This window comes from Megalops cyprinoides, chromosome 3 (assembly GCF_013368585.1).
Source record: "Megalops cyprinoides isolate fMegCyp1 chromosome 3, fMegCyp1.pri, whole genome shotgun sequence".
In the NCBI taxonomy this organism is placed as follows: Eukaryota; Metazoa; Chordata; class Actinopteri; order Elopiformes; family Megalopidae; genus Megalops; species Megalops cyprinoides.
In genome coordinates this window covers 21,977,269-22,119,280 of record NC_050585.1, presented here as the reverse complement: position 1 = coordinate 22,119,280, position 142,012 = coordinate 21,977,269, and the positions used below count along the sequence as shown (strand labels likewise).

General features: G+C 45.3%; 9 protein-coding genes and 2 non-coding genes across 11 annotated transcripts in view; 5 read left to right on the top strand and 6 right to left on the bottom strand.

Annotated features, from left to right (window-relative positions):
* LOC118774412 (kinesin-like protein KIF12) overlaps positions 1 to 3,594 on the top strand; it is a 10,936-nt gene extending 7,342 nt beyond the window's left edge. Inside the window, exons 8-16 of the mRNA XM_036523758.1 lie at positions 308 to 449; positions 655 to 773; positions 872 to 976; positions 1,232 to 1,308; positions 1,949 to 2,056; positions 2,339 to 2,474; positions 2,702 to 2,773; positions 3,047 to 3,151; positions 3,460 to 3,594. Of these exons, the coding sequence (XP_036379651.1) occupies positions 308 to 449; positions 655 to 773; positions 872 to 976; positions 1,232 to 1,308; positions 1,949 to 2,056; positions 2,339 to 2,474; positions 2,702 to 2,773; positions 3,047 to 3,151; positions 3,460 to 3,594 (999 nt within the window). The remainder of the gene's footprint in view (positions 1 to 307; positions 450 to 654; positions 774 to 871; positions 977 to 1,231; positions 1,309 to 1,948; positions 2,057 to 2,338; positions 2,475 to 2,701; positions 2,774 to 3,046; positions 3,152 to 3,459) is intronic.
* Positions 3,595 to 4,790: 1,196 nt separating this feature from the next.
* On the bottom strand, positions 4,791 to 11,352 carry vtnb (vitronectin b). Its single transcript, XM_036522939.1, has 8 exons — positions 11,080 to 11,352; positions 9,386 to 9,505; positions 8,641 to 8,862; positions 8,112 to 8,251; positions 6,762 to 6,918; positions 6,246 to 6,395; positions 5,506 to 5,859; positions 4,791 to 5,070 (listed from the first exon to the last, which is right to left on the bottom strand). Exons 1-8 carry the CDS (start codon positions 11,135 to 11,137, stop codon positions 4,949 to 4,951), a joined length of 1,323 nt encoding a protein of 440 aa, XP_036378832.1. The 5' UTR covers positions 11,138 to 11,352; the 3' UTR covers positions 4,791 to 4,948.
* Positions 7,388 to 7,459, top strand: trnaw-cca. The gene has a single exon. It is a non-coding gene; the product is annotated as a tRNA-Trp (tRNA).
* Positions 10,001 to 10,074, bottom strand: trnan-guu. The gene has a single exon. It is a non-coding gene; the product is annotated as a tRNA-Asn (tRNA).
* A 2,118-nt stretch (positions 11,353 to 13,470) lies between the features above and the next one.
* On the bottom strand, positions 13,471 to 20,004 carry slc46a1 (solute carrier family 46 member 1). The gene is made up of 6 exons (XM_036524710.1): positions 19,468 to 20,004; positions 17,856 to 18,247; positions 17,206 to 17,666; positions 16,202 to 16,285; positions 14,772 to 14,928; positions 13,471 to 14,373 (listed from the first exon to the last, which is right to left on the bottom strand). Exons 1-6 carry the CDS (start codon positions 19,795 to 19,797, stop codon positions 14,328 to 14,330), a joined length of 1,470 nt encoding a protein of 489 aa, XP_036380603.1. The 5' UTR covers positions 19,798 to 20,004; the 3' UTR covers positions 13,471 to 14,327.
* A 202-nt stretch (positions 20,005 to 20,206) lies between these two features.
* Positions 20,207 to 34,237, top strand: LOC118774869 (solute carrier family 13 member 2-like). The gene is made up of 14 exons (XM_036524426.1): positions 20,207 to 20,275; positions 20,415 to 20,499; positions 25,475 to 25,581; positions 28,130 to 28,258; positions 28,623 to 28,759; positions 29,106 to 29,329; positions 29,883 to 30,066; positions 30,516 to 30,638; positions 31,217 to 31,426; positions 31,950 to 32,050; positions 32,419 to 32,534; positions 32,788 to 32,949; positions 33,340 to 33,477; positions 33,913 to 34,237. The coding sequence occupies exons 3-14, from the start codon at positions 25,480 to 25,482 to the stop codon at positions 34,042 to 34,044; spliced, it is 1,758 nt and encodes a 585-aa protein (XP_036380319.1). The 5' UTR covers positions 20,207 to 20,275; positions 20,415 to 20,499; positions 25,475 to 25,479; the 3' UTR covers positions 34,045 to 34,237.
* Positions 34,238 to 52,487: 18,250 nt separating this feature from the next.
* unc119b (unc-119 homolog b (C. elegans)) lies at positions 52,488 to 82,192 on the bottom strand. Its single transcript, XM_036524859.1, has 5 exons — positions 81,524 to 82,192; positions 62,645 to 62,758; positions 60,822 to 60,921; positions 57,525 to 57,697; positions 52,488 to 56,031 (listed from the first exon to the last, which is right to left on the bottom strand). The coding sequence occupies exons 1-5, from the start codon at positions 81,822 to 81,824 to the stop codon at positions 55,919 to 55,921; spliced, it is 801 nt and encodes a 266-aa protein (XP_036380752.1). The 5' UTR covers positions 81,825 to 82,192; the 3' UTR covers positions 52,488 to 55,918.
* A 2,083-nt stretch (positions 82,193 to 84,275) lies between these two features.
* Positions 84,276 to 87,371, bottom strand: LOC118775308 (beta-crystallin B1-like). The gene is made up of 5 exons (XM_036525168.1): positions 87,303 to 87,371; positions 86,541 to 86,659; positions 85,553 to 85,685; positions 85,087 to 85,229; positions 84,276 to 84,450 (listed from the first exon to the last, which is right to left on the bottom strand). The coding sequence occupies exons 1-5, from the start codon at positions 87,369 to 87,371 to the stop codon at positions 84,276 to 84,278; spliced, it is 639 nt and encodes a 212-aa protein (XP_036381061.1).
* Positions 87,372 to 93,746: 6,375 nt separating this feature from the next.
* LOC118775002 (beta-crystallin A1-like) lies at positions 93,747 to 96,481 on the top strand. Its single transcript, XM_036524670.1, has 5 exons — positions 93,747 to 93,785; positions 94,190 to 94,308; positions 94,911 to 95,052; positions 95,786 to 95,928; positions 96,278 to 96,481. Exons 1-5 carry the CDS (start codon positions 93,747 to 93,749, stop codon positions 96,423 to 96,425), a joined length of 591 nt encoding a protein of 196 aa, XP_036380563.1. The 3' UTR covers positions 96,426 to 96,481.
* A 4,884-nt stretch (positions 96,482 to 101,365) lies between these two features.
* On the top strand, positions 101,366 to 118,409 carry LOC118775011 (Golgi SNAP receptor complex member 1). The gene is made up of 9 exons (XM_036524685.1): positions 101,366 to 101,434; positions 102,399 to 102,510; positions 103,260 to 103,347; positions 104,216 to 104,323; positions 104,876 to 104,967; positions 108,500 to 108,574; positions 114,900 to 114,929; positions 117,563 to 117,645; positions 117,893 to 118,409. The coding sequence occupies exons 1-9, from the start codon at positions 101,404 to 101,406 to the stop codon at positions 118,015 to 118,017; spliced, it is 744 nt and encodes a 247-aa protein (XP_036380578.1). The 5' UTR covers positions 101,366 to 101,403; the 3' UTR covers positions 118,018 to 118,409.
* Positions 118,410 to 123,663: 5,254 nt separating this feature from the next.
* Positions 123,664 to 131,617, bottom strand: LOC118775706 (trafficking regulator of GLUT4 1-like). The gene is made up of 3 exons (XM_036525748.1): positions 131,156 to 131,617; positions 124,583 to 124,709; positions 123,664 to 124,357 (listed from the first exon to the last, which is right to left on the bottom strand). The coding sequence occupies exons 1-3, from the start codon at positions 131,561 to 131,563 to the stop codon at positions 124,347 to 124,349; spliced, it is 546 nt and encodes a 181-aa protein (XP_036381641.1). The 5' UTR covers positions 131,564 to 131,617; the 3' UTR covers positions 123,664 to 124,346.
* Between the last annotated feature and the right edge of the window lie 10,395 nt (positions 131,618 to 142,012).

Here is a 142,012-nt window from a genome sequence, read left to right as displayed (position 1 = left end):
ATGGCTGAGGAGCAGTAGATAGTGTAGATGGTAATGCAACGCATCTAATCATGTACGGTAAAGGTGGAGCTGTCAGTGTGGGCCATGTGTGGTCTGCTAATGCCAAGTAATAAAACAACTCTGCACCAACTGGGTACCAGCTCTGCTTCTATTTACCTTTAGACTTGTAAATTTTGTTTGACGACACCTTTCGTAAAGCTGGACCCAGTTTACTACGGCACCCTGTGTTCAGATGACCTGTTGTAGAGGATGTTTTTGATGCCGCTGTGCTGCTCTCACTTGCCTGATGTGGGTGTGTCTCCCCCAGGCTGGAACAGAAAGGGGCGGGGTTACTCATGGGAAGCTGAGCTTGGTGGACCTGGCAGGGAGTGAGCGCGTTAGGGACACTGGCTCGAAGGAGGAGCTTCTGGAGGAGGCTGGCAACATCAACCGCAGCCTGCTTGCACTGGGTAGGTCACACGATGACCAAACAATTCAAGGGGTTTTGGGATGGAGAGCAATGATTGGTTCGTATGACTTACTGATTGATTGCACATGGGGGCTCCAGCCATCATGAAGCCTCACTCTACTGCCACAAGGGGGAAATGGCTACAGCTTCAGATCCAGCTCTCCTGTGTTCACCACTGTTCATGTTCTCTGTCCCCCCGCACACAGGAAAGTGCATTGCTGCCCTGGTGGACACAAAGGCGAGGGACAGGCACATCCCCTACCGCGACAGCAAACTCACAAAGCTGCTCTCTGATTCGCTGGGAGGAGCTGGTGTCACTCTCATGGTGGGAAAGTTATTTTTCACTGAAGACAATATGCCTAATGTGTACAACACCATAAATAAAAACCATAAGGTGTGTGTGTGTGTGTGTTTTTGTCACAGATTGCTTGTGTGTCTCCTACTGCTGCCAACCTCCAGGAGACTCTGAACACCCTGCATTACTCCAGCAGGGCGAGGAAAATCAGAAACTGGCCTATAGCCAAACAGGTGAAAGATATTCCCCACTACGCCCTGGCATGAAATCGGAAAATATTTGACTAATCATTACAATACTGCTCCAATATCAGATTTAGTTTTCAGTTTCAATTGGAATAAAATCAATTTCAGTTCAAATTTCACAATTTCAGTACAGTTCAGTGTTTAATTTTAATTATGCCTATATCTGCCTTTATAAATGTAACAATGTGTGTTTAAGGCCTGATGATGACTGACCCTGAGGCTGGGGCTCCTCCTTTGTTTCAGGACCACAGAGAAAAGCAGGTGGGGAGCCTACAGCGTGAGGTTCACCTGCTCCGCAGGGAGAACCTGCTGCTACGGCAGCAAGTCTCCTCATTCAAAGCGGTCGAGACACCAGCTCCGAGCACAAAGCCTTCTGGGAGTATGAGTTTTCTTTCCTTGATGTCTTGTGCCCACACGTCTCTCTGACAGTGTTTCACGCACGTGACTGATGCTAATAAAAGCAGTCAAGGCAATGACCATGTTTCCTTTAGGTTTCCAAGCCGGCTCTTCAGAGTCACTATGGAAACACAGCGAAACTAGCTCAGTGGAAGATATTGGTGTTTGGATTTAACTCATCTTTGACTTGCTAAATTCACTCGCTGAGAGTGTCTGGAGACATGACATGCTGTATGCACACTGATTAGCATGCATTCATGAACAGTTAGTGCAAGCAGAAGCAAACATATTGCATTGGTGTCATCCAGCTGTTTCTCCCCATCTCACCTGTAGGAGGCAGCACTGAGCCGGTTACAGTAAACATGACAAGGACAGGCTCCTCGTGTTCTGAAGTCTGTCTGGGGAGCTTACTACAGGGGCTCATTTTGGAGAATGGCAAATTGCAGTAAGTAGAGGATGTAAACTGTCAAATGCAAATTAAAGAGTCACCTACATATAACTATGATTATTGTTAATAATGAGCGATGACACATAGTTTAGTGGGTGCTCTGTGTGTCTGTACAGGCAGGACAAGAAGACGCTGATTGACAGTCAGGAGTCCTCCAACCAACAGAGGGAGCTCCTGTCACAGGAAAACACTCGGCTGATGTACAAACTGGAGGAACTGAGGAGGTAGCAGAACTTAGGTGTTGATCTGTGGTGTCCACTTAAGGCCCACAGGTTTCTGGTCTGTGTTCCAATCCTAACCTTAATGACTTTAAACATACACTACCACCTTATGATTGGAGCCACTGGTTTCCAACATTTCAGCAATAATTGTGTAACATTATGAGAATTTTTGGAGTTGGTTGATTGAGGGTTTGTATAACATTACTGGGGTTCTCAGAGTTAATTTAGTTGATCCAGAGTGAGTGCTTTTGGGTCTGATGCCCCGTTCCTTTGTGTGCCCCACAGGCTTATCTCCAGTTCCCCAAACACTGACTGCTGCCACTCCAATGTTTCACTCCAGGGTTGGGGCAATGGCACTAGCCTCCACTATGCCCATCACCCCCCTACCTTCCTGCCTCCTCTCAGCCACCCCTCTCTGCCCGTGAGTGACCTCTTCCCCCCACCCCTGTCTACCTCATAAGGATCATTTTCCTCAAAACAGGAGGGGATTCAGATGTTTCTTTCAAGGCTTCTAATGTTCTAGGTCATTTTTAATACACTACTATTAATGACAACCACCACCACTCCACACTGCTGCCCTCAGATCCAGAGCTCTCACCACACTGTTCTGACGATTCAGAGGTCCTGTCTCCCTGCACTCTTTTCCAGGTGCAACGCTGCCTCTGTTCCTGGAACCCTGTTCTCCACTCCTGTTATTCTTCCTCTGACAGCACCTTACAGGTGAGCTTCAACCACCCAAACAGCACCTTACAGGTGAGCTTCAACCACCCAAACAGCACCTTACAGGTGAGTTTCAATCATCCACATAGCTCCCTACTTTTGAGCTTCAACCCGGAATACCCAACCTTGGTCATACAGAGAGGGGAGGGTATAGAGGGGAAAAAAGGAACTCAAAGAGGGAGAGGGAAAGAGAGGGAGGGAAAGAATTGTTGGGACATGCTCTCACTGAGTAAGATAAGAACCACGCTGTCGTGTTTTTGGGGGTGACTGCAGAATTGCACCCACCAGCTAACGGGATGCTGTGGATTGGAGGACAGTGGGCCCTATGGGGCCCTGCCTCATCGAGAGCTGGCCTGTGCAGCTAGGAAGTGCAGAAAGGTGAGAATCCTAGGGGGTCATTTATCCATGGAAGGTATGTTCACAAATTAAATGGACTAATCTTGAAACATATGATCAAATGCTGATATAAAAATATAGCAGCATGAAGCAACATTAGCCTGAGAAACGTGCTGTATAGCTACTGTCAGACTTGCACTGCAGCCTCATTGTCTCAGCCTCAGTCCCCGCTGATGTGGGATCAGCAGACAAGTGGCTGAACTCTCAGCACAATATGCTGGGGACATATCAGAGAGATGCTGTTCCTTACCTCTTCACACTGACAGGCCGTTATCTCTCTCTGCCTGCAGGGGGCAGTTCCTCTCCTTCCAACCCTAACCTCCAGCCTTAACACCAAGCTCCCTGTGGAGGGCACCATGGTCTGGCCAGGTCACCATAGCCATGAGCCAGATCCTGAATCAGTTACAGTACGCAATTTGAAGTGAGTCTACTTCCAGTATTGAGTCATAGCTTTCACTGAATCACTTCTGCACCACAGATTGAAGTACCAATGTGTATATATGAATGTTTGTGTGTGTGTGTTTTGCATGGATGTTTGTTTGCACACATGTGTGTGTATGTGTGTGTATGAGTGTGTGTGTGTGTGTGTGTGTATGCATATGCATGTTTGTGAGTATGTCTTTGTGTATGTGTGTTTGCACATTCATGTGTTCGCGTATGTGTGTGAGTGTTTCCACATATATGTTTGTTTGCAAGTGCATGTGTTTGTGCATACATGTGTGTTTACGTGTGTTTGTGTGTATGTGTGTGTGTTTACCTTTGTGTGTTTGCACATGTGTGTTTGATTGTATGCATACTAGGAGCCAACTGGAGTGTATTGGGTATGAAGAGCAGTTCCAGGAGACGAGGGATTCCAGCTCCCAGCCACTCCAGGTCAGGGGGACCCATCCTCCAAGGTCCCAGGGCAGAGTGGCCCCCAGTGCCCCACCTCTCCATGCTCCACTGAGGTCCTTCAGGTCACGGTCTGAGGTGGGGAGGAGAGGTAAGCAGTGTGTGTGTGTGTGTGTGTGTGTGTGTGCGTGTGGTTTTGTGTGTATGTGTGTAAAAAGGGGGGGGGGGGGTCACAATGCAGTGAATACAGACTCCTCACCAAACTCAAACTTAACTTAATCTCCATCTAAGATCATACGACTTAAATCAGATCTGTTTACATGTAATATTTATGCTGATATAATCTCAGCTATTGCTCTTGTATAGACTGCTAAGTTTAATAGATAAAAGAGTATTTAGCAACACAGATGTGCAAAGAACCTGACAGGTGATTCTTATTTGATTCGTTACAGTGGAAAAGACGCAGGGGATCTGAACATTGCATATGCTAAGGACTTGTCACATGACCAGGGAGAAAGGCTGCAACAGCAACATCCAATAAGAGGAGAGCTGACCTTTTGGATGGCTATTGACCCAAGATACAAATAAACACGATTTATCTGCCGTTTGTGTAACTAACATTTGGATTAATGTTTGCCAGTGTCTCAGTCAGAACAGGGATGGGAGGGGCATCTGTGTGTGTGTCGGGGGTTAGGCAGGAGAAAAGTGAAAAAAAAATTGGATTTAATGAAAATGCAGTACAGACTGTCATTGAATAGTTTTATATTAAGAAAAAATGTGTTCTCACAAGCCAGGAATCTGTTCTGTTTTATTTGCTTCACTGACTTAAAAAGGACCATTAACACAGGGTCTCGCAGTTCACATTTCACATTGAAAAATAGACCATAATTCACTTCCATTAGTGTTCTGTCATGCATAGTTGCAGGATCATCTTAAGCACATAATCTTTCATTTCTTTTCTGCCCCAGTTTCAGCCTTGCAGCCCAGCCAGTATTTGGCAATGGATCTTGGGTAAGGAGGGTTTGCATAGTCCACCCTTTTGGTCTGTAAATCCACCCTGTAATATTTATCTGGGACAAAACAGAGATACACAAAGCCTTATCAGTTACACTGAAAATCAAAGTCAACACACTGCTTCTACTGAGCCTTGCATATCAAATGTGACTGCTGATGTTTCCCTGGTGGTGGCATTCTTTCACATTATTTACTTCTTTTATATTGTGTGGTGGAAGAGCTAAGACCCTGGACTAAGAACCAAAAGGCAGCATGTTCAAATCTCCAGTGTTACAGTACCCTTGGCCATAAAAACATAAGAAACTTAATGATGAGACCTGGCCATTCAGTCTATCACTGGGTCAGGCTTGGTCTTGAACAACCTCAGGGTGTCTATCACCGCTATCAATCCTGGTAAGCTGTTCTATGTATTTAGATGAACATTTCTTAAAGTGAATAAATGGGGTGAGGGTAGGGGAGAGAGGCACATTTTGGGAGGGGGCTGTGTGTACCTTTCTTGAAGAAGTAGACGTTCTGCACTGGCTGGCTCTTCTCTTCCACCACCTCCACCTCTGTGAAGTCCATGGGGTCGTACATGTAATCGTAGTCAAACAGGTACTCCAATGTATCCCAGAGGGATCGCGCCTGCCTGCGCCTCTGGCCGCGCTGGCCACGCCCACGGTTGCGTCGACCCTTGCGCCGCCTGGCGGAGCGGCTGCGGGAGCGGACGAGGGCGGGGGCGGGGGTGGGGGCGGGCGTGGCCCTAGGGGCTATGTAGAGACGCCCTGCCATCGCGGCATCCACAGGAGACTTGATGCCCACCCAGTCCTTGCTGATGAAGCGGGGGCCGTGATGGTGTCCTTGCACTGAGGAGACAGACACACCCCGTGTTATCCTTTAACACATACCCTACGCTCCCTCTGACTGACCTATGTCAATAATTGAGAAGAAAAAAGCAGGACACGGTCCATGGAGATGAGGCTGGAATAGGTAGAGTTTTGTTGCGGTTTCAGCAAATCACTGATGTCAATCACTTATTGTTTTTGTAACTGGGACAAAATTCATTTGATTGAGACTGACTGTTATCAACAGTGTGTGAGTAAATCACATTCTGTTAAAACCTCTTTAATTGGTCTGTCTATGCCCACCTCATGTTAATCTCTCCATCTCCCTCTCCTTGTCTGTCTTACACACACACACACACACAAACACACACACATACATACATACACACAGTGTGCATAGCCCTTGCCTTCAAAGAGCAGACTGAAGAGGTCTGTCCACTTGTCACAGTATACGTCGGTGTATTGGGTGAAAAGGAGAGACGGGGAGGTCTTGGAGATTTGTGCACACTCCTCATGGGTCGGCTGGTGCTTGAACTCATACAGGTAGTACCGGTCTCCTGTTGGGGGGAAGTAATGCACACATTAGGGCAAAATCTCTTCATTGTGACTGCTGGCTCCTTCTCTTCTGTCAAACATCATGATTTTAAATGAAGCACCTGGACCTGATGACTGTTCATTGGCCCTGCAGTTCTTCATTTCTTTTGTAGGTACAAGACTCTGTTTCTTAAACAAAAGTCACCCTTCAGGGGCTGTGACTACTGAGGCAGAATTATTAGTGACTTTTTGCTATCTAGTGGTAACATGAAAGTAAAAACCTTACTTTGCTCAATCAACCAGTAATTGAGTGATGAGTGAGTGAGTGGGTACATCTGAGTTCACATGTCTCACACACACATGCTTGTAGGGGCAGTAAAACCGTGCACCTTTAAAAAAGTAGACTTTCTCTTTTCCATGATGGCTAGTAGCAGGGAGAGCAAACGCAGCATCGACGTCATCCGGAATCTTCTCAAAGCCCACGGAAATGTCGCGAGGATAATCGTCATCCAGGACATCACCATCAAAGCGCCAGTATTTATTTCCCTGCACCAGCAGAACAGGGTGAGAAAACGCATCACCGCTGCAGGGCAGAGAGTCACACAAGCAGCTTTGTGTCCCTGGCCACACACTAGACATTAGGGGTGATTAGGCTCTGTGAGGACTCCAGGGTGTTTTATATAAACACATTCATTTACTGAGATCTCTTCACAGACTAACATACATCTGCCCACATCAACACACCACTGTCGTTCTACATGGCGTCTCCCGTAAACAGGGTCTCTCAGTCATACTCACAGGGGCACTGTGTTTGAGTTTCTGCATTTTAAAAAGGGATAAATAAAGTATTGGCTATTGACTACAGAAACAATTGTAAGATTAGTTCTATCACCAGTGGGACAATTAGTTACAGGCAAATTTAATGTTATGTTAATTTCTGACAGGAAATTGTGTTGTACTCTGCCTCACTTGTAAGTTGCTTTGGATAAAAGCATCTACTAAAAGAAAACCCAAAGACCTCGTGGCGCAACGGTAGCGCGTCTGACTCCAGATCAGAAGGTTGCGTGTTCAAATCACGTCGGGGTCAAATTGTTTACTACTCTTTAAAATAGAGATGCACTTATTTGGAAGTCGCTCTGGGTAAGAGCATCTGCTAAATGACGTAATGTAAATGAAACAAGGAAGTATTTTTTTCTTGCAGAGTTATAAATGCATGGAATAGCAGGACAGAATTTGTAGTGGAAGCAGAGACACTTAGAACATTCAAGACCAGGCTTGACAATCTCCTAGATACACTCCAGACTGAAAACAAAACGAGTAGCCTATTTGGGATGAATGGCTGTTGACGACACTAAACCTCTTAAGTTCTTATCTAATAATATTCTTATACATCACACCTTGTCATCAAGGACACTGATCGTTGCAAATCCTGTCCAACACAACAAGGCTTAAATGTGGTTGTTTTTAGCCTAGCACACAATTACAAGCAGGTTTCAGGCTGCAAAGCCTGTTGTTAGTATATTAGCATGATGCTGCTAATGAGTATTATCTTGTATGTAGGCAGCTGGAGGCGCAGCACTTCCATTATTCCCTTCCATTAGTCCATGGTTTCATGTTTAGCCTCACATTGTAACATCTCTCCGTGCTCTGATTGGCCAGAGATCTTTGGGAAGGAGCTGTGTGCCAGTAACAGTGGGAAATATCCCCCTTTTGCGCTCTCTCTCGGTGGACGAGCAGACCTTGAAGATGTAGGTCTTCCCCTGGCAGTTGATGCGGGTGAAGGCGGCATCAATAGGCCCGGAAATGCCCCACACGTCCTTGATGAGCTTGGGGTAGCCTGGTAACACCGACCTCTCATCCAGCTCAAAGAAGTACTCACCTGGGGGGGCACAAGCGACACAAAACGCCCGTCATTCAAAAAGAGCACACACAGCAGGGGGCACTGACCTACACTACACTGACCCTGTAGACACAAATTCCAACCCCTGTCATGGTAACTACAGGACAACAAATCTCACAAGCAGAAACATGTGACTGGTCTTATGGAAAGAACACACTGATATGGTTTCCCCTTGCTCTCTTTCTTTGGGTCCTAGCATGCACCCTGGTGATTATCCTCATTCTGCTAACACTGTGGTGCATGACTATCAAACTATAGCTTGTGCCACAGGGAAGTGGACTGCAATGATTCTTTGCCTTCAAATGTTGGGTGGCTATCAGGGGCTGGAGATGTTACCCCCTTTCACTGACGACACACTCCCCCCTCACCTCGGAAGGCGTAGATGGAGCCGTTCTTCAGCTGCATGAAGGAGTCGAAGGTTCGGCCACTGCAGGGGTCTGCTTCAGGCTCCAGGGGCTTGGTGGGCACGGCAGGGGTTGGTGTCGGGGTGGGGGTAGGGGTGGAGGTGTCATGGACTGTGGTCGTGGCGAGAGTGGTGTTAGGGGCCTCTATTTCATCATCTGGATCATGAAACGTATCGCCTCGCGCAACTGCAAAAGGACACACCAACAGACCCACCCAACACACACACACACACACACACACACACAGTCAGGAAGATCTTTCCTTATGTTGGATTCTTCTTCTGTGACCTAACCCCAGGATGATCCTGCCTCTGTGATCATTCTGGGGTCATTCTGCTTTAATGGGGATTAGTGGGTAGTTTTCAGGTTTCATATTCATCTGTAAAAGACAGGACTCATCTAGGCAATGCATACATGGGAGGTCTCTGTAGAAATGTGACCCAGGGAAACTTGACTGAAGGAACTTTTGAGAAATTTTGTGGTTCCAGTGAGCTGAAGATCAATCCTAAGATCGAATGTAATATGGCTAAAGAGGCAAACTATTGATTGTTTGTTCCGGACTGATACAAGGGGACCTTCAACTGAGGTGAAATCCCATCTCAGGAATGTGGTCTCAGATGTTGGTGTTTCAGGGGTGAGTGTGGACACTGAGGACTCATGTCAGTGTGAACTCTGGTATGGACGGACGGTGGCAGCGCGGGTGTCTCACTCTTGGTGCGGCAGGTGGTGTCATAGTCAGCACAGCAGCTTCCATAGTAGCCGCACATGGAATCGCACTGGCATTTCTTCGTCGCGTCAAAGCCTTTATCACAGCGGCCAGCACAGTTCTCTGGGAAAAAGATGAGCGACCAGAGACATTACATCACATATTCCCCACATTCATTTCCTTATTTTACGTATTCGTACAAGAATAATGGTAACAGAAGATATAAACATTCAGCCAGACTGATTTAAAACCTTTTTACGGCAGGTTTATGCCATGCAAAAATGTGAGGACCATGAGAGTGACAGAGAGGGTGGGACAGAAACACCTCCTTCGATATCATACCTTTTGACTGACTTTAAGATCTCTACTATGACATGTCAAAGAGCATGGCCGTATGAAAACATGCACAATTTTTTCGTGATTTTGCAACAAATCAGAAGTGACAGAACAGAGTGGGAAAGATGAGAGAGAAAGAGGGTATTCCTTGCACAGCAGAAGAAATGGAGAAAGGACTGACTAATAAATCAGAATCAGACTTTATTGGCCAAATATGCTTTTACACACACACAAGGAATTTGACTCTGGTTCCAATGTCTCTCATAGTTCATAAAAACATTCCGTCCCTGGGTGGGCTCGAACCACCAACCTTTCGGTTAACAGCCGAACGCGCTAACCGATTGCGCCACAGAGACTTCTCTGAAACATGCCCTGAATGTTGAGGTCACAACTCTCTAAAGACGCCTGGTACTGGGACCAGACAACTACAAGCTGGAAAGTATAAAGTGTCAGAAAACGTGCTCTAGGCATTGTCAGTGCCTCACAACTTGGATGGCCATGGGAAAGCCTAGGGTGGATGGATTCATAAAGGCTGTGACAGGGCAAGTGAAAAATAGGAAGATTAAAAAAAGGAAAAATTCAGAATAAACACAGTTAATGGAGATAAAGACGGTTACGGTGATGTTAAGGTACTGGTGAGGGTAAAGGAATATCTTTAACAGATATAACAGATATACTGGACACATTGCTCTGAGTCTGTTTGCTTCTACCTGATTTGAGTCTTTTAGACTGTGGGGGCATGTGTAGCAAACAGGATTTAATGGCCTCAAGTCTCAGTGGAAGCACATCTATGCATCAGTGGCAGGGTTAGTTGTTAAGGATCTGTACTTCTCACCAGAAGTTTGCAGGTTTGAATCAAAGATGGTCACTCTATGTGTGTCCACAAGTAAGCTACTGGTCCTGACCTGCCTAAGCAAATGTCCTGCTGCATAAACGGATCACGTATAAAACCTCTGTTACCATCCCTAAAGCAATCTTATACTGAAAAGTAACTCAATGTACAACACAATATACTATATTTAAATACTTTGAATTCATTATCCTACACAAATACAGCAGTAGGTTAAATATATTTGTGTCACTTAAACTTTATGCATGTAACTTCATATATGCAGCATATATAAAGATATATTTCATAGCACAGACAGTGTAATATAAAGTTCTGTTTCTAAGAGTGATAACAATGCGATACTTGCAAGAAATTACATATTAAGATATATCAACAGAATTAAATTTTTATATTTCATATAGGCCTATTTCATATTATATGAAGGGCAAAGAAAGTTTCTGAATGTTTCTTATTCCGCAGCTCCTTACCCACACAAACTGCACAGGTGAAATGAAATTCGACGCTGTCTTACCTTCAGCGGCGAACGCCGTGGCGAGCACCGCCAACAGCAAGATGCCCCACAGGCTCATGCTCTCTCCCGGTCAACACACTCTGAAGCCAGGGGAGTCTCACCGATGGAGCTGTGCACCGCGGATCAATGGCTCCAAAAGTTGTTTGTCTTCATGTGTTTACCTTGGCTGGGTCTGAGATAATTATTAAACCGTTGTCTTGCTTTGCTTGTCCCAGAAACTGTTTTGGTGAGATGACAGGTTGTCCGACTTCTACAGCGACGGCAACAACTCTGCACGCCTTGAGATACCACTATCGGGACTCCTTCTGCGCATGTCTGAACTGCCATGAAATTTCGTACTGTGCATTACAACCTGTGCTTGAGTGATGTTCCGGTTGTCACGGCAACGCCTATGCACACTAGAAGTTCGTAGCCAAACGACTTCTACATTAAAAGTACAGCTCTGTTTAAAATACCATCGCATTTGTTCTTTGTTAAACGTCGTCTAGTATCTTTCCCTGAAACTAGCTCTTGAGCACGAAAATCCGGCTTTAACAACGGGGTAGTTCCACGGGGTTAAAGGGTGCGTTAAGAAAACAGAACATAGTCGCATACAAACCTTTGAGCTTAACGGTCGATCACCGTGTATACAAGACCCTTGCAACGCAGGTGCAGCCTGACGGCGGCTCTTCTTTTGCCATCTTCACATAAGAATTGGTTGCATTTTGAACTACATAATCAAAAGACTGGATTATGACATCATATCGGGAGCATCACACGACCAAAGAAAAGAATGTCTACCAACTGGATCATAACAGCAAAAATGAGCAATGCTGTTTTGGTTATATACACTCAGGGCCGGCGCTATGGAGGTGCTTAGGGGTGCAGGCTCAGATCGCTGCACCCGCAGACGGACCTCATTGCACCCCCAGTTGTCTCCTTATATCCGGATGTCAAGTACAGGTGCATCCCTTTGTATTTTCTCCTGGGGCTGAGCCTATATACACTCCAAGTTGACTAGATAGGAGATAAACGTTTTCTTTTCTTCGCATTGGCAATGGGAGACTTAATACTGTTGCTGCACCCCGTGTGTCCACCAGGGGACGCACGTGGCAAATCCCTGTAAATACTGAGCTGAGAAGGAGGTTACGCCAAGTGCTGTATGGAAAGTTTACACCCGATTCCACATCACTTCAGTGTGGCCAAATATATTCACACAGCCTAAGAGGCCTAAGACAAAATGTTTTGATGTAAAGACAGAATGCTAGTGAAAATTTTGGCAAAGGACGACTTTGCAGTGCAAGACTATTAAACTGAAATTCTCTGAGAGCTGGGCCTGCAGATTCTTCCCCTACAATATCAGAAGAATCTGTCCCTTATCACCAGGACGCAGCCCCCAAGTCCTCTCCTGCTTGATCTATTGGAGCTCTCTCCCTGGTTATGTGACCAGACCTCTGTAGCTCATCCAGTACACTGATGCTATCCTGACCAATGGCCTCCTGGGATATTCTCCACTGGCTACTTTCCACTGGCTACTGGGAACAGCCTACATCATCTTCAAAAAACTGATGCCAACCAACTGTGCAGCAAAGCAAATGCTTCCATCATATACAAACAAGTATCGGACTACTCCACACTGCAACCTCCTATTTAGGGTCACACATTGCAGTCACATCACCCTATCGTGGCCTCTTTGTGGTGGAATTAGCTTCAGCTTCAGTCATCAGGACTAGCTACCTTCCATCGAGGACTGAAGACCCACCTCTGTCCTAACTAAGTATGATGTCATGCTTCACTCTGGTTTGACTGGGTCTTTAAGGGCATTATACCACAGACTCATCTGCTGATGCTGGTTACTTTACTGATGTCAGATTTAGTGTAGCCCTTTCACTAGCCTGTCCTTTCAATGTGTCACTGGTTACCGTGGTGTTACACAGTTAGTTAAATGTGATCTGACATTTCTGTATTAGTACTGCTGTTTGTGTGATCTTATTAGCTTCACCTGTCTGTGCTTGCTTTGTTCACCTGGGAGAGGATATGCACCTCTGGCAGAGGAGCCACTGTGAGTAAAACAGGAGCACATCTTTGATGCAGGGGAGTGTGATTTCATCAGGCACTCCAAATCACACAAATTAGCTTTCAGTCTAAAAAAAACAGTCATGTTCCTTTGGATTGATTGATATAGGACTTTGAAAATACAGGGCTTTGAATTCAAAGCTACAGAATTCAGGAGCACAAACACATCTGTAAAATGTTTTTTCATACAAAGGACTTACAGCTGGGAATACCAAAACATGTCCAATCCAGATTTATTGAGCTGTTAACATGAAAACAAAATTAAAATCAATACACTGTAAGATGACACTAAAACCAAAGTATGTGGTGTCCCCCCATTATTCATGCACTGTGACAGACAAGAGCAATTTCATTCTTGAAGGACATCCGTACCTATTTTGCTCATAATTTTTTGCATAACTTTTTTATTCTTCAATTGGACATCATTATCAGACGTTTCCGTGTTCCTTGCATTAATAATCATCAAACTTTAATGACCTGATTTATGGGGGTTCATCCATGGACACAGTAATCAAAGGTCATTTTTTGTCCGGATCACACTGTCCTAACACAGCACCTGCAGGCTGCGTCTTGCCAGAAGGAGCCATGCGTATTTTTAGCCTCCTTCCCCCCTCACTGAGGCTGATTAGAGCAGGCAGGCAGGACACGCTGCCTTCTGGCTGCCCCTCTTCAGCATGTGACACACTTGTTCTGTAACAACGTGTACTGGACAGTGCTCCCATCAGCTCTGCGCACACGCTGGGTGCATGTGACAGACATCACCACGGATCATTCACTTGTGCAGGTGCATGCTGGGATCTCGGAGTGTCCATTAGTGCAGGAATCAAACCTGTGAAGAAATTCCATCCATAATACTGTTTTTGGGTTTTCATCATGCCCCTGTCCGCAAGTGATTGTTGCAGTGGTTCCGGGATGGGGTACTGACACTGCTGTGTCCCCCAGAATAAGAGGGACGCCCCCCTTGCTGCCAAATTTGGAATATAGCATACAATGAACAGTTATTGCTACTTCCGGCCTTTGCTGTCCAAAACTCTGTGTAATCCTTCCTCAGCTTTCATCCCTCCATTTGTTTGGTCAGTTCTCCCACACCCCCTTGTTGTCTAAATCCTGCACATGCGGGAGGATGAGACAGGGCAGTGGGGTGATTTGTCCAGGGCAGTGTAGGCGAGAGAGTCTCAGGGAAGGAGATCCTGTCAAGAGGTCCCGGGGGCTGCCCTCACTTCTCTGCACCTCATGGTTCTGCACACAGACCAACACAAGGCACAGTAAGAGATTTACACATTCACTACAGGAGAAACAAGAAGTGAGATCTACACACTCACTACGTGAAATGTAATATGACAGACCTATACACCTAATACTAGAGCTTCAAAAAGAGACATCCACATACTACTGGCAATAAACAAAGAGATACCTACAAACTCAGAGAGATATGCACATTCCCTATTGGAGACATAAGTTGAGAAGAGATCTCCATCCATCTCTACTTTAATTATAAGGAGAGAGAGAGAGACCAGCTAAAAAGATCCCCACCATTATCAGCACAAGACTCATTCTCTTTAAAAAACTGTTTGAGTTATGCTCCTGGGAGGAGTCTCAAGGTTTTGGACTGAGTGGAACCATTTGACGGACCATACCCAATGATTGAGGCAGGGACGAGTAGGAGGATGGCACCGAAGAGGAAGGGGAATCCCTTCATCACAGGCAGGGTAGCGGGGTACATGGAGTTAAATGCTCCAGTAGCCACCAGTGAGCACATCCCTTCCACACAGGCCACTGATGCAAACAGAGCACCTGAGAGAAACAGACACACCATCATATACCTACATGCACTACAATACATCATCACACATATAACTACATGGACTACATAGATAATGCCAATAATGAATACCTACACGGACTACATCATGACAAATATACACACACGCTACAGTACACCATCACATATATACCTAGATGGAATACAGACAGACAATGACTCTGTCCTACTTCTGTGTGTAATAATAAAAGTGATGTGATGACACTCTTGGACAGGAAAAGACCAGGATCTATTTTTGACTGCGGTGACTTACTAGTGCAATGGAGCTGGACTGTCCTAAGGCTCCTAGTTTCTGTCAGCAATAATTAACCAGGGTCAGGAGGAATGGCCGGGCCTTTCTCTGAAAGCTTCCATTGTTTGCCAGACATTGTTTTACAACTGTCAGGCAGACCTTGAAGTTCAGACTTGGTCATGGAAAGCTTTCCCTGGAACGCGGGAGCCAGGAAATAACCATCTACCAAAATAAAACTACCTTTGACCGGGACCCGGAAAGGAACAGCGGACCACTCTGCGTCGACAGAAAGTTTAATCACTTTACAGTCCTATATATATATATATATGATATAAATATATGATATAATTGTCCTCAGCCTGTCCACACCCACCGTTTACGCCACTACCACTGACGTGGGGTCAGTCAGATACATGAGAGTGCATTGCAGTTCATTTGATAATCAATGAATCCACGATTCTCCAAAATTGACTATTCCAATGAACCAGTCCACCCCTCCCAGCTCCACAAAACAATGTACCGAACTCTGCGTTAATAATGACTTGCTCTCTGAGTCATATCCATTTCCAGCCTAAGGCGTGCATTCTGTTGTACTCTCAGGCAGGAAGTGCACAATCCGTGAATCACGCTACTTAATGCAGGATTCTCAGCCTCCCATAAATAGTTATGCAAACAAATTACACTGGATTTTCTTGTTAACAAGCATTGCAGTGCTGACCCATGTCAGTAAACAGTGTTTCATTGGTCAAATATTTACATAACTAAATAGTCACTTCCATCCCTAATTTGATGTTGCATGAACATCTCATCTAATCTTCCATCAATAACAGCGTCATCATGATAGCATAGCAGCTCATTGATGACTTTTAGAGGTGATGTTTGCATTAAATGGTCTTTCGTAGGGAAACAGCAGAAATGGTGTTTCATGTTTAACCCTCCCTCCCCAGTACTGCAGTACTGAAGTAGTGGTCATGCGAGGCTGAAGGCCAGGTGGCCCCCCATCTCTCCCTCACCTTGTTCAGATGGGTCCACCAGTCTGGACAGCTTGGAGCGGAGGACAGGAGTGGAGGCCATGGACAGGAAGTTCAGCCCGTAGCCTGAGGAAGTGACACAGATATCTCACTGTCCAGCACCAGATCCCCCCAAAAAGAACCCCTCACTGCAGAGCTCTACCCCCAAAAATACCAAAAAACACACCTCATTAACCAGCTCTAGTGGGAAGAAATTACGTCGCTTCCTGGAGAAACACCCCTGAATGTCCACATCTATCAAACAGAGACAACCACAATACCTTCCCCCCAGCATCTAAACAGACACTTTACAGCCCACTTCTGGTAAGGAAAGCAAACCTCCCTCCAATGACACATATATCTAACCCTGTCTGTTCCGGCATTCAGTACAGGAAACAGCAACTGGGAGCAGAGTGGCCGTCTGTGTTATCAGTAGTCTACTTGAAGCACAGCCAAAAGCAAACACAGGTCATACACTCCCAGTTCAGATCATTAGACCTTGAAGTGATTCCAATACAAAAACACTGAAAAACTGCTACTTTAACAAAACACACTCAAAACCAAAAAAAGGCCAAAAAAAGAAGTGCTTTTCACCCTCAAATCCACCAGAGAGCAGAATGAAGCAGGCAAGGGATGACAGCTGGGCAGGATGTCACACATTACTGTGACAGACAGAAGCGCTGAACTGAAACACAGCTAAGTACTTACTGCTGCAGTTCCTGCTACTTATGTGATATGCATTTAATTTGTCATATCATAACAGCCTTGTACCTCATTCTCATTATAACATGTGAACATCATGTTGACCATGATTTACTGATCAGGGGTGTGTGTGTGCGAGTGTCTGCATGAGTATGTGTGTATGCATGCATGATTTTGTTCTTGAGTTTGCTTTACCTATGAACAGGATATGCATGTACATCTGTGTGCGTGTGTGTGCATGCCTGTATAAATGTGAATATGTGTGTATGTGTAATTACGTCTGCAAGTGCTTGAGTAGGTTTTACCTGTGAACATGAGCACAGTGGTGCTGGCGACAGAGATGACCAGCAGGGCAGCGATGTTGGAGGCCAGCCCCAGAATAGCCACCCAGGAGTCATCCAGGCATCGCTGCAGGACCCTAAGCCCCAGCAGACTGCTCAGGTAGGACAGGTGCTGAGCTGCTGAGCCGTAGCCGACCAGCTCAGGCCCCCAACAGAGCGGGGCGCTCAGCTCGTACAGCACGTACAGGTCTCGGCTGCCAAAGTGCACCGTCACCACCAGGAAGAAGCAGAGAGCGTAGAGCCAGAGCCGGGCCCCACGCCCGCCCCGCGACTGAGGCCCGTACAGCCGCAAGACGGCACGGTGGTGCTCTCCGGAGAACAGCCGGGCCGAGGGCTCAGGGGTCACCGACTCCGGCACGAACAGGTAGGCGTACAGGGCGGCTGCCAGGTTACAGGCCAGGGCAAGCCAGAAAGGGTTAATATACCTAAGAAAAGACAAGAGGAGGGAGAGACAGAGAGAGAATGAGGAGAGATAATATGTTTTTGTAGAGGTGACCCTCTGATTGAAAAGTACCACTCTAGTGTGGCATGCCTGATCATAGACGAGCACTTCTGCTCTACTCTGATTATTCTGAGCAGTTGAGTGGTCAGTGCGAGCGCGACGCTGTTCATACCCCTGTGCCCGCCGCCACTTCCCCCCGATGATGCTCGCCAGCATCCCGGCCACGCCCAGACAGGCCTCCAGCACTGCCACGCGGAAGGTGCGGCCGCGGTGGCTGCTGGTGTCAGCTGCGTGGGCGAAGCAGGCCGCCAGCACGGCGTTGAAGTCGCCGGTGACGCCGCTCAGGAGTCGGCCCAGCAAGAACCAGGCCACCGGCAGCCGCAGGTACATCACGGTCAGGTAGACGCCCGCCTGCAGCGCCAAGCCCACGCAGGCCAGCACCAGGACCGGCCTGCGGCCCACGCGGTCGCTCCAGGAGCCCAGCAGCGTCACCACGAACAGCCCCATCAAGAAGCCCCCCAGGTTGATGTACAAGCTCCAGTGGGCTGTCAGAGTCTCCACTTCCTGTGGGGAGTGGCAGGAGGTTGCCAGAGAGGGCAGACATCGCTCACAGTATTTATTCAAGGAGCTCTTATCAAATGTCAAACATGAAATGTTTCTCAACAAGAACAACCGCATGAGGTACAGAAAAGCAAGGCCAGGCATAACACTAGTGAAATGTCAATGGGAGTGTCTGCTCTAATTGACTATAATCAGAGTGATTTCCACTTTTTGCTCGCTGAGTCTCTGCCTCGTGATGAAACTGGGTTTTGTGCAGGCCACTCTGATCAATGGCAGCAGGATAATATGGTCCGGGCAGGGGTGTCTCAGCTCTGCAGAGCTTCACTAGCAGTGACTGACTGCAACCTGACTGCATGGTGCTCTTTGGGGGATGTTTGGGGGCCTCACTTGCTGCTCATCCTGAGCTGACAGTGCTGGAGCAGGAAAACGCTGCTAAAACTGCCTGTTTCACCACGCATTTCCTGCAAGAGGACATTGTTGCCTGCGCTGCCACAGATGCCTGACTGGCCTGAGCCCCATGACACATCTGGGGGGGATCTAAGGTTCAGAGGCCAGTGGTGGGGTGCATGTCTGCGCAGACCGTGCAGGAGGAAGAGAATCTGCAGCTAGTACCACAGGCTCCCTGCAGACTCCTGCTGCTTGGATGAACTTAAGCAGCACACTTAAGTTACCAAAGTCGTGTCTTTTCAAGAAAAGTATCAGTCCACCTTTTAAAAAGTGATTTAGTCATTTGCCTGATAATAATATAATAAGAAGAATGTTTTGTTAATAATGAATGTTAATCAATATTTTTATTAAGTTAATTTTATGATGTAATAATAATAATATTTTTCCAACTGTAGACCCCTGTTGATTATACACTTGGATGATGTTAAGCAGCACACGTAAGTTACCAGTCATGTCTTTTCAAGAAAAATATCAGTTCACCTTTGAAAAGGGCAATTTAGTCTTTCATCTGAAAATAATGTAACTGCATTTGGCGCAGAAGTGAGTAACAGGCTCCTTTTGACTTTGAAACTGAAACCGAAAAATAAAAGCATCATCCAAGACTGCACTGTTCAGCTGGCAAAAGAGCTTCACTGACTTTGATGTAACCCATTCACAACACAGAATGGGTGTCTCTCACTCCTCCCTCTCTCAATCACACACACACACACACACACGCACACACACACACATGCATGCTCAACTTTGCCGTATTTAGTGTCGAGAGAAAAGTTAACCTTCTCCAGCGCATCAGGAGGCCCGGAGGAGTTTCCGCATCCCCCTGATTTAGTTCCGTTGTAGCCGAGATCTGTACTTATGCGGTCCCACAGATACTGCGTGTACAGCGGCATCTGGAGCGCCAGCGAGAACATGGCCAGGAACAACACGGGCTCCACGGAGACCGGCAGCGGACAGGGGAAGGGTGGACGTCCGGGGCGGAGGGTGCGTTTGTTCTGGACGTCAGCGGTCTCTGAATCTGCTGAGACAGAGCCTAAATCCGGAATCTCGTCCGCAGAGTACGGCGTAAACTCCTCGGGAAGAATCGCGCTTGTGTCCGAGTCGTCCATGGTCTGTGTCCAAAGTTGTTTCACTTCCACACAGCTGATCGTGCAGAACTGTAAACTGCGAGTTCAGAGGTCTAAGTGCGAAGGTTTTCAAGTTTAGGTACCCAAACGCTGCTAACGTAGTGGCACCAGGGTATTGCTAATGCAAATTATTTTACTTTTTGAATTCTACCCGGCGGGAGATACAGAAACAACTAGCCATCCCACGTGTACGACGTCACTTATTTTGTTGCTGCTGCGGTTAACCTCAGCCACCTACTTGCGCAAGTTGCGCCTCAGTTCTTTGCTTCAGTTCTTAGAAAACAGTGTTGCTCACATTAACTTTATTTCATGTGGATCGCCTGATGTTGTTGGCTCAGGGGATGGAGTGCACCATCCATATGATTTTAGGATCAGTGAATCTGTGCAGACCCTCCGCAGCCTAGCGCTCAAAAAATGCTGAATCTGTGCTGGACACCATCAACTGATATACGCTACTTCGGTAAATTTGACACTTTAATGATCATTCGTGCAAATATTTTAATACCATGGCGTATTTAAACACCATCAACATCTGACAAGTACTTAAATATATAAAAAATATTTTTTAACTTGAAATTGACGATTGCTCCTTGTTTCAGTTTTTGAGTAGAACCAGCAAACAGGATGATGAATCGCGTACTGTGCGGAATGGCGCTTCCGAGAAAAATCAAACCTTCATACTAGATAAGTTCTCATTTTTCTCCTTCCTAACTAGTTTTGAAATGTGTTTTCCTGTCATCTGATAACTTAATTGCTACGCAATTCATCATATTGAAGTGAACAAATCTTATTCCAGGCTTTATGTGCTTTTGGGGCATGATACTCTGAGTCAGTATCACTGCCCAACATTTACTTTTACCATTTTTAAAATTTGTTGTTTTTTTATTCCACTAACATCATTCTGTGGCCTTTTTCCAATACCTGAACAAACATTAAGAATTAATGCAACACCTGTTGTGGTCTCTCCACACGTTCCAACACCACTGCATGTGTAGCCTACCTGCTGTGTGCTAGGAGTATAGGGTATAGCGTTTAATGCACAAGGAGCACGGTTCATATTGAGCATAAACTTTCCTGTCAAGATTGCCAGCCTAATGCCAACATGATGCCAGACACGATCTGAAAAAAAGCCCCAAACAGGGCCAACACTCTCAGCAAAACTGGCTTTGGAAAAAAGATGACTGCATTCAATTGATGAAAATAAAAGATTCCATGACTGCATTCAATTGATGAAAATAAAAGTCAGGGACACTTCAGTCAGTTTGGCAGGAAGAGCCAAATTTTGCAATGTTGCAGTGGCTGCTGAATGATTTGGGCCCAGTAAGAGCTCCTCTGGTGAGGCTTCAGCTCAGGTCAGTGGATCTATAATGACATTGTTATGCCCAAGGGCATAACAGCAATGGTTGACCTGGGAATCGCATTGACCCTGCTCCTTTCCACTACTCCACACTCCTGCTCCTTACTACTATAGAAGCTGAGGGTTCAGTTTCACCTGTGCACTAGGTTCAGGAGAATGTTGCTGTTGCATTGGTGTGTCAGTCAGAACACAGGAGTCAGGTATCCAGTTCACAGCTTTATTGAAGGTATGGGGGAATGTGTGTATGGGAGTGTGGTTTCACAAGCAAAGACGCACACAACAACGCAACAATCTGTCCCCAGATGGCATCCTCAGTTCTTCACCCCACAGGAATTGGTGCAGCACTGAAGTGGGGGAAGTCACCATAACTTTTATATTGTACAAAATCCTTGGCCCTGTCAGGGTTCTTATTGGTGGCCAATGGATGGTAGCAGCAAAACACGTTTGGGCAAGTTTGAACTGGTCTTTAAGCAAAGGTCTGTAAGAGGTGTGCACAGAGGCAAATAAAGGGATGGACAAAGGGATGTGGACCTTTTTATCAACTATATCACACTGCTGCTCTTTACTACTATACCACACTGCTGCTCCTTACCACTACACTACACTGATGCTCCTTACTACTATATCTCACTACTACTCTTTACTACTACACCACACTGCTGCCATTCTCCTTACCACTATACTAAACTGCTACTCCTTATCACTACACTATGCTACACTGCTGTCCTGCTTCTTGCCACTACACAACACTGCTGTTCCTGTACAACCCTGCTGATCCTTATAATTTCACTGCACTGCTGCCATGCTCCTTACCTCTACACCACACTGCTGCTCCTTACTACAGAACCATACAGCTGCTCCTTACCACTACACGACACTACTTCTCCTGACTACTACATCACACTCCTCACTGCTATACCAGACTGCTGACGCAATGACCAATTTACACCGAGAGAAATGTCACTTAACATTGTGCTTAGAAAAAAATGTTAAGCAGAATTTCATTCTTGTAAATGCACTGGAGTCGTGATGTGCATCATTTCTGATCATCATCATGCATCACTCTGCATCTCATTACATCAAATCAATCAAGCTGTTTCAATCAATCAAGCTTTCAGCACCTATAGTCCACCTATAACCTGGTAGCTCAAAGGAAAAGGTTGTTAAAGATGGGATGCATTAAAAAGACAAGTAGACTGAGAGCTCCTAAACATGAAAATAAATAATTTAAAAGAAAAAAAAATACTGAAGAGAATGACTCCCTTCTGTTCAGTGCTTATCAGTAGGATTGGATTGGGCCAAAATATTGTCCTTTTTACACAAGGACAACATAATGGTGGTATTATATTATCCAATGCAACCTATGGTCCTGTGTATGACAACACCGGAAAAATTAAAGTTATATGTTCACACACCTGTGCACACATATGCAATAGTATACAGGTACTATGAAATGCAATTACAATATTATACATGTAATGACTCACAAACATTACAATGGCATGAACGATCGAGCAGAGTTTGAATATATTTAGCATACTTCGAGATAAAATATGGAATATACATTGGTGTGTGTAGTTTGATTGATTTTAGTTTAAATATGAATAGTGCTACACCACGACAAAAACTGCATCGTCGGCTTTATGGAAAATGTCACCTTTATTACAATTGCAATCCATTTAAACGTATTCCCAAACTAGGTCTTACAGGGATCATTGGTTGTAAAACCCTTCTGTTTTATTTTTATTATTTGATACGGTGCAATTGTAGGTTTACTGTCTCCGAAAAGGCAGCTTCCAAAGTGCGTGATTTCATCGTTTTCTGTTAATTTCACTTGCGACTGCGCCATTGCACGGCACCTTGTAACTGACACTTTCGCATTTTCAAGGTTGCTGAACGCAATAAACAGCAGGTTGTCAAATTTATATAACAATGTCTTGAAAATGGGAGAGGGCGTGGTGTGCGTGATACTGCTCATCGGAGGAAAACTTTTCCGTTGGACTTTTAGCTTGTTTAACCTTTATCACCAAAACTGCAGAACGCGAAACACACAGGGAAAATGGAATATTCCTTCACGCACTTCTGCGGTTGAACGAGTACTTTGTCCTTTGTCTGTTTGGACCTGCGATATCACAGTGGGCACCAACGCGCAGGTTCAACGCGGGCAAGGTCTGTTTATATAGCAAAACCGGGGTCTCCTGATCATCTCGGTTCAATAATCTCGCTGGGATATGCATAGTTCAATGGCCCACCCATTAATGACGCGGCCCCTAACTTATTATTTTATGTTTCACTTTATTTGACAGCTGTGCGTTTTCTGTTTTGAATTTACACACGGTCACGTTTTAACGCCTTTCTAAAGTAGGGTCGAGTGACGTTTGTCCAAAACAGTCACAGGGTTATGCCGTCGTGGTTAGAACAGAACATGTGGTATTGTTTATGCGTTCTTGTGTGTTTTTGGTGTGCGGTTGTGCATACTTTTACAGCTGATATTAGGAATAATAGAACTTGCTTTTATGACTTAAGTGAATTCGTTATCCTTGGACCTTATCGTCTCTCTGATTAATAGTAAATAGCAAGGCCGCAAAAAAGTCTTATTATGTAAGGCGATGTTCACACTATAGGCCTGTGATTGTCTCCAAATAAGAATAGATTATTCTGAATATTGTTATAGTCATTAAATAGGTTTCGTTTTGTATTAATAAATGTAGGCCTATACATTAAATTTCCGCGTGCCTAACGAAAACCTCCAACAATTCAGCCAAAGAAAGAAATCACTTGGTGGATACAATGCTGAAATAAAAATTAGGAGAATGCGTGAAAATGAATCCCTCATGTGAGTATTTCGTCCTCTCGCTCTCTTAAAAAATAAATGAAATAAACTTTTCAAAACATTCTGTTGCCCAATCTAAATAAAATATTCTGACGACCAACACCCCAATTGTATTTTTATTCTATTTAACTTTTATTTTTTCATTTAGGGTGAATTGAGAAGCAACTCTCTTTTGCAATGACGACCTCGGGGAAGGAATTCTGTGAATGAGGAGAATTATTTGGTCAGTTAACTCAGGGATTTGTTAAATGGCTTGAAACTGATTGGCAATTTAGCCTAATAACTCAATCTCCAAAAGAAGTGCTCAGTGGTTTCATGTTAATAGACTATCATAGATGAATTATGTCAATTATACACATACATATAAAAAATATAAAGGGTGTCAAGAATTTGTGCAAACTAAAATTTTGGTTAACAAAAACTGATTCAATGCCAAATCGAAAAACGAAACAAAAACATTGGGGAAGGATCATCTGTCCTCTTTCAAACACAAACGGCCAGAAAGTGCCTCTCGTGTTGCACATCCTTTGACATATGGATCGCGCACGGGTCATTAATAATCTAAACAAATCCGTGCGTGCTTCAACCAGAGGGAGTCACGCGGCGAATAAGAGAGGGAGGTTTAAGTTCTCTCATTAGTTTATGTCTGTCCTTTGCCAAAACACCAACGGAATCCAATCAAATATACTGGAATAAGGACTGTGGGTTTGTTTAACCGGATGTGCAAGTCATCGAGCTGTTTTAATCGAGGTTTAATGGTTTACCAGTTTATTGGTCGCGCCATCCAGATTGCGAACGAAATAAAGAGTAAAAACGTCTTCTTTTAATTGTGTCGAGTGAATCATACAAGTTCTTGTGCATAATTTAACTAACAGAGAAACTGCCGCTATAGGGGGACGTATTTACTAATCCCCCTACATTAGGCTACTCGAGGAGGGTTCGCAAAACATACTATATATTTTTTTTTATGTATCATCATTAGGCCGGTTTTAACAGTAGTGTTGTGTGAAGGTCCTACCACTAGCACCTAGCACCTGCTATTCAATCTTTGCTTTTTCCTCTGGGAGTTATTGGCCCACAGGTTTTTTATATAGCTTTTCCAAAAGGACTTGTTTTGTTCAAATGACTCGTAGTACAGCTCAATCAAAAGTTTCAGAAGAATGGGTCACTTATTTGCATGAGTACATGCAGGTGAGAGTGTGTGAGGTTGTCTGTGTAAAATGGGGCTAGGGACAAAAATCTGAATGAGCTTTCATCTGAGGTGCAATAGATCAGCACCCTGCAGTGTGATATCTCTCTCTCTGTCTATCGCCCAACCCTGTAGCCTGGGTTAATGTTTAATTCTTCCTGTGTGATATATATATAAAGAGTGTGATAGAATGAATCGATCCTTCGCGCTGTCGTTAGGCACCTCAGCATCCTTGACCGCTCTGCTTTGACTGGTGTCTCTGACTCTCTCCCTCCAATAAGAGTCATGGCTAGCTTTCTCAGATGGCTGTGGATTCACAGGAACTACTTTATCATCTTCCTCACCCCGCTGCTCTTCCTGGCTTTGCCTCTGGTCATCAAGAGTCCGGTAAGAGTGTGTGTATTTAGGTGTGTATGTGTGTAAGTGTGTGTTCATGTTTCATTTACATATGTGGTTGTATATGTGTATATGTGTATTTTTGTGTGTGTGTTTGTGTCTGTATGTGTGAGTGCATATGTTTGAGTGTGTGTGTGTGTGTGTGTGTGTGTGTGTATGTGTGTTTGTGTGTGTGTGTGTGTGCGCGTGCATGTCTGAGTGCTTGTGTGTGTCCATAGTTTTCACATGTGTGTGTATGTGGGTATAAGTATGTGTGTGCATATATGGGTGCATATGTGGGTATGTGTTTGTGTATCTGGATGCATGTGTGTGTGTTCACCTGGGCCTTGTGAATCTTGCTCTGTTGTTCTCCTTTGTGTCCTCTGGATGTCCCTCTCTCTCATGCAGTCATTCTGCAGGTTCTTATTCTCAGACTTTTTCCTCAGCTATGGCTGTGGCTTTTGCCACATATTGAGACTGTAGGACTTACAGAGGCATGGCTTTCGCATGGGTTAGGGGTGTCTTTGGAATACAGTGGAATAAACCCACAGAGTAATACTTTCTCTAGATAGGTAATTGCATTGTGACGCAAACTGTGACAGTCAATTTCACATAGTTTTCATTCCATGGCAGATAAATCTGTGGTCGAAATCTTTGAAAAGCACCATAATCATCCCCCCGTGGTGGATTCAGAAACTCCATTCGAAGTGTCATTTTCCCAAACATCGGCTTGTGTGGGTTGTCATGTTTCCTCTGCCACAGCTCGGTGTGAATTAGACACATCTAGCTTTGTGGAGCCCACAGGAGGACCTGCCGTCCAAACAGGCTTGTTCAGCTCCTCGAATCAGCTGTGAATCTTCAGAGTAGCCGTTATTCGCTGTACTGGTGACGGAAGATTTCGCATTAAAAAATCAGAGTGGGTCGATTGCTAGATGATCCCAATGAAGGCAAATTACGTTTTTATGGCCACTAGAACTCAATCTCCGCAGTACAGTGATAAAAAGTCTCCAACTCATGAAAGTTGTTTGGCTTCATGATCAAAGGGTTCCAGCCACACCCACATGCAAAGCCATCAGATACCTTTACAACTCTTGAGTAAACACCCAGATTTTCCTGTTCCTTCATCTCTCTTTGATTTAGACTTAGCATCCCATCTGGTCATGGTTGTTGTCAGCAGTCCTGGTGCCACATTAGAGCAGTGGTAAGGAGCAGCAGTGTAGTGTAGTGGTAGGGAGCAGCTGTGTGGTGTAGTGATAAGGAGCAGCTGTGCGGTATAGTGGTAAGGATCAGGGCTTGTAAACTGAAGGTCACTGGGCAGCTTCCCAGGTTAGGGCACTGTGGTTGTAACCTTGAGCCTCTTACTGTGAATGCCTTCAGTATATTTAAGGGCCAATGTATAAATACATATATTAAAAACTGTTAAGCTCAAATTCCCAGTGAACCTCAGTATAATGATCCTATAGAAGTGATTTCCCTCTCTTATTGGCATCTTTTATCTGGGGAATATTTAGTTAGATAATTCTAACAGATTAAATGATGCTGACTAAATGAGTAGACAGACAGATGCAGAGACAGTTCCTAATGCCCTCATTCACCCTCACTCCCCACCTTCCTCCAAAATAAATTTGACTCCCAGTTTTCTGAAACATAACCCCAGCACCAGTTTAACTGGAAATGATCCATCATGTTTAAAAGGGTCCTTGAGTCATTGTACTCCCTGACTAATCAGAAAGGGTAGAACTAGCCTAAATAATCGCCTGCCCTGAAACCCAGTCACCCACAGCACTGTGGTAAGTGTAAGGGAATCCACCTTCGCTTTTGACTCCATGTGCGTGTCATTTTTAATGCACTGACAGCGATATTTATCTGTCCCAAAGCTGCTAGCTGTACCATGATGAAGCATTGTTTGAGGTTATGTCACCTATGATTCGCAAAAGCATGACTTACATCCTCTTCGCTCTGCAAATGTATGTTGATGAAGGCTTTCAGTATTCATGAAAGATGACGTCATCTATATTAGTGAAGTTGCAGGTTCAGCTTTACAGATGGACCTGCCAACTTTACTAATACAGAGAATTAAAGCTTTATATCTATATCTTTGTATATATCTTGATATAAATGCAGCTCACTCTTAAAAATACTAGCTGAAACTCTTCTGGACTCATGTCACTAGATAAACTTCCTGCTTCAGTCTCATGTATCATCCTGTTAAATTGAACGTGCATCATACCACCGTATGCAAGTGGCTGAAGTCATGGGCAAGCCGAGATAAGCTTCCAAAGCAGTATGGCATTATATGAATCTTTCTATTTCAATGCACATCCTTCCCAAAAAACCCCACAATTCTCTGTTCAGGGGATACAAAAGTGTTTCAATTGAACCTTCCTCCTGTCCCTCTATCAGTTTTATCATTGATTTATTCATATGCATCCATTCATTAATTCATTCATTCATATACATATTCATTCATTCATCCACTAATTTATTGATCGATTCATTCACTCATATGCTCCTTCATTCCTTCACCCATTCCTTCGTTGATGATCTGCCTGTGTTACAGGAGGCAAACTGTGGCTTTGCCATCATCCTGATGGCCCTGTACTGGTGCACAGAGTGCATTCCCCTGGCCGTCACTGCTCTGCTGCCTGTCATCCTCTTCCCCATGATGGGCATCATGGAGTCCACCAAGGTAAGAACCGCTCACTGACCGCTCACTGACCGCATAATGGGGTCAGTGTCAACCTTGGGTCACTGACTGCAGGATGTGATCAGCTGCAGGGGTTAGCCAGTGACAATAGAACTTGGTCAGTGTGAGTGGGTTGGCTTGAGCTGTGGGTCACTGCAGGGTAGACTCAGCTCGAGTGGTCGGTTACCAGCTAGAGAGGTGAGGTTACCAACTGCAGAATGGAATCAATAAGAGCAGTGGATCACCAACCGCAGAACTAGCATTTGAGGGGCTTTGGCTGTCTCTGACTGACAGAGGGGGAACTCTCTACTTCTCTGATCCTTCCCCTCTCTCTCCCCCTGCCCTCTCTCTCTCTCATACCCCACAGGTGTGTGAGCAGTACCTTAAGGACTCCAACATGCTGTTCATTGGTGGGCTGCTGGTGGCCATAGCCGTGGAGAACTGCAACCTCCACAAACGCATCGCCCTGCGAGTTCTGCTGGTGGTCGGAGTCCGGCCTGCCCTGTAAGAGCCACAGGCTGTTACTGTAACTCTCTCTGCAGCTCGAACCCGTGTCACATGCTGTGACTGCGGACAGTGGGGCACAGAGCTCCTTTGGTGATGATGTGGTTACAGCAGAGGGAAACTAATGACATGTTCTCAGATCAGTCCCACCCTTCTCCAGATGACATGCTAACGGCATTGTAGGGTACTGCTAATGAGCTGTTCTCAGAGTAGTTCTCCCTTTCTCAAGAAAATCTGATGCTGCAGGGAAGGGTTAACAAGCTGTTCTCAGATCAGTTAGAGGGGATTTGATGCTGTGGGGATGGGTTAAGGAGCTGTTATCAGATCAGCTCTCCTTCTCTCCCAGGCTGATGATGGGCTTCATGGCTGTGACGGCGTTCCTCTCCATGTGGATCAGCAACACGGCCACCACCGCCATGATGCTGCCCATCGCCCAGGCTGTGCTGCAGCAGCTCAGTGACACGGAGGCCGCGGCTGACAACCGCGAGCTGCAGGCTGGCTGTGACAACCACGCCTTCGAGATGAGCGAGATCAAGGACGTCAAGCTCAAGGAAGCGGAGTTCAGAAAGGGTACCAGCTCCTCGTCTCTGTCACATCAGGGCCCCTCTTGGGCCCTCCTGCTCCTCCCAGCATCGCTGTCTTTACAGCAGGTGCCTGAGGGATGGTCTCTCTGCCATGTCACGCCTGGCCTGCAAACACGTCCCTAGTCACCCTGCCTAATCTCCAGGGCAGAGCCCCTCTGGAGACAGATAGAGATACAGGCAGATAAAGGCTGGAGTTAGATTCAATTTTTTCAGAACACTCTGTACAGTAGCATGTCATAAAATATAGGGTTTTACTGCTTCCTAGAAACATGTTAATAATTGACATGTTTGGGATGTTCGGGAGGTAGGGGGCAGGACATTGTCGGGGTGGGGAACAGGGATAGGTTGTGAGGGGTGAGGTGAGATGTAGGGGTAGCTTTTAGAGTATGGGTACAGGTGTGGGTAGAGGGTGATGGTGGGTTTGGAGGGTTGAAGTGGGGTATAGGGGGATATAGATATGAGTTTGGGAGGAGTGTAAGGAGCGGAGCTGGGGATGGCTGTGACAGACGTCTCTGATCTGCACTTCTCCCTCCCACCAGATGAGGTCAGCAGAGCAGAGGAGGCGATGAACATGGTCGAGCAGAGGAGGCTGGCGCGGGAGAAGAAGTATCTGCTGTTATCCAAGGGCATGAGTCTCTGTGTGTGCTACTCTGCCAGCATTGGGGGCACCGCCACCCTCACTGGGACCACCCCAAATCTCATCCTGAAGGGCCAAGTGGACGAGTACGGACCCGCCATACTACAAACACTCTGACAGGGCTATATTCATACACACCGCATCAGTGAGACGTTCTCATTAGATACAAAGCCACAAATAAGACACCTAACAGAAACTAAAAATCGTATGAAACAGTATAGGGACACTGCATATGTGAAAGCAATGAGAAACACAGAGAAAGAGACAGAAATCACCTTAAAAAGATCACTTTTGGTGTACAAAACAGAGAACATATAGCATAACACAGTACAACGGTGGGTACACAAGTCACCGTGAATGTGTGCCTGTTGGAAATGATTTGCATTACCTATCAGCTTAGTCTTGTCTACATACTCGTAAGATTAAACAACTGACATTTTTAAATATTACTCATACACAGTTTAAAGAAAAATGACGTGTGTCGAGGATGGGGCACTGTACAAACCTCTGTCTCACTCACTACTGCCCCCTGCAGGTTGTTTCCAGCTAACAAAGATGTGATCAACTTTGCCAGCTGGTTTGGGTTTGCCTTCCCCAACATGCTGCTAATGCTGGTCTTCTCCTGGTTGTGGCTGCAGTTCATGTACCTGGGCTTCAAGTAAGTGCCACGCCTCAATGCAGTCCACATGAGGGGTCTACAATGCACACACACACACAACCCAACACACTTCACACATGTACACACACACACACACACACACACATACATATACAGACAATTGATCAAATAACAACGCATGGTGATACATGTCCAGAGGAGAAACACCAAAGAGCTAAAGTAACTGACTCAGGGACGCAGAGATGTTCCCTCTCTTTATAACCCATGACCACGAGGTCTAGAGTCCAAAGCTGCATTTGATGTCCACATTATATGAACTAATCAAGTATTATTGACTTATCACACTGATTTTTTGATGACTCAAAGAAGTTTTGCACTTATGATTCAACTGCAGTCAGGTTGTTCTGTTCTGTCAATGATCTTATGAATACTATCTGATAGAGAGTAATAAATAATAAAGTGATAAAGCAGCTAATAAAGCTATAAATATTCACCACTGTAAGTGTCTAGGCTGCCATGTTGGCAAAATAAAAGAACTGCTATGCCTGAAACCTCAGACTGCAGCCTGTGTTGTTGCCACACTGATCATTTGCTGGGACTCTGTGCTTTATCTGTAGTCTGAAGAAGTCCTTTGGCTGCGGGAACAATAACGAGGGTGATATGGAGGCTTACCAGGTGATGAAGAATGAGTACAAGGGGCTGGGCAAGATGACCTTTGCGGAGGGTTCTGTCCTCACCATCTTCATCCTGCTGGTGGCGCTGTGGTTCACAAGGGAGCCTGGATTCATACCTGGCTGGGCGACGGTGCTTTTCAACCAGGACAAGCCGTGAGTGCCAAGGGGCGAGAGGGGGCCACCAGGGCGAGAGGGAGCCACTAGGGTGAGAGGGGGCCAGAGGGGGCAAGAGGGGGCCAGCAGGGTGAAGGGGACCAGCGAGGCGAGAGGGACGAGAAGATACACCCAAGGGGTGCAGCTTTATCATCTCTGTTGCATAAGCTTGAGCGCTTCAAGATCAATTACTTGTGATAAGAAACTGGACAGAGCAGAAATCCAGCCACATGTCTGCAAACTGAACTTTTTCTTTATTATGGTTATGGTGGGAATGGTTATGATTAGAATGATGGTGATAATTATTATTGATTTATGTATTCATGTATGTATTTATATAATGTTTGGTTGGTAGACTTTGAGGTGGTAACGTTTGGGGTGATAAACTTTGGGAGGATAATGTTTGGAGTGGTAGGCTTTTGGATGATAGACTCAGTCTCTCATGCGCTTAGCACCTGTCCTTCCCCTTCCTGTTCCTGTGAGGCCCTGTGCTCTGTGGATGACCGCATGGTCTATGTTACAGGTATGTCACTGACGGCACGGTTGCCATCTTGATGTCAACCCTCTTCTTCATCATCCCATCCCAGATGCCCCAGCTGCCGTTTCACAGCAACAGGCCAGAGGGTGAGGCACAGGGGTGCCAGGGTGGGGTGGGGCGGGGTGGCACAGAGTGGGGCAGGCTGGGGGAGCATTTCTCTGTCCCAGCTGTGGATTGGGTTTGCTTAGATCATAGACACCAAGGTTCTGACTGAAAACACATGTCAGTCCTGTATCCACTGTGAGTGTGTGCTGTGAGTATGCTCTGTCAGTATATGCTCTCAGTATGCTCTGTGACTATATACTGTGAGTATGTTCTGTCAGTATTTACTGTGAGTATGCTCTGTGAGTACATGCTGTGTTTATGTTCTGATGGTGTGTGCTGTAAGTGTGTGTTCTGTGAGAGATGCTCTGTGAGGTTGTGCTGTGACCTTATGCCATCCCTTCCCCTGCAGAGGGCAGTCTGAAGGCCCCGCCAACACTGCTGACCTGGCAGGTGGTCCATGAGAGGATGCCCTGGAACATTATCCTGCTGCTCGGGGGGGGCTTCGCCCTGGCGCGGGGCAGTGAGGTGAGGGCATACCTCCTCTCTACAGTGTGTGTACTGTTCAAACCAGCTGAACTGTAATTAGTAGATAACTTGTTCTCATTTTATCATAATGTGTGATTATACATACGTTTATATATACATATATATACATGTGTATGTGCATACTGTGTATATGTGTGTGTATATATGCCACGTGTTACTATTAGGGTACAGCTGGGTGTAAAATGTATCCGTGACCATGCGGATGACGCTGATGCACTGTGTCTGTGTGCAGACATCTGGTCTGTCTCAGTGGCTGGGGGACAGTCTGTCCCCCCTTCAGAACATCCACCCGGCTGCCACGTCCCTGCTGCTCTCCCTGCTGGTGGGAACCTTCACCGAATGCTCCAGCAACACTGCCACCACCACTCTCTTCCTGCCCATCCTCGCCTCCATGGTGAGCCCCCGGCAGCCGCTCTCTGCTCCTTGCTCCTGGTGTCTGGGTTTTTTGGAGTTTGGATATATTTTGTGGTCCTGTGGTCTGCACCGACCCTCCTCCCCTTGAACCTGTAGTTCTGTGTTTGAGGGGATGTACTGTACGAAATTAAACTTCAGGGATAAGAAAACTGCAGCATTTGAGTGATGCCAGATGGTATTTTGGAGGAAACCTTGAAAACTTGAAATAGGAACCAAATTCATACATTTTTAGTATGTTCTGTTTGTAAGAAAATTAATGGTTGTCTGTGACTTAACCGTGCTAATATCATTTAACACAGTATGCGTCTAATATGGGAGCTTGAGATTTTATCTGGTGTGTGTGTGTGTGTGTGTGTTTCCTTTTCCTCAGGCTGTTGCTATTAAGCTCCACCCCCTTTACGTCATGCTGCCCTGCACTATCTGCGCCTCACTGGCCTTCATGCTGCCGGTTGCCACCCCACCCAACGCCATCGCCTTCTCCTATGGGAACCTCAAAGTCATCGACATGGTAAGAAATCCCCTCCCCCTCGCCCTAACATGCCATCTGGTTGGTGGTACCATTGGGCCAGTCCAGGTCTCATTGGGCCAATACGTCCTCAGTTATCTGCAGTCATAGGAAACACATCTCCTCTGAAGTACTATCTGAGAGAAAGTCCTTGCTCAGCTCTACTGGTTGCTGTAATCACAGATTTAAGGGCACTGAATGAAGTGAAAGGAAAAAAGTGAAACCCTTTTCTTAAGGTATTATAAGAGCTCACATGATGTGTCACAAGGTATAACTGAATTTCAAAGCTTCATAATGCCAATTGCATTGTATTACATAGCACTATAGTGTTACCAGAGACAGCCTCTGATTAGTGGACATGGTCATTTCACACCACCACTGATGTGCATTTGCAATGAAATGGACATGCATGTTTTTTAACATCATCTTTGCAAACAGGCAAAGGCGGGTTTCATGCTCAACATCATTGGAGTCCTCTCCATCAACTTGGCCATCAACACCTGGGGAACAGCTATGTTTCATCTGGACAAGTTTCCCTCCTGGGCCAATCAGACCATGAGTGTACCCTGAAAATGGTCAAGCCCTGAGACCAGCCCCGCCCCTAAGAGAGGCTCCACCCTTCCCCTATAAACATGGAGAACAGGAGGAGGGGGAAGAGGGGAGAGAGGTAGTGGAGAGAGGGAGGGACAGGGATAGAAAAAGAAATTAAGAGGGAATGAGTGTCAGAATCAGAGTGTGTGATAGTGTATGTATATGTGTGTATGTGAGAGAGAGAGAGAGAGAGAGAGAGAGAGAGAGAGAGTACACACACACACACACACACACACACACATTCCCTCTCTACCATCCTACCCCGTACCCTACCTTCTCAGGCTGTGGAATCATGTGTCTCTTATGTATTTATTCATCTGTTGTTCACTTGAGCTAAAGGACTGTTCTTTGCTCAGAGGCACTACTGTAGTGTTCTGCCAGGCATTAAACTCCTCCTTCCAAAGCCCAGTGCTCTGGTGACTGCATCCCCAGTGCTGGGGAGCAGAGAGGTGCCAAGATAGAGCACTTTTAGTGGTGTACATAAGACACACCAGCCTTCTGCCATATTTGTCAGGTTTATTTAAATTTTATGAATTGATAAAAGCCATCTTAGGCCCTACAGACCATTATCAGACCTTTTTAAAAGTTTTATCTGATCCATTTTTTGGATTGCAAAATTATGGAAGAATGTGAAACTTTGCCTTTGGCTTCTGGGTGTGCACTTTAATAAATGTGAAAATAAATGTGTATTTATTTTGTAATATGCTATTCTTTCTTACTATAGACTGATATCTGATCAAAATGTCCACCATTTCAAATTGGCTCTCAGTTTTAAGAAACTCACTTAATGAGGAAGTAGCCATAAAGGTTGACGTTTTGCCACTGTCAACCAAAGGACACTGTGACCTGCACTGTAACATTGATACTCATTAAAGTTCCCTTTTTTAATAATTGCTGAAATATGTATGTGCATCACTTACACTGTAATAAATGGTCACTGTGAAATGATGTGAATGAGTGGTATTTCTGTCATGCGTTGTACATGACTTGACCAAAAAGGAAATTTGTTGTCTTTATTTAAATATTGATCCCTCGTGTCTGTATATGTGCCAAAAAAGTACCTATCTGAAATGGGTGGTTTGTTTCAAGAGTATGTGTGTATTTGCAGGTATGCCTCTGTGTATGCGTGTATAGACGTGTGCGTATGTATGTTAGTGCATACTCCATTCTCTTTTTTCCTCAGTGTTTTGGATGTCAGGCAGTTGGGCACATTTGAGTTCGGCACAAAGAACAAGAAGAAGAGACCAAAATGCGATGAGATTTATGGGACCATTATTCTAGTAAAATGAAAGTGTAGAAGTGTAAATGTCTAACAGAAAAATTTCTCCATCTATCTCACACGTTTACTAACACTCCAAACATTTGTGAAGGTGGTCATTCCCTTACCAGTTTACACTGTACAGAATCTACCTGGAGTCATAGAGAGACCAACCCCTTAAGAAACTTTTTAGGGTCTGCAGAGTCTCTTCTCTGGATTTGGTCTCTGTTATCACCCAGATTGCTAGTTTAGTCTGTCCACACACGAAAGTGAGCAGGCAAACTGGTCATCTCTTAGAAAAACACCTAAAATCTTATTCTGAATATAAACACTGGCAGATATAAGCCTGCATCAACAGTGTCATCAACCATTCATTGTGAATTCATGTAAAAATCCCTCCCTGGCTGCTCACATTGTGTAATACCCTGAAAGGGTAGCTTTCCTCAGCAGAAAGATCAGGGTGATTCAGAGGAGGCCTGCTGTTTTTTTTATAGGTCCCCTGGCTACCTTTCGGGGAAAATCAATTTATCTCCACATCATCACGACATCTCCAACTTTTATGAAAACACGTACCACATCTTCTTTTTTAACTCCGTCCACTTTCTCATGAAGTAACACTGAGAAATAGAGAGGTGTCCTGACTGTCTTCAACTTGTGTTGTGGAAAGACTAACATTCAAAGTGACCCCCCCCCCCCCCCCCCACCATCCCCAAAAAGCAGGGTGCTGCCTGAATCTCACCTGTTCCAGTTTGTTCTCTAACTGGGCTCCTGTTTGGAGCATAAATGTTAATTGGATCATTTATTTTAGTGTTTATTTCCAACAAGTAACCCTACTGCTTCCATTAAAAAAAAAAAAAAAAAACTTTTCCTCCAGCTTGGATGAGCGCAGAAGTGCTGCTTTTGTAGCTGTGTGTCCAGATCACATTACATCATTATCTCAAACAGACACCTTTATCCAGAGCGAACAGCAGAGTTTATATATCCCTTTATACAGCAGCTGATTTACAGTGGCAGCTCAGGTCTGTCCTTCACTCAAGTGTGAAACATCACTGCCCTTCCTTGGAATTGAACCAGCAGCCTTTGGGTTATGAGCCCTTCTCATAAACCAATTGAGTTATACAGTATACATATTTCAGATCAAGCTGCGTCCTCCTTTGGCATGCCTTGATCAATCTAGTCGAGTGTGTGGTGTTTGTGTGTTTGGACTTGGTCAGAAGTGCTGTTTGATCCAGGTCTGTGCTCCCCTGTAGCATGTGGATGGCATTGAATATTTTTGTTTTCATCTCCTTCTGTGACTTATTCAGTCCCCAACTGCTAGCAAGTAGATGCTAAACTGAACAGTTTAAGTAACCAGCTATATAAATCCATGGTATGTATTTTATGTAGATCATGTGCAAGTTATACAAGTTGTGTGTCTTTGAAAATGTAATGTAATGTGTAACCCTGGCAACCAATGCTTGCTCACTCTCCATATCTAACCATTGGTCAGGATCAGAGGTGTTGCAAGAACATGCCTGGCATGCATGTGTGTGAGTGTGTATGCTTGTGCGTGTGCTCCTTTGGTTGGCCCAAGAAGAAAATACTTTGTTGCAAAACTTGAAATGGCAAATGAGGACACTTTAAACTTCTTTGAAATGTATTTGTGGAATTTTACAGTGCGCAGTGCAGAATCGGTACTTGCAGAGTGCTGTAGGGCATGGTGTCGTTTTGAAAGGTGCTACAAGAAACTCTGAAAAAGCCCCAGGGAAGAAGAGGCTCATAGCCGTCACACCATTAGCTTCATATGCGCTGGTTTATATGGAGTTTATGTATGTGTTCAACTTCTCTCTCTCTCTCTCTCTCTTTCTTTTTGATTCTGCTGTCATTCTGTCAGTCTCCTCCCACTTTTGTGTAAAATATGATTTTTGAGGTTCACTAAAAGGGTAGGAGAGGGTTTTACCTGCAGCTCTCTCCCCTCCCCTCCCTCCCTCACTCTCTCATTCTTCCCGTGCAGTAACTCCTGTCTCCTTGTCACTATAAAAGATTGCAGGCTGTCTCCAGTGGTTCATGCTGCCTGTCTCCTGTCAGTGGCTAATCCAGGGTGGTGCTCTGCACATTAGCACAGTAGCACATTCGCCAAACTCTACTCTATTTCTGCAGGGACCAACATGGATCCCCTCTGAGCTGTGATTCTGATACAAGTATTTGGGCTGACCCTACCTGAATCTACCTCTGTCGACCTAGCCCTACCTGAACTGACCTGCTGCTCAGCGCACCACAAAGGGTAGGTGACTTTCTTTCTTCCTCCTGATCTCTCATCAGCATCTTCTGCAGGTGACCTATCTGATACACCCTTCTGCAGGTGAGTTGCCTGTTTCCCCTTCTACCTGCCTGGATTGTGTCAAACAGGGGGACTTTTTTACTTCATTCACATGTCCCTCTTATACTGTAATGAAGCCCTCATCCTGAAGTTCCAGAGATGCATCTGCTTTTTGTCCAATCAGAGCCCTTAATCACAGAGCTAGATACATTTTTAGGCTGTATGAATGCAGGTGTGCATGTGATGCAGGTGCTCTGCATTTGGCCAAAGGCACGCTGCCACCTGCAATCGTTTGGCTTAAAGTTTGGTCTCAAATGAGGCATGCCGCACGGGACCATATCAAAGTCAGCTCTGACCCAGAGTGAGTTTGGATGCCTCTTATATCAGCAGAAACCTCAAAATGTGTGTGTGTGTGTGTGTGTGTGTGTGTGTGTGTGTGTGTGTGTGTGTGCTGGTGAGCTGCAGTTTGTCATGAGATGTGAGCTGCACATCTCATTACATTACATTAATTTATCAGACTCTTCCAGAATGACTTCCAGCACAAAAGAATGGAAGTGTATCTATTCAAGCTGAATGAGCTACAGTGTCATACCAGGCTAGCAACACTCCCAGAGCAGTGAGTGTGAGCATAACACCATTCAGGTCCTACCACAAGTTCATTTGCACAAGTTAACTTGTTCTCTCCAGATGTGATATTTCAAGCCTCAGTCTGACTATGCATTCATAGGCTTTGCCTTTGCATGCCCTGCTTTTTTAATATTCTTGTAGATTAATAATAACCTTGTAACAGTAAAACATTATTATTATTATTATTATTAGTAGTAGTAGTAGTAGTAGTAGTGGTAGAAGTAGTGGTATTATAAAGTAAAGAAAAACCAAAGTAAAGTTAAACAAACTTATTCCTCCTTTTAACAACCTGGCATTACTACACAGAGGCATCAGCAATAATTGCTAATGGATCAAACTAAAATAAATTTAGATTCACACTACATAAAAAATGTTTAAGAGTCAAGAGCACAAAAGATTTCAAAACAAAAAAAATTGTCAATAAAAAGAGTTCTGAGAGCCCAGGTTCAGTCTGAAGAGACTTCAGCTGTTGTCAGAATCTTCTGATTGGTCCAGAGGCCCAATGTGGCTCATATGGTGGCACCCACACCACACACATGCTCATCTGTCAGTCCTCTATGCTAGCTCCACTTGCTTCCACCTGGCCCAGGTGAGGATGGGCAGGTGGAGCAGGGGGAATCAGAGCATAGGGTAGCTCCTCCTGTGAGCGCTGACTTTGGGCAGGGATCCAGGGAGCACTGCTCCAGGTGGATGAGATTAGGGTGGAGCTGTGCTTCGCATGGCCGTGATTAAGAATGTATCCAACGTCCTCCGCTTGAAACAAGGAGCTCATTCTGGTTTTGGATGGGGGAGGGGGGTTCTTAGGATCCCAGCTGCCAGTGACTTCTTTTTCGGGAACCTGTTCTGGCAGGTTACCTTATGGCTCTGTGCTCCAGCAGGCTGGCTGAAGGCCAGGTATCAAATGATCACAAACACTCTCTACCTTCCTCACCAACAGTGCAGGGTGCACTGGGAAAGGGATCGAGTGGAGTGGGGGGGTCATGTCTCATGACTGCTGGGTTTCACTGGAGTTCTGAGTCAGTGAGGATTAGCAGGATTATGTGGTCAGGGGGTTCAGGATTCCCCCAGGTCAAAGGTTTGATGAACAGAGGGAGAGCTAACAGTCTCTCAAGCTTCAGTCGTGGATTCACAGTGTTTTCGCTGCATTTACATGTGAAATTATATCTGAGTGAATTTGTTGGGTGGCAAGGCTTTCATTGAGGGAAAATGCTGAAACCAGTGTACCAGTGACAGGAGAGAGGAGAAGTCAGAGAAAAGGGAGGAGAGGGGACAGAGAGAAAGAGAGATTGTTAAGTATCTATAAAATCCTGTGGATTGTCACATTTCACCACAGCAGACCTTCTCTCAATAAATTGTACAAAAATATTTCATCATGACAGCTCACAGTGCCAGAGGGACAGGGAGAGGACTGAGAGGAGCAAATTAGAATTAAAACCTAAGTGTAACGTCCTGATTGAACTCTCCTATTGGGTCATCAGCGTAACATTCCCAGGATGCACCACTTCACATGTCCTCGTACAATCCCAGCCTCAGATAGAAGCCTCTTAGTGCTGCCTGTGATCTTTCCCTTTCCCACCTGATGGCTGAAGCTTTTGGAATTGGTTTCATTGGGCCAGTAGGGAGTAGTCGTCCCTCTAGACCAAGCAGAAAACTAATGTTCCACCACAATGACGGGGACACTGTGCTATAGGAGATTCCGCTTTTAAACAAAGTTTTAAACCAAGGATTTATCAAATTCCTTTGGTACTGTTGCAGTGGGTGGATGGTTCCCTGGTTTCCTGGCCAACTCTATCACTCTGATTGGAAGCATAACTCCTCCCTCACCCCCTCAACAGATGTGTGGTGATTGTACTGTGTGCTGTGCCCTGGTTAGGGCTGCAGACTGTTGGCGGCTGAGGTGAGTCATTCATCGTTCTCTGAGAAGTGCTCTGGGAGCTGTGACCATTCCTACATACATGAAATCCATTACTAGTGTTATTTATTCTTTTTCTTCCAGAAGCTGTCTAATGAAAAATATCAAAGTGGCAGGCAAGATAAGAAACTAATTGGTGCAGACAGAAGGTGCACTCTGCTTCTGACCCTCACGCCTGAAGCTTCAGGCAGGTGCAACTGTGGGGGCCCCGCCCTCAGCCCCAGCAGGCTCCACCCCACCGCACTCTGTCTCTCATGCGATTGGCATGCACTGGCTGGGATTGGCGCATTCCTTTGGTGTGAGTGGCCTCTTCAGATTTGCTTGTTTCAAATATCCACGTGGCAATCAAACTTTATTCAGAAGCCATGTCCTTTTGCCATACATCAATGCAAGACATTTTTTTAAATTTCAAGTTTGTGCCAGCCGTGCATGAAACTGCTGACACAGCTGACAGTGATGGGGATTGTGAAGCTGAGAGGGTTTGTCTCCTTCACAGGCCCCTGTCAAAAACTGACACCATTGCCATCAGTGACACACTTCTCCTTAAAGTGTACAGGTGTGTTCTCAATCTGGTAGGATTAAGAGCTCTGGAAAATCCTGGAAACTACAGAGCCCTTGCACAGGTACAGAGAGAAAACCAGAAATATTTCCTTTGAGGGGTCAGTTGCACCTCAGGGAAGGACTTTTAGAGCTCTTTCCCATGTGGCATTTGAATTCTGCCTTGTGTTAGCCCGCCTTCCTGAACATGTCTGCACAGGGCCATGGTGACATGCCTTTCACGTGATCATATTCCACGTTCCACTGGTTACTATCCTGTCAGTCCCACACACTCTTGAAAAAAGGTGGGGAAAGAAATAAACACACAGACATTTAGCCACTGTGATTCGAGCATGGCTTATGCATATCATTTTATCTCAGGCAAGGTTGACATGGTATGTTAAACTGGAATAAGGCCATTCTTCCCAGCCCGAGTGATATGTATGCTGTATGACATTTAGCGTTTGCAGTCACTGTTTTACATGAACATGGGGCAGTGTGATTCTGCAGGGCCATATCAGAGCCATGATGTGCCATGTCCAGCCTGTGCTAAATGCTTATAAACCAGGTCAGCCAGTGTGCAAGTACAAGTAGTATTTTTGATTAAAAGTTGAATTGCATTAATTAAAAAAAAAACTCAAGTTAAATTAGCAAAGAGTCTAGAAATGGCTGGTATTTCCTCTGTCTTTTCTTCTTCCCTCCCAGTTTAGAATGGCTGCATGCACGCTGAGCCCGCCTTACTGCCAGCACCCTCTGCTCTCACACAGGAATCAGAACCAGGATGAACGCAATGCTCTGATACACTTGCACGCCAAATCGCATCTATTTTACTCCCTACAAGTCCCAGAATGCTCTCCGCTAGGAGAGCAGGAACTGAATGCAGCATCCGCACATCTTCCTGACAACATCTGAGCTTGTAGCCATTCGGTGAGTTGCAGGTGTCTGAGAGCAGTGCAGTGAAGGAGCCCTGTATGGCAAAACCCAGCATACTCCAGCAGAACTAAGCCAGCTGTGTGTTGCTGTTGCAAACTTGATAAATGGCACAGCACAGACTCGAACTCAGGTCTGGGCTATAGGCCATTACTTGTTAAATAAACTCGTTAAGGATCTCAATTGTTAGTCGTCACCTATCTTGAGGAGCGTGGAGAACGCATTTGCCACAGAAAGTGTTTGCCAGTTCACTGGCAAGGGCAAGGGCTCGGATTTGAATGCCACACATTAGCCCCAGTATCATTTGCCATCTAAGTGCCAATCGAGGCCCAACTGAATGATCAGGTATATATGAAACGATTGCTTATACCTCAAAAAACCTCTACGGTTGAACCATCTGAAACGCTGCACTTTGCCGGTGCTTTTTGTGCTGGGCGGTGTGTTCTTGGTGTCGATAGTGTTCATGCAGTTGTTAGGAGACAGTTTTGTGGAATGGCATGGTGTTTGATCCGGAGACACGCAATGTGTATTCGAATACAAATGCTGGAGACAAGCAATGTGTATTTGAACACGAAGCGATGACGCTACGTCTGACCGGAGCCAAACGGCGCCTCTTGTGAACCCTATGGAGCCAATTAGGTTACAGGGCTCAGGAAATACCCAATTAGAGAGGGAGCTCTAGGGAGTTTAGCTATGCATAGCTCCACAAGACCAATCAGAAACAGCACCCCCACTGGTCATCATAACTCATATGCAAATGTGACTGCTATTAACTGTATAGAAAATGAACTGAATTCTATACCTGTTGAACTTCTGCTCAATGCTGATGTTCCCACGGCCAGCTGTGCTAATAAACCTTCCTGTCTTTTGCTGCGAACATCGAATCTGCTTCTTTGTCGTAACGAAACACTTTTTGGTGTTCCGGACTTTTACTAACACTGTTTATTCAGCGTCAGTCAGCCCTCAGTACTGACACACGCAGAGGCATTACCTCAGCCGTCAGAGCGGCAGTGTGTGTTCCGTCAGCAGGTAGAGACATCTCGCAAGGCCAGAACGCCCAGCCACACTCACAGTCCGCACTCGCCAGCCAAGCGAGGCGAGGGAGGAGGCACACCCCCCCCCGATCACGCCCAGGCGCACAGCGAAAGGCAGGCCTGCCACAGCCCATTTGAGATTCCCGTCAGGTCTGTCAGGCGAGCCGCGGCCCCCGATGAGGCGTGACGGCAGGGAGAGGGGAGGCACAGAGTGCCGATTCATGAGGATGAGCGCATTGTGGCGCCGGGCGGGGAGCTGAGAGCCTCCACACCCAGGGCAGCATCCAGCAGCACTACTGACAGCAGGCCCACTGACTGACACGCTTTCTCATCCCCAACAGAGAGACCACTGTACTCCAAGAGTGACATCTGAGTGCATAATACTCATTTTGGGTCTGTGTCTTTTGGTTGGGGCAGTAAGACATTCAAATGCTATGGTTAACCTGGTATTTGTATAGCAAGTTAGCAGAAGGATTTTGACATTGTGAACTGTGAGCTGCCCTGACTGGGTATGAAAAGCCGGCATATGATGTTGCACGAAGCACAATAGAATAGCTGATGACATTTTCTTACAGAGGGGTACAGCTGTGGTGGCTGGGGGCCAGGTGAGGGGTGTGTGTACGGGGGCGGGGGGGGGGGGGGGGGGGGGGGGGGGGGGGGGGGGGGGGGTATGTCAGGTTGCCTGAAACAGAAGCAGTCCGTCTGGAGCAAGCCAAGCGGTCTGTCACATGCCTGAATGAGAGGCAAGTACCCACACGGCACACTGCCGACCACATGCTGACACCCCCACTGCACACCTGACACCAAAGCCCTGACTGCAGGCTCTCCACTTTCAGGCGGCAGGGGGTGTGTATCCCAGCAGGGTCAGCGGAATGGGATCCAGTGGCACATGGCCCCCTTGCTCCTGGGCGTGTCAGAAACTAACAAACGCTAAACACACATTCTTCTCAGTTTCTCTTCCAAACACACGACTTGGGGTGGCCTGTATGACCTCATCCTTATATTTTTTCCAGGGGGATAAAGAGAAGCACAGAGTGCTGATAACAGTGACAGTGTGATACTGGAAGAGCAGAACATCTTAGACTTGCAGACACTGTGGTCTTTAGTTACAGCATTGACACTCATTAAAGCTGCAACACAAAAACAAATGCTCACCATAGCTTACAATGACTAACACTAACACCAGCATTAACATTCACCCTCATTAACACTAACCTTCTCTAGCACTCACTCACTGATGCCTTTTGCAGTTTGAGGAGGCTGTAAGTGCTGAGGTCTCGGCTGAGCTGATGAGAGGCGTGGTCATCTGAGGATGGATGGCGCTATGGATGCCATCAGACATTCTTCCCTTGAACAGTGTCCCCCTCCTGCTCTCCAGGTCCAACGCTTTTCACCATGGCATCCGAACCCCCAGGATCCGCCCTCTCTTGTGGTGCCTTTCAGAGCCCCCAGACGCCCCCCCTGGCAATCCTGCCAGCCTTCATCCCGGAGACATCACCCTGCCCATCCTCTGTGGGGCCACAGGTAAAGGGGGGAGGGCAGCTATTCTTACTACACAGAGTCGACATATAACAGGAACACTCAGCTCCATTGTCTGGGATTTGGCACATTCTCCGTTTTTCTTTAGAAACACTCAAATGTATGTCTGTGTGTGTGTGTGTGTGTAACCTTATTTAACCCCCTTGTCATCCACACCTGCCTTCCTTTATACCATGTGTGTCCCGTCAAGGGTTTGATATGTGGCTGCAAAATATTTTCAGATCTAGAGGTATTTCACAACATACCGCTGAACATTCAGACTGAATCTGATGTAAGATAAGGTAGGAGTCAACCACAACCAAGCCATTTTTTTATTGTCAAGTTTATATGTACATTCAGAGATTAATTCATTTTAGTAGTATTAGCATATATTAACTTCCCCTTAAATAATTTTGTTGCAACTCTCCTTTTGTAGATTGGCAGTAGCCAATAATCTTTGTCAATCACTTCCCTCAATCATAAAATCGTAAGATTACTCACCTGGCCTGTGCTATGCTCAGTGAAGGAGTGATCTCATTGGGCAGATTGAGCCTGTGAGCTAAGAGTCTGGTGCTCTTGTTTATATCAGTGCATCTTGACTGAGGTGCACAGGTGATGTTTATGCTGGGTTTAAACATTTGGCATGGCATTCCAAATCTACGTACCGCTTGTCACATGGCAGCTACCAAAGGTGCCATTAGGAAAGGGCTGAACCTCAACAGCTTCAGTAAACCTCCAGATAAGCGAATGAAGATATCATGTTCTTCCTGACCTGATTCCCAGGCAACTAAGATGGCTGTAAAAATGGGTTGATGCTACGCACACATGGTGCGATCACAAGATCACTGGCTGACTGCTTGTAATTGTCTTGTTTTGGTCTTGTCTGGAAGCATGAGAAGGAGCCTGAGCCCTTCCTGCAGAGAGACAGCGCTCTCTATGGGCTGGAGGATGCAGCTGCAGTGAGGTCCCAACAACTTGGCACAGGTGTGGCAGACCTAGAGGCGGGGCGAGAAGAGCCCACTCGTTTCCACCCCTACTGCTGGCACCTTGGCAGCAGGGCCGACGCCCACTGCCCACCACACTGGCCACGCCCTCTCCACTACTTCAGGAACCAGGGGAACCCTGACAACCACTCTGTGACTCACCAGCACCCTGACCAATCAGAGACCCTCCCTGAGGCTTTCCCTCTCATCCACCTACTCCCTGACCAGTCAGAGGGCCACAGATCCTGGGATCCATACAGCAGCAATCCGCAGGAGTTTTCCCTGACGGTAAGAAACAGGACACAGGAGAGTGGGGCACCAGGGAGAACACACTTACGCACAATTTAGAAAAGCAAGCAAATGAACAAAAAATGTTTTAACAAAACCTTGTGACAAGATTTCCTGGTACGTACTCCAAAGAGTGGGGATTTCTCAGTGTCCAATTGACCAGTTTGAGGGCTTGAATGAATCCCTTCCCTTGAGACAAAGCCTTCCTTCCGTCTCCACCTCAGCGCTATGGCACAACATGGCAGTCCTGCATGATGCAGGTGTGTGCTTCACATGGGGGGGCTTAGCCAGTCACCCTCATTTTGGTAAGCACTTTGACAACCTTGAAAGGAATGAAAGGTGCTTTGTAAATGAAATTCACTCATTAAGTATTAGGTGTTAATGGCTGCGTAGATCACCCAGTGATAAGCAATCTGCAGATAGAAAAGTCCTCACAACTTTTGAATGCATGAAGTGTACTCTAGAAACCCCATTCTATTAGACGGCACAAGTCTAATAGAAGTCTAATAGAATGGCCTTACAATGGCCTTACAATGACTTCTGCCAATCGTAGAGACCTTTGTAGGGGAAGAGCCACGCCCCCTTAACCTGGCAATCGGACAAAAGCCAATAAAGCAGCCTACAATTTACCTTAATCTACCAGTGAGACAGACAGACAGACAGACAGACTTTAATAATCTGGCCATGTCACTTAAGGAAAAGTATTGTAAAATATAGTACATCTATGCGTTTCTGTGTGTCTGCACATGTGCATGTGTGTGCATATATGTATGTGTTCAGGTCCCAGCTGATGTATACACTGCAGCAGAGCGGCCAGTTGGATCACATGACCTCTTCCAGGACTCTCAGAATGCCACACAGAACGCGCTGTACCCCAAACCCATCTATTCCTACAGGTAAACCTACTCACACTCTAACCCAAACCCATCTACTCCTACAGGTAAATCTACTCACACTCTGCCCCAAACCAAACTAACCCTACAGATAAACCTACTCACACTCTAGACCAAACCCATCTACTCCTACAGGTAAACCTACTCACACCCTAACCCAAACCCATCTACTCCTACAGGTAAATCTACTCACACTCTGCGCCAAACCAAACTAACCCTACAGATAAACCTACTCACACTCTAGACCAAACCCATCTACTCCTACAGGTAAACCTACTCACACTCCAACCCAAACCCATCTACTCCTACAGGTAAACCTACTCACACTCTAACCCAAACCCATCTACTCCTACAGGTAAATCTACTCACACTCTGCCCCAAACCAAACTAACCCTACAGATAAACCTACTCACACTCTAGACCAAACCCATCTACTCCTACAGGTAAACCTACTCACACCCTAACCCAAACCCATCTACTCCTACAGGTAAATCTACTCACACTCTGCGCCAAACCAAACTAACCCTACAGATAAACCTACTCACACTCTAGACCAAACCCATCTACTCCTACAGGTAAACCTACTCACACTCCAACCCAAACCCATCTACTCCTACAGGTAAACCTACTCACACTCTCTCCCAAACCCATCTACTCCTACAGGTAAACCTACTCACACTCTAACCCAAACCAAGCTACCTCTACAGGTAAACCTACTCACACTCTACCCCAAACCCATCTAGTCCTACAGGTAAACCTACTCACACTCTACCCCAAACCCAATTACCGCAAAGGGTAAATCTATTCACACTCTACCCCAAACTGATCTCCACCCATCAGATGTTTTCTCTTCTGGTAGTATTCTCATCTTCCTGGCCCTGAGGAGCAGTAAGACAGGTAGCCTCCCTGTGAGTGAGATCTACAGCTTCATGACTGAGCATTTCCCCTATTTTAAGGTAAGCCGTGCTGAGTCTCCTTGACTTCTGTACTTGGTATCAGTGTAGCAGCGCTCAGAGAACTTTGCCATCAGTATAGCAGCACTCAGAAAACTTGTGACCAAACCAGCTATTCGCAATGATGAAATCAAACTCAGTTTCAGCAGCTTACATATCAGAACAATCTTACCAAACACTCCCGTTTTTAGTAAAACACTGGGCATTCAGCATTCATGGGCCTATTTGGGTCTGGTTGCAGGACTTTAGTGGAACACAGCTGTTGTTCCCTCTAGCAAGGAGTTTATCTTGAATTTTTTAGTACACTGTATACCACACTGTGCAAACATGTTAGATTGTCAGCTTTCCCATCTCTGTTTATCTTGTTCTAATCAGGATGTAGAGAAAATGACACTCTGTATTATAACCCAAGAACAGGACTTTACTCTGACATGCTGTAGAGTCTGCTTGGATCTTAATCACCTTCAGCTTTACTCTAAGCTGGTCAGTGGTTTACAATTGCCTGGTTATTTTAAGTCCCTCTCTATGAATAACCATGGAAACCGTCCAGCTGTGATTGACAGTTCAAGCACTGAGAGGCCTGCCACAGCAGCAGCTCTTCCTCCTTACCTGAGCGATGCGGTTGAGGCTTGATTTGGCTGTGCCTGCTGTTTGCTTAGTTTCCTGTGAGCACTGGGGTTGATCTCAGAATGGTGCTACGTGACGCTGTTTGCCACTTAATCCCTGGCACCGTCCCTCCCCACCCGACCGCTGCCAGTATAAACACACCTGTGCAGACAGGTACACACGCATGCTGGCAGCCAAGTATGTGGACCTGCTGCTGTTCATGCCATGCTGGCAGAGATGAAAACCACTTCCCACATCAAGAGCGATCTCACCGAGCAAACAGCGAAAGACATCATAGTTTTGCTACAGTTGTGTCCTCTCCCTGAGAGGAAGTGACATCATCTCAGGCTTTTTGTCTTTTCTGGTGTCTGTATGGTGATCTGAGCATGCATTCTTTGAGAGTAAGATGCTGTTCCATTTGTCAAAGGCAAAATTCACCACAGTGTTTTGGGGTGCCACTGTCCAGCCAAATACATGACCTAATAGATACAAATTGGTGGAATGTGAATGGAGAAACATGATGGGGAATGGAGAATGTCCAGTGAAGGAAATGAAATAGCAACCTAAAGATCATGAGAAATGAGGAAACGCAATGTCATAGAGAAGTGGATATTAGATTATTTTGAATGAACATTTCAATGTCTGGCCATATTTTTTTTCCATTTTGACTCCCATCATAACAGCTATTTTTCATTTTGGACGTTTTTAAAAATCACCCTCCATAAATGTTGACATATTCAAATGTATTATTCATAGTTTGGATTTTTATAGTGCTAATCATGGGGGAATCATTGTGAGCTGAAAAAAAACAGTTCTCATTTTTAAGAAATTGTTCATGTGATCAAAGTAAACACATTTTTTGGCATTCATCATCGATAAAGCCTCCTTGTTCTCATCTCTCCTGACTGGAATGGCAGGTGTTTTTGTAGAACTTGATCTACCTGGTGGTGATCCATTTTCCCAGAAGCCTCCAGTTAGCATTCACAATAGCACAGTGCTTACACTGACATGCATGTGTGTTGCGGCTTGTTTCCAAAGTGCTGAAATATGAGTCATTGGCGCTGGAGGGGGAGGGTGCTGTGGACATCGAGTTAAAAAATGATCTGAAAAATCAGAGAAAATGAGCTCCTTCATCATGGTGACAGACTCCTGGAGTGTGAGCCTTCAGGCCCCTGTCCTCTGTGGAGGGACAGCAGGACCACACACACACCGCCGAGATCACAGCACACTACTGCAGACCGCCACACCCAGCTTTACTGCTCCCTCTGCTTCCCCCTGCACATTAGCAATGTTGGCCATCCCCAGGCCAAGTGTCCTTAAAATGGTCTGACACTCACTGCAGTTGGTCACTATGCTGAAAACCGGGTCTATGTTATCTAATACTGACTGCATAGCCAGGATCACCAAGCTGAGAATAAGGTCTAGCTTTCCTAATACTGACTTCATAGCCAGGATCACCAAGCTGAGAATAAGGTCTAGCTTTCCTAATACTGACTTCATAGCCAGGATCACCAAGATGAGAATAAGGTCTAGCTTTCCTAATACTGACTGCATAGCCAGGATCACCAAGCTGAGAATAAGGTCTAGCTTTCCTAATACTGACTTCATAGCCAGGATCACCAAGATGAGAATAAGGTCTAGCTTTCCTAATACTGACTTCATAGCCAGGATCACCAAGATGAGAATAAGGTCTAGCTTTCCTAATACTGACTGCATAGCCAGGATCACCAAGCTGAGAATAAGGTCTAGCTTTCCTAATACTGACTACATAGCCAGGATCACCAAGATGAGAATAAGGTCTAGCTTTCCTAATACTGACTGCATAGCCAGGATCACCAAACTGAGAATAAGGTCTAGCTTTCCTAATACTGACTGCATAGCCAGGATCACCAAGCTGAGAATAAGGTCTAGCTTTCTTAATACTGACTTCATAGCCAGGATCACCAAGTTGAGAATAAGGTCTAGCTTTCCTAATACTGACTGCATAGCCAGGATCACCAAACTGAGAATAAGGTCTTAATGTTTCCTCACGCAGACAGCACCTGATGGCTGGAAGAACTCCGTTCGCCACAACCTGTCTCTGAATAAGTGCTTTGAGAAGGTGGAGAACCGGAGCGGGGGTGCGGCGGGGTCCTCACGGAAGGGCTGCCTCTGGGCGCTGAACCCCGCCCGCGTGGAGAAGATGCAGGAGGAGCTGCACAAGTGGCGCCGCAAAGACCCGCTCACTGTGCGCAAGAGCATGGCACGGCCAGGTGAGCACTGCACCACTCCCCACCTGCACACAGCCTGCTACACATTACAGCTCATTGGCAAGGTGTGTATTGCAGTGAATATGGTATAGCATAGTGGTCTTCAGCACAGTGCCAGTACCATAGATTTTGATAATCCTCAAGTTGGCATTATTTCAAAAGGTAAGCCCTTGAACAAAGGTGAATAAATGTTGCTCTGGATAAGAGCATCTGCGAAATGTCAATAATGTAATGTAAAGTAATTAACCATCCTCTCTGCATTAAATGAACGTTCTCCATGGGTTGTTTTTCTTTTCCACTAGAGGAGCTGGACTATCTGCTGGGGGAGTGGCCAGACAGGCCCAGACGCTGCCCCACCCAGCTGCTGCGAGGACCTCCGAGGCTCCACCGACTCCCTTCCCTGGGGCTGACTTCGCCCATGGGCCCTGACCCCGCCCTGCGGCACACCCTACACAGTCACCCCCCCTACCTTCCCCTGGCCCCCGACACCTTCTCGTACCACACTCCCAGCAGACTGCCACCCCCATGTGGCAGATCCCCCACGGTGAACAGCCTGGAGTCCCCCCTGCCGGCCCAGACCGCACCCACACACTGCGCCACCCTGCTGGCTGAACAGTGCACCTCCAGGAGCACACAGGAGCTGCTGGCAGAGGGGGAGATGGGGAACGACATCGACACCCTGAACCCGAGCCTGACTGCCCTCCCTCTGCATGGTACGCACTGAGACAGGGGAGGGGGGCACTAACAGAGTGCTGCTGAAATATGAAAATGAACATTGAAATCTACACTGAACAGTCTTAACCCCAGTGCTGGAGCCCCATTCAAACCACAAACACTCTCAGAGCTGAGGAGAAAAGCTAAACTAATTCAAACAAGACACTAATTAATTTAATTTGGTGGTAAAATTCTCAGCTAGACATTCTCCTAGGCTTAGCAGTGCTGCTGACAGGACAATCCTCCAGGACCAGTGTAGAGCAGTGCTGAAGTAAAATGTTTCTCTCTCCTCCTCAGGTAAACTGTGGGAGGAGATCAGAGATGACAGCTTGGTTCCGGACTCTCTGGGGGTCACTGCCCCCCTACCCGCCTCCCCCTCCTCCCCTACGCCCGGCCCCTCTCTCCTGGACATGTCAGGGGCGGAGGAGGAAGAGAGGGGTCTGTCAGACCACTGCATCTCTACACTCTACAGTGCCTCTTTCTCTCCAATGGAGGCTGTGGGTGGATATGTGCCAGCCCCTGAGCCCACGGCCATAACATTGATGTGAGGAAACAAATGGAAAGCTCTCTCTCTTGCTCTGACTCTCCATCTCTCTCTCCCTCCTTTCCCCTCCTCGCTCTGTTCATCTCTCCTTTCCCTCTCTTTTTCTCAGTTGTTTTTTTTTTTTGATGGAGGTTGAAAAACAATCTGTATTTTTATCATTGGCATTTTAAATCTCAACATTGTATTTTATTATCCTTTTTTAATACAGGAGAAGTGCTGTATAATTTGTGTTTCACTTTAATGCCTGAGAAAGCCATGCAAATAAAGTTCATCACTATTGTGTTATATATGGGATAAAGTGACAAGCCAAGGTGGTGTGTCCCCAGTGCTCAAATTTCCATTTCCACGTCTCATTGTTCCAATGATGGGTGCAGTAATAATGCTCGTCCACCTGGTGGCAGCAGAATGCTGCACTTGTACCTGGTGAATTTCTTGAAGCCAATGTGCCTACTTAGCTACATTTGTATGCAGAATGATTGCTCTTTCATAACTTCTGATAGTTTTAGATGTGATGACGTTCTCAACATCAACAGTAGCTGGAATAGCTATTGATCAAGGCTGTTGTAGCAACTGGTAATGATCTGTAAACTGAACTGTATTTTTACACAAGGGAAAAAATCGTGCCTTGGCGTTTGGTGGATAGAGTGAGTACAGCTGGACACTTATCTTCAAGCCTCAAGGAGAGCATATCTACTTCTGTATTTTTATATTTACTTTCTTTTGTATATGTCATAAATTAGCATGGCACTGTCTTCATTTCAGTAACACAAGACTAGTGTGGAAGTGGCCTATCAGAAACAGTGCATATCACTTTGCCTGGAAACACAATGTGAAATGTGACAGAGAACACTTTGGACAGAAGTCATTATTTCCAAAAAAAATGTCCACATTTATATTTATATTTATTTTATTTTTATCCAGACTGGCATTTCATCTGTCCAAAACTTTACAGAATTTTAATATGTTTTTCTTTAAAATCATTTTACAATAATCACATTTATCATAAATAAAGCTGTTACACTTCTTTGACTAAAACATTATTATTATAAGTCCATACATACATTTCAACATCCCCGTTTGAAACTAAGTCATCCACTTCATTTCAAAAAGATGAAAAATAATGTACTTTTTTGTTTTCTACACGATGCCTGATACACAGCACTATGAACAGGTGGATAGAAACACCCTTCAAAAAACAATGCGATCTGCTTCATACTAAGTGCGCCAACAGCCACAGGCAGCCCCCTTACTGGAATGTGACCAACAGAGTCCTAGATTACTTCTACAAGCAGCATCGTTTAGATCTACCAGCATTTAGAAAAACGTAAAACAAGGTGCAAACTCCTATGATTTAACAGTAAAAAAGACAGCACGAACCATAGCAGAAATATTTAGAAGGTTTTGCTTATGACCAGAATTTTTTCTGCTTTTGACACCCCCCCTTTCCCTTTTAAAATAATGTGCAGAGAAGGATTTTTAACTGGCCTGAATAACAATGAAGTGAACCCCTGGCAGAACATTCTCACAGCGTTGCTCTGACGTTGCAGCGACGTCAAATTGCAACAACGTTAAAGCAACAATATGGGAACATTTTGAGCTAAAACTCTCCGATCAGTGTAGCTAATGATAAAATTCTTCTGTAGGTATCCCTATGGTCTGCAGCGCAGATCATTTGGAAACATTACTACTGCGTATATACAGCATTTTTGCCATGTACACATTTTCACATGTGTACATAATACATGTGCTTATTACTGCTTCCAGAAGAGACATGCCCGTACCAGAAATGTATCTTATTTTACAACACGTAAAAATGTCACAGATCACTGTCATATCAAATACTCTCCACATGTACTGTTGTACACATATTGTTGCACATATCATAAAAAAAGACATTTTATTGGATATTTTGTAACATATTCAGAAAGCTGTATGTAGGAATGTGCCATTTGTTATGTTATGTGACATGTGATGTATATTAAAAGACTCATTGTCTATTCAACATTCTTCCCAAAAATGACTTTCCGTGTAGGAGTAGTCACCAAGGAGTGGCCCCATCATCCCTATGGAAAAAGGTATTCTAGAATTGCAACTCTGTACGTAACAGACAATTCCAACAGCGACATCCTCAGAATAGACAGAGCAACCATCCGCTGTCAACCACTGAACAAAATCACAGACATGGTTCTCCGCAACGAAATGCTGTGGTTGGATTGCCTGACAGTTCCACACTTTGGGGTGTTGCGATCCTCACTCTCCTACCGGCCACTAGCGTTGGCAGCTTGGTCAGCACTCAAGCCCTCTCTCACTTCCTGCTAACCCTCCACTTCCTGTCGGAAGCACAGCTGTCTCCTCCTGGGGGTTCATGTGAGGAAACGGATGCTTTGTATTTTTATCAGCGCCTCTAAAACCTCTGTTCTGCGGTGTGTGTAATCACTGCTGTCTCTCAAAAGCACTGAGGGGAATCTTTCCTCGCCTCCCTGTGGGAGCGATCCGGGCAGAGGGACACTGACGGATCGCATGGCCTTGTTTCAAATGGGACTTAAATTATCTGCAAGGAACATTTTCAAACACTGGCTTCTTTCCCCCAAAGGAAGTTTAGATTTCAAAAAAAGTCATTTCCTTTTTGTAATGCGGCAGAGAGGAATAAATTCATGTCTTGGTCCTTTCTGACCTTTTTAAAAACAAGCCTTGGTGAAATCTGGGACATGCAACGACCACAGGGTCGTGGAACAGTCAGCTCCTAGCAACAGGAGACGAGCATAAATTGAAATACCGTGACAAACCCAAATCAAGAACAAGAATCTTTACAGACATCCATTTGGTGGAGTTGTTTTGGTCAGATGTTAGTCAGAGCGTGTGTTTTTGATAAGCTTTGGACAATATCCACAGGAAAAACAACACCGCTGTCTTGACTACTTAAAATGTACTCTGAGGTGTGGGCTGGTTGGTTTAGTCATGCTGATGTCATAGATGTGAATGATTCACACGCACCAATCAGCTTGAGCCAACGGGACCCATCAATGAGGACAAATGATTCCTCGATCCCAGTGGCTGTGATCAGGCACAGTTAGCCGTGATAACTGGGAGGACACTGTGGTCATACTGTCATAAGTGCCAGGACCATAGCTTGGCAGAAGGATGATGCATTCCCTGCCTCTGGATCAAACTCCAGAGACTGCATGAAAACAAGCATGCGCACACACACACATGCACACACACACACACACACGCACAGCCTGTCCCAGGGGAGCTGCAGGTGCAGTATTTTGATCAGACAGATCTATTAAGGAAGGGCTCCACCTGCCTTCATAGAGCCCTGATGGTTCTGAGTATGTCTGCACCCGTGTGGAAGGGGCACATGCCACCTATCTGTCACCTGTGTGAACTTTGATTTAAATTCGATTGAATTTCACCTCTTTGATTTAACCCCTTCTTGCTTTGAGAAAACCTCTCTTTGCCGATGTAACCGATTGCATGCCGACCTGGTAACCGCAAAATGGAATGCATGTTAACGTCTGTGTGCTGCTGTCTGTGGGTGGGGTAAGACTGAGATCCAGATGAGGCCGACGCACAGGAGTGATCCCAAAGACAGCGCTCGCCGCAGGACCTGACGCGACCGGGCTACACACAGCCATATCGGAACGCACCACCTCTACAGCAGACATTCTGCTGCAGACTCAGCAGACACCTGTCCGCAAAGCACCACTTCCACTGGAGACTCAAGTTCAGCTAGCAATGATGTCATCAGCTGTGATGCACACCAGTGGTACAACAGTAATCAGTTACGTGGTCTTAAAGTGAACTAGAGTAATTACAGTACTTGGTACATGATCATTGCTACCCCGGAATGATTAGAAACAACTGCTAAAGAGTGATTTTAGTGTGCTTTTTTCCCCATTTACCACTTTTCTTGTGCAACAGGATGCCACATTTGCTATGACATAACTACCAGCTTGACTTGAATACGAATGCTGTTATCATCTGAAATACGGACAAGGAATGTTCTTGTTATTGCTTTTACACTGAAGCTGTTCTGGGAAGGTCCAGGGCACTTCCTGTAGGACATGACCCCTGGAAAAAATATGTCCAGTCGCCACCTATTAGAAATTTGAGGGCCTGGGGGTAAATCGGAAAGAAGATTGGGGGGATGGAGACATAACAGGGCGGAGCTACACACTGCCCCACCCCCAAACACCACAAACAAGGAGAGAGTGGCTGTGGGATAGAGAGGTGGTCCCGGTGAGACAGCTGGAGTGTATCAGTGGCAGTGCTGTTGGGGTAGGGTTTACAAAGCCACCACGCTGATGTCATCGCCCACCCTGACACACACGGGCAGGAGGAGGAGGTGTGCAGGGGGGTGGTTCCTCTGACAGGTTGGATTTTTCCTGATCTTGGGGGGAGGGGGGCAGTTTTGCAATGAGGCTTGGGGGTGCGGAGGTGGGTGGGGGTCCTCTAGTCTCCAGTCCATCTGTCCATCCGTCTGTCTGTCTGTGGGGCCCAGGCCACTAGGGGCCCCCGCTGTAGGAGTAATCAGCCTTGTTGTGCATCACCAGCTTGTTGTCCACGAAGTAGAAGCTGTCGGACTGTGTCTCATATGGGTGCAGGATCATCTCACGCACTGCAGGAGAGAGGAGAGAAGAGGTCAACTCTGTGAGGTCACAATGGAAAGCTGTGCCTGTGAAGTCACAATATACCTAAGTGAGATCACAATGCCAGGTTCAGTCTATGAGGTCATAATGAGATGTCACAATGCCTCTTGACTTGTTCTTTGCCTAAATCTGACACATTAAACACTTCAACACACCCCCAATTCAGCATCTACATATTTCCTCATAGTTTCCTCAACCAAAAGTTACAGCACAGCTGACAGACCTGTAGTTTCATCTGACCAATACTAGCCATCTGCTAAACCCCAAGCCTGGGATTTAAATAAAACGAATTTCAACAGCAGCTGTTTTCTCTGAGCGGTGCACATTGCCTCCTGTAAAGAATGCAATTAATCTCAAAGTATAGTATCTTCAACTTTTATGAGGGGCAGGAGAGAGTGTGGTAAGAGAATTGGAATTGTTCAGCAGAGGTTTTCTGGTCTGAATCCCAGAGAGACACTGCACTTTTACGTTAAGGAAAGATTATCCAGAATTTGTTCAGCAAATATCCATTTATAAAGATGGATATGTAAGCCACAGAAATAGGCTTTGATAGTGCTGTTTGCAGAGCAAAGAATACTGCTAATAATTTCAAACCAACCTCTGCTCTCACACATTCCATTTGAGTAAGCCTTTTCATGGATATACATCTGTCTGTGGGCAGTGAAAAGATATCAGGGCAAACTGATAACCCCTGCACAAGAATCAAGGCTTGTGACATGGGAGGAGTGAGTGTGGCTTTGCATATTCATATGTCTAAGTGGAATGTGAAGGATTCACACCCTAGATTAAACAGAGAGAGCTTGATGTTTAACCCTTTCACGTGTACGGTCAAACAGATGTGATCATTCTAGAGTGGTCCCTACAGGATACGGTCAAACCGGTGTGATTAGAACACTAGATTAGAATGGGTATTAACAAGTGAGGCAACAAAGCAACATTTGTTATGAACACGCTGCTTTTTCACATAAAAACGTTCCACAAATGCATTATTATTATTATTTTTTTTTAATGCATATTCACATAAGTTGCAACAAATGCAGCATAACACAGTTCTGACTTCTGATTTAACGTTAGAAGCAACGTGGCAGTGAAAACTATAAGAGGCTTAATAATGTGTGAGTTATTAAAATACTGAAATTCTGTGTTTCTGGTGTGATCAAATATTTCAATACATAAAATACTGTGGTATTCTGTTTTTTCCCCGTGTTATACTTGCTGTTTGAGTCAACCGAGCAGCATGATTGCGCTGATGCAAGACTGACAATCTACCTCAAACAAAATAAGGTCAAATGAGCAGTCATAACCAAATTGTAGAACAGCAGGTGTACACAAGCCGAAATAAGCCACGCTGGGGGGCAGTTGGAAATATTTTAGAAATTACGTAAGAAAGGGTTAAAGATAAGTGGGAGGGGAGGGGCTACATAAAGTGGGAGGAGCTTGGTGTCATGGGGGTGGTACTCACTGGTCTCCTCAGAGAGTGGAGGGAATTCGTAGATGTGCTCACAGGTGTTCTTGCTGCTGGGGATGCAGAAGCCGAACTCGAAGTCGAAGCTCTTGAGCAGCTGCTCACGGAAGTAGTGCCTCTCGATCATGCGGAAGTTATTGATGGGCAAGTCACCCACTGTGAACTCCACCCTGATACACAAGAGACAGAGAGAGAGAGAGAGAGAGAGAAGGAAAGAGGAAGGAGAGACACACAGAGAGATTTAAATAATTGTTTTGTATAATTTTGTCATATGAAAATGGCTTTGGGAATCCCGTGCATCTGACTGGCCATTTCAATAAAGCCTGTTTGAATTTAAAATTTGAAAGGAGAGTGGGACAGAGAGACAGGGAGGGAGAGCGAGAGAGAGAGAGAGTTAAAGAGCGGGCGGGTGGGGGGTGGGGATTCAGCGCCCCACTTCCTTTCGATCTGCTCTGTGCGCTCTGCTGTCGGCCTCTGGCAGCACACACCGTACCTCATTATCTGTGATTAAAGCTGGCTTTGCTCTGCTCCTGCCTCTGATCCTGCACTGCCCCTCCACTGTCCGTTTTGCCCATAATATGAACTTAATAACTATGAAGTCGTTTCTGTTTACAGACATGGCATATATCATGCGCTCTGAAATTTAGACAGGACTCCAGCCTTAAACTCCAGCGCTCTTGGATAATGGTAGAATATACACTAATAAAACACTACGGAGAGTATACTTGATATGAAAGCAATCATGTGACAGTCTAATAGATTAGTCTCTAATGTTTTCTTGTGATTTAGATTTTTGATTTGTTCCCTCTTACTTCCAAATTTTGACAGTCACCAGTTATACATTTAAACTCATCACCACAGCAACAACAACCATTGAACCCACTCAGGAGCGTGGGGCGGGGCACATGCAGTCCTCTGATACACGTGGAAGCACCACTATGACTAATTATCCCACTACGGCTAATTATCACACAACAATTGCCACAGTGCACCGGGACGCAAACGTTGTCAGAGGATACAGTGCTGGCCAAAAGTATTGGCACCCCTGCAATTCTGTCAGATAATGCTCAATTTCTCCCAGAAAATGATTGCAATTACAAATGTTTTGGTAGTAATATCTTCATTTATTTTGCTTGCAATGAAAAAACACAAAAGACAATGAAAAAAAAATTAAATCAATTATCATTTTACACAAAACTCCAAAAATGGACCGGACAAAAGTATTGGCACCCTCAGCCTAATACTTGGTAGCACAACCTTTGGACAAAATAACTGCGAACAACCGCTTCCGGTATCCATCAATGAGTTTCTTACAATGCTCTGCTGGAATTTTAGACCATTCTTCTTTGGCAAACTGCTCCAGCTCCCTGAGATTTGAAGGGTGCCTTCTCCAAACTGCCATTTTCAGATCTCTCCACAAGTGTTCTATGGGATTCAGGTCTGGACTCATTGCTGGCCACTTTAGAAGTCTCCAGTGCTTTCCCTCAAACCATTTTCTAGTGCTTTTTGAAGTGTGCTTTGGGTCATTGTCCTGCTGGAAGACCCATGACCTCTGAGGGAGACCCAGCTTTCTCACACTGGGCCCTACATTACGCTGCAAAATTTGTTGGTAGTCTTCAGACTTCATAATGCCATGCACACGGTCAAGCAGTCCAGTGCCAGAGGCAGCAAAGCAACCCCAAAACATCAGGGAACCTCCGCCATGTTTGACTGTGGGGACCGTGTTCTTTTCTTTGAAGGCCTCGTTTTTTTTCCTGTAAACTCTATGTTGATGCCTTTTCCCAAAAAGCTCTACTTTTGTCTCATCTGACCAGAGAACATTCTTCCAAAATGTTTTTGGCTTTCTCAGGTAAGTTTTAGCAAACTCCAGCCTGGCTTTTTTATGTCTCTGGGTCAGAAGTGGAGTCTTCCTGGGTATCCTACCATAGAGTCCCTTTTCATTCAGACACCGACGGATAGTACGGGTTGACACTGTTGTACCCTCAGACTGCAGGACAGCTTGAACTTGTCTGGATGTTAGTCGAGGTTCTTTATCCACCATCCGCACAATCTTTCGTTGAAATCTCTCGTCAATTTTTCTTTTCCGTAGCCTTGAGATTGCCCATGCTTCCTCACAATTTTGCTTCTCAAGTCCTCAGACAGTTCTTTGGTCTTCTTTCTTTTCTCCATACTCAATGTGGTACACACAAGGACACAGGACAGAGGTTGAGTCAACTTTAATCCATTTTAACTGGCTGCAAGTGTGATTTAGTGATTGCCACCACCTGTTATGTGTCACAGGTAAGTAACAGGTGCTGTTAATTACACAAATTAGAGAAGCATCACATGATTTTTCAAAGGGTGCCAATACTTTTGTCCGGCCCATTTTTGGAGTTTTGTGTAAATTGATACTTGATTTGACTTTTTTTTCTTTCTCTTTTGTGTTTTTTTATTGCAAGCAAAATAAATGAAGATATTACTACCAAAACATTTGTAATTGCAATCATTTTCTGGGAGAAATTGAGCATTATCTGACAGAATTGCAGGGGTGCCAATACTTTTGGCCAGCACTGTAGGTGCATCCCCCTGACGCTGTCTGAGTAACTCGCAGGCGCCCATGTGAGTCCCAGGGTGCTGACAACAGAGCAGAGGGGACCCTGGCCGACCTACCCGCCCTTTTCCCTGGTGGAACGAAGCCAATGTGTTCTGCTGATGTAGGCTCTAGTTCATTGTTGGCAAATGACATGCATCGTAGGGCTCAAACAGTTAAAGTACTTGTTCCAAGCCCTGGGACCTAAAGTTAAGAGCTATTGAGTGGGATGGATGGGAGAAAAAGGAAAACAGGCGAGGCTGGTGTTGTCCTTGGCGACAGTCCCAGCCCCCTCCCCAAGCCCATTATTTACAAATGGCCTTACAGCTGAGAGGCTGGAAGGCAGACAGCTGTACCTGTCAGCGGACGGCAGTGGGGTGAATTACACACCTGGCAACACACACTGACAACACAACATACACACACGCACACACAACCACAAAAACACGAGAAAGCAGGCTATGAGTCTGGTGCTCATGGGACAGAGCGCGTGAGGAGAAGGGCTGCAGGTCTCATCAGTGCATCCACCCCCCGCCCCCTGCTGCTTCCAGGGAGATGAAAGGAAGGGGGGGTCTTCCCTCATTAGCATGCATGGATTCATGGATTCATTGGGTGAGGTTCACAGAGAGGCCGCGGCGGGGGAGGGTTGGGGGGGGGGGGGGTTTGGGGGTCCAGAGGCCTTGGTGCCGTGCCTGGCCAGGTGTGCGGTGTTTGCTCTCACTTACGTGGCTCCAACCTGCCTCAGCCTCAGGAAGGCGGGGGTGAACTGGTAGCGCACAAACCGGCCAGCGTTGGGGTCCAGGTCCCTCTTCTCCCCTGACTTCTCTGGTGGACCACGACAGAACACCATGCATTACATCACCCAGCATTACATAACACAGCATCACATGTTGCAACATAACCTGTTACCCCCTACAACCACCCTGCCCCCCAGAACAATCACTCCTTTGCAACTCATCCTTCCAGGGTAGGATGAGTAATACACACACATGCATGCAGACACACACACACACACACACACACACACACACACACACACACAAACACACACAAGCACACACACACACACACACAAAGTGTAACTCCTGACAATTCAGAGAAATGAAACAAGAACTGCCTGACCAGCAGTGTCTGGCTATAAGGGATGAGGTGCACTATTCTGAAGACAGAAGTCGGTTTCACGCCTGGCAAGGGCTGTCAGATTCTGCGCGTGGGCATGCGTGGGCGGCAACCCTTTGTGCACACAACTTTTAATCTTTTCCTGTCGGGGTACTCCGCTAAAACGAGGGCTTTTTAACCTTTGTCTGCAAACTGCACGAGGGCCTCGCTTTCATTTCCGCATAAACAGGGCTGGTTTCATCTCAAACAGACCCCTCTGCTCTGAAAGTCGGCCTTTCCTCTCATTCACGTGTCTGTCTGTTTGAAAAGCAGATGCAAAGCTCGCTGCTTAAAAGGGATCCATTACGGTTTCCGCGACTCGTCGGCACAATTTCCGCTCAGCGGCACGATAAAAGAGTCTCCGACGCAACTTCATTTTACTCTCTGACACCAGAGCAGAACGGAACGCCTGTTTGAAATCAGCCTATGCTGCCCAAACTCCATTCACTAAACCAGTCAGTAGGAAGAGGTGTGTGTGCATGTGTGTTTCTGAGGGATGGGAGTGTCCATCCAATTTCATTCTTGGCTGGTGCAGCTAAATTATTGATAGCGATCACCAATTAAATTATGAAATGACTGTGTTATGCAATCTGCTGTCTCCTCGCTGCATTTCCACCCACAAAAGTCTAAATTTCACCCCAGTGTTCAGATGGTCTGAACCTTTGCACAAAATGCTTGCAAACATCTGCTAACAAATTAACTTTCTTTTCTCCAATTTATAAGGTGGCCAGACCAGCCATTCCTAAAATGTAACATCCTTTACCTAAAAATCATGAAGTTTAAGACACTACAGGGGATTTAGCAGGGCCCAGAGAGAGCTCTAGTGAGTTTATACTATATTCGCTATATTCATGTGGAATAGGGGGCCACTACCCTCAGTTATCTTTAAGTTCCCACCGTCTTTGTGCTGCTTAGCCAAATACTTTGACTTGTTTTCTTACAAGGAGGTTGCAGATTCAAATCCTACTGCTAGAGCCTGAAACCAAACTGGTTCAGTAATTAACAGAACAGCTGTATGAAAGTATAACGTGTGGCCTATGAGCTGTATAGTTTGCCCTGAATGTGGAGAAGCTGGCCCATGCTTCTTACAAAAAAAAAAAGAAAACAAACAGAAGAAGCAAAACTGCGCTTAATGCCTGCTGATTAGAGCAGGTCTGACACACAGTCAATGAAACAATTACAATTAAACAATTAACCTTTCTGGATCCATTTAGCTGACACAAGCTACTTATTGACAAAGCAGCAATTGGATAGACAGATCCTTAAACACACATTCAACAGTTAAACAACAAACAACAGTTTTTTGGAGGTGAAGGTTTGTCACCCAGGGTGTCTGATGGGTAGACTCTGAACCGTGACAGTGGACAGGGCTGAGCGCACAAGCACTTACCAGTGGATGGGGGCTTGGTGATCTCAAACAGCACGGTCCCAGTCTCCATGTCCCGAATCTTAAACCTCGTGAAGTCAATGTTGTACACATTCTCATCTGGGCCGCACAAATAATCTGAAAATTATAAATGAGAGACATGAGGGGGAATTCAGCTCATCTCCTCAGTCCAAACATACGCAGTCTCACCTACAAAGCAGACGCTAGTGAGAGGGCTGTGTTTGGTGGGCAGTGTGTGTGTGTGTGTGTGTCTATGTGAGTGTGTGCATGTGTGCATGTGTACATACATGGGTGTGTGTGTGTGTGTGTGTGTGTGTGTATGCGTGTGCGTGCATACATGCATGTGTGTGTGGGTCTGCATGCATGTGTGCGTGTGTGTCTGTCTGTCTATGTCATTCTATGTAAAAGGGAGTGACAGTCTGCCACTCCCACCACCTGGGGCCAGCACACGACCAGAGAGCTATTTTTACCCCTAATCCCCTCCGCCCCAGGATAGAAATGACACTGCAAATCACCACATGCTCTGTGGATAACGCAGTGCAATCCCTGTGCCTGCGGGCGAAAGCCAGCCCAACAGCACACACCCCAGACAAGCTGATGGGGGCCTTACCTAACCTCTGTGTTTCTGCTGTTCCAGCGGTGGCTGCTAATCATCCCTCCCCTCTTTCTGCTGTTGTGCTTGTGCGCAAAGACACACTCCCTATGCAAAATCACATCCTTCCCACACCTGGACACTACATACTGAGAGTAAAAGGCTTCTTCTCCTGCTTGGAGACCCCATACAGGTTCAGGTGTATGCTGGGTTACTGGTGACCTCTGGCCTTCCCAGCATGCGCTGCTGACCCTGGCCTGACACGAGGCTTTGCCTTGCTGTGCATGTGGCGTGTGTGTGAGGCCTGGCTGGCCACGCCCCTGGCAGGATTAGCTCTAAAGAGGCTTACGAGGCCTCGGCGTTGCAGGCAGGGATGGGGGGGGGGGGGGTACTAAGGGGATTTATGACCTGCGGGTTTCGAGTGCCCCTCTCTGCCAGCCTTTCGACGACATGCCCATGGTTTCAGGGTGCTACTGAGGCTCTTCTCCCTATGGTTCAGCGCTATCATCTCCATGGAAACCATCAGAGCGGTGCGCCCTCAGCCTGAAACGTCCACTCGGCCAATAGACCACAGGGCTGCCCTGTCTGTTGGTTAAAGGTTAATGCTGGTTAAGGGGGTAATGCTGCACACATACGAGGCAAATGAGACAGAGTCAATCAGAGGGGGGTATGTTTAAGCGTAATGTTTCATCGTAAGGACAGAACGACTGTGCATGACCACAAACGACTGTGTGCGACGGAGTGCAGCTCTTGCCCCACTGTGCATGCATCTGTCTGTTTAGCGTAATCTGTGTCACTTTCAGGCAAATCCGTTCCGCCTGGACCGGCCGCCCGTCGCTGCTGTCTGACACAGATGCGGCAGACAGCCATGAGACGGATGGATGAGGTTCAGAGAGAACCGCTCCATCTCCTCAGGGTTTACTGGGGCCATCTCCGTCAGACACACAGCTCCGTACTCCAGCAGATCTGGGGCCATCTCCGTCAGACACACAGCTCCGTACTCCAGCAGATCTGGGGCCATCTCCGTCAGACACACAGCTCCGTACTCCAGCAGATCTGGGGCCATCTCCGTCAGACACACAGCTCCGTACTCCAGCAGATCTGGGGCCATCTCCGTCAGACACACAGCTCCGTACTCCAGCAGATCTGGGGCCATCTCCGTCAGACACACAGCTCCGTACTCCAGCAGATCTGGGGCCATCTCCGTCAGACACATAGCTCCGTACTCCAGCAGATCTGGTCCTCATGTTTTCAGGCACGTCCCCCTGTTTCAGGTTGTGCTTAGCTGCGGTTTCACGGCGGTAATCGCGAGAAGGTCTGGTAGCCCTGCACTGCGGTAACAGTGACATTCATTCCGGCAGCTCCTGCTCCGCTACGCCTGACTTCTTCTGTTAGCATCACTGGCGTGTTTTGCATGCATTACATTTCACATCCAGCAGGGGTCGCATGCCCTCCACTGTTTCCTGAACCCACACAGGTGTGTTTGTTGTGCATAAGAGCCTCGGAATCCCATCTGCACATCCCAAGTAATTAGCCCTCAGGCACTTGGACGACACAGGTGAGGTAATCCTCTCTGGCCTCATACTGGGGGAGCACTGAGGTAACCTGGGTGTGTCTTAGCTCCCCACTGCGCTCGACATCGTCTATGAAACGCTGGCTGTGAGTGAAGGACCTCGCATGCAGCCCAGCCAACCATCATCAGGGCCAGAGAGTAACTGCGTTGTGTCTAAACAATGTGATGTCATTCCTCTGCTCCTAACAACACACTACCTCAAAGAAATAACTAGATTATCGACGTAGATTGATAAAGTAATCAACTAATTATATTTATAAATAAGCACAGGAGAATAGCCTGTAACTCTGATTCAAGGACCATCAAGCAAGACATTTTAACACTTCTGTGTGGACATGAAATAATGTTGCTATGTGGGAGAAACATTCAAATTAGACAGTAATTTTGACACCATGTTGAAAACACACTTTTCCTGCATAAATAAGCTGTACAATAACACTAAAACTTCAATAGACTGCGTTACAATGTTACAACAATCAATATAGTAACAGTATAGTTATACTCAAGCAATATGCTGCAGAGAGCAGGTAGTATGAGCTTGACACATTTAATCCCATTATGTGTCACATAAACTGGTTGTATTAGCTGATGTCAAGGGTAACTACATAAATATAGTGTACTAGACCAAGCAATAAGCCTCAGTCTCATCTCTCAATATCAGTGTGATGTCTGACTGTCACAACCATGTAGCACACCATTGTCACACTCACACCGCAGGCTTGTGTTAATGTCACTGTGGTCAGTGCATGATTCACACACGATTCACACAATGCATTTACACAAAGGGGAACACAGCCAGTTCAAATCAACGCACTCTACACATTCTAATTTTGGTTGCAGTGAATTACTGCACACTTGTAGCGCAGTACAAAATCCTAATCACACTATAAACAGAAACGGCTCAACAGATTTGAGCCCCATGTGGACTGCTGCTGCACTCTTGGGCAAGGTCCCTAAGGTGCTAAACAGGGCGGGGCTAGCAGGATGGGGGGGGGGGGGGGTGCAGAGGGCCATTTTGGGATTGGGATACTGGTCTCCTCCTCTCCTCTCCTCTCCTCTCCTCTCCTCTCCTGTCTTCTCAGCCAGTGATTCTCAGCACTCTCGCAGCTCCTATGCCACAGCCTCTCTTCACACCAAAGCATCATCTGTATCCATGACAACCACTGTGTGCACGCCAGTTGCTCTGTTACCCTGGTGACACCCCCCCTCGCCTCTCCCATTCCCGCCACTCCACCCTTGCACAGTGCAGTAGTCATAGATATAAGATTACAAGACTGGGCATTGCACCAATACCCACAGTTGTAGATACATACACTAGATGGCTACATGGAACAGGTTTACAACAGGTTTACAACAACAGCAAGCATCCTGGATTTAATTAGGGGTTCTATTATTTCACAATGCTCTGTGTGGGAAGACCTGCACATGTAGGTTGTATCAGATCTAGTAATTCTATATCTACAGCTGTGGTTTGGCCTCAGGTGCTGAGAAATAAGGGCCATTGGCTGTGAAGCAGAGAGGTGTGGTAATAAATTTACACTGAATGTTTTATTCAAATTGACTTTTTCAGTATAAATTTTGTTTTATATTGAGTCTGTCATGGTAAATCTGTCTGGATGAGTGCACTCTATAAACAAATGAAGCTATAACAACAACAATCATTTTCTTAACTCATTCTGAACTTGTAAAAGTAACAGCTAGTTCAAGTTCAGGCAATAAAAGTGAACATAAGTATTTTAAGATAAATGCTGCTATCACCCGAGATGATTCAAGTAAAACTCCGCACTGCTGTTCATGTATGATTATCCGCAGGTGCGATGGTGTGTCTCCATGTAACTGGAGGAGCCTAGGACGTGAGCACTCAAGGATATGACATCACCTTGTGTCTCCTCTATGGGTCTGGCCTCCTATGTCACATCTGGAGAGGAATGATATTCATACCCAGAATAATCTAGAGAGAGGCAAACTCTCCACTGACTGATTGATTGACGACTGGTGGATGACAGACAGTGAGCCTCCATGAGCCTTCTGTGAAAGCCGCTTGATGTGACAACCTGAATCATCAGTCGTGAATCATGACCATTGACAGCCACCACCTGCCAAACTTACTCCACAAAGACAACTGCTGTGCTGAAAACGTGCTGTTTAACACAGCAGACTTTTTCTAGAAGATTTCAAAGCCAGTATTTGGGGAGCAAAACTGTTTGTATTTGAGGCATATATTTTTATGTAAAGTCAGGGCCAATATGGAGCCATTTGGACCTTCATTACATTGTGTTTTCTTACTTTGTTTAAAATTGGGTTGTTTCTTATTCGGAAGCATTTCCATTAAAGCTTTAAACAGAACATAACTGGCTGCCAAAATTGATTCCTTTATGACATTGAACAAATTGAAATTCATTCATTTATAACATCTAGCAAATTAATATGAGCCAGGGAGTTTGGGGAAGAGATTCCTTAAGCACCACAAATGGCATTCATTTAGATATCTGCTGCTTAATAAAGGGGGGGGGGCTGTTTTATTTACAGAAGAGTAGTGGTGGGAGGCTCTTAGCTGCCTGTAACATCTGCGTGTGAGCTGTTATATAAAAGACTTGTCTCACAGAGTACTATTTTCTAAAAGAGACTTCTTGGCTATTTCCTTACTGTAGCTTTAGAGATGTACCAAACAAACCACGAGCAACAGGAACCAGAGATGTCAAAATGTATGCGATAAGGTATTTCATTCACACACATATACACACAAATACAGACACACACACACACACACACACACACAAATACCTGCACACCCACACACAAGTTGCCATTTGATGCTGAATGAAAGCGGGTCGATTGGAGTCTGGTACCAGTCAGGGGCACTTTGGTTCACCTGCCACTTGCATTCAGCCACTACATTTCATGTTTATAGCAGAATCTGCCTAATAAAATTGTTAAATCCAAACTGCATCAGAAAATACTGTGGTAGCATCACTGATCTGCTCACCAGTCCTTCTTGCCTTGTGCCACTTACACCTCTTGTAACAATTTAGAAATCATATTCATAAGAGCAGCCAGATACTTACTGCACTAATTAATTTACAAATAAATTAGTTTACAAATAAAAAGCCTTTAGAAATGACACAGTCTCCTTGAGCCCCTTTATTTCAGAGATGGAAATGCAGGATGCAGCAATAACACGCACTGAGAGAGTAGAAAAAAAAAAGATCAAAGACACTCTGGTACAAGCTTTGTGGTGATAGAAGCGTGTGGTGGTACAAGCTTTGTGGTGATAGAAGCGTGTGGTGGTACAAGCCTGGTGGCTGGAAAATGGCAGAGGTCATGCGTTTGCTCCCCTCGTCACAATGTTTACCACAACAGCTACAACTAGATTTTAAAGATAACTACATTTCAACAACTCAGTATCTATATAGCTCATTGCCTAAGTTTCCTGAACGCCCTTTTTGTGAGTTCCTCTGGATAAGATGTATCTTATGTTCTCTGTTCTCTTATGTTATCTGCAAAATGAATAAATGTAAAGCGATGTACATGTGCTCCAGGTGAGGTTTCCTGCCCCAGGCTCCAACGGCAGCGCTGCAGTCTCCCGCCTGCAGGGCCAGCTCCTGGATGGGCAGCAGGGTGGGGCGGTGCTTAAGGAGCGGATCCTCTCACCCAAAGGCTATGGGCTCCATTCCCTGGGAGGCTACTGCTGCAGTGTCCTTAGGCAAGGCACCTAACCTAAACTGCCTCAGTAAACATCCAGCTGTATAAATGGATAACATGTGCAAACTGCCAGCTCTGGAAGTCGTTCTGGATAAGAGGTTCCACTAAGCAACTGCAATTTAATGAGTCACAAGGCTGTGACACCTATAGCCTCCGTGCGGTGCCTTTCATCCAATGAGCTCAAAGCGAGTCACCCTCACTGAGCAATGAAACTAGCTGTGGTTTTGGCAGCCATTTTGTGGCAGTTGAGCAGGCATCCGTCAGGGCCGAGACTGATAGAAAAGTACTACTCAAGCTATTTGACTGAGGAGCCACCTGGTCAGCCAGTTTCAGTGGAGCACCACAAACTTTTATCACCTTACCCAAAAGCAGCACATATTACAATGCACAATGCAAAATAGGGGACTCACTTCCATGCACCATGAATTGGTCCTATCAGTGGAACTGTATGCACACTCTATGCATTCTAGAACATGTCCATAAATGTACATATGAGACCAGTGGGGCTTCGTTTTGATTTGAGCTAATGTCATTTGGCCGTATCTTGGCATGTGAGTTTTTGCAGCGGGGATGGAATTTTTCCTTCCCTAATGGGGAGTGATTACTCTGGTTTAACAGCGGTCAGGATCAGCAATGAGGTCATCTCTGAGAGGCAGAGAGATCAACCTATCAAAAAAAATTACACTCTGTTGGAAAAGAAAGAACAATGATCCAATGAATTCTGTGAGTATCAAATCTGTGAGTCACTTCTACCACATAGCAGCTCCACCCACTCTGGGGTTCATGAAACCTCACAATGCTTCAGCTCTGTACCCCAGTCCTGTGCTGATCCAGCACCGGATGCACTAATTTCCTCTTTTACTGTACAGATGCCAATTATTTTCCATGCATTATTTTAAAGTGCAAAGAAAACATTTCATATGTTATTACCAGACCTTAAAACATTTAAAAGTATTCTTCAGGGATGTCATAATGGACCATATTTTTATCTCTACTATTATCTTTATGATACGGCACTGAAAATGCACATAGAAAGTCAGACCCCTTCATCGCTAAACGGAGGTCTGCAGTTTGCTGGCTGGTTTGATACACTTTGCATCAGTTCCACGTGAATGGATTAGAAGATGGCAACGCGGATCATCTTCAGCTTCACTTGCATCAGCAACCATCAGCCTGGAAATGCAACAGTCCTGTTGGATTCGCCCACTGCAGGCCATCTTGTATGAACTTTACTGTACTGTATTGTGCAGGTGGTTCCAAAAGGGCTACCAGCACTCCCATTACTACACAGCAGAATTCCACTAGCACTTCAGGCCACATCTTTTCTGTTGCCAAAGCACTTTAATCTTCCCCCCAGCCTACAGTCCCACCTGCTGTATCTTTCTGTGTGATGTGCTGTGTGATGTTCTCTCTGTGAGCGTCATATCCGATAACATTTGAATGATTGATTGACTGGCTAACAGTTCTGCGTAGCACCAACTGACAGATTCCCGTGCTCTGCGTGGGAGTCTCCTTCCCCCTGTCCTTGTGCACCACCACCCCCGCCACCCCCCTCACAGAGGAAGCAAACGCAGTCTTTTCACTGCCAAAGACCATCAGTGCCACAATTACCCATTTCCATGTTTACGATTACAACACTGAAGTGCCTTTTACTGCACTAGTCTCAGCTTTTTAAACAAGCCAACAATAAATTCTATGGTTCAGTAATGCACCATAATGGATTACAGTTCAGTAATGCATTAACTTTTTTTAAACATCAGGCCTTTGCTTCAATAAACTAGACTCAACATACTGCTTACAACACAGCATTGACAGTTTAGGATTTCTTAAGGCCTCGGACCTGGTCAAAGCCACTTCCTCTTCTCTGTATCAGCTTTCCTGCCCATAGATGGAAATCCTGGCTTGTAATAAAGCACTTTTATTTTTGACAGCAAATTCATGTGGATTTTTTAGAGAACATGTAAAAGTTTGTCCCAACAGAGGCACCTTAATGAACAGCTGTGCCACATCAGTGCTCATTACTCCACGATACTCCATGATACCTGGCTCTCTGCACTGACTGGAAAGCTGTCTCCCCATCTCGCTGTGGCTGAAGAGTTTCAGGGAGTGCAGATGTTTGCTTGTGATCAGCACCACTGAGGCTGGTACCTGTTTGACTCCGCACCGTTATGCTTACAATATCTCCAGCGGCAAACCTGTCATAACAAAAACATGTTTCCAGGCCAACCAGTACACAACTAATGAATATGCATGAAAATAGAGATGCGCGGCGGTCTGAGGCCGGAACTCAGAGACAGGAAGCGAGGGCGCCGCCCGCACTGTTCCGTGGGGTGGTGTGTGCGCCTTATCGTCCATCTGCCACTCTCTCTTACGCCCCCCTGAGCAGCCCCACTCCACTTCCTCTGACACAGTCACCTAGCAACGTGCCTTTTAATACCCTCCGAGGGCATTTGCCCACTTTGCTCCTGCTCCAGCTGATGTAATCCGCAGCAGAGGGCAGGGGAGCCCTGCAATAATAAAGGCCAAAACAATTCTGCCCGGTCAAGCCTGTCCCAAATGCCACTTTAAGCCCTCCACTCTTGCGTCTGAGAACCAGAGATATAAGTATTAGGTCAGATCTTGCTGTGGTAAAATGTCCATGGTATTATGGTGCTTTGCTCTTTTGTATCTAAGGCAGGATGTTGTCTTGTTAGGTTATATCTACGGTAGGATGGTGTCTTGGTAATTTGTATCTAGGGTAGGATGGTGTCTGGTTAATTTGCATCTATGGTAGAATGGTGTCGTGTTAATTTGTATCTATGGTAGGACAGTGGAGAGCAGGTGTGTGTGGGCGAGGGCCTGCTGATGCCATGTCTGCTGATGCGGTTTTCAGCCTTCCTTTGTCACAGTGCTAGTCTGGGGGTGTCACAGTGTTTTAGAAGGCGACATCTCTTTCCCTCTCTCTCTGTCTCGCTCCCACCCTCTCCCTCCCTCTCCCTCCTTCCCTCCCTCTCTCTCTCTCTCCTGTAACTTACGCACCTTCTCTTATGAATAACTGGGTGAGGCGGGGTTTCCTTGATACTGGTATTGGCTTGGTAAGCAGTAGCAGAACTAGTCATACCAGGTGCTGGATGGAGTCGGCCTTATAAACTCACCGAGGCCTGGTCACCTCAAAACAAAGACATGCCCAACAACTCAGAATCAGAACCGCTGCTATGAAACAAGATGTCTGCTCCCTCCGACCCATCAATCCCTGATCTCCATAGGCACACGGTGTCACATGGTAACTGATGGTCAGGGACGTTTAAAAGGAAGAGTGTCCATTTATAGATGTTAATCCTTGAGATTAGCCACTAGGAGCTAGAGGAGCAGCTATAGACTCTCAAACAAGCCACAGGAAATGAAAAGACTGGAGTTTTTCCTGCAATCTAATGGTAAGAGGAAGATGGCACCAAAAAACACCAGCGAAGTGAAGTGTTCAGACTTAAAGCTTTTGTTTAAATAGGATGCCTTGAGTCACTCAGTAATGAAACTCACCCCTAAATTACACAAGAAAAGACAATAGAGAACCTGCCACATCTTGCTGTGCAGAGTTCACTGTGAACGCCCCATTTAGCCCAGAATGCTCTAAGCTCATTGTTTGCCATTCAGCAACTCTTTTTGCAGCATAATGCTCCGGTACATTCCATTAATGACGATTTTTTTACTTCCTGTATACACGCTACAAATCTATTTAACCATGCTTCACTGCTATTTTTCACACACTACAGAATCACTTAAAATTCACTTCTCTAAGAGCTTTCACACACCACTACCTCTCTCACACATAGCTGGTGAACAGAAACAATGATATACACACACCCACATACACAAAGTCTCTTTTCTCTCTGTCTATCTTCTCCCTCCCCCAGCACAGTAAGTCACATTTTAATTTGATAAGACTTGGCATGACATTCAGTAAATATTGTCAAAGTATAGAACACCATAATACAAATACACCTTTAAAAAAATGAACATAAGATGAACATAAGAAAAACATAAAATATTCTCAGTAAAAATATTATTTAAATTATCAATACTGTGACATAATTCAGGATTATATAATTACTGTACATAAAAAAGTTGCATAAAAGCAAACACTTGTAAATGATATTTATAGCATTGATTTATTGAACTGAACAATCCCTCTCCCTCCCTCCCTCGCTGATCACTTCTGATTGGCAGCGTGACCCTGCTGTGTGGCTGAGAGCTGAAGGAGAAGGTACGAGGAGCGTGCGCTGATAACACTGCTGTACATGAGCCTGCCTCAGCTGGCAGAGCAACACACACGCGCACACAGACACACAAAAACACACACACATGCACTCACACACGCACACACATGAAAACACATACATACTCACTAACACACTCACTCACACACACACACAAGCACACATATAGCCAGGTTCACTATCTGCTGCTATCTGGGTATTGTTAGTCTGCACATGAATTTCATCCATTTCACACAGCTGACTGTCACTGCAGGCGTTTCACACACTGTACCTGGCTGCAGAGCCCACCTGAGAGGAATCAGCAACCTGCTCACTGATTTAGACCACATGTAACCATAGTCCACATAGCCAATTCCCCTTAACGTAGCAGTATGGTGTAATGGTAAGGAGCAACAGTGTAGTGTAGTGGTAAGGAGCAACAGTATAGTGTAATGATAAGGAGCAACAGTTTAGTGTAATGGTAAGGAGCAACAGTGTAGTGTAATGATAAGGAGCAACAGTTTAGTGTAATGGTAAGGAGCAACAGTGTAGAGTAGTGGTAAGGAGCAGTAGTTTACGGGAAGTAGCAGGCTGTAACCCAAATGTGTCCCATTCAATGCCCAGATGGGCCACTGCTGTTGTCCCCTTCGGCAAGGTCCTCAGTAAATATCCAGCTGTGTAAATGGATGAAGTGCAAAAATGATTAGCTATTTAAGTCTCTCTGCTAAGCTAATGCAATGTAAAGGAGAGGTTTATCCTGTTAAACATCACAGCCATAAAGTCTCTATTTCTGGTCCTACAAAATACCCCTTGTGCTGTATGTCAGATGCATATTAGATCATCGCTGAATGTGATCTGTCTTTGGTCTCTCCAGAACTGGAATGACAAAGCCAAAGAAATGCACAAAACCAAAAGGACTGGTGAAAGACTGGCCTCTGTCTCTCTTTCCCTCTAAAACAAACAAACCCAGCTTTCAATTCCACATACTCCTGGCTACAACTCAAACCCTGACAGTCTGTTCAATGCAGGGACCTCACACCAAAGAGTGTCATCAGACATGCTTAAAATCCCCAAAGACCACTTCTGTCTCAGGAATGTGTCACAAGGATAACTATACACGTAAACATGTAAAAAAAAGAAAGAAATATAAGGCACACAATGAATTCACTTCAAATTTCAGAAAAAGGCCATTATTGAAGCTTCAGTATATGTGAGTTTATTTATCCTTGAGCGAGGTCATTCACGGAAACCTGCTTCGGTGAATATCCAGCCCTATAAATGGAGCAATGAAAACGTGAGCTGTGTTCACGCCGGGTAAGAGCGTCTGAGAGAATAAAGAATGTAATACAACCACGCTCCATTTGTGATCTGACTTTTCGTATGTAGCAACATGTGATTTACTCCCACACACTTTCACTCGGTAGAAATGATGTGCAAACCCAGCTGGTATGACGATTTCACAGATTCAGAAGAGATCACTCACAGATTAAGTGCAGCGGACACATGAATGTTTATCAATGAGATGAGAATCACACACACTGCCTCGTTATCGTCACTGACGAGGTGAGAATTTAGCTTGCTGCACAGAAAAGTACAGGATAATTTGCGTTGAAGGAAAATGTATTTGTTTAGTTGAATTCGGGAGGCTTTATATTAGAAAAAAAAAAACAAGTGCTCTAATTAATGAATTGCCCCTAAAGAAGAAAAAGGGAGAAACGGGTGAAAGGCGTTCCCCCTGCTCGAGCTCATCCTCTTTAATCCGGTTTAGTTCTTTACATGGGAGAAAATCCATCTTATCTGGGGGTGGAGGGAGCCGCAATATTGCGCTCGGCCTCGCGGGCAGGGACAGAAAATAGAACGGAGGGAAAAGGTCTCGCGGCTTCCCTCCGGTTCCTCGGGGCTGCAGTTTATTCTCAGCGCGGCGTGTGGACGGGCGATAAGCCCGCTCGAAAAATAAACATACACAAGCGGTCTGTAACATCAGCTACTCGGTTGAGTATCAGTCCCGACCCGGCATAGTACCGAATTGCGTTGGCCCATTTGAATGCATTCCCATCCTGACAGGCTGAAACACACGCATGTCAGTATGACTCAATGCCGGCAGGCAGCTTGGCTCGTTTTTTTTTTTTTTTTTTTTTTTTACGCGGAGGGACGGAAGATGCGTTTCTTTCGCCTTGCCTGCGCCGGCTATGTGACTGATGAGACACCGTGTCAGGCCAGAGAAAATACTAGGCTTTTCTCCCGAAGGACATGCGGAGAACCAGGACAGCGGGCTGCCTTTTCAGACTGCCGTTTCACTCTAAATGTTTGGATACAGCGTTTTCCACGGTCGTGATGTTGTCTCAGTATTAACCAGGTCGATGACGTCCCTGACATATACTTCAATTATGATAATATTGTGATAATATTTATGGTTATCATTACTATTACTAGCATATACACCTACCCAGGGCAACTTAAATCGCAACAGATAATGCATTAGCAGACGCGTTCATCGTTGACATAGATAGATGGTGATAATAACGATGGTTATTATTATTTTATTTTGTCCAGCAAGTTCACATATCTATAGAATAATATTGTAAACGAAATCGCAAACCACAATTTAAGTAAATCAAGAACATACAGCTGGCCACAATACACACAAAAAAAATAAAATGAACACAAAGGAATGAAAACTGTGGAGACAGTGGTTTAACATGCAGTAGGAGTGCTCCAATCTGCTGGTTCTATTTACCGTACATTTAAAGAGCGTTTTAAGCGCTGTGAGATGAGCAGCCATGCTCCATCTGGGCCACAGCTGCTGTGGGCTGACTTCAACAGGAGAAACAGATCAATTTTAATTAAAACTCAAATCTGCTGGTGACACCAGTCCACACAAAATATAGTCAGACAAGAGGCCGGTGTAAAACTGCTCTCCCATTAAAGTAATCAATGCAGAATCCACTCTCCAGAGCAGTTTATCTGTCATTAAAAGAGAGGGACAGACACAGAATATGTCAGATAATTAGGATAAATATTCATTACACTGATAAAGCTTGAACTGGCAGTACGGCATGCGTTCATGTGCGCTGTTAAACCATTTGCCTTTTTATGTTGAGATCCCCAGTCTGAAAAATGTCAGCCATCACGCTGCTTCCAGCCACCGTGTGCTTCCACTGTGAAATCTTGCGATGTCTGCCAGTCGATACTCTGTGAATGCACAGTGACCACTTTTCCTGGCAGACCTGGTGTGGTGTTGGCCGGGGGTGGTGCGTTTTCCATGTCTGTTCATGCAAGTAGCAAATGGCATCACTTTAAAACGCTTATCACCATCACCATTTGTGGACTTCCGGAAGGTTTTGAGCACAGGAACAGCATGAGCTCTCCAAGTTTTTGCAGGTTTGGTCACAACAGACTCTGAGGCAGAGCACCAGAGACCAATGGCTATCACTGAACTACTGCTTTTCAGAGGTCAGAGGTCAAGTGTGTCCTGCCAATCACAGGTAGTTGGACCTCCCCCCAAAACTGTCCCACCTCTACGGCAACAGAAAGAAGAGCTTTGGTCAGTTCAATTTCAATTAAATCAATACTGAGAATGAACTGAAACTCACAGGAAATGACGAATTGACTGCAGTGATGTGGAATTGATCCCAACTCCGATGGGGAGCCCTGCCACACACAGGGGAACAGACAGACAGTAGAACTCTTACATCCACCTAACAAACATTTCAGAAAAATGGACAATTCTGGCAAAACCATTTGGTTTTCCCCACACCATCACACCACTGCTGGTTTTCTCCTTTTCACTCCTTGTCTTTCTCCCTTTCTCACCCAGGTTTGGTAATCGCCAGTCTCTACTAAAGCTCATCCCACCACCAGAGTCAAGGTGAATACGGTCCTCTGATATACTTTGGAGTATAGCTGCTACTCCATTGACATCATCCAAGTAACTCACAGGTGCCCCACAAGTCACAGGGTTCCTGATGGCAGCAAAACAAGGAATGCCTGGCTGACCTACCCACTGCTGTGGGCCCCAGTCATTGCTGTAGGATAACCCAAGTCATAGGGCTCGGCTTCCACGCAAGACGAGAGCCTTGCTGACTGAGTCACTCAGGAGCCCCTGTTCCTTGTGTTTTTGCATTTTTTCATACAACAGAGGAAATTATTCCGACAAATCAGTGACACTGCATCCATGATGGCACACTCCCTAGCCGGAAAAAATTCCTCTGTCACTTTCCTCCTCTTGAATAGGTCATCACCCTGGTCACATGACACATGGCGCAGCCCCAGACAGCCTCCTCCACCTTGGACTTCAGATTCCTCTCTCTGTTACTCTTTTAGCAGGACAGAGGCTGCCATGGCCCCAAGAACACGAGTCGTGCTGAGCAGACTAATGTTATTACTATTGTTATTATAGTGTTTGTCATGCTAATGTTTATGAATATCACCATTGTTATTATTAGAAACCATTCAGACGTATTATAGAGTTAGTGACTGTTAATGGCGGGTTCCCTTTCCTGGCCTGCTCTAAGCACACTGAGCTCACAGAGCTGCTTGGTCTGATTTAAACAGTCTTTCTCTGCTCTCTGTGTCCAACACCCAAGACAGCAGAGGCTCACTTACTGACTTCTCTCATCTCCACTTCAACTCTATAATTCGTTCTGAAACTGAGGATAAATAACACCACACCCTCACCCAGTCCCACAGTAACATCATGTATTAACACATATGTATGCAGCACTTCAGCATGAATGGAAGACATTTAACATACACATGCTTCAGTGAACGTCCTTACAGTAACTAAATTCACCCTTCCTCCCTTGAAACGGACTGGCAGGGAAAAGGAACCAAAAAATCTGTATCGAATCCAATATGGCTCCATCACCACGGCACTGGAAAACTGAGTTTGTACCCTCTGGTGCTGTAGGGTCTGTTAAGCGGCAAGACTACTCTGCAGGAGGACAGCAGATTACGGCACTCCACCTAGAGACACAGGCGAATGGAGAGAAGTACCCGGGCCGTATTGCATAGGGGTGACAATAAAGGCTTATGCCCAAAGGATCACTCGTCCCTGACAAAAACAATCACATTTTCAGTATAAAAACAATGTACTGATGCAAATCAGCCAACGGCAAGAGCCTCATGTATTGTGTAACACAGTGACTAAGTACAGCCTGTTTGTTAGAATTTACGCACAAATTCTCCTTCAGATAACAGAGCACTGGTCTGGATTATATTTAAATATAATTATTTCCACAGTGAAATTGATTTTGTATATACACTGTAGAATATAGTGTAAAACATGAAAAATTATAATTCATTTATAACTTATTATTTAAATAAAATATTAAAAAAATACATAATCAATATGTTTTACATGAAAGTGGCAATAATTTGAGATGAATGCAATTCTCTGATACACTCGCACATTGCTATTTTCCACACTGTAAGTCACTCAGTGCACTACAGTGGAGTGGGCACTCATTGGAGGATAGGTGCTACTTCATTGACATCATCCAAGCAACTTGCAGGTACCTGACCAAACACCTGAGTTTTGTAATGGGGAGACCCTGGTTGACCTTCCTACCTCTGTTCCTGGCAGAGCGAAGCAAATGTTGTTGCACCTGTGGGGGCCCCTGCTTGTTGTTGGCCAATGACACAGCCAGTGATAAACCCCAACTGTGGGGCTCAGCCTGAGCGGAAAGCAAACACCTTGCTAAATGAGCCAGGACCCCTCCATCCATTTACTTTATAATCTTACTATAATCTGGAATATATTACTTTAACATGCGGAGAATGTGTGTTACATTGCATATATACACTTGAATCTTACATTATATCAGCCAGATGGCAGCTCTCATAACTTACTGAGAGCTGCCATCTTACGTTGTTCATTCACACAGCCGCATAATTGTTGAAGTAATTCAAGATAAGTACCTTGATCAAAGGTGCTACAGCAGTACCTCACCTGGGGAGGTAAATCCTCAGCCACCTGGGTACAACCCCAGTTCCTTCTCTGCAGCTGAAAAACGCATGTTAAAGTAATATATTCCAGATTATAGTAAGATTATAAAGTAAATGGATGGAGGGGTCCTGGCTCATTTAGCAAGGTGTTTGCTTTCCGCTCAGGCTGAGCCCCACAGTTGGGGTTTATCACTGGCTGTGTCATTGGCCAACAACAAGCAGGGGCCCCCACAGGTGCAACAACATTTGCTTCGCTCTGCCAGGAACAGAGGTAGGAAGGTCAACCAGGGTCTCCCCATTACAAAACTCAGGTGTTTGGTCAGGTACCTGCAAGTTGCTTGGATGATGTCAATGAAGTAGCACCTATCCTCCAATGAGTGCCCACTCCACTGTAGTGCACTGAGTGACTTACAGTGTGGAAAATAGCAATGTGCGAGTGTATCAGAGAATTGCATTCATCTCAAATTATTGCCACTTTCATGTAAAACATATTGATTATGTATTTTTTTAATATTTTATTTAAATAATAAGTTATAAATGAATTATAATTTTTCATGTTTTACACTATATTCTACAGTGTATATACAAAATCAATTTCACTGTGGAAATAATTATATTTAGATACAAATACGGCTGTTCGATGATGTCACAAACTCCCACGGCCAAACCCAGAACACAGTTGGAGGAGCTCAAAAGGGCAGCCAAGAACACAACAGAGCAAACACCATGTGACTGCCATGGCACCCAGCTCCATTCACCAGTACTAAGATGCAGACACCCCCTTCCAGAGTGGCCCAGGAGCACCCCTTTAGAGAGAGCTGGCTGGCTGGCAGGGGATGCTACCAAATGGTGTGGTACTGAAGGAGGTCAGACTGAGACCTGAAGGATGCAGGTTTGATTCTCAGGTGGGTGCCCTCATGTCAGCCACTCCTGAACTGCAACAAACATCCAGCTGGACAAACAAGTATAAGTTGCTCTGTCTGCAGGACTTCTGCCAGGAAACCCCTGTAGCAAATAACAGCACCGGAGGCTGGCGGGGCACTGCCATCCTCCTCTCATACCTCTCCCCCCCCCACCCCCAGCCCAATGCCCTCACTGCCCCCCTGGGTGTCACAACCACCCAGCAGTCAGTGCCCACTTGGCAGAACCGCCTGCCCTGGCCTATGGCTGATAAGAGCTGTTTGTCTCAAATCATCCAAACCCAGGAAGGGCTGACAGAAGGACTCATAAGCATAAACATGGACCCCCTTTCCCGGCCCCTCCCTCCCCATACCTGCTGTCAAAGAAAGAACCCAACAAAGGGTGTGTCCCCCTTCACTGGGGGGTGCCAAAGACAGACACAATGGCAAAACAAATGTCCACGCGCTGTCTGCCGTGACAGGAGGAGTCGGGGGTTGGTCGTACCGTGCCCAGTGCTGGGGACAGCGGAGTGGGACCTGCTGTGAGACAGCTCGTTGTGTAAGGTCTTACGTAGGTCTTTAAATAGTCAGAGCTGGCCTCAGGCTGCACCCAGCTGACCACCTGTTACCTAATCCTGAAAAGGAGTCAAAGATGGCCAGATATAGCCCCTCTGCTGTGGATTGACTCTGCGCTTACAAGATGCCACTCTCTCTTTGGGTGCACAATATGTGTGTGTGTGTGTGTGTGTGTGTGAGTTCAAGTATCTACATGTGAGAGAAGGAAATAGGCTGCAGCACGGTTTATATCTCTTCCTGTTAACGTTTGTCCAAAACCTCAAGAGATACAGTGACTTCGGGTAATGCTCAGGTAGACTACCATATGTGATGTATGCAGTCAGACAGACCGTGTGACCACATATGAATTTCATAACGGGAATCGTGTCTCCGTCTTCCATTCACGCTTCACAAGATTACAAACCCATTCTGCTCAAGACGCTTTTGAAACGCCCACGAAAGCCCGCTAGCTGTACCATACCAGTTTTAGCCCCCACTGTTAATTAGTGCTTTAAAAGGCTTCCCCATAATGTCTTAAAGACCTTAAGAGAAAGCTGTACACAGAGACACCTTGAAGGAAGTTAAATTTACAGGTAATAGCACAGCTTTAACTCACTAACCGCACCGCCGTGCCTCACATTTATATCACGACGGTATGTACTGTCGTGTCCTACCGAAGAAGTCCATATACATAAAAAGAGAAGGAAATATTTTAGTAGTGAATTCGGCCTTCGACAGAATCTCATTTCTCCATGGTCACGAAAGGCGATTAGAGTCATCCATGCAAGTTATTAAACAGCTAGCTACAGAAATATCTCGTTGCGTAATTCTATACCAATCGTAACAACAGGCAGCGGGTGGTTCAGATATTCAGATGCTCTCTTCTCACGGTGCAATACCGAGGGATGAAACCAGGTAACAGCGTCGTCAGAAATGTCATTTCTGCCGTTCGTAGAAATGGTGGTGGCGCTACAAGTGATGCCATTGAATGCATTACCATGGCATTATTGTATTGACAACCACTTCAGTCGGAAACGTGCCCTATTCTAGAACATGTCACACAGCTCATCCGTGACTGAGACCGACGATAACATCGCTCTTCGGAATGCGAACCAGCATACAACGTTTCTCTATATTAGTACAAAACTAGCCGCGTATCAATAAATGCAGACGGGTTATTGTAAGTGGAAACCATAGCCGATCGGTAACAATGTCTCGGACAGAGAACAACAGTGCATTAGCATCATAACTGCTGCAGAGCGGAAGGAGCTCCAGGGCGCCAGCCCTGCTAGACACGGCTCAGGAACATTTCTAGCACCGTTTATCAGACATCTGGGTTCGTGCAGTTTATGTGTGCTTGTGTGCCTGCGTTCAGCAACTTACTTTCGGTGATCTTCTGTAACCCAAGTACATCCTCAGGGGTAATTACTGAGTGTCTGAGCAATTCTTCCTCCGTGGTAACCGGGACCCCCACGTCTGTGGAGTTACAGCCTTTCTTTACTTTCATCGCCGCTGGTGGTTTCGGGCTCGTGTTCGCCTGGCTGCCGCGGGAACTATTGCCGTTGTTGCTGCCGCCGGTGTCTCCGCCGCTGCTACTGCACGGATTACTGCTACTTGGTTTCTTAGCGCTAGATGCGTCCTGGCTATTGCAGACAGCCTCTCTGCTGGTACAAGAATAGCTCATTCTCCGTCCCTCCTCCCCCTAACAGCCTAGCAGGACACAAAACAGCCTCTCTCCCTCCCTCGCGCGCTCAATCGGTCTTTAGATTTAAATCCCCTCTCCTTTCCGATCTTCCCGGCGCGTGCAGCTCGCTGTCCCCTTGCGCGCGCTGAGCGGAGTCTCCAACACCTCTGTCTTCTGAGTAGGCACTAGGCAGGCGGTCGGTCTACTCCGCACGAAACAGTTACTCTGAGACAAGACTTGCACTAGATGTGTTGTTCGGTTTCCCTCGGGGAAAGGACGAGTTGGACGGCACGGTTTTGTGAAGAGAAAGCCGCATAATACTTCATAACACCACAGGTTGAAACCGTGGCCTGCTCACGCTCTCTCAGTGTGTCCGGGGTGAACTTGACGACCTTCATGCATGGATAATTGCAGATTTTTTATCACGGTCTGTTGTCACATCACCCCTCGCTGACTTGTGGTACGGCCCGTTTTGATGTTTGCAGGAAGCGCTAAGAAGTTGCGCTACTTTTTTTTTTCTGTGGCTCAGTGCATTTCACACTATTAGTCACCTAATGGATGGTTCGTTGCATCCTACAGGTCATTAGTTTCCACCGAAATCAATCGTACAGGGCACCAAAGACAATTTTCGTATCAATGTACCTTTCAACGTAAAACATACATGTTAAATGCACATAGCTTGTATGTTTAATTATGGCGCAAACAAACGATTCTGTCTAAAATACAATCAATATCAATAAAGAATCTAAGCAAATATTTTGAATATGTTGAATATGTTACGTTCATTCTATATTTGAGGGAGTAAAAGTGGTCATTTTCATCATTAGACATATTTTTCCCAGGTTATATGTAGCCTGTAAGAATGTAGGTTACGGGTAAGAATCGACGGACACTGGTTTATGTTAGCATACGCTGAGAGTAATTTACATTACAGTAAAATATAATCATATACAGTCCATGTATACACACTCCAGGGTAGACTCGTTTTGTGAAACTATATTAGTGATAAAACGCTACAGACAAACACAGCACAACGGTATAGACCTTTGAGACTGGATGAGCGCGTCACCAATAGGGTGCGCTGCGGAGCTGAACGTACACCACTCATCGGTTTTCTTCAAGATTTTCTTGAGAAGTGAGGAGTTCATAGCAAGACATTTGATGTCAAAGCTGAATGTGTTTGCGTCTCATGGTTAGTCTACGCCCTCGCCTTTGCAACTGGGCAAGGACCAAACATAAACATTTAATTACCTGAACCTTTTTTAAATTCCATAATATTTGCATGGTGCTTCCTTAGTCATCATTTGGTGGCTGGTTAATTATTTCTGAAGAGGGTACATGGAAAACAGATATGCCTCTGTGCCTTTGTTTATAATATAGCAAGTCTTTTCAGTGCAATAACTCTGGATCATCTTTAATCTTAACTGAAAGGTTCAGACCAATGAGTCAGTAAAACAATGTCTGTAACAGAGATTTGAAAATATGACGTCAAATATGAAGTCAAACCCATGTGTGAGGGAGAATTCAGGCAGGAAGAGATTGGGAAGGAGTTAAAGTGTGCGTGGCCTTGAGGCCTCTGAGTGTTTATCGTCTTTATTTTCATCAGTAAGCAGAACAAACAGATCGAAATCCGTGTAACACTATCTGCCCTCCAGACGGTAGCATCCACGAGAAGCATGCGGCCGTAGCAGGGCTCTCCGGGCTCGTCCAATCACAGAGAAGAAGAGGGCTTGCCCAATGGTGTCCAGGGGAAGCTGCTCTGAGACAGCAGGGAAGTGGTGTCACATCATCTCTGTAGCAGCAGGGGCACAATGAGGCTGGGGATGACCCGGGGGGGGGGGGGGGGGGGGGGAGTCTCTCAGCGCAACATTTTTCCCTCAGGTTGATGTGCTGAAATCAGGGCTTGCACAGAGCAGCCATGTCAGCTTGGAGCACTGCACTTTTTAAAATTCTGTCCAACGATAAGGGAGGACAGCAAGATTAATAATCTTATTTTTATGATGTATCATGAGGCTCAAAAGCAGGTGTAGAGATAATATAGGTATATAATATGTTGAAGAGACTGCACCAAACAAACAAACACAACAAAATACCAAAAACACCATTTCTTCTTTCCAAAAATTACATTTTTAAAATTTTTTTCAAGTACATTTTTTGGTAACCCTATTATTGTTTTGAATTTTTCAACAAAAAACCCCGACCAACGAAATAATTTCATTATCATTGTCATCATCATCAATCGTCATCACCGTCATCATTCTCATCGTCATCATCATCATCATCATCAAAGTCATCATCATCAAAATCGTCATTGTTGCTAATTCTGTTCTTGTCTAGCACAGCAGACACGCATGCTGGGCTGCAGCCTGGAGCAGAGGTCACAGAGGGACGTCAGTGGTCACGGTGATGTGGAGGTGACAGTTTTGGAGAGCTGGAGACCCGCGGTCCCGCTCACTTCGCCGCCTCGCCCTCGAAGCAGCCGCGCCGGTGCGTCAGCATGTCCTTCACCCTGCGGAGCGACTGAATCTGCGGGTCCGGGGCGCCCCATTTGTTCCAGTGGTTGTAGGTACCGTTTTCAAACAGGTACTGATAGCCCCTGTAGCCTGGGTACTGATACCCCACCCACCTGTGAACAGGAGAGAGAGAGAGAGAGCAGGAAAGATACAGAGGAAGGGAGGGAGACAGAGAGAAGAGGGGAGAGAGAGAAGAAGGGAGAGAAAGAACTGCAGCAGTGGAATGGGCCATGGGAATTAGGGTTGGAACAGCAGTGAGCTTGGTTATAATCACTTTCAAAGTGATTAAATCAACACATCACAACAATGTATTGACCTCTTCTACTATGTGCATAACTGTTATATATTTACTTTGCAATTTCCCTCAATTAGTTAGATAGCTTACATTTCTACTCGTTAATAATTCATACAATTGGATATTTGCAGGCAGTACAGGTTATTCAACAGTACAAGGGCGACATGCCATAAGGGAATTAAGCTACAGCATCTTGCTCAAAATACCAACAGCTAAACCAACAGCACCCCATGCAAAATCTTCTTAGTTAAATCTGGATCAAAATACGGCCATCTACCAAGTAAAGATTTCACCCTATTTTTACAACACACATCCATAGTATTCACACCACCTGTATGTATTTGATCAGACTGGGCTGTGGGTGAGCTTGTGTGTCCTGCTTTGAGACTGCAGTGCTGAATGGTTAGGACACTGGGGCTGTGCGGCAGACAGGCTGCCGTGGGGCAGGACTCACGCTCCGCCGGTGACCTGGATGCTGCTCACTCGGTCCTGGAAGTCGTAAGCCCACAGACTGGGGATGTCCTCATCACACACCTCCATCTTGCGGCCCTCGCAGTTGAAGCAGTCAAACAGGCAGATCTTGTGCTCCTGTCCCTCCTGCCAAGAGATGAAGCCATTAATGTCACTGTTATAATTATTATGATTACAGTGATTATTATTGTTGTTGTTAATATTATTATAGCCAACATTGTCATGTTGGCTATAATAATGATGATGATGATGATGATGATGATGATGATCATCATCATCATCATCATCATCATTATCATAACCACCATCCTGCTCATCATGATCATTTCTATTGTTATCCTCTTTACAAGGGTTGGGTCCCATGCTGAATCATGCGGTCAGGCTGTGCTGAGCCATGTCTTTGGGCCTGGAGAGAGGTGGGTTTGAACCTGGACCCGGCTGTCACTCACCACGCGGATTGGCCTGATGGACATGAGCTGGTCGCAGCGGTGACTGTTGGTCCAGGAATCCCAGCGCGGGTATTCCCCCTTCTCCAGCACGAACATTTCGCCCATCAGATTCTGCTGCTCAAACGCCACCCAGCTGCGAGAGACATGCCACGACGCGGTCACGTCGATCACGGTTACATTACGGTCACATTATGTCCACAGTCTCATCACAGTCACACCATTCCTGGTCATGGTTGAATTGATCACGATTTCTTAGCAGTCATTTTATGGTCATGGTTGTATCATATTTGCTCCTAAAAGCACTGGAAAGGGTGTACTTGGTATCACGTATTAAAGCACGGTCAGCACATTAACAAAAGCATGTTGGACAAACGCTGTTCTCTGTATCTCCCTATGAGCAAACATACATTCAGGCTCTCCGTCTATCAGGCATTCTCTCCGAGGCACTCACAGTTTGGAGCTTGTTCTCTCAGTCTCAGCACGTCAGAGTGAATTCATTACATAACAAAGGCATTCGGACAAGACATTTCTCTCTCAAAGGTGTCTTAACGTAGATAACTGCATTGTGATGTCCAACCCAGACAAGTATTCAATCAACAGCTCAACCTAATCAATTGCAAGCATTTGGAGAAAAACCACACTCTTTCACTGTTCCCCCAGGACCAGGACAGGACACCCTGCCATGCTCTCAGCCTTTAGTGAGGATGCATTCGTAGTGCTTTTGCCATGTATGTCAGCGGTGGAGAAACACAGCTCACCTCACATGTAATTCCTCATGTGACCAGCAGGTGGAAACCTTGAGCTGAGTAATTACGTGAGCGGAACCATTATGGGCTTTGCAGTATGTTTTCCCAAGTTTTTGGTCAAAGGATGGATGAGGCAATAAAAGATAAACACAACATCTAATTTATTTTGTGTGGGCATTTGGGAGTGTGTGTGTGTGCGTGCGAGTGAGGGTTTTGGGGGTGTGTGGGGAACGAGCACTCACGGTCCGCAGTCCACCTTGATAGAGCCGACCCTTCCTAAGCCTCGCTCACACAGATTAGCACACTCCCCCTTCAGCTCTACATGACGGCCCTGGAAGTTCTCCTTCTCAAAGAGGCAGATCTGGAAACAGAGAGCAGAGAGGATTTTGAAAGACCCTCACTGCTGCCGCTGGGAGCATGCCAGGTGATCTCACAACAGCCTTCACCTGGAATACACAGGTAGGCAGGACACTGTGTGTGTAAGTACTGCTAACTTTGACTATTTCGTTGGGAAATCCATTTTTTCATCAAATTAGTTCAAAGAGATCTGCTGTCATTACCTAATGACTGTTTGCTGAGGCAGTGCAGGCAGCACTCCTCAGCAGTGGCCCACGTCAGGAATCTGCAAGCATCTGCATGCAAGTCAAGCTTGCAAGCACCCCATCATCTTCTGCATGAATTGTGAAGGCTGTAATGTGATGGAATGTCTGTCCCCTGCTGCGCAGATGGAGCAGATCTCAGCGTTGTAACATTGCTCAGCTGGTGTACTGCGTCTGCGCAGACAGGGCAGCTCTCAGTGTTGTAACATTGCTCAGCTGGTGTACTGCGTCTGCGCAGACAGGGCAGCTCTCAGTGTTGTAACATTGCTCAGCTGGTGTACTGCGTCTGCACAGACAGGGAAGATCTCAGTGTTGTAGCATTGCTGAGCTGGTGTACTGCGTCTGCGCAGACAGGGCAGATCTTTGTAACATTGCACAGTGGGTGCAGAGACGGTGTAGACTTACTTTGTAGATACGCACGGCGATGGTGGTGCCGTGGCTGCCCACGCTGCCCTGAGTCCCGGAGTGAGCCATGGCAGGAAGCCCTGAAACAGCGACACGCAGGAGAAAGAGACACCACCCTTGTTACCCAGGTGTCGTCAAGAGCCGTGCGACAGACACCCATTTCCCGGGCAACAGCCTCTCTGTTTTGACACGGTGTGCAATATGTGGGCTGTTTGTGTAGCCAGTCCCTCACCGGAGGCAAAATCTCCTGACTAAAGACTTCATCAGGCCTGACTCTGCATGGAGACGTGTGTCACTGACAAGCTTCATGTCAGGCTTCAAACTGCACACATTGGACCCATTTTGTATCACCCATTGAATGCTGTGATTGTGCCTCACTGGTTTTGCCTACATTTCAGATTTCCCATATCAAACAGGGCCTTGCCTGTTGCCTGTGATGAAGCCTTAGGCCAAAACTCAATGTTTTTTTTTTAAAAATTTTACCAGTAAAGATAGATTTACGCTACAGACAGGCTGAGCGTTGAGCTTGGCGGCACACTGCAGACTCAGGTAATTCCGCACTTGAGCGAGCTGGCGGGGTTTGGATCGGACTTGTTCCAGCCTAACTGGCACAGAGATGCCGTATCGTGCCGCCCCGGGTGCCCTCGACACCCGGGTCAAAACAAACTAGATTCCGCTACGCTTTTCCCCCGGTAAAACGGGTCCGTCTCGCACACCCCTCAAGAGGATAACCACTCAACTCCTCAGAGGATTTTGAGTGGGTGTTTGGGCTATTCTGGCACAACCTGCCAGATGGAACCAGTTAACCAATTATGACATATTAGCTTCAGCTCTGACCAGTCAGACTCTGCCAGGGTGGTCAGCATGTTATGCAGGCACGGTAAAGTTCCCACACCTGCTGCTTAATACCTCTGAACACTTTTTCATCCTCACACCTGAGGAAAGGTCCTGTGTGGCACACATTACTCAGATGCCTTTGTTTTCCAGCCACTTAAATCTCCTGGATCCAGGGTAGGCAGCACCTTTGAAAAAGGGACATACTAGACATGCAGGCCTGTGGGACACAGCACGACCACCCGAAAGAGCTCCTCTCTTGTAATCGATCAGGTTGGATGGAACTCCGGAGTGTTGTGCCTCTCACGCCAGCCTGTGGATCATCCCTGGCGGCTTGTCAAGGGAGACACCCAGGGTAACTACGATGGGTCACCCTTGGCTGAAAATCCTTGATTTTGGACCAGCAGCTCCCAAATCGCCTGACACCACCACCCACCCCCCATCCAACCCTCTCCTCCTCACCATGCCCCCACCCCCCATAGCAGAATCTCACCTGAAGGTTCCAGGTGAAAGAGGAGGGGTTAGACGGGCCGAAGCCAAACTGGGTTTATGTGCCACGGGTGCGTTTTATATACATTTATATCCCACGCTGTTTACCAACGCCCCATATGACAGCAATCATCACTGAATACATGGAAGTTTATGGAAATGGGGGGTTGGGGTGGGTTCGGTTTGGGGGGGCACTGATATCCCCTAGCTCTGCTGACTCTGGGTATCTCTTTGTGGTGCATCTATCTGCCCAGCAGCTCCCTTTATCAGCAGAAAGCACACACCCTCACTGACACACTCCCCCCCCACCCCTCCGCACACACACTGTGGGCAGCGCAATGTGCTGAGCTCAGGGGTCACTGCACCACATCCATTGTGCGTGCATGTGTGTGTGTGTGTGTGTGTGTGTGTGTGTGTGTGTGTGTGTGTGTGTGGGTCTGTGTGTGTGTACGTGCATGTGGGTCTGTGAGCGTGTGTCTGTGTGTGTGTGTGCACGCATGTATGTGCATGTTTGTGTGTGTATGTGTGTGTGTGTGTGCGCACATATATGTGCATGTTTGTGTGTATGTGTGTGTGTGTTTGTATGTGTATGTGTGTGTGAGTGTGTGTGCGTGCATGTGTGTGTGTGTGCATGTATGTCCATGTTTGTGTGTGGATGTGTGTGTGTGAGTGTGTGTGTGCGTGTGTGCATGTATGTGCATGTTTGTGTTTGTATGTGTATGTGTGTGTGTGCATGCGCGTGTGTGTGTGTGTGTGTGTGCATGTGATGCAGGGTGCAGAATTCAGGGGTCGAGGTGAGGTGAGCTGGGGGGTGTTGTTTTGTTAGCCTGCAGCATTGCTTGTGGCACCTCATGAATGTGTCGGTTGGATTTGTTTGTGGTTATTGTTTCTTCTTTTGTTTGCTTTGTGTGCTTGCTGGTTGGTCAGTCTGCATTGCAGGTTGAGTGATGACAGCTACCTGCTGTTTCTCGCTAACACTCATGCATCTGTTTTGTCACTCATTTTTTGTCATGTTTTTTAATTTGACCGACAAACCCGCAGCTTACTGATTCTGAGCACTACCTGGCCTCCACAGGCTCAGCTGAGGTTTGGGTTCCTGGGTTTGGGGGGGCTGTGTGTCGTCATGATCCCTGTGCTAGTGTCAGTGTTAAAGTCACACTTACACGGTGTTAAAGTCCAGCCACAACTTTACAATATACGCTTTGCTTCTCACCTTTACTACAGCGGGAATCCAGACTGAAGCCACTTTGTGTAAAATTTATCCAATAAAGCAAGCAAATTCGAAAATCTTCCATGGTTTTCTGACCAACTCGATGATAATTGAACTCTCATACAAACCCAGTAATGCAATTTGCATTCGAGGAGAGAGGAGAGGCTCAAAGTACCTGCTGGGGACTGGCAGCAGAGACCAGCAACATTGAAGGAGTCATTGCCCCTCTCACATGAAATAATAGCCTTCCCATAAATATATAAATGAATTCCCTGGTCCTCGACAGCCATCTGATGGCTTTTATGGTGTCATATTGAGATTGTTAAAAAAAAAAAAAAAACAGACACAGAGCTCTAATATCCGCTTGCTATCCTCTTCCTGGAGTGACAAAATGAACGCATTGACGCACATTGGCGATTTGAAGCTGTGAATCCAATGGAGAGTTCTTCTGAGCTCCCCGGGCAATTTGGTGCACTCCATTCGTGTCACAGGGGGAAGGCAAGCAACCAGGTGAAAACAGACCATCCGTGGATTCAGTGCTCTAAATGCAGGCATCCTGTCGAACAGCAGGACTTCCTGCGCCTCTCTCAGGAGACTGCTCTGGTGGTATCCATGACGATCTCAACAGCTCTTTGGAGTAACGATCAGTGGACTGTTTTTTTATAGGGGCCCCATGCCTCTGAGTGACAGTCAGGGATGATCCCGTCCATGTGACTGCACCAGGAAAGGGCCAAAAAACATCGCCAAGAAACTGCTCGTCCAGCCATAGCTCTCACAGAGCACTGCTGCCTTTGTCCCTGACACCGTAGACCCCCCCCCCCCCCACATACCAGCCAAGCTGCCACGTTTCACATCCACACCAAAGGGTATAGTCAAAGGGCAGATACAGACAGACACTTCATAGCGGTGCTCAGTGGAGCTGAAGTCCTTATTTTTGCAAGCTTGGCGGCAATTTCACCGGATCTTTGGACTACATTTCCCATCAGCACCTCTGTTAAGCATTGTTATGTTTGCCTATTGCCTGAGACTGGCCCCTGATGGCTGGTCTATAATCCAAAATGAACTTGTTCAGATGTCTGATCCCAACACTTTGTTTCTGGTTCCAGGTCAGCTGCTTTGTGCTTTTCACTGTAAATGACACTGTTTTTGGGCATGACCTTTTAATCTGTTGTTACTGGCTTCACCTGTTACACCACCAATGACTACCATCTTATGTTAGTTTGAGGGAAAAAGCATGGTTCTGCCTTTATGAGAACATACCTCTGACACCAAAGATGTTTGTAAATAATTGCATCTGTTTTTGTTGATAAAGAGGGCTTTTACATTTTTCATTGGAAGCCAAAGTATATGCATTGTGTGCATATATGCACATATGCAAATATGTGAATGAAAATGGTCATAATCTGAATGTTCCTAATAGCAGTAATGTGATGAAAATGTATGTTTTTATTTTGTACTCTAGCGCATAGAATACTACTCTTTCAAAGGGTAATGTGCACAGTGCTTTATGTTTGCCAATCAGAGTTGGTAAGGACAGCAGTGGATGAACTATAGAACAGTTATCTGTAGAACTGAACTGTAGAGTTATCAGCAGCAGCTGGAGAACTGATTCAGGGGGTCATATTCTCCACAGGGAGAGAAAGAGAGAGAGAGAGAGAGAGAGAAGAGATGATGCACAGTGAGACATTGTACTGAATTTTATCACTCCTTCCCTCTCTACTTTCTTCCACCCTCTTATTTATCATATTTCCATTCCATATTCATGTACACATGTGAGAACCATTTTAGAAATACTTTGTGGGTCTGGCCGTGTCTTGTCTGACCCGTAGCTTGGCATGGAAATGTACGTGTTTAGAGAGGAAGTCCATTTGTGGTGCAGCTCAGCTGTGGAGCGTCTGACTTTCAGAAATGTGCCAGTCGGCACAAATGCTGACGTGGTGAACGTCCGCAACGTTACTTTCAACCCTGACATGGGGCTGTTTTGCCACACAGGGAGAGTGTAGCAGGAGCATCAAACTTCAGAGTGTGCCAAGCACGTCATGGCAGGGCAGGGTTTATGTGAGGGCTCAATGCTATGGACCCCCCCCCCCCCCCTCCCCACACACACACACACTCCCCCCACAGCAATGCGATGCAGAGAGCGATGCAGTTAAATATCCGCTGTGCTGTTTCAAAGCAATTGTTGTAAACATCTCCGAAAAAAATGAGTATGGGGTGATACTGCTAGAATACAGAATGCTACAATAGATGGAATGGATTTGATTACAACAAGAAGAGAGGCTTGCTGTGGTGACAGCGTATTTGTGGTAGGAGAAATGTACTGGAAAGTGAGAGAATCCATGTGATCAGCAGACCTACTGTATACATCTATTATTGCCACTTTCATAAACATAATTTTATGTACGGACTGTAAAAACAGTTAATTATTTCACAACTTATTGTCATTGGAATAATGTAGTCATAAAATCACACACATACACACAGACACAGACACACAGACACACACACACACACACACACACACACACACTCCTTTAGGATGACGTGTCTCTCTATGGAAGGGTACACTGTATTTTAGGTATCACTGGTGTTCAGTCTCTGTTTGGGGGGTCAGCTGGGCTCCCTTTGGGGCGTTGGGTGATAGGCCATCCTGCCCCTGGCTCACTGAAGGCCTCTTTGTGTTGGATGGGAGGCAAAGCCCAAGGCTGAGCCGGGAACAATGGAGGCCAAAGCAATGTGCTGACACTGTCCGGGGCCCGGTCCACACGCCCCTTTCACATCAGATGGGTATAAATAACCCCTCTCACCCCCGGTCAGGAGACCACTCTGTGGAACCCCGCGCCTCATACCGCTGATTTTAATTTTGGGTAGGTCAGGTAAGCCCTCCATCTCACTCGTTCTGCCCATTGCTCTCTCTTCTTTCTGCTGAGTGTCCTGGTTTAGCTGGGAGGGTGACACATGAACAGGTTAGCGTGCCAGTGAGATTTCCCTCAGGCAAGCATTTGATCCACCACTGGAGATTCAAGGCAGCATTCAGGCACTTTATGCAAGAGCAGTCTGTGTACACGGAGTAGAGACACATTCGCATATACCCTTACAGCGCAGAAACATCTACACTTACACAACAGTGCTAAAATAACGGTGACGTTTTCAAAGACATTGCTGCGGTCTGTGCCATTGACAGCTTACAGGGACACAGTCTGCAGACACAGTGTTTGCCCTGCAGGAGCGGCTATCGCTGGTAGCTTTGTGACAATGCTGGGCTTCATGGTGCTTAATAGTAATGTGATAGCAGTGCTTTGGCCTCTAGTTGAAAAGAAGCTTAAATGACATGCTAGCCTTTGGTGCTGAAAACTCGCTCTGTTTCATATCATTAGGCAGCAGGCACTTCATGCAGTTACATGGTTAATGTGTGTGAATACTATGGATGTAGCACACTGTATGAAAATATGTATATATATTACATATATATAGTACCATAAGATAATCTAATTTGTTAATTCTGTGAAAGTCTTTCAGTTAGTCTTACACAGCTCAGTAGGTTATTTTATTTTTCATTTCATTTTTATTGTTCGGCAGATACCATATCGCTGGGTGACCTTCACGGCTCTCAGAATCACATTATCTCCTTAAACAGTTGGGCATTTCACTGAAGCCTTCCCGAGCTTTAGCTATCTCAGGGGCACAGCAGCTTTGTCCCACCCAGGATTTGAACTTGCAACCTTTATGCTGCAGGAAGTCCGGTCTCTCATTCCACCGAGTGTTATTCATGATGGTGATGCATTCTGGCAAGGCAACATAGCAAGAGTTGATGGTCCGGGGTCTCTGTCTTGCGTTGAGTGGTAATGTAATGCATGTGTCTCTTGGGTGCGACCTACAGGTCTGAGAACAGTGCTGAGACATCGAACACCATGGCTATGACAAACCCTATGCCGATGGGACCGTGGAAGGTGAGTGTGACGTGCCCCTGAAACATGCCTTAATTATCATAATTAAGACAATCCAACTCAGCTTCAAAGAAACATTTTGCTCTGGAGATTAACTTGAACAAAGGCTTCTGAAAAATTAATAATTTAATCATATAAATTTACCAGATCATTCTTTATGTGTAGATATATTTAATCCACAGATGATGATGGGGTCGTTACTGTGATATTGACTGCCTCTGAAACATAAGGAAAGTGGAAGTATCATGGAAATATATGATTAAATATGACAATATCTACAATGTAAAGAGTATATTTTAAATGCATGTCAATATGGACAACACATATTTCAAGTGTCATCAGTTCATCAATTACAAACTATTTTATAACTGATGTGTGTGTGTGTGTGTGTGTGTGTTCTGTTCCAGATCACAGTCTACGATCAGGAGTACTTCCAGGGGAGGCGCATGGAGTTCACCAACAGCTGTCAGAACATCATGGAGTGCGGCATGGACAACATCCGCTCCGTAAAGGTGGAGTGTGGGGCGTAAGTCACCCGCTTTTATCTGCTCCCTAAACCTGGGGTGTGAGGGCATTAGTGTGCCTGGATTCCAATGTGTCACTCCCTGGGGGTGACTAAGTGACCCAGTTTTCTCCACAGTCATCAGGCATGCATATTGTAACTGGCAATATAGGCAGTTATAACTGGACCACATTTACCTGAATCCAGCTGGGGCTGTTACTGAGACAAATCAAAAGCACCTAAACTGAACTATGATCAGCATTTATCATGTAATCATTACATCACTGGCTTTGCAGACAGCATGACGTACTGTACATCCCCTATTGTTTCCACTCATACAGTTAGCTCTTTACTAGAGCCAATAATGTTAAGGACTGGTCCCAACAGTACTGTCATGCATGGGGCTCAAACCTGAAACTTATTATTTGGTGCCTGAAAATGTGTGGATTCTTTTTTCATGAAATGCATTAACATGAAGACTAAACAGAGACTCCATGATGCCATCTAGATAACTCATAATCATTACACACAGACATCCCATGGTGGTTGTGCTTCAGGTAAAGAGGTCGGCTCCTCACCCTTCTATATACCTGTGTGTCTGTCTGTCCATCCGCGTGTCCGTGCAGCTGGGTGGGCTATGAGCACTCCAGCTTCTGCGGGCAGCAGTTCGTCCTGGAGAGGGGAGACTACCCCCGCTGGGAGGCATGGAGTGGCAGCAACGCCTACCACATTGAAAGGATGATGTCATTCCGGCCCATCTGCTCTGCTGTGAGTGCCACTTCCTGCTTCCTGCTAGCTCAGACAGGTCAGGCAGGGACCACCACAGATGCACAGACACTAGACTGGCAGAATATTCCGTTTGGCCCGCGGGCAGACATTCTGTCCATTGTTCCAGTCAGCATTCTAGAAGCATGGCAGCTTCTGTGGTGTGCGGAGGATTACATTTGAATTGAAACAAAGACTCTGCTTCGCCCCTGGCCATTGTGGCTATCCTGTTGTCAGGACAAATAAGTGCTCCAGACAAAAGAAGGTTGCTGATGTCACAATTTAAAGGGAATGTTCCACTGGCAACTGCCATGCTTACAAACCAGCCTCTTGCCAAGGCTTACAACTTGTGCAACTGTAAGGGATTCTCTTTATCGAAAATAATACTTAACCTCTCTCATAAATTTAATCTGCCTGAATCACTTCTGTAACTGCTCAGGATTTAACCAGCATAATTTGAGTGTTCAGCGATATGAACAAATGTTTCTTATCAGTGTGCCAACTTTAGCCGAAAACAAACCTGTTTGCAGCACCTGTTTGTATTACCTTCTTTCCTTGATGCCCATGAAAATTATTGCTGTGTGATCTTATTGTTATAAAAACTGTGCACATTTTTGCACACCACACTTTCATGTATTCAGGTTTGACTAGTGACTTTGTAAATAGTATGCAGTGCAGTTGTTTGTGGTGTGTTGAGCCTTTTTAACAGCAACGGTTTTGTGCTGCTGTTTCTCAGAGCCACAAGGAGAGCAAGATGGTGCTGTTCGAGGGGGAGAACTTCACGGGTCGCCAGTGGGAGATCTGCGATGACTACCCTTCCCTGCAGGCCATGGGCTGGTGCAACAATGAGATTGGTTCCATGCAGATCCAGAGCGGAGCGTGAGTATGACTGATCCTTGATGAGGATGAGGATGAGGATAAACTGATCTGAGATCTGTATATTTGCAGAGGGGCAGTAATGCACCCCACCCTCTGAAAAGGATTGCAAGATCTTCTTGTGATCAGGATTGTCTGTGACATTTTTGATCATGGCAGGAAAAAATAGCACTTTTAAAAATGCACCTGACTTTGAATGCATAAAATCAGCATCATCAGTAAATCCCAACATGGTACATATTTCATACTGATCTGTCTGAAAGAGTCGCTGTGGCTTGCAAGTGCTTGCCTGGAAGAGATTCCAGAACCCTGAGAGCATGCATCTGATTGATTCCCTTCCCTCTTTCATTAGCTGGGTGTGCTATCAGTTCCCTGGGTACCGTGGCTACCAGTACATCATGGAGTGTGACTGCCATGGTGGCGAGTACAAACACTACAGGGAGTGGGGCACCCACGCCCAGACTTTCCAGATCCAGTCCATCCGCCGGATCCAGCACTGAGTGCCACGCCCTCCTCTCCCCCCAGCTCTCCTTCTTCCTCCTCCTCCTCCTCCATCCTTCCTCTCCCAGCTCCGCTGGTCCAGTTAGAGCTCAAGGACCGCAGGCTGACCATCTTGTGCCCAAAAGTCTTCTGAGCTTCCTCCACCACCACAAAGAAGAACAGAGACAGAAATAGAGAGAGAGAGAGAGAGAGAGAAAGAGAGAGTGAGAGAAAGCGAGAGAGAGAGAAAGAGAAACACCAGGAGAAACAACAAAAAGTGTCTGTATAGTATGATGAGATACCTCAGACTGTGCTCCTCTTCATCCCCCTTTTTACCATCACTATCACCATCATCATCATCACCATCATCATCATCGTCTGGGTAACATCTGTAAGAGAGTGATCAATAAAGAGCATGAGAGAAAAGAAAAATGTCCAATAAAGAAAAAAAAGGAGTGCCTGTCATGTACGTGCTTCCTGATTGTGGTGTCTTTCTTTCCCATAATGCAGCTGGGGAGCAATCAAGGAAACTCTCATAAATGCAGGTCTATGGCCCCGCCACAGGAACATCTTTTGCAGCAATTCAGTGGAAGACGGGCCAGTCCAAAGTAAGGACTGAAGAGTGTGGCCCTAATAATGTGTCTAAGCATCCATGGTGTGTTTAATTTATTTACAGCAATATTATTACACATCAGAGCAGGTTTTAACCAAAGAATATGCAAAATTACCACCTTTTCATTTCATATTTTGGTACAAAAATGCCAACAACACATTTTTCTTGCATGTGCACCATATTAATATTTCAGTCAAGCCTAATGAATTTCAGAGGGGGGTGGTCACAGGGACACAATACAGCACAATACATGGACTCATATAAATACAGCAAATAATGAAACCGAGTCATTGCTTTCAGTCAGTCAGACCGAAGGAGACCAAAGTAAAATGAAATTATGGCACCAAAACAGAACAAACATAAAAGACGATAAATGTCCAGCTGTATAAATGGACATGTCATCATTACACTCCAGGATAAGGGCACCTGCTAAAGTAATGTAATGTGATAAATGTATGAATGTGGTTAAAGCCCAGAAAGACTGAAATCATATATATATATATATATATATATATATATATATATATATATATATATATATATATATATATATATATATATGAGATTATACATGTACATATATATATACATATATACATATACACCCTCATAGATGTGTATGACCTTATTTTACTTACCCTGTATTGCCCTCTGCAGGCCAAGACAAATGCTACAGTTTGCAGAGGTCACTTTCCTATTCTATGTTATAATCATGTTATCTTGAGGAAATGATTTTGTAAAATAATACTGCCTAACCTTAAATTAGACATTCATAAATGGCTGCTGGACCCTTGCAGGTAAGAAGCACCTAACCTGAGTCATTTCGCTAACTCTGCTTTTGTATCAGAAGAGGAACAGTAGAGTACAGCTGAAGAGTGTAGGGAATTAGAGTGTAGAGAAGTGTGTAAGGGAAGGGTTCAGGGGAAGAGAGCAGCAGAAAGTGTAACATTGCCTTTGTTGACATTATAAAAGCTGTTCAGTTTAGGTTTTCTGGGAAAAAAAAGAACAATCAACAACAAGGGAAGTATTTAGTTGGGCCCACCAAACAGCCACAAATTAAAACAGAGCATCTAGAAAAACACTTTATGTGCCCAGCCCGTCCCTGTGTTTTAACATGTCTTGGAACGCTCCTTAGAGGGGTTTAAACTCCACAGCACTGGCTCTCCTTTCTGTTGCAGGTTAAGATTGTTTTGCTGTGACTCTGACTGAACAGCAATTATGGTCATGTTCCTCTTATGTGGTTGCCATGGAGATGTTCAGATAGCAGAGCTAGACAGCAGAGAGGGAGGTGATAGATGCATGCATAATCAGACCCCTCTGTGCACATATCTATCAAGAGACAATGCAGAAAAGGTCAGGCTAATTAATCAATAACAATACAAACAGTACACTGTATATTTATTTAAAGCTCTGTCTTGTCCCTGTTAATTTCCTCTTATTAAACAAATAGATGTTAGCGATGGTGTTGAGCCTGTGTCCTGAACAGCAATTTCTTCCTCTTGTCAAAACAGTTACACAGCTCAGTGCAGACCAAGCCTGCTTCGACAGCAAACAGCAAGTGGTGATTTGACATGCTAATATGAAGCATAACACGCTAACATGAAGCAGCCTAAGAGACCACAGGATGTTCGACGTGTCACAGTAAACAGATAACCACCCACGTCAGACATAAAAGTCAATCAAGAAGTGCGCGGCAAGACAAAATTTTCTGAAACGGTTTTTAAGAAATTTCCTTTTTGTCCTTGCTGTGTCACATCAACATTATGATATAGCCTACGCCATAATATAACATCCAAAACCGACAGGTTGTAGTAGGCTACAGCGCAGGGATTCCGTTATCCGGTAATTACCGGGTTTTGCCAGGTAAAATTTGTAAAAAACGGATACATTAAAAACTTGCCGGTCAAAATGTCCTCTAATAATGCTCATACAAAACGTAGCTATAACGGAGGCTATTTATTTATTTAGCTATAACGATTGCTTATTTATGATTCAGCGAGCTGTACCCCGACTGAGCTACACTGGCTAAAATTGCCTGTGGTCTGCCCGTGTCAAGCGTGCCAGCAGAGAGGGGCTTCTCACTGCAGAGTCGAATTAAGACGGCGCTGCGAAGTCGTCTGGAGGAGAGAGTGACGCGACTTATGCGCATTGCAAGCTGCAAAGACACATTGGATTGGACACATTTGATTTCAAGACGGCAGCAGAGGACTGAAAAAAGGAGAAAATAAAATGTTACCTGGTAGCCTATAGGCTACATTTGATGCCATGTAGGCCTAGCCTTTTTTAAACAGTCTACAGATATTACAGGTTACAGATGTGTCTTAATAGCCTACATTTTAGCGGCTAATGTTGAGGTTTTGCTCAATCTTTACTGTTCGTTTTGCTTAATCGTTACAGCTCATTAAATAGTCAAACTGATTTGAGGTCGTTGACCTTCTTTCGTCAACGTGGGTGTAGGTTACTTTATATTTGCGTTTGTAACATAGATCGTTATTGAAACGTGACCGGTAAGTTTCAGATTTGTCTGGTAAAATAAATTCTTTCCGGACACCGGACCGGCAAGAAAAAATCCTAGCAGAAACCCTGGTATAGCGCTGTCGTACATTGAAATGGATGGCAGTAGGTCCCCTCTGTGGCTCAGCATAGAAATAAGCAGTGGACTTTGCTTCTTTTTTCTCATCTGTCTTTAATTTTTGTTCATGTCCTGTTACAGAGTGCAAAAACACTTCACTTTGTGGCATTACTGAGGAAAGCCACAGTGTGAAATTAATTCATACTTAAATGTTTTTCAGCATTTAGGCTGTTGTAAATTATGGCTGCCCATGCACAAATGTCTCAGTGCAATGGTGACATATTATCCTATATATATATATATAGGATATATATATATATATATATAAATATATTATATATATTTTTACACCACAGTACATTATTACATTTTTGTTATTTAGCAGATGCTCTTATCCAGAGTCATTTACACAGGTTGCTATTTTATCTGTTTATACAGCTGGATATTTACTAAGGCAATTGTGGGTTAAGTACCTTGTCCAAGGATAAAACAGAAGGACACCTGTCGGGAAGCAAACCAGCGACCTTTCCATTCCTGCTGCTTACTACTATGCCACAGTGCTGCCCATTTTTAAAATGAGCAAATCTAGATATAGCAAATTATGTATTACAGTACACAAAAGCAAACGGAAGCCAGTCACTGCGGAACTATTTTTTCTTTCAAATACTCACCACAGCAAAACACTGAAAAATCAATGAAGCTACGGGGAAAGAGTCATCAGAACCCAAAAAACCAAACCAATCCGAGGGTTTTAACAGCCTCAGTGTCCTCAGTACTCTAGAGGGGTCATATCATTCTCTAGATTCGGCCCAAATAAATTATTTTTGTTATACTTGTTCGGCAGTTTCACACTAATGATGTAAACAATACAGATAAATATATAATACAGCTCATTTTATTCTTGTGTGAAATAAGATGTCAATTACTGAAGAAAGTTCCTTTTTTTCTACTGGTTTAGATGGTTTGTATACTGGTTTACAGCGCTGTTGCACACAGCTAAGACATAGGTATTCAATAGTCTCTGTCTCCATTAATTTGACAAGAAAATGATCCCCCACATTAAGTCCATATTTAGAAAAAAAAAATTTATTATATGGGTAACATTTCCAAAAAACATTTCTGAAAAATAATTGTTTTTTTGCAAGTACATGCGTATATGGGAGAGACCAGATATTACACATCCTATATCATTTCGTTGAGACACACACTGAATGAAATATAGTTGCTAAGGTAACTCAAGTATCAAAAAGCTCTCTAAGAATTAGCTAGTCTTGTCAGTACTGGACTTGTAGCTGTTTTGCAGCATCACTTTGTAATGAAAATAGAACCAGAAACAGACTCATATTTTGTTAGATGAGAGGATGTTGTAAAGAAATGAAACAGCACGTTCTCTGCCGTTTACATTTTACATTTACATTTCAGGGAATAGAAATTAGTACAATTTTGGTAGAGTTTTCAAGAAATACTAGTTTCTAAACTTTGGTTGGAAATTTTAAAGTCTGTACCACTTGAGGGCGACACTAAATATTAAGCGAATGTGGCGAGTTTTCTCCTCTTCTGTTGTGCGTTCCATGGTTCAAACCAGTGATAGTTAATCCTTTTGCGAGATAGTGTACTTTGTGACTCTCTCGGGTAAAATTTAGAAGTTCCGGTTACCTTCTGAATCCTTCGTGACATTACAAATTTAAGTAGTTCCTGTGACGTTACATTGTCCGACATCGGCGGCGCCTGATGTGGACATCTTGTTATTTTGTTAAACAATCTTTCTCTGTGCTTTCCGCTGATCTGTAACGGGTGACGTTGGACAACAAAGATGGCAGGAGGAAACAGCAATTATTGGGAAGGTGAGGTGGCGAAGTGGCACAAACTAGGTTGTATTGTCAGTTCAAGTGTTGATGGCATCTTCATTCGAAACAGAACAGTCTTGCTTCCTTAGTTGGAAGGGACAATTTATACATAATTTGGCCAGTGAGCTAGCTAACCCAGTAGTACAAGTGCCCGGGGTTAGTTTGCTAGCTAGCTAACTACCTAGCTAACTACATTTCATGGATGTCTCCGTATCTGGTTGTTTTGTTTGCTAGGTGAATAGCTACTTAGCATCTAACGTTGGTAGCTAACGCGTTAACTACAGTATACAGTACTCTGATCATGGAAGTATTAAGTGAAATTGACAGCTGAAAATTGCTGGGTAGTCCGTTGCCATTTACTGGATAGCTCGCCAGCTCTGAAGCCAAGGCTCGCAGTGTTTTGCTCTCATTTCGGCAAATTAGCTAACGATTTGTCTATAAATGGTGACCTGCCTGTTTGTGTTAGGAAGCGTGACGGCCCGTCGTGTGTGAAATGTAACATTGACGGACCAGCAAAGTCGATTGTTAATTGCATAATCGAAGTTGTAACGTGATATGGAATATTTGCAGGCTCGCTCTGGCGTGCGTCGCATTTCCGTGATCGTCATCACTAGCAAGGAGCTGTCAATCTAACGCTTTACATGCTGATAGTGTTTTTTCCATGTACTGTACACAAGCTCATGTAACAAGTTATTGAGTGTTGATTAGCTAGCGAATAATTGAAACGTTTTTGAGTCATTTTTGACTGCACTGTCTATTATTCAATTGTTCCGAGAGTAATAAATAACTGGCGATGTCGGTTACTTAGAGTTGAATTGTAGTTGGAGTGTTATAGCTCTTTATTCAGGCTGTTCTGTCCTCTTTTGGACAGCATTATAAGTGTGTTAGTTTGGACTGACACTGTGTATGTTTTTTTCTGTATATACATGTGTGTGTGTTGGTGTTTATGTGTGCGTCTAAGATCTGCGGAAGCAGGCACGACAGTTGGAGAACGAGTTGGACTTAAAACTGGTCTCCTTCAGCAAGCTGTGCACCAGCTACAGTGGCTCCCGTGATGGTCGTCATGGAGATAGGTATGCCCATCTCGAATGACATGCAGTAGGTCCAGCCTGATGAGACACCCCCCGCCCCCAGGACTGGGCGATATAGCCGTCACAATAGGTTTATTCCTGTATTGTTTTCCCTTTAGTCATACTTGATGCGGGAGCACATCTCCAGTTTTCCGAGGCCATATGAAATGCTTCCAGGGGAAAAACGCTGCTCGTATCTATTCAATGTTGGTATCACCGCAACAGCACTATGTGGCTTCCATGCGGCAGATAGAAACACATGGCTACAAAGATAAAGAGCAAAAACATATGTGCTTTTCAAGGCTAACAGGTAAGTTAACCAACATATAGGTATAAGTGATATTTTTCTGTCCCGGAACAGTGGTGGCGGGTGAGCTGGATGTTTGTAACGACAGATTTAAAGGTAGTTTTGGGGTTTCCCCTGTTTCCAGCTCACCTGCCGCCACTGCTCTGGAAGTATTTCACTGAGCTTTGGAGGTGTGCCCCCGCCCCAAGTATGATTAAAGGGAAAAAATAAGGGAAGAAACCTAATGCCACACACCAGGGTTAGCTGTTATTGCACTAAAAATAGCTATTCGATATATATAGCGATGGTTATATCGCACAGCCCCCCCAACCCCCCCCACCCATGGCAGGGATGGAGATACTGTGCAGTAGGACCTGTTGTCTTTCATAGGGGACTTTATCTGAGCTCCATGCTGTCTCAGTAAAAGGGGAAAAAAAGACCCGACTCTCTCTCTCTTATTTCACAGCTCTGACACCACTCCTCTCCTCAATAACTCCACCCAGGACAGAATGTTCGAGACCATGGCAGTAGAGATCGAGCAGCTCCTAACGAAGGTGAGACAGGGGCCACCCTGTGATGACACATGTGTTTGAGGGTTTCTGAAGTGTGTGACTGACAGGTGAGCGGGTTAGCATGATGACCGCTGCTCTTCCCCTGCGAAATGCCAGAGTTCATCGCCTCTTTTTGCTTGGGGGCCACAGCATTTCAACACATCCTTTTACAATGACATTCTTGGCATGTAGCAGACGCTCTTATCCAGAGCAACTTATGTAGGTTACGATTTTACATGTTATCCATTTATATACCTGTATTTTTAATGAGGCTATTGTGCATTGGATATCCTTGCCCAAGGGTATTGCAGTAGTGTCCCAACACGGAATCGAATCAGCAACCTTTCGGTTATGAGTCCTGCTCCTTACCACTATGCTACACTGCTGCCCCCCAGCATTTCTGAGAGATGTTTTGAGTCTGATTTACCTCATTAGGTGAATGAATGCAATGCTGATCGATAAGACAAGCCACTCCCAGTACAGTGACATCACCTCAAGTGCAAGTTCAGCAATCCTGAACTCTTAAACTATTAAAAAAACTTATTCAGATTACTCTATGTGTATGTGAGTTGATCTGTACACAGCCTCAGTAGGCAGTCCTTACACGCTCTGCACCCCTGCTGCATGTAGTCAGCGTGTTAGGCTGTCAGGAAGGGCAGTAAACAGAAATGTTGTCAGAGTGCACAAGTTAACTCGTGGTAGGGCTTGAATAGTGTTGTGCTCACACTCACTGGTGTGGGAGTGTTGTGAGCCTGGTCTGAGACTTGCTTGTTTAAATTGAATGGGTACACTTATGTTCTATTGTGATGGAAGTCGCTCTGGATAAGAGCATCTGCTAAATGCATGTAATGTAATGTCTCGCTGTTTTTAGCTCACGGGCGTGAATGACAAGATGGCAGAGTATTCCAGTACGCCGGGAGTGACGTCCCTCAACGCGGCACTCATGCATACTTTACAAAGACACAGAGACATTCTGCAGGTGAGTGTCTGTACCTTTCAGTCTCTCCATCCCCTAATCCCTCATCCCACCATCTCATTTCTTCTCACTGCTCTGTACTTCTGGTCTTCCTCTCTCTACTGTCCTTCCACCTCATCATCCCTCCAGCTCTTTATCCCTGTTTTCCTGGACTTGTCCTTCCATCTCCCTCTGTCTGTCTGTCTGTCTGTCTGTGTCTCTCTCTCTCTCATTCTTCTTCCATCCTCTGTGAAGTGCAGTGGGAGGTGGTTCCTCCTCCTCCTCCCCTCTCCTCCTTCTTTACATAGGAGTGCAATGGGTGATGGTTTTTGCTTATGGCATGGCCCAGAGGGGCAGGGCTAATATCTGCACATTGCTTGTGTCATACTTTGTGTAAATGCATTTCACTAGAATTAACAGTGAGAGCAAATGACAGAGTGGTCAGGGTGTACACAAAAATGCACAAAAACACACACACATGCACACATAAACACAAGCAGGCAAATGTGTGTGTGTGTGTGTGTGTGTGTGCCATCGGAAGATATCAATCTGTTTTCTGTGTATTGTGTTTTCCAGGACTACACCCATGAGTTTCACAAAACTAAAGCCAACTTCTTGGCTGTCAGAGAGAGAGAGGATCTTCTGGGATCGGTCAGGAAAGACATCGAGTGAGTGTTAACCTTTCTACACCCCTGCTAGTCACGTGACCTGTACAGGGTGTGTCCTATGTGACCTCGTCCTTCATCCACACTATTGGAAAGGTTCCATTGAGCATTTGTTTGAGAGAGAGAGAGAGAGAGAGAGAGAGAGAGAGAGAGAGAGAGAGAGAGAGAGAGAGAGGAGTGACCTCCCTCCTGTTCCCATTTAGAAGAAATCAGGGCATGTCCCATGTCACTCTTTGGTCTTTTTAAGGGTTTTTAAGTCTGTTACTGTGGTGATGTGTAGGGGTTGACTGATAGGGTTTTTTCAGGGCCGATATCGATACCGATAATTAGTAATCAAGAAGACCAATAACCGATATTTGGAAACAATATTCATTTGATATTTGCGATATTCATTTGGTGTCAAAATTTAGACTCCAACTCCAATACAAAACTGAGTTGCAATGCCTTTAAGCATATGTTTAATTAAAAGAGAACGTTTCAACATTATCTTAAAACAAAAAGTGCAGGGAGCTCCCAGCAGCATTTCTAAAGTTAACTGAAAAATTTAATAAATAAACAAACAAAATAGCTCCCCGAAGTTTATAAAGTAAAAATAAATAAACCTAGTAAAACTTAAATTTGTACTGAAATTTGAGTCTCAATTAGTAGTCCCAACTCAGCATTGACGTTCGCTTTTGCATTCAAGTTAGCTCTACGAGACTCAACATTAGTTTACGTTATTATGACCATCGGCTACCTGTAACATGTAAAGACAGTGGCTCATATGGTCGAGGAATGTTACATTCGCAATATGGTAGCTAAAATAAGTTCCAGTTGCACTAGCACCAATGTTACTCAAAGATATAGCTATCGCTACATAAATAAACTCTATTATCTTGTTATAGTTAACTGTATATCACTGCAACAAAGTGCATTATTCAGGCATTTTCAGTGTAACTGGGAAACTGGGCATGCTTGTCATCATAGAAATAGATCATAAGATTGTGGTGTTTTTGCACACCTTTATAAACAGATAAATTAATTTAGATATGATGTAACAGTTAGATGCTTTAACTGTTCTCATTGGGGCCTGGTTCCTGTGTTCTCTGTAAATTTCTAGTTTTATTGCACCTTTAATGCATGTCATGTCAGTGACACATATCAAAACAGAAAGGAGACCTGAGGAAAGTCCCCAGCATTAGCAACGCTACAATACAGAAAAGAGTCCCTTCCTGTTTGTGCAAACCCTGACTCTGTGCATGGGGTTATGGGAAATGTGCAGGGAGGCAGAATGAGCATCACACAGTGCTCCTCAGTTGATCTGCTGTGGTTTATTGATCAGAGGGTGAAGCAGCAGCTTCCTGATAAAACCTTTCAATCCCATTGCTTTTCTCAAGTACATAATATGGATTTGCAGCATTTGCTTTTGCTGACATAATTGTATTTGGACCACGGTTCATAAAGTGGCCGCAGGGTGTTTTGAAATGACATGTAGTTGATTAGGATTCGTAGGGTATTCCAGTGTCAACCACTGTAGTGTTGGTTATCAGGATGTGATTATGTCAACTGCAGTACATCAAGCATCCACACGAGGGAGCTCCACACCACGTTGGCCACAGAAAGCTTTGTTGCCTGAATGGGTGGGCATAGACACATCTCCTCACGCTTCTCTCGGCTGTAAGTGAGGGGGAGGGTTGTGGGGTTGGGCCCCCCTCCAGCTCTGTCTCCGATTTCGCTCTGTTTCACCCTGTCTCATCGGGAAAAGCTCGCAGAGTGAAGGCAAGGCATTTGCCCTCTCCTCTGTTAGCAGAGCCCGGCCCGTGTGGATTCTGAAGGGAAGAAGGGAGGGGGGGCAGGGGCGGGGGGCCACGTAAGTGTCAGCTAATTGCTTTATGGTCTTAATACAAGGAGTTCCATCATCCTTCTGTTCCAGGAAGCGGGCAGCTCTCTCCGGAGAGTGGACTGGTCTCCACTGGTCCGTGCTGGTTTGTGCCAGTCCAGGCCAGCCCGCTGATACGTTTCACACTCATTGACGTTATTAGTCAGGACTCTTGTGATGCGATGCTTAGTTAAAAGTATGTGTGGTTGCTGGTTGCCACTTTGATCCTGAGGGTATGGCTGCTGAGCAGGAGCTAGGAGAGGATGCACATAGGAAATTTACCTGTCAGTCCCAAGGTGTGTCAGCATTTTTTGGTATTGAAAAGTACTGGAGTACTGGTACTATTGAAGCCTGAAAAGTAATAGTACTGGAGCCCCCTCTCAACCCCGTTAGTTCAGACCTGTACTTACCTCAAGGGAGTGCTTACTGTGATATAGTTTCCAGGGCTGTTTCAATACATGCCATAGACAAACTGCTGTGGGCCTGGTGTAATACTCTCAACCCACCACAAAGTGTCTCACAGGGCTCTTATCTGACTGCAGCTGAATGTTGGCAAGCGATACGCAGACGGGCAAGATATCTAACAAAGCCAGTATCCCAGAGGGCTGCTTTTCCTCTTCGCTCACGCTCCAATTTCACAGGGAATGCAGTTGTGGCTGTTATTGGAGGAGGGCCTTGTTGCATTGTGGGTGACGCTGCCCCAATACCTCCCCGTGGGGGCCAAGAAAACGCATACTTTTGGAAGGCACTTTGAAGCAGTCGGGCTCGACAGTGATCAGCCACTGTGGTGGTATCGGCGCTGGCCTTGGAGGTAGATGAGAGGGCACACGAAAGGGTGCAGGTTTGAATCCAGCATTAGAGCATTTGATGGAGGTACCCGATCCTTAGCGGTTCAGAAGGAATCCAGCTGTATAAATGCATGATGTGTGTATGGTAAGCCCTGTTACACCTCCATGGGAGAGTCTGAGTGCCAGGTAAATGCACACATGTGAAGTGTCCTCTGGATGCTGTGATGCAGGGGGAGTGATGTCCCCTATGGACTCTCACCCTCGCCTTTCAGCTTTACAGTCCTGCCTTAGGTTGTACATGACCCCCACCCTGCTCCTTCCCAGCACATCTCTCTCTCTCTCTCTAAACTAAACGTTTATCTGTATATAAAGTCATTTTGTGTCAATGTGTGTGTCTCACTTAGTCATTTGTATGTGTCTGTAATGTGACTGTTTGTGCACATGCTTGTGTGTGCGCGTGTGGATGCACTCTTTAATGCATTAATGTCTGTGTGGGTGTTTTCACATGCATTCATTCATGTGTATGTTAGTGTGTTTGACTGTTTCAGGTCAGTGTGTGTGTTTCAGACCTGTGTGTGTGTTTCAGACCAGGGTGTGTGTGTTTCAGACCAGGGTGTGTGTGTTTCAGACCTGTGTGTGTGTCTCAGACCAGTGTGTGTGTGTCTCAGACCAGTGTGTGTCTCAGACCAGTGTGTGTGTCTCAGACCAGTGTGTGTGTTTCAGACCAGTGTGTGTGTTTCAGACCAGTGTGTGTGTTTCAGACCAGTTTGTGTGTTTCAGACCAGACCAGTGTGTGTATTTCAGACCAGGGTGTGTGTGTTTCAGATCTATGTGTGTGTTTCAGACCAGTGTGTGTGTTTCAGACCAGTGTGTGTTTCTCTCTCTGCAGGGCATATAAGAGCAGCTCAGGGGTGAACAACAGGAGGACAGAGCTCTTCCTCAAGGAGCATGAACATCTGAGAAAGTAAGACCCACAAACAGTGCTCCAGCATGATACAATTCTACATAGTGCCACAAATTATTCTCTGCCAAGCAGTGCACCAACATGACATTCTGTCACAAAGTATACCAATACAAAACACTGAAAAACGCAAGGTATACCAGAATAAACCACCTTGCCGCATAGTGTGCCAACACTGTCTGTGTACACCAGTCTGGAAGTACGATTGCCATTATCATTGTGTACCAAGGGCTTGTGATATGAATTTGCTTAATTTATATAGAACACCACTTGTCTGGTGAGAGGAATTATTGTTGTGAACAGAAGATACTTAAAAAATGAGACATAATTGGAGGTTAATTATTTTACAAACAAATTAAGCCGATGAGCTTGCAAATCTAATTAAGAGGAAAACCTAATTGCTCTCTCATTAATCCCCTGTTTTCTCATGGTGTAAAGTGTTCTGTAATTAAAACTGTTGCCATCCTCTGCTAAGGTCAGACACACACACACTTGCATTAAGTGGTTGTGGGGGGGAGTCTCCTCCCTGCGCTGAAATACAGTGATGTAAGCCCCCTGTTTGCTCCCTGCCTGACAGTTTCATCTTCCAAGTACACTGTAAAATATTTAATATTTCTTCCTTCGGCTGTTGATTTTACGTCCCAGTTAGTTTTTCTGAAAGGTATTTAAATGGGTGGGTGTGTTTTTGTAGTTTTTAGGGAGAAGTCCTATGCTGCACCCTCTGAGAAGTGTAGGGGTGGTAAAGGTGTTTTGTGTGTGTGTGTGTGTGTGTGTGGGTGTTTGTGGGTGGGTGGGGGATGGGGTTATGGGGGGGGTGGAGCTGCAGAGAGAGAGCTCTCTGAGAGAGCTGCAGTGACAGTGATTCTGATCTGTGCTGGGAGAGCTCTCAGTGTTCCGTCTTGGACTGTGGTGAGAATACCTGACCCCTGATCCCCGACATTTACCCCTGCCACACACGTCAGCAATGTGTGTGCAGCCTCTCCCAGGGAGATCCATGCAGACCTAATCTCTGACACGCCCCCCTCCTCTCCTCCTCTGTTAAATTATTCATCCCTTCCTCTCTCCCATCAATCTGCAGCCATCGCCTGCTAATGGAGGCAGGGAGGCGCCCAGGGAAAGAGCTGACACCAGGGGAACAGTGTTCTGTGTGTGTGTGTGTGTTTGAGAATTTTGCTTTATGTGTGTGAGAGAGGGAGAGAGGAAGTTGAGTCATGTTAGTTAATATTATTCTAGAATAAATAATATTATTATTTTGCGTTTGATTGTCCAACATCCTTATGTGCCCTGCATTGTATGCTTTCCTCATATGGTTTACGCTGCTGGGATTTAACCTGTAACATCCCACTCCCATGCAGTTCTGGTCTAGGTAGGCCACACTGCCTGGCCCCTGAGGGTGGGTGGGTAGAGCACTCCCCTAGTGCTGGCAGGTTTACCTGCTCTGCCATTAGCGTAGGACTGGAGTCCACTCATCTCTAAAACTCAACAGTAAACTCTCCACTCTGTTTGAAAACCGTCAGATCATGAAATAAACATCAGGTTGGTGTTTGCAGAGATTGTTTGTAAAAGCCCTGGGCCCAAAAACAGCGAATATTTCAAAAGGAGCAAGCCATAAATATGTACGCTTGAAGGACACCAACAAGATGCTGAAATTCCATTCAAAATGTGGTCTGCTTTCTCATTCCTGTTCATGATGGCGAGGGGAAGCTCGCAAGGTGCTGAAGGCATCGGAGGCTCTCAGTTACCTACCCAATGAGCTAGGATCAGCCTACCCCACCCTAATCGTAATTCCAGTCATTTTGTGGAAAAGGAGTTAAGGTGACCAAGGGTCAGTGCTTGTACACCTCTTGTACTGAAACGGGAGGCGACCTCAGCTGTTTGCGCTCTTTACATCTAAGCAGTTTTGTCTGAGTTTGATTTGTGGCTCATTGTTTGGCAGTGTTCCCCCGTCCTCGCTTTTTATCACTCCGTAGAAATCTGCCGTCTCATTTGTGGCACTGTCCCAGCATGCATTTCTCCACTGTCACTCCCCAGGCAGCTGTTTTCCTATCTATCCAGTGACCACAGATAATGGGCATATTGACCAGGTATACAGCTCCCTGTGCTTCACAGTGAAAGATGTGCTTACAGCTGTTACAGCTAGAAGTGCTCCGGTCTGCTGAATGAATGTACTTGAAAGGGCTAACACAGCCTCTCAGACAGCAACAGAAGCTTTAGTTACCGAGAGGAACCTGATAGATAAGGAAGTCAGGAGATTGGAAGGACCACAGAATCCAGATATCTGATTATGATGTAGAATATATATACATATAGTCTGTGAAGTAGATGTGACTGTGTGTGTGTGTCCCAGCTGCAGTACATGTTAGGTGTGTTGGAGAGACAAGGCAGGAAATAAAAAGTGTATGAGGTAGAGCATAAGGGCTTTATGGCCCATAAACCCTTACAGTGCCTGCTGCCTGGGTCTGCAGGAATGAACAGGCCCCACTTCCCCTCCCTTTCTCATCCAGTCCCCCTCTCCCCCTCCCCCCCGCCCTCTCAATTCATTTCAGTTCAGACTAGCTTTATTGGCATGGCCATACAGATGCACAGTATTGCCAGAGCAATTTTCACATAAATATGACATTTTACAGAACGATTATTATTCTCCGTTTATTAAAAAAAAAAAAAAAACAAGATTACTGAAGAGGTTTACTAAACCTAAAGATTACTAAAACTGGAAAATGTATTATTCAAATTCAGATCACACATGATAATCTAGCTCTCTCTCCCTCTGTCCCCTCTCTCTATCTCCCTCTATCTTTCTCCCTCTCTCCCTCCCTGTATCTGAGGGCCAGCACACAGAATGGCTCTCTGGTCCCTGGTGGGCGGAGCCGATTTATTGTGGTTATACTGCTGGTGATCCATTTCCTCTGTCTGATGGCCCGGCAGTTTCCCTGCTGCCTGCAGTAATGGCTGCAGCTCTTTAGCTGGCATTACAGGGAGAGCCCGCTGAGCGTGACTGTCCCTGCATCCCCCTGGTTTTAGAGAGAATTTGCCTGATGGACAAATAAAAGCTGGATGTGAGAGTCCATTAGCGGTTTAGCGGAATTGTCCTGACAGTTGCGGCCGCTTATCACCGCTTCCAGTAAAATGAAAGCTTCTGTTTTTTCCCTCACTCCAATTCCCCAGGCCTGACTCAAGAAATTACCCAGAATTCAAGGCTGCCTGTTGGACAGCTGCCCGTCTCGGCAGAGAAAGACCACTTTCCTCTCCTATTATTCTAATTACCTACATTTTTGTCCAATTGGCCATTATTTTCTCCCAGTTATTCTAAAAAAGGTTTACGGAAATTAATGTTGACAGAGTCTGCAGTTTGCCTGAAATGTACCAGAATCAGCACCACAATCACATTCCCAGTTAGGACCCATTGCTTTCAGTAAGGCGAGTGGGAGCTTCTGCTGATCTGGGAACAGTTGGGAAGATCCCTGCAGCTGGCTGGAAATCTCCCTGTGTCTCTGGACTGCAGGAGCCCTTCGCTCTTCCAGAGCAGGACCCAGTAGTGTGTTAGATGGTTAGATGGCTGGTTCCCTTAGTCAAGAAGACGAAGCGTGCCTTGATACTGACAGATGGAGAGCGGTTTAATTTCCCTTCCCTGCCAGCTCAGTCTACCTGCCTCATAAATCTCTCTCAGGTGAAAATCCTTTTTTAGGCCAACTTAAAGGAAAGGATCAAATGAGAAAATGTGATGGAGAGAACAGCAAGGAGAGTATATTAACTGTGTGTGTGTGTATATGTGTGTGTGTGTCTGTGTGTATATATATATATATGTGTGTGTGTGTGTGTGTGTCTGTTTGTATCTGTGTATGTGTGTGTGTGTCTGTATCTGTGTATATGTGTGTGTGTGTGTGTGTGTCTGTATCTGTGTATATATGTGTGTGTGTGCGTGTGTGTGTCTGTATCTGTGTATATGTGTGTGTGTGTGTGTGTGTGTGTGTGTGTCTGTATCTGTGTATATATGTGTGTGTTTGTGTATATGTGTGTGTGTGTGTGTGTGTGTGTGTGTGTGTGTCTGTATCTGTGTATATATGTGTGTGTGTGCGTGCATGTGTGTGTGTCTGTGTCTGTGTATATATGTGTGTGTGTGCGTGCGTGTGCGTGTGTGTGTGTGTGTGTGTGTGTCTGTATCTGTGTGTGTGTGTGTCTGTCTGTATCTGTGTATATGTGTGTGTGTGTGTGTGTCTGTGTCTGTGTATATATGTGTGTGTGTGCGTGCGTGTGTGTGTGTGTCTGTATCTGTGTATATATGTGTGTGTGTGCGTGCATGTGTGTGTGTGTGTGTGTGTCCGTGTCTGTGTATATATGTGTGTGTGTGCGTGTGTGTGCGCGTGTGTGGCTCCGCAGGGTTGCACTGCTTGCTCTTACGGTGAAAAATGAAGGGGAAAGACACAAGGTCAGCATATAAACAGCAGCAGGCCTTGGCTGTCACTGCTCTTTCTTCCGGAACACTCATGAGCAGGCAGCAGACTGAAGGGGCTGTCTCTCCTCCAGTGGGATGTATGTCACAGTTCTAGGATCCAGGTGTGACTAGGGAGGGTGCAGACATACAAGGCAGGACTCAGAAACAGTCCCCCGTTGTGTTGTTGGGCAAGGAGGTAGGCTTTCCTTTGGGCCAAGCAGAAAAGGCCATAACGCAGGGATGGGGACACGATGAGCCATCTTTTGGTTCAGATGTTAAACTGAGGTCCTGTCTCAAAGTGGCTGTGAAAGGTCCCATGCCACTTGTCTCACACCCAGTCCCACTGCAGGACTGAAATGGGCTGTCACCCTCCTCTGGGTTTCTGTAGCCGGGTCAACACAGGCACACAGCAGAGATTTTTCGGGCTGAGGCAAGGTGCCGGTGCTTTGTTGTAGCACATTGGAGGAATACCAAGGCTTGGCTCGCTGTGGTCACTGACGAGGTGAAACGAGAGGAAGTGGACTGTCAGAGTGGCTTCTGGTCTGCACTGTGAGGAACCGCACGAGCCCCCCCCCCCCTTGTCCCTCCCTCCCCTGGACTCTGAAACATTATCGCTATTGATCGGAATTTGAGGATTAAGTGGTGAGCTGATTCCACATGATAAGCAGAGAGGGGACATTTGAACCCGGGGCAGAGAGGGGGGGCTGGGGGGGTGTCCTCTGGGGCAGTCTTTAGGCTATTGCACTCCTCATCCCAGGCTCTGAGTCTGACTCTGTCACATGTGGAGTTATTAATGCTTGAAAAAGCTTCCCAGGATTCACAGTGGGGGCAGAGACACTCCTTAGAGTGTGAAGACCAGGTCTGACACTCAGGTGTTCTCTGCAGGCTGTAAACTGTAGGCAGAGTGATGGGTCCGTTTGGGCCGAACCGCCTGATCTCATCATTATACTACTAATGTTCTCATGTTGTTATGACTTCAGCATCCCCAGCTGTCTACATGTGATATGAGCACAGAGAAAAAGGCTATTCATCAGAAGCTAAAGGCTGTGAAATTTGCACACCATAAGGGAAGGGCCAGCTAGGGTGGTTTACTGTGAGTGGAGATAGGGAATTAGATGACTGGGAAAATTTCACTGCGCTGTGGTTAAGAGCTAGCCTGTTTCTCCCAGCAGAGAGCAGGGGAGGAGCTGTGAACCTAGTGATGGGCGGAGCTGGGATGTCCTGTCAGTTGTTGTTTGATTTCAGCCAATCGTAAGGCTTTCCTCTCTTCAGCCGATGATCAGTCGATGGTCCTTTTTCTCCACCTTCCTCCATGTCCATTTAAGACGTTTCTGGCTTCTTAAATTGAAGTTATTGTGGGAAACATTTATTTAAAAAGTGCTTTGTCATGACAGTATTTATCTAATATTACATTCGTGGTGTTAATAGGAGGAAGGGGATTAGGTTTCTTTAGACTTTTAACAGAAAAGCTTTGAAGTTTGTATTTACAAGTTCACTGAGAAAGGACTGGAGAAGTGTGTGAGTATTAGTAGATGCCTGCCCTGCAGATGTAATTTACAATTAATGTCTGCCTATTACTCATAGCCAGGAAGGTATAACATCATAGCTGGAAAGCTGGAAATAACGCTCTTAAATGTGATTGGTCTTCTCCTCCCTTTCCTGCCCTGAATCTCCACAATTGAGGATATTTTCCTTGAAGTGTAGACAGGCAGGCCAATCCCTTACACTTCAGTGGCAAGTGGGTCACATGCAAACTCATGTTAGAGAGATGATCCCCATTACAGTGACTCCACAACAGAGAACGTCCCAGCAAAGGACAGGGTGTCCTCAGAAGTGTGGTTTCATTCTGCCTTATTTCAACCTTGTCTCTCTCTCTCTCTCTCTCTCTTTGCGCAGTTCGGACCGACTAATCGAGGACACAATAAGGTGAGGCCTGAAGCATTTTGTTCTGCTGAAAAGGTAAAACCATTGCCAGTAGCTCTCAGAGCTTGACTTGTGACCAGGAGGTTGCATTTTTCAACCTCAGATGGGAAGCTACCATTGTACCCTTGAGAGAAGTATTTAACTTTGGTCAATAGCCAGCTGCATAAATGGATTACATGAACAGATAAGCAAAAGGTCTGTGTGTCTGTCTATCTGTCTCTCTGTCTATCTGTCTGCACTGCTACTCTCTGTCTCTGTCTGTCCATATTGTTTGTCTGTGTGCACAAGTCATGTCTGTCTGACAGTCTGTGCTCCAAATAGATGTTAAAAAGAGCATTATCAGTGGGTGTGCCAGCCCCCCCTCACGGTCTTTCTGATATTTTTTGAAGTGAGTCCCACAAGCAGCATAGTGTTGAATCCAGGTAAACAAATGAAAGTGGTTGGGGTGCATGCTGCAGTGGCGCTGAGGACACAGGTGTTGGGCGTGTGCCAGGCCGGCAGGGTGGCGCTGTCAGTGGCCTAAGGGAGGCCGCTGGCAGGTGTGGCTCATTAAAGCTATGCCAGCGTTTCCCAAACCTCTCCTGCTCCAGCACAGCTAATTCAAATGGTCAACACGTTAGGATCTCCTGAAGCTGCTTAATAACAAACTGATCATTTAAATCAGCTGTGTAAAAGCAGGGAGAGATCTAAAACATGCAGGACAAGGGTTCCTCCAGGAGAGGTTTGGGAAACGCTGAGCTATGCAAACTATGAGGTCGTACCCTCCCAGGTCCCTTAAATCACATTATTGCCATTTAGCAGACGCTCTTGTCCAGAGTGACTGACATAGGTTATAGTTTTTGTTTACATATTGTTCATTTATACAGCTGCGGGCTGTTTGTCTTCCCTTTGAGATCTTTACAGCTGACACAGAGGAGCCATAAGTATGGCTGTCAGAGCAGCCAGTAGTTTGCTGATGAGAGACTGTCTCCTTTCCTCCCTGCTCCCTGCAAACAGGGCAGAACCAACCCCCCCTCCATGCTGCGGGGGGGGGGGTGCAGTTTCAATTCCCATTCGAGGCACCGCAGTTGAATTGCAGTAAATGGCCAGCACCGTGAAGCGGTGAGCTCTAACAACCCTAGAGGTGCGAGTGAGTCACCCAGGATAAGGCTGGCTGTGTGGGTGAGTAACGCAGTGAAGACCCTGCCCTGCAGCCCCTGGCGATGTCACAGTCGGGCCAGTTTTGCTTCCAATTCCATGGCAGGGTCAAAGGATGAGCGAATCGGGATTGGAGCTCCGTGGTGAGAATTCTCAGGGGAAGGCTGCGGTCTGCAGGGGTTGTCATGGTCATTTATCAGCTTTTGTTGTTTGTTCTTCCTCTCTCATAGAAGGCGCTCTTTGGCCTGCTTGGGGTCTCCTGCCAGGTTCCCTATAGCAGTGATTTGCAAATTACCAGGAGCTCCTCCCATCTACTTCATGCAGTTCTTTTGAGAAATTCCTAGCTGGTGTATTTCATGAATTGCCTATCAACTGAAGACACTTTAGTGAACGCAGTTTATGAGTGTGTAGTGGAAGGCATTTAAGCCATATAAGCAGTTTTACTGTGCATACTGCACTGCAGATGTATATGAAAACCATTACATCAACCAGAGCCAATAATGTCAACATCTCTGATGCATATCCTATTAGGCTACATATGCGAAACTTTAGTCCCTGTAATGTCATGATGAAGTGAGGTGTATTTCTCCTGAGGGATCATTTGCACGCAGAGGAAGTTGCGCTCTCCGTGTTTCCCGGGAGACGAGCGGGCTGCGCATGACTCGGTCACTGGCCCTTGGGCCGTGTTTGCATTGCTGTGGAGTGGCTCTCTGCAATTCTGAGGTAGCGGAAACCTCCAAGGATCGGGGACGTCAAATGCAGACACCCGCCCATCCGTGCGATGAGCGGGGACCGACCCGTGGCGCCGCAGTCCGAGCGCCGGATCTGCGCTCTTCCAGCACACGACGTACGAGACAGCGGCTCACACAGAGCCTCTGGCAGTCCTGTGATTATGGGATGTAAAATGGCCGTCGTGGGCAGTTCCCTAGAGAGCCACATTTCCACGGTAGAGTCATTTCCGCTCGAGTCTTCATCGGTTCAATGTGAGGCAGATTTTAATGTAAGGCCCCAGTTTAAATAATTTAAACTTAATGTGAAAGGCCATTCAGTTTTTATGCGGCTAACAAAAGCTTTTATCATGTGAAAAAATCCGTTATACCCATTTGAAGAACGAAATCATGCACACATTTAGTAACTGGTGTGGACCCACAGTAACAAACAGCAGTAAAAAACAATGTAGGCTGGCAGACCATGTAGGTCGAACGTTGATGTTTTTTTTTTTTTTGTGGTAAATCTCCTGAGAGCATTTAAACTGTGTGTGGGGCAGTTTATTTTAGGGCTTTTTTTGGCCGATTTCTGCATGAGCTAAATACTTTGCCTTTGCTCTGATGCGGCTCCCAGGAGTGGCCTCATTTTGAGGTGCTTTGCAGCATTTTCTTGTTAATTTGCAGGGGGGGGGGGGCGGGGGGGTGGTGGGTGTTGGGTGTTGGGGGTTGGGTCAGCGGGTGGGGTACTTTCCTGTTATAACAGCAGCGTGTGCATCACTCTTTATGTTCCAGCATCGCCATGGCAACCAAGGAGAACATGACCTCTCAGCGGGGGATGCTGAAGTCCATACAGAGCCGGGTCAACACCTTGGCCAGTATCCTTTAGGCCTGATCCTGGATCAGCCCACCTGACCTCGATAAGACCAATCCTGCTGCGTAGTCAATGATCAGAGGCTGTCTTGTGTGGCCCGAGCAAATCCAGTTTCTTATATTCACACAATATGGATAGATCAGTCAGAGCAGGGAAAAGAAAACCGTAAAGCCAGGGTCATTTGTAAGGAAGCTTGAATAGCTGCTAAAGTAGCCTGTAACCACACTCTTCCTTAACCAGGTGCCCTGCAGACCGCTTCCCAGCCATTAACAACCTCATCCAGAGAATCAACCTGAGAAAGAGGCGGGACTCTCTAATTCTAGGCGGAGTCATTGGCATCTGCACCATTCTCCTGCTCCTGTACGCATTCCACTGATTGGGGAGGATCCCAGCTGACCTATCGGTGTTGGGGGCAGGGCGTTCTGAGAGTTAAGGGGAGGAGCCTGAGAATGAGGAGGACCATTGAGAAAGGGTTACTGTGAAGACACCATAAGACCTAATCAGACAGCAGATCTGGGGTCTCTTTGGACTACCCAAATGGGAGGGGGTGAGGGGATTGTGGGGGATGGAAGGGACTGGAACAGAGGGGGCTTGTTATGCCTGGTTTTATTTTTTTTTTGTACTGCGTAGAGAAACGGTGTCAGTCTGGGAGCACTTACAATGATCCAGGAGGAAATTCACTGTTTATTGATCCAAATCCATGGTGAAGAGATTTTACTGGGATCTTCCTTTTGTTGGGGATTTTGAGGAATGCTCACATTGGGATGTACAATGCGTATTAATACATCTTTTCATATATATGTATATATTTTACATATATAAATATATAAATATAAATGTAAAATGTGTGTGAAATTAGGCACCAAAGCATTTAACTGTTTTTTGGTTGTTGGTGTTTCTTTTCAATATAGAATTTAACAAAAAATTATTGATTGACCAAATTTAATTTAATTTCTGTTTTCTACGCAGGGATTTTGATGTCCTGCATAACTGTGTTTGATGCAGTCAACTGTGTGCAGTATAACAGCTCTCTACAAGGGCCAGCAGTGGGCTGGATCTTCTAGAGGGCTGGAGTCATAGTTTGAACCTCATTAGCCAGATCCAACTCTGAGGAAGAAAGGAGAGCCTTTTCAAACTAGTGTCCTTGTGATAGGTTCCCAGCCTGTTGTCCCTCCTTTCTCTTGTGATCCAGGGCAAGTTCTGGAAGAGCGGTCAAGCGTTCAAATGTTCACTGAAGCTGAGACAAATGCTCATATAACAAGTTCTGGTGCCCACGATAAATCTGTTTAGGTGATACACAGAGGGTCAGTGAAGTGGCTTTTTAGCTAAGGTCAGCCAAGTGATCAGCCAAAAAGAAAGACTGGTCATATCCTTTTCTGTTTAGTGAATGGAAAAAGGGGTTTGAGTATTTTAGTTAGCCTGGTGGTACAAAGGGAAATTTTCAGTTATTTAAAATTGCTTATTTATAATTAGCTAACTGCCATAGATTAGTCTGCCAGGTAGACTCATCCTTGGGTATCCCTGTTACATCACGTCCACTCACATATGGTTTGCCCTCAAAAATCGGAGGTGTGCAGTGAAGTGTTATTACCTGCTAGGACAAAGGCTACTCAGCTGCTGCCATCAAGTAGCCTGACTGATTATGTGGCCCTCCAGGACCAGGGTAGAGTAGCCCTACAGGCACTGCGGCCCTCCAGGACCAGGGTAGAGTAGCCCTGCAGGCACTGCAGCCCGCTAGGACAGTGGACATTAAAGGGGAGAGGCAGGGCCTGGGAGGCACTGGGGATGTTGAGTGGTCCTCTCCTGGGCCTAGTTTTGACTGAGGAGGTGCTGTTTTGCCATTGTGGGTCTGATACAGCAAAATATAAATGTGGTTTTCCACATGATATGAATATACTACTGTAGAATAGGACTGGATTCTGAGAACGTCGGGTAGTTGAACTGCATCGATGCATTGATTGACATGAAGTATTTGCTGGCTGATGGCTTGGTTCATCTATATTTTTGAGCTGGCAGTATCTTAGGCTGTGTACTTGGTGGGGTCTGCAGGGCTCGTCAGACTCATGGCACGAGATCGTCGCTCTGTGCGCGAAGCCCCGCTTCCTCAGAAAACTCTCATCCTCTCAGCATCACGGTACACCATCACCCTGACAGACGTGGGGCGAGTCCCGTGTTGAGTTCACCGCAGGCTCCACGAGCAAAGAATGAACCTCTGTTTATTAATGATCATATATTTACCTCCTTTACTGTACCTAAACTGTAACATAAAATAAATTGTTAATTAAAACGTATTTTCACAAATGGAGTCTTTTATCAAAGCTGCAGTGGGTTAAGCTCAACGGTATACGGGGGTAATGAGGGGTTATTTTCTGTGTGGTGTTTGTAGATTGAGGGCCAGACAGGGTCTTGGGGGATGCTGTAGGTTGGTCAGAGTCACCTCATTTCTCCACTCTCAGCTCCCTGGGACTCGTGGGTCCCTATGAGTTGCTCAGATCAACTCAGGTGCTCAACATTTGCCTCTCAACATTCCCATAGGTGCACAATGGGAACTGTAGTGTGGTAATTGGTCGCAGCTGGTATATGTGTATAATGGAGGATTGCACTTCCCTGCCTCATGCTGTTATGTAGGATCAGAGGGTAGTGCTGTGGTGATGACGTTAAATGCGTAACTGGCAGCTACTAAATGCAATATAAACAGATTGTGATCAAGCTCACCAGCGTCCTCCTGCATAAGAGGAAGCAGATCAACAAAATTCATAATAATTACACTACAGCATATGATGAAGGGACCCTACAAGTATTTGACCTTGTTGTGGTTGAAGAGTCAAGACCGAGCCATGATCCCAGCCATACTCAGAGCAACAGTAATGGACCTTGTGAAGAACTGAGGCTTGCAGTGGTCAGCACCTGGTCAGCTTGCACAACCCAGTGTTAGTATAAAAAGGCCAGCTGTTGCCTGAATTATGTGAGTATTCTGTAAAGAAAGCTGGTAAGTAAAGACCATGCATTATAAAAGACCATGTATGCATGTGTGAGGGGTATGCTTGTCAAATCTGTACATGTTAAGGACCTGACTACACCACTGCTGGAGTATTTGATTTGAGAGATACTGTAAGATATATTAACACTAATAGCCTTCAGTAATGAATCTCATGTTTACTTCTGTGTGTGTTTGCACGCAGGTGTATGCTCATACTGAGGCAGGGCAGGGGGTCTGTAAAAACTTCCTTGGACATGCATTATTCACAACATTGCCAACCAGGGTATGAATAATGAAGACAGAGAGAGTGTGTGTATGTGTTTTTGTGACTGTGTGTCTAGTCCACATGCGTGTGATTGTGAGAGAGGGGGCAGCAGTATGGTGTGTAACCAAAAGGTCTCTGGTTTGATTCTACGTTATGGCACTGCTATGGCACTATTTATGGAGGCACCCACAGTTGCCTCCATAAATATCCAGCTGTGTAAAGATAAAAGATAACATTGTAAGTTGCTTAAAATAAGAGTGGCTGCTAAATGACAATAATGTAATTTAATGAGTATGTTTGTCCATTCGTGAGTGTTTGTGAGAGTGTGTGCCTTTCTCTGAACTCTAAAAGATGCTCAGAGTCATTGGTTGACCATGCATGTTAAAGTTTATTCCAGGCATGCAGCAGGTATAGTACAAAGAAATGTGAACCATTGCATACCTATTCAAATGCTTCAGAAAACCAACTGAAAACCCATAAAGACTCAAAAAGTTTTTTTTTTTTTTTTTTTTTTTAAATGACACACGTGACAGCATGGAGGCACTTCAGCTAAGAGCAATGTTCGATTTGGCTTTACCTCAGAAATCATACAGGAGGATGAGAAGATGACCTAGACATGGCATGGATGGCCTGTTGTCTTTAATCTTGCAAACATACTTCTGTAATACTACCTACTACCTATTACTACCTTATTTGAGTCTACCACCAGCTGCTCTTTTCAGAGAGAGAGGTAGGTCAAGACCTGGGATTTTCCTGCTTGGGGTCTGCACCTGTGTGGCCCTGTGAATAGGGGACTGCAGGGCTAAGAGATAGCTTTACCTAGTTCTACTCAGCCACGGAGAAGATGCCTGTCTCCTTGTTTTACTTAAATTATTTATACAGGTTATACAGGTTTATACAGGTTATACAGGCTGGTGGGGGACAGCATTTCCCACATTTTTAAAGCGCATTTAGTCACCTTTGCAATGGCAGCAGTTCTGAGCTCTCAGAGGTGCACTGCCTGTACAACCTTTGTAGGTTGGCCTTTCCTAAAAGCTGGTGACATTACGTCCCAACTAAAGTCAGAAGATGAGAGACCTCCTCCCAGGCAAACATATTCAGACAACAGCTAAAATTTGTTCAGTGAAATTGGGACACTCCGCATCACTGAACGCCTTTTAAAATAACTACTGTCATTGGAAATGGTGAATGTTTTCTGTGTATTAAAAAAACACCAGATATGCCCCTGGTGTGCAGGAGTTTGAAAACCAAAAGCACTTCTGAATGCTAGAGAAAAAAGTTTTAATATTTGTCATCTTTTCATAGCTTTTCTCTTATCTAATCTGAACCACAAGTCTTTGGTCTAAAATAAACCCCAAAGAAACCTCACTTACAATGGCAGATTACATCACTCAGCAGAGATAGGTGGTTAGATTCTAAAGCAGGGGGGGAATTCTGAGAGTTTTGTGAGTGGTATGATGGGTTTAGGCCAGACTCCTGCACTGGGAGACCTCTGAAATGTGTAGATTAGGCCAGCGTTGCAAGCATTAGAGGGACACTTATGCCTCTTCAGTCAATAATAGCAAGTTGCGAATAGGGCCAGCACAGAGAACTCTCCTGTAAACTAATAATGAACCACAGCCCAGTTCCAGTAATGATCTTGCAGCAGTAGGTAACTGCTTTTGACTTGTAGCATCACATATGCAACAATCTCTCTCTCTCTCTCTCTCTCTCTCTCTCTCTTTCTCTCTCTCTCTCTCTCTCTACATTTATATATAACACATATATGATTAAAATGACTTGTGGCAAAGGCACAGCTACCACATCAAATGCAATCAAGCAAAAACGAATCGGCTGCTAACTGATGACTCATTTAAACTGGCATGTCTGTGGTTGGTTAATTATGTATGACAGCTAGAAACAGGATCAGGACCACTACCAGTTTAAAGGAAAGTTCCCTGCCGCCTGCATCTTTTTTGACAGAATGTAACTTCTTACTGTGATACCTGCGTTGTCACCTGTCTAGAGAGAATGGATGTGTTCAAACTCTCTTAGACAATTCAGACACTGTGCATATGTTGTCACGTGTATCAAAATTATTTTTTCTCATAAAGTATAAAGTACCCCCCACCCTCCACACCCCATAACTGCAGGCACTAGAGTCAGCATAGACTCGTTACACTGAAGGATATTACAGAAATCGGACAGTAGAGTTTTCCCCGAGCATGCCTATATAGTATAATACACTGAGCGTGGAGAGGGTGAGGATGGAATAAGTTAAAGATGGTGGGAGGAGGGTAGAAAAGGTTAGAGGAGGTTGGAGCAGGATGGAAATAGTTAGAGATAGAAGGAGGAGATTGGAGAAGGTTAGAAGAGGTTGTTTGTTTCTTAATCCACCAATCACCCACAGTTCAAAGTACATGGAGCGGCAGCATACTGTGGGTTCCAAACCCTCCGCTTCCTCTTTGTACTGCAGGGCAGCCAGTGTTTAATCTGCTGCCCTCACAGAGACCCCCTGTCCTCTGAGAAGGTTACCGTAGACCCTCAGCTGATGACCATTTCCTGGCTGGGTTGATATTCATTCTTATTGAATGTAATCAACTTAGGATGGTCATTCAGTGGAAGATTTGATCAATCGGTGGAAGACTGGGCAGGCCAGCTGTTTTTAGCTCCACCCATTGGGAAACATCCAATAAGGGTCTCTCATTGTGCTACACCCTGTATATAGTGTAGTAGTGAAGACATGGAAGATCTTGTTTCATCAACATCTAAGAATAAAAAGCATGCAGGTGGTCATTTTTCATAAAAAAATACAAAACAGCAAGCAATCCAAATCCCCCCCTCACACCGATGACTGCAAACAGCCTCGTTAACCACACAGACTCACCAGCACCCTTTTCAACTGTCCCAAACACTTTCCTTCATTCCTGCGGCCTACAGTGACTCCCGCACTCAAACCTTTTATAAAATATGTAGGATTACATACTGTAAATATTAGACCTGTATAATTGCATATGCTTTGAATGTAAGAAGTCACTCATAGATATAAGTAGATGAAGATTCCACCATGCAGAGATCTCTGCACAAGCCTCCACTCCCATTTGGGTGCCTTTCTGCGAATGCTGAGAGAACGCCGGACCTCAGCTCCATCTTCAGAGTCCACAGGTACACAGCGTGCTGTCATTGCTTTCCTCTTCCTCTCTGTGTGTTTTTTTTTTGTTCTGTTTCTTCAGGCAGATGTTAGCTACTGCATGCACATGTTGCTTTTTTAGCTTCTATTTTTTTGGTTGAATATTGGTTTCCCCATTGCCATGAATGGGCTGGTTACTTTCATTGAGGTGCAGGGGACTTTTGTTTTGGAAGGGACAGAACTTCTTTTTTTTTGCATCGTGTTCTCTGGTTTGTCAGATATATATTTATGTTATAGATGGATGGATCAAATTCGGCTCTTCATCCCTGTCCTCTGCTCCAACTGGTGTTCTCAGTTAGTCACTGATAGAAAAAGAGAGAGAGAGAAAAAATTATGCAAAAGTGTATTAAGAGTGTACAATGTCTCTAACACTGAACCCTGCTACTGTCATTCTCCATGGCCCATAGCTTTTAAAATAAGTCTATATATGTATGTGTGTGTTTGTGTGTGCGTGCATGTGTGTGTGTTTATGTTTATGCATGTGTAGATGTGTGTGTGTGTATGTGTGTGTGTGGACGTGTACATACCAGATACCACAATGTAGATGATGATGATGGCCAAGCCCAGGAAGATAGAGACAAAGCTGAGCAGTCGAGCCACGCGCCCCAGACGCCTCGCACCATCCACATCCCCCTGAGCAAGGCTGCTCCGAGACTACAGAGAGAGAGGGGGGGGGAGAGAACGTTACTTACATTACAGCACTCTGTCAGCAGAATCTGTTACACACTTACAGATGATCTGTTTCCACTGCTGGATATTTGGTGAAACACCTTGCTAAAGGGCAAAACAGCTGTGCCCCATCTGGGAATCAAAACTGCAGCCTCAGTCACCCCTCCTCCAAACACTGATACACACACGAATACACACCTCAACGCACAGATACACACCAGCACACACTGAAAGACACCAACACACACTTTAAAATGCATTGACAAAACTGTGCATACATACACACAGAAGACAGAGTTGCAACACAGCTATCAAAGTTACCACACACTTTACAATTCATTTCCCATATGCTTCCTGTGAAACCGTTGTTTTTAGGGGCAGCAGACCTGTTCCCCCATGGGAGGGAGGGTGTCTGGCAGAGAGCTGGTGGAGCCCCCTAGTGGCCATGGTGGATTCAGCGGTGCATAACTGAAAGCGTCAATCACGGACCCTGTCTTACACGCCTGCCTCCACCACCAGGAAACAGCTACAGTGCCATGCCTGTCCATTCAGTATTTATACATGTTCTTCAAACTGAAAAACAAACACATTAAAGTGCTTCTCACGAAGTATACAGGCCTGGGATTATGGCAAAGATCTGCTACACAGCGGCTAGATATTCAGATACCTGTGCTCCATCTGGTCATAATACAGAATGTGTGTGATGGTTGTGCACTGGCCCTGAGTGTGCATTAATCACTGCAGGTTTGCTCTGTGCTCTGTGGAGGGGGGCGCTGTCCTCGGTCCTGAAAGGCCTGTAGCTCTGTGTGTGTACGGGGGGTCAGTGGGTCAGAGCGGTTTATGCTTTGCGTTTGCTGCTCAGCCAGATGGGGGTGGGAACGTCAGCCAGCATGGTGTCACATTTCATACATGACCGAGAGCTCGGCAAGACACCTGACAAAAACAACACGCCCAGCAAAAACAACACACCCAGAAACACTTTCCTTCAGACTTTGTTCATATGAATATAATGAAATGAATCAAGATGCAGCTACATGTTTGCAATGCAAAAATCACTCCGTCTGAACGTATTGATGTCTCTTTGTTTTTGCCTAACACATTAAACCATCAGTCCTGTGGGTTTCCATCAGTGAATCCCTGACTGTGTCTAAGGTCGTTTGCATAGGGTTACACAGCAACAACACACAAAGGAAAAACTCTCTCTTTCTTTCTCTCTCTCTCTTATACACACACACACACACACACAACCATTCTCTCTGTCAATTCAATCAATTTCATCTCACTTTCCCCTCTCTCTCTCAAACACACACACACACACACACACACACACACACACAGTCTCTCACACACGTTCTCCCTTTTTCTATAACTCTCTTTCTCTCGCACATGCACATTCTCTCTCAACTCAGCCCAGTATGCTTTATTGTTATTATGATTCATATTCTATGAATATCACAACATATCATGACATATTTAATGCACACGGATCTGGTGTAATACTGTTGGGGGTCTTGAAACGCTAACGTTTGCAGGTAATAAAAAATCTTCTACAATTTCAAGGGAACAGTTATTCTCGTTATGGAAAAAGTGGAAGTGGAGGAGGACTCACAGTAGTAAAAACTATTTAATTACATGGTTTGTTTTATAATTTGATTGCCTATAGTTAACCAGAATCTGATTTACTGAAAGCTAGGAGGAGGTGGGCGTTTGAATACCATAACATTTTAAGCTTTTATCTTTTCAGAAGTGTTTTCCTCTTTATTTTGGCAACATTTTTTTAGCCAATTCCCGGTCAGGACCGTGTTACATGCAGAGACCAGGAATGGAAGTTTCACATTATTTAGAATGAGACCTGAAGATTACTCCACCAACACTAATTAATGTTAGCCATATTAAATAATGAAGAGGTTTTTTTCAATGCTTGTTTTGCACTATTATTGACTAATTGATTGATTGATTAGTTACATCATACAGCCTTTCCCCCTACACCACTTTTGTATTTACTTCAGCATTTTGAAATATAGACCTTCATGTCAGATTGAATCCAGTGTGTTTGACCAGCCAGTTGAGCTAATATTTTATTTCTACAACACTTTTGGGAAAAATGTTTTCTGTCATTTGTTATCTGTTTCTATGATTTCAATATCACAATACGAGAGGGGAATATGAGTCTGGCTGTTGTGATGGTGTTGATGTTTCAGATGTGATAACTGCAGTCATTTTCCCCTTTATAGACAGATTTGTTTCCATCATTTAATCATTTTATTGAAGTTTTGGGTTTTGATGGATTCTTTTGAGATTCATTTAATTGCTGAGCCCTGTCTATCTTTCCCTCCCCTCCCCCTCCCTCTCTCCCCTCCCCCTCCCTATCTCTCTCTCACACACACACACAGGGAGACATCCCCTCTCTCTCTCACACACACACAGGAGCTGCATGCAGATTGAAATCTCAGAGCTGTTGTCTCCTCCTAAGGCTCCATGCTATTGATTTCAGCTCCAGTCCCAAACAGAGACCACCTCAGCACCTTTACCAGGGAGCCAAAACACCTTCAGCAGAGTGCCTGAAAACCACATCTTTCCCATCCTCTACCACAGAGCATGGTCCATCCACCCTTTACCATAGAGCATATATCTCCTGAGCTCTATGCTCCCAGAACCTCCCCCCACACCAGCAGTCTCCCTTAGAGGAATGGGCCAGGTGTGAAGTAAGGAGCAATACAAACAGATCATAAGGGGAAAGGAGCAGAGGAGAGAAAGAGATGGAGAAGAGAGGAGGGGAAAACAGAAGATGAGAGGAGGAAATGAGCGATATTGAAACTCACAGCCCTGCTCGTCTCCCTCCGCCAGCGAGCGGTATTGATCTGCTGCCCGGGCAGGATAGTAGTATTTTTCTCTGGGAGGTGAAATTCTACCCTCGGCATCTCCAGTTTGGACATGTGCACACCACTTGACACCAGTACATTACATTTTTTTCTGCTGACAGACACTGTCGCTGACAGAGGAGTGCAGTCCTAAATCGCATACACTCTCTAACATGTTCACATTCTCTTTACTGGGGCAGCTGCAGTAATGGGCCCTAATGAGAGGCACTAATGCAGGATTCACACCAATGGGTCTCTCTGTTTCTCACTCTCCTTCCCCCTCGATTGCTTTCTTGCCTTCTCCCATTTCTCTCCCTCAGTTGAATGCAATATTTAATTCACTTTTTAGGCATTACATTTCCTGCTTTAAATATTACCAATATAAATATTACTAAAGTGTGGGATAGTATAGGCCTAATAATAAATGAATATAAAGTAAATAAATAACATACACATTTAAGTCAATTAACAGGTACACCAAATTGTGGTTATAATCATATTGGACTTGTGAAATGACAAAGTCATACTGATCAATAAAATTTATTTATATTTCCATTTCAGTATTACTTTAGTCATTACTCTCTCTCCTTCTCAGTCTATCCCTCACTCTCTCAGGCCTCTACAGTCATTAATAATGAAGACGAATGGCTAGTGCCCGTGGGAGTCTATGGAGGTCGGGGGATGGGGGATTGATAGGGGAAGAGACTGAAGAATTTTGTGGGTGTTAGAGGATGGAAGAGCATGTTGTGGGGGGAGTATGGATACACACACACACACATCTAGCAGGCCATATTTGTCAGTCAGATTAGGAGAGCGAGCAGGGTAGCCTTATTCCCCTGAGAGAGTGCTCCATGCAGTGAAGGCACTTCTCCACAGTAATGCTGAGTGACACCCTCTTACTGCACGTCTGGGCCTCTGAAATCCACTCCCCTCTCCTTCCTCCTCTCCCTCCTCCTCTCCCTCCTCTACCTCCTACCCCTTTTCTCTGGGTCTAGCAGGCACTGAGCTGCTTCTCTCCCCTCCCTCAAGAAAAAGCTATCTGCACAAGTTCATAATAAACAACAATTTAACAGGCGCCATTCGGCAATCATACTGCTGACCGTTTGCCCTCTAGTGGTGAAAAGTGATTCCTGCAAGAGCAGGGCAAATAGTCAGTCAGTGGGGGACTCTGCCTTGTGTCAGCACACTTCCACCTGTCACAGCCACAGATTGAAGGACTGTGAGATGTATCTCTCTGGGTGACCAAGAGCACTGCACAGGAGTGAGGCACTCAATAACAGGCAAGCCCCATCCTCACACATGTATGCACACACACACACACGCCCCCACAATAAGGCATCATCCCCCCACAGGGCTTATACAAATACCAAACAACCATAAATGACCTGGTTAATGATACACAGACTGCGTTCTGTTCACATAAAACACTGATCTTACACAAAGGAGGACCGTAGTGCAGACAGCTGATGCAATGTAACCAATATGGCCACCAATCTACTTTCTGACAGCAGCTAACAAAGGAACACTCCTTTACGGTGTCAGAAAAAAACACACCCACAGCACAGACAAGCTCCACCCAGTAACAATGGCCTTGCAAGTTCAACGCTGAGAGCATGAGCAAAATCACACACTGTACTCTCCCATGCCTAAATATGACGGAGCAGGGTCACTGGAGTTCACTTGGCTGTCCACTGCTTTTACAGCATGACTCCACGAAAAAAAGTCTAAATATCTTAATCATTTTAATCGCCTTGAACATAGCTCCAGCAAAAGCAGAAGGATCCAAACAAGTGGAAAGACAAAGGTGGTAGGATTATTTGAGGGGCTTTGTTTCTTCTGAATGATTCCTAAGTCTTGTCAGCACCTCCACCGCCAAGGCAGTGCCAGTGCATATATTTGCACTGACAAAGAACACACAGATTATAAGGGACTAATTTCATGAGCAAAATCAACTCAATCCACTGACTGTCCCCAGAAAACCTATACCTAGAGACATTTGCCAAGACCTTGCTCAATGTCCTCAGGCAATCAGCAGTTTGCACCTAAATAAAAATGAAGAAACTCAAAACTTTGGATACATTTTCAGAAAAAGTGAACATCTCAATACATCCCCCCCCCCCCCCCAATATTAACTTTCAGGGGTTCAAGGTAAGGGATTATTCATTTAAAATGCTTTGTGGACGATCTGTTCTGTGGTGTAGCCATTTGATTTTTTTCAACCGCGGAAAATATTTCCATTCGAATTTTAATAAATATTCTATCGTGTCCAGTTCAGTTGGACCATGCCGTTCTTGCAGACATTCTGTGAGTAGAACCAAGAGAGTCAAGCCAATCCTGCTGAATGTTGTCAATTCTGAAAGACAATTTAGATATTACATAAAACCATTTATGAATGCCATAAAGATATGCATGAGTGAAGATTAGAATATGCATATACATCAGTGAGTTTGTGAACTAGCACTGAATAAGTTGCATGATATTTAAAATATAAGTTATGTAAATTAAATGAAGTTAAGCAAAATATAATTTAGAGCAACATGCTGATCACTTGGTGACCAGGAGCCACAGATGCACTGGAGTGCCATGCCTGGAACAACACGTGCACACGTCTGCACACACACTTTCTCTTCTCTCGGCTGCTTTCCCTTACAGAGGCAGACATCACTTTTGCAGATATCACTCTCTTTGTTTTCTCTAACAGAGGAGGAAATCACTCTTTGTGTCCCTCACAAGCACACACACACACACACACACACACACACGCACACACACACCCAAACACACACACACACACACTCCTCCCGAGGGTGGTCTATACCTTCACTTGCTTGCGGTTAACATTTGAAAATGCCACACAAGGCCGCACAACTACAATGTACCGGTCCCGGTTCTCTGGGACCAGCGATTCCCCTGACAACCGCCACGCCTATCACGTGACCCGAAAGGCAGAGACGAGTTCAGAAGGCAAGCGATGCCACCCAACGTCTCTCAAAAGCGCTGATGGGAGGATAACGCCTCGCTTCTAAAAACAAACCCTTTTTCCCCCTGACAGTTGGGATCTTGCTACCCCCCCGGGTCCACTTCTGGCACAACTATTCGCAGGTCATCATACATAGTCAAAGCCTAACTATAATTACATAATCACCGAATCGTCCACCCAAATTAATACATTGAAATTGTTTCAATGAATCACCGAATATTTTGATCATCTTAATTCTGAGGTAAATATTATCTTGCATTACATTATTTATTGTATTCTGATTTGTATAAATCTCCCCCTAGAGTCTGTAATCGAAAAAAACCCACGGTTTCCCCCTGGACTACTCGAGTATTACAGTAGGTCAGTTCGTGTCCGGAGTTCGGATAGCGCTTAAATCAACTATTTCCGAGCACCTTTTGTAATCTGATTGCTTCATTCAAAAGCAGAAATTTCATTTAATTCACCACAAAAATACTATAGGTTAATTAGAAAACACAATTTCCCTGATAACGACCAAGTCGTTAAATGTACAAATTTGCAAATAATGAGGAAACGGGGGTGCTTCTTTCTGCTGGATAATACAAACTCACCATAATCGAGTACACCAGCGCAACGATGCTGACCGGCCAAAGAGGACAGAAGCATGAAAAAACGACCAAAAACAGATAGTCCCGAGGCTTGGACTGGTCCTTAGCGGTGTTCCCCAGAGAGGAGGTACGGCTTAAACTGACACGGGACGGGGAGAGAGGCGGCGCCCCGAGATGCCCCGCGGACCCCGACCTCACTGGCGAACTGTGTCCGTTTTGTTCAGCATCCAAGGATTTTACGCTCCCCATGTTGACTGCATAGGAGTTAGACAGCTTAAGGTTATTTTCGCGGGTGGGCTCCGTGGTCGTGATGCTGAGAAGTTTCTCTGTCTCCTGGGACTCCGTAGGCTGCGCACTGACACTTTCACCCAAGGTAGTTTTCTCAAACTCGGCATCTGTGTTGATCGCCATTTTTTAAAAAATCCAAAATAGTCCCTCTTTTAAAAAATCTTCCTCGTAATCGTATCAAATAACTATAGTAAGAGCAACAAAACGGTCCAGAATTCTGTTCAAATAGGCAACTTGTCCATACTTAACCAATGGTTTGATAAGTAATGTCCTTTAAATATATGCCCTATAGAATGTTTTAAGTTAATTTCGCAAAAGAAAAGTATAAAATATTTATTAACTGGGCGCTGATTTCTCAGAACATTTGAGCGTCAGTCACAAGACACGAAAGCCACAAAATAACCAAATACAATGGTTCACTGATCAATGTTTATCGCACTATCAGCAAACAGAGCAATCAGAAAAAATAATCTAACGAGTGGATAGGCATAAGCATTCTTCTGTGTCAATCGAATGCAAAAAATAGCTTCTGCTCCGCAGTTCCGTCCAATCCTCCGTGCTGAGACGATAAAAACGACCTCCTTTTTGTGCACGCGCTTTGTCCATCTACTGTACACGGGCAAGCCCAGAATGAAAAAAAAAAAACTCGTTCAGCCTCCAGTCCTGTTCCTCTTCTCCCGCGTTGCACCACTACAACCGAACTATCTACTAAGATTATTGTCTACCCATAAAAATCACTTTTCGTCACAAATCGAAAAAAGTAAAATGCAATTCTTGCCTCCAAGTATAGCCGCAACGCGCGCCGCGCTAAGAGCCACTAGCAATTAACGCTGCAGCAGTGCTGAGAGAGAGAGAGAGAGAGAGAGAGGGCAGAGTCTCTACCAGCAAGAGCGCACAGTGCGTCTTCGAACGGGGCATCAGCTCCAGTCAGCTGGAAAGCTGGCGCGTGTTGACGTCTGGACGGATCTTCTTTGCAGTAGGATCACTGCCTGCGTTCCCTCGGGAAATGCTGCAACACTGTTATGCCCTTTAACCTAAGAGTTTTTTTTTTCCTGTATGTGCTCTCTGGACATACAAATCGGCCACATTCCATTTTAGAATACTGACATCTCTGGTCCCTAGGATGCATATCTTCTTTCTCGTTAACCTAACATTATTTGGAAACTGGTGGCGTTCAGTTGAGAGCATTATTTAATCAATTTCAAGCAAATCAATTCTTCAAGCATTCTTGAACAAAATGAAAATAAATATGACTGTTTGTATGCTACAGGGATGTAATGGTTTTCATTATCCAATGATACAGAATTTTGTACGGCAAGCACGATTTCAGGATCTCCAAATGACTAAATTAGTTTTGTCGTATTGCGTGGTATTTGTTACTGTGACTGTATGTGATACCTTCTCTGCGGTTTTACCGGCGAGGCTTAATGCCCGCTGACCAGAGCAGCGCGCGGACCACGGGGATTCCTCGTGTTGCCAGTACTCTGTGTAGCCTGTGCGCTCACCGTAGCTGGTTTTAACCTCTATTGAAAGTTAAGCATCTCTTGTGAGTCATTTGCATCTCTCTCATCAGTTGGCTAACACTTCAGTAGTGTCAAGATATTTCCAGTTTTATGCCGTATTTACATATTTTACTATTGTGCTGTTTGAATGGTCTTACTGTACATTACTGACGGAATTTCTTAGTATGATCAAATACTAGTTATAGTAGTTCAAGAATTCAAAAGCATTTTTAAACGATTTTATAACACTGGACATTTTCACTTTACATCTCTGTGAGTGACATCACTGTGGTTTTGGTTTGATCAGACACCAGATCATTTCAGTTATTCTTTTTCTGTCGGAGAGTTGACTTTGGCCTGTCACAGAACAGGCATTGCATGCTTTGCTGTTGTTTGAATGCTGTTGCATGTCTTGACCAGCAATAACATGACTGAAGACAGTAGTGATTTCTCCAAAGCAGGAGTAACAGAAGCATGCTCACCAGAATGTATTCCTGTAAACGATGGATGGCAAAAGCAGACATTTGGTGAGTAACCTTGCTCACATATTTGTAGAGACAAATATGGGTGGGTGATAGTGATGTCCATAAATTTAGCTCAAACATGTTAGACATCTAAAGGTATCAGTTTTACCAATTTATTGAGCAATCTAACATTCAGTTTAAATGCCTATCACACTACAGTACCCAGAAATACAGGAAGCACACAGAGGGTAAGCAGTATTTCTCTCATATAGGTCTACTTCATACACTTTGCTGTCAAAAGCATCTTTTGAGGAGGAATCTGCTTACTTCCTGTGCTCAAGAGGTGCAACTCTGCCCACAGAGCTGGGAAGATAAAGCATTCCAAATTGTACCTTTGTGCACCTTTTTACCTCTGAGTACCTTTTTTTTTTTTTTTTTACTGTTGTGCACCTTTACACACCTTTGTCACCCATGAAGGAGGCCACATCTATTGAGGTTTGGCTGCAGTCCAGAGCCAGAGTTTCTGGCTGGAGTTCTTCTTGAGGGCCTAAGTAAAAATAAATAATATCATTATGATGTTCTGACTGGATCTAGATCTCCACAATTCAACTCAATACAACTCTGATCCTAAGCTTAAACCTCTAACCTTAACCCTTAACCTTAACTCTTAATCCTACCCCTACTCTAATCCTAACCCTACTCTTAACTCTAACCCTAACCCTAGAGGGATGGGCCGTTCTTCACCTTCAGTCCACAAGAGGTCCTCTTAATTTAACTTTGAAAGTGAAAAATTAACCTTAACCTAATGCCAAAACCAATCCTAACCTACCTAATAATTTAAAATGTCTTCTCGTGTAAACTGTCTTAACGTGATTTTAATCGTGTCTAAACACATTGATGATGTGTAGAAAACGATGGCCACAACAGACTGTGGTTTTTCAATCTTACGAATTCAGATCCAGCTCTGTCCTGCCGCCAGAACGATATGAGCTAATCCGTCATCCGTGTGGCGCCGAGATGCAGGATCCTCCGCTCAGAAGAAAATCGCGAGTTGTACATTAACGGAGGCTCGCAAGGCGCTTCTCCCCAGTCATTTCAATTTGTGTTTCGATGAAAACGCTTTGATGGAATACACTTCCGCACGAGGCCACGTCACTGAAAGCAGAAAACACTTTGTTGAGAGGCTCGTTTTTTTACTTCACATGTAGGCTATTTATCTAACGTGTTTGTTCATCTGCGTTGCTGAATATTTGGCCTTACATTATTTATTTTCCAATAGCCATAACAATAACGACGTGACGCCATGATTGAAGGCAATCATGTCTGTTGGTGAGATTGTGGCAATTGAATTGTTTAACTTAATCAAAGTGTAATAAATTAAGACACGTTGCCCACAAGTAGTGGCCTAACTAATTCTATTCTTTTTTTAGAAAGTCACAGTGTTCATGGAAATTAAAAGGTTGAGTGTTTTGGAAGGAAAATGAGGTCGATTTCTACTGACTACACTAGCAATGTACAGTACATAATATTAATGACAACAAAATACCTCAATCCTCTCCGTCACTGCAGTAGAGTTTATTCTGTAGAACGAGCGCCATCTAGAGGACGGAGATAAATACCGTCACTGCAGGGCAGAAAGATTTATGGGAAAGAGATTTACGAGTTCTATGCACGATGTTGGATTTCTCCTAGTGCCGCATTAATTCACGAGCTCACTTTCTGCCCTCATGGAAGGCTACCAGGAATGAGGTCACCCTCGCGTTTAAAGCGTGCACTCATATGATAACAGAACAGGATGCGAAATGAATATACTCTTGAAATAAATGAGCAGTGATGGCTGTTGTACTCCCACACCGTACTCCATAGCGGTGGTGGTATATTTAGAATGACATAATCCTATAAAAATTCTTAGTTAACGCCTCATGCAAAGGCTCCAGTCTGTCATATTAATACTATCTGTGATCTATGTTTCATTCCCCTCTTTGATAGCGCTGGTTCCTTCCTCTGAGTTCTGATTGATGTAACATTAATGAGTTTAAAACATAGATTTGATTAATTGATCCTTAATACATAAAACTTATTCTTGGAAGGGCTCCTTTCAAGCGTGGTCTGTATAAATCTGTCCTCTGCATGAACAGTGATGTGATAGAAATTTTGTTCTTTCACAGATCTGTCCTGGCTTGGACATGCGTTGTGGTGTTCTGTTGTATGCTGCCATGTTGTACTGCAGTGTTGGGCTGAGCGGTGATGTGCTGTGTTGGGCTGAGCAGTGATGTGCTGTGTTGGGTCATACTGGTGCTGAGTGCTCTGCATTGGGTTGTGTTGTATTGTGACTCAGATGGGATGTGCTGGCTTTTGCTCTGGACTGAGGCTGAAGCGTGGGGAGCGAGGACAGCATAGACTCAATTAGCATGAGCCAGGCATTCCTAAGGCATATTAGTCATTTTTATGACCTGATGTGACTGCCGTTTGAGGCTTATGAGGTACAGAGGACACTTCACTGACCCACTGCATCTTCTGTGAAGGCTTCTACCATCCCTCTTATGTGATGTTGTAAATGAAGATTTCTGAGCGTAGTTTCCCCTCTGACAGGTCGTTCAGACACACCCTGTGTCAGTGTGAATGACACCAGCATCAGCTGCATGCATGTAGAGCAGAACAACCCGCCGTGATGGAGAGCTCTGCACAGCTGCAGGCTCCACTACACCATCTCTGCCAATTAAATACTACTGCTAAGACTGTAATTGCATGGGCTTTTGCAAAGAAACTTACTAACATAATTATTATTAGTGGCAAAGGCTCTAGACTGTAGTGTTAACAATAGTGGTAGGAGTGGCTGTAACAGCAGTAGCAATAGTAATAGTAGTGGTAGCAGTAGGACCTGTAGTTGTGGTTCCCATAGCAGCCATAGTAGCAGTAGTAAGAGCAGTAGTAGTGGTTAGATCAGTAGCCACAGCAGTAGTAGCCATAGTGCCAATAGTTGCAGTATAACTGCAGTGGAAGTCATTTTGGTGGTAGTGGTGGTGCTGGTTGTGCAAGCATACAGATAATGGGACTGCAGTTGCATTAGCAGCAGACTGGCAGAGATACAGTGTGATAGTGGTAACAGGGAAAGTGGTCTAATATATGATTCTTGTTTTTGATGTTATGTGCAGTCAAATAACTGCAGACAGGCTAAAGGAAATATCATGGCAAAGTCCCCCCTGTGGTGTGGGGGGGGGGGGGGGGGGGGGGACTTTGGGGATGCCTGCACTCAGAGTGCCTGTATCATGCATGAACATGTTGTCACTGAGGCAATGTCTCACTCTTTGCTGAAGACAGAAGAAGTAGGGGGAGTTGCTGATCTAGTAGTAGCAAATATATCTGTGATGCTGGCAGCACAGCCCTCCTCATTACAGCACGTTCACACTCATCACAAGTTTCTGGAACATGGCAGGACTTCTCAGTTATGGGTAGTGTGACCACTGTGCCCCCTTGAGGACCAGAGATTTCCCCTCCTCCATACACAACAGGGCATTAAAGCAAGCTTAATGGCATGTAGCACTGACCTGGAATCAGGAATCAGTGATTTTTGGGGTTTCTGAGCATGTTGCTACTGAAAAGACAAGGGCAATGCAAGGCTGTAGATTATTGCTCATTTAAATGGACTGTGAAATGGATGGGAAATGCAGACAATGTCACAAAACAACTAAATAAATAATCTACTGCCATTAAGTTAAAGTGGTTTCTGGTCATTGTGAGATATGATGGGAACTGCCTACTTAACTTAAAAGCAAGAACATCACAGCTGAAACTGCAAATGTTCAGATAAAAAAGAAATGGAACAGATTATATAATCTCCTATTTTTGCTGTATTGATTTATCACTGAAACAGAAAGAAATCTATGAGTCTAAAGGGAGTTTAAAATCCACTGTGTCCCTCTGGTTTAAGTGGTGAGCAGTCTTGGAGGACGCCTGGATTGGCCTCCTTACTGATTCAGGCCTGAAGCTAGTGAAGGGGATTTAAGGGGTACGGGGGGATGTCAGTAAAGATCTGGCTGTGCTCGGCAGGTCTCCAGCTCTGTTTCCTAAGACAGACCATGACAAACTGTCCCAGACAGGACACATCCCTTCTACACTGGAGTAACCCGTGGAAGGAAAAACCTTGAGATGTGTTTTTATTAGCAGGATTATGGGATATCAGTTCACCAGTGAGCAGCTGGACAAAGGGACCTGTCTTCTGTGTGCCAGGACACACAAAACAGCAAAAAATAAAAGAGTGAAGATGATAATGAAAGCAATATTTCATACTGCGAGTGTTTCTTCTTACAAGAATGTGAGTTTTATTAACATGGAACCACTGACATTGCCTACATTCCTGGATTACTCAGTTGCCAGGTATTGCACAATTGTTCTGCTTGTGTGCTTGAAACGGAGCCAGTTCTCTCTTCCGCAAACTGTTCATCGCCCCCTTGTGGCTGACATGCATGAGCCAAGGCCTGCATAGAAAAGGCCATTTCTCTGTGCCTGTTAAATTTATCTGCAACAGATGCTGTACCAGCAGACCTTTGTGGGATTGCCAGACGCAGACAGTAACATGCACATTTTCTTATTTGTTTGAATATAGTGTTTCTGAAAGAGTAATAATTGCACTGATGTTGCTGACTCACTGTTACGGAGACCAGCTTGGGGGAAAGTCCTTGTTCACAGAAGTGGCTGTCATACTTTGCCATCGCCAAATCAACATGCAGTACCTCAAAGGGCCAGCAGGGGTCCCATTTACTCATGGAAGCACGCAAGTGTCACATTCAACCTGTTCTCAAAAGCTCATATACTGTATGTCAAAATAATAAATGTTCTAAAAAGACTATATATATATATATGTCAAAATGAGTGTATTATACAACCAGAATATTTCTTAGTCCCACCTCCATCTGTAGGATTTTTGACGTGTGCGTGTGTGTACGCGCGAGTGTGTGTGCGCTCACGTGTCTGTGCGAGGCAGTGTTCTCACCTTCGGGGCCGATAAGGGTGTGGTGCTTGGCACAGTGACCTTGTGCAGGGCTGTCTGTTGCTGTGGAGACAGACGAGCTGAGGGTGAGGGAACATCCAGAGATATCTCTCCTGTGCCATCCCGAGTAGGAGCACATACTCACACTCATCTGAATTTTGATTCTATGGCTCTAGAGGAGTTAGCCCACTATTTTATCACCCAGTCACTGGATCAAACTCCAGCTCTTTCCTTGCAAATAATGACATCTTTACTCATTCACACAGGGAAAATAACAATATCCAGTTCTCAGGTGCCACCACCTCAATATTGAATACAAAGCATAGACAGAGTTTTTTGTTACTGGTTGAAGTACTTCATTGCACTTGAAACATGGGCAACATTGGCAAAAATTCACATTGTATTCTTTGGCATTATAATCACATCTGTCAATATATAAAACCCAATGTCAATATCCTCAATCTCTCTTTCTCTCTCTCTCTCTCTCTCTCTCACACACACACACACACACACACACACACACACACGCATACACACAGGACCCCACCTTAAAGCTCTTCCAGACAGCCTCCCATTACATTCCTGCTGCCACCTGCTGGTCACTCGGGGCTATGGTTCATGAATTACATAACACAGAGCCTCCACCTTGGACTCAGTAAAAACTCTGAGTCCATGTCATCTGTCTGCTGGGAGCCATTAGGCAGAGGAGACCAAACTCCTCTTCCTCCCGTGTGATTCAGCTTTCCCGCCTCACGGAGGCACAGCTGTGAGGTCTGTGCCACACACGGGGTCTACTCTTCACTCCGCTCAGTGTCAACAGCCCTACTCTCTGAGCCAATCACAGTGCATTTTCTCAGTGTCTCTGCATGCACACTATGAGTGAGTAGGTTAAAGTAACACAGGCTAATACGTGCTAACATGCAGAATAAGAGGTAATTATCCTTTAATGGTCCTTTAACATGTCAAACCTGGCTCACATTAAGTGAACATGTGAATTCCTGTCATTTACGTTTAAATAATGAGTAAATGTAAGTGCTGTCAGCACTCCTGGATAAAGCTGTTTTTAAAAATTCCATTTTCACATGGTCATTTTCATGCACGTGTTAGAACCTATAAGGTTGTTGCTTGGCTAACATAAATTATCAATGAAACACAAAGTGCATATTTTACTTTTTCAGTCTTTTTAGATTAGTTTAGTTGTGATTTCATACGATGCTGTAAAAATGCCCTGTCATAAAGAGGAATGGTGAGGACTGCTGTGCAGTACCAAATTGTACCAGCAGGAGGCAGGCAGGACGGGGGAGAGACTGCATTTCGTTCTGGGTTGCACTGTCCTTTGAGTGTGTGGTGAAAGGTGAATCACTGTGGCTGGGGGGGCAGAGAGGACCAGAGTGTGAAAAAGTGGAACAGGCCCCTGCAGATGGCCCATTGGCTTTCCCTTGCCCATCGAGGAGCCCAGCTGCATACTGTAAATTCACCTGCTCACAGTGGCAGAAACCTGAGAGACTGGCCGGCCCCCCTCTCCTGCCTTCAGAGTCCAGTTCTCCCAACTGAGGCCCCATGCACACACTCTCGACCTTTAGATACATACCGCTGCACATAGCAGACAGTACAAAGGGCACACACACACACTACGTGCACACCCCCCACACACACACACATCAGACACTGCACACAGACACACTCTGTGTACACACACTTGTACACATTCACACTCACACATATTACATGCACACACACTCATACACACAGACACAGGCAGAGACACACACACACAAACACACCCTACACTCACACACACTCATATATATATATATATATATATATATATATATATGTGTGTGTGTGTGTATACACACACACACACACACACACACACATACGCGTGCACACACACACACACACTGTGCTGACTCAGCCTCAGTCACACGGTCACATGGACTTGGCCATTCCATAAGCTGCGTCACCGCAGGAGATCAGCTGACTGGGATATTCTGGGATGGCAGCGGGATCAGCCTCAGCCTGTTCAGGCCTGGCCCAGAGAGGTGGAGGAGAGCAGTGATGATGCGTTAGATGAACGTCACGTAGCAACATTTTACACAAAGGAGCCCATTCAAACCCCCCACCGCTCTCACACCCAGGCCAGCTCAAAGATGGCAGTGCTAAACCAGAGGGCTACATGGTCTCCCTCCAAATGGGGCACTGCAATCAGGGCAAGATGCTCAGCATGAATTGTGATAGTATATAAATATCCTATGTCAACATGTGTAAATGTTTAATATTCTTATTCATTAAATGTTGGCTAAGTAATTTGACCTGGAGAAGAGTGACTGCTATACAAATAAATACAGCAATTAACTTGCGCCTGTTGTGCATACTGTTAGCATGTATCTCAGTGATGAAGTGTACACTTTGGACAGCTCTGAGATTAGTTTGTATAAGAAATACCGTCTGTAGTGTATAAGTGTTTATGTCCGTGATGAAGTGTACACGTCTCATCATTCACAGCAAACTTGAACGATGTCAAAATCACATCGCAACTGATTAGCATCACGGGATGTGTGCTGCGCTCAGAGCAGTCCGGTCTGCGCCCTACATCTGTACAATAATCCTGCTGTTGTATCAAAGAATTCTAACTTTTATCTCCAGTAAGAGATATTCCAACTAAATAAAAGGGTTAGTGAAAGTGTAAGAGGTAGAATAATAAGCCTAGGATTATCCAATAATCAGCTAAACACAAACCACAGAAGCCTAGCAGCCCTGGCCACATATTTCGTTTTTATTTTCTATGGGAAGAAGTCGTTACAGCGCTTAAGAACTGACCGCAGCAGCCGGTGGCTAGGGACGTCCTGCTGCGAGATGTTTCAAAAGTATAAAACTGGCAATTTCCAGCGCGTCCTCTCACAAACAGTCAGAGAGAAGTATGAGGTTTTTCCTCTAAGGGAGCAAAATGGAGGAAAGGGTCGTTATGTGAGACAGTTTATCTCTTAAAGAGTATTTAGGAAGCTTTTGTTGGCATAAATGTCAGTGAACAGTTTCTTTAACTTGGGGTTAGTAAAAATAACAGTGGATGAAATTATGGCGCATTATAGCGACATTTTGGTTTGGCAGTATAAATGTTTGTCAAGCCAAGAAAGCAAAACTGGATCGAAGTTAAAGTTCATAACTACCGTCCCTTCCCACCGCACTGCGTATTTTGTCATTAATATGTTGTGCGGCAGAGTGACTTTGTGAACAGGCGACACTGCACGCTATTCTGCCACAACAATCTCCCTCTGTACGCGGCGGGCCTTCACTAAACCCCGAGCACGATCGTCACCGGATGCGAACCGACGCCGCGTGCCAGGCCTGCTCTCGCGACCGGCTATTGACAATTTCCTTAGGTATGCGACTGCGCGCATGAAGCGCCTCCGTAACGGGGCCCGGAGATCCGTCCCAAATCGAAGACAGATTGCGCTCACGTGGTCCCCGCATGTGGCTCACGAACGTGCGGGACAGATTCACACGCATCGCCGCAGGAAGCGGCCGCATATTCCGTCCGCCGCTGGGTCCTTCTCCTGTTGTGAAGCCCTGTCAGAATCTACCAGCACAACCGAGACAGCGTACCGTTGTCCAC

What these genes read in the sequence shown, in the direction of transcription:
- vtnb (XM_036522939.1), bottom strand. Translation starts at nt 11,137, where the DNA reads ATGAGCCTGTGGGGCATCTTGCTGTTGGCGGTGCTCGCCACGGCGTTC. An exon ending in CACGGCGTTCGCCGCTGAAG is followed by an intron (nt 9,506 to 11,079) that starts GTAAGACAGCGT and finishes TCTTTTTCCCAG; the next exon opens with AGAACTGTGCTGGCCGCTGT. An exon ending in GAAAGTCTACTTTTTTAAAG is followed by an intron (nt 6,396 to 6,761) that starts GTGCACGGTTTT and finishes TCCCCCCAACAG; the next exon opens with GAGACCGGTACTACCTGTAT.
- slc46a1 (XM_036524710.1), bottom strand. Translation starts at nt 19,797, where the DNA reads ATGGACGACTCGGACACAAGCGCGATTCTTCCCGAGGAGTTTACGCCG. An exon ending in CTCCTGATGCGCTGGAGAAG is followed by an intron (nt 18,248 to 19,467) that starts GTTAACTTTTCT and finishes CACTCCCCACAG; the next exon opens with GAAGTGGAGACTCTGACAGC. An exon ending in GTCCCTGCCTCAATCATTGG is followed by an intron (nt 14,374 to 14,771) that starts GTATGGTCCGTC and finishes GTCTGTGTGCAG; the next exon opens with AACCATGAGGTGCAGAGAAG.
- LOC118774869 (XM_036524426.1), top strand. Translation starts at nt 25,480, where the DNA reads ATGGCTAGCTTTCTCAGATGGCTGTGGATTCACAGGAACTACTTTATC. An exon ending in CTCTGGTCATCAAGAGTCCG is followed by an intron (nt 25,582 to 28,129) that starts GTAAGAGTGTGT and finishes CCTGTGTTACAG; the next exon opens with GAGGCAAACTGTGGCTTTGC. An exon ending in CCCTGGCGCGGGGCAGTGAG is followed by an intron (nt 32,535 to 32,787) that starts GTGAGGGCATAC and finishes GTCTGTGTGCAG; the next exon opens with ACATCTGGTCTGTCTCAGTG.
- unc119b (XM_036524859.1), bottom strand. Translation starts at nt 81,824, where the DNA reads ATGAGCTATTCTTGTACCAGCAGAGAGGCTGTCTGCAATAGCCAGGAC. An exon ending in GTTACAGAAGATCACCGAAA is followed by an intron (nt 62,759 to 81,523) that starts GTAAGTTGCTGA and finishes TATAATTTTCAG; the next exon opens with ATTATTTGTGCGGCCCAGAT. An exon ending in CTGAGGCAGGTTGGAGCCAC is followed by an intron (nt 57,698 to 60,821) that starts GTAAGTGAGAGC and finishes CTTGTGTATCAG; the next exon opens with GGTGGAGTTCACAGTGGGTG.
- LOC118775308 (XM_036525168.1), bottom strand. Translation starts at nt 87,371, where the DNA reads ATGGCTCACTCCGGGACTCAGGGCAGCGTGGGCAGCCACGGCACCACC. An exon ending in CCATCAGGCCAATCCGCGTG is followed by an intron (nt 85,230 to 85,552) that starts GTGAGTGACAGC and finishes ATCTCTTGGCAG; the next exon opens with GAGGGACAGGAGCACAAGAT. An exon ending in ATCCAGGTCACCGGCGGAGC is followed by an intron (nt 84,451 to 85,086) that starts GTGAGTCCTGCC and finishes TCCTGTTCACAG; the next exon opens with GTGGGTGGGGTATCAGTACC.
- LOC118775002 (XM_036524670.1), top strand. Translation starts at nt 93,747, where the DNA reads ATGGCTATGACAAACCCTATGCCGATGGGACCGTGGAAG. An exon ending in TGCCGATGGGACCGTGGAAG is followed by an intron (nt 93,786 to 94,189) that starts GTGAGTGTGACG and finishes GTTCTGTTCCAG; the next exon opens with ATCACAGTCTACGATCAGGA. An exon ending in ATGCAGATCCAGAGCGGAGC is followed by an intron (nt 95,929 to 96,277) that starts GTGAGTATGACT and finishes CTCTTTCATTAG; the next exon opens with CTGGGTGTGCTATCAGTTCC.
- LOC118775011 (XM_036524685.1), top strand. Translation starts at nt 101,404, where the DNA reads ATGGCAGGAGGAAACAGCAATTATTGGGAAG. An exon ending in AAACAGCAATTATTGGGAAG is followed by an intron (nt 101,435 to 102,398) that starts GTGAGGTGGCGA and finishes TGTGCGTCTAAG; the next exon opens with ATCTGCGGAAGCAGGCACGA. An exon ending in CCGGGTCAACACCTTGGCCA is followed by an intron (nt 117,646 to 117,892) that starts GTATCCTTTAGG and finishes GGTGCCCTGCAG; the next exon opens with ACCGCTTCCCAGCCATTAAC.
- LOC118775706 (XM_036525748.1), bottom strand. Translation starts at nt 131,563, where the DNA reads ATGGCGATCAACACAGATGCCGAGTTTGAGAAAACTACCTTGGGTGAA. An exon ending in CGCTGGTGTACTCGATTATG is followed by an intron (nt 124,710 to 131,155) that starts GTGAGTTTGTAT and finishes CTCTCTCTGTAG; the next exon opens with TCTCGGAGCAGCCTTGCTCA.